Raw genomic sequence first — 144,179 nt, 5'->3', positions numbered from 1 at the left:
CTCACATGGCTGGGCCTCCTCTTTCTGGAAAGGCACTGAGTAATAGTTGGAGGAAAGAAAATCCTCCTGAAATTACACTTGGGCATTTTATCTAGTCCTTAATACTTTGGAGGAGAAGGAAACGGCAACCCACTCCAGTATTCTTGCCTGGAGAATTCCATGGACAGAGGAGCCTGACAGGCTGCAGTTCATGGGGTTGAAAAGAGTCAGAAATGATTGAGCACACACACACACACATTATTTTAGAAGTCAGTATATTCCATGATGCCAGGCACACAGCTCCAGTATTTTCATTTCCTTTGATCAAAAGATGGCTTAATAGACTCACAGACACAGAGAACAGACTAGTGGTTACCAGTGGGCAGACGGAGGGGAGGAGAAGTGTAGGGGTGGGAGAGTGGAAGATACAAACCACTGGGTGTAAGAGAGGCTATGAGGGTGAATATGGGAAATAAAGCTAATCTTTTGCAATAATTGTAAATAAAATATAACCTTTAAAATGTATAAAAATTTAAATAATAATAATACTTAAAAACTTTTACATGGTAAAGGAAGCCATAAACAAAACAAACAACAACCCTCAGAATGGGAGAAAATATTTGCAAACAAAGAAACTAACAAAGAAATAATCTCCAAAATATACAGTTCATGCAGATCAATATCAAAAAAACAATCAAAGGAGACATACAGAAGGTCAAAAAGCACATGAAAGGATGCTCAATATCACTAATTATTAGAGAAATACATTCAAAACTGCATTGAGGTATCACCTCACAAGTGTCAGAATGACCTTCCTCAAAAATCTGCAAACAATAAATGCTAGAGAGGATGTGGAGAAGAGGGAACCCTCCTACACTGTGGGTGTAAATTGGTACAGCCACTATGGAGAAACAGTATGGAGGTTGCTTAAAAAATTAAAAATAGAAGAACCATATGACCCAGCAATCCCACCCCTAGGCATATACCCAGAGAAAACCATAATTTGAAAAGATACATGCACCACAGTATTCATTGTATCACTATTTACAACAGCTAGGACATGGAAGCAACCTAAACATTCTTCAACAGAAGAATGGATAAAGGAGATGTGATGTATATTTATAGTGGAATATTACTCACCAATAAAAAGAATAAAATAATGCTATTTGCAGCAACATTATGGAGAAGGCAATGGCACCCCACTCCAGCACTCTTGCCTGGAAAATCCCATGGACGGAGGAGCCTGGTAGGCTGCAGTCCATGGGGTCGCTAAGAGTCGGACACAACTGAGCGACTTCACTTTCACTTTTCACTTTCATGCATTGGAGAAGGAAATGGCAACCCACTCCAGCATTCTTGCCTGGAGAATCCCAGGGACGGGGGACCCTGGTGGGCTGCCCTCTATGGAGTCGCACAGAGTCAGACACGACTGAAGCGACTTAGCAGCAGCAGCAACACTGATGAACCTAGAGACTGTCATGTTGAGTGAACTAACTCAGACACAGAAGGGCAAGTATCATATGATTTTGCTTATATGTGGAATCTAAAAAAAGGATACAAATGAATTTATTTACAAAACAGAAGTAGAGTCACAGAAAACAAACTTATGGTTACCAGGGAATAAAAGGGGGAAGGATAAATTGGGAGATTGGATTGACATATACACACTACTGTAACTACTATAGAACTAATAAGAAGCTACTGACTAGCACAGGGAACACTACTCAATACTTTGTAATGGCCAATATGAAATAGAAACTAAAACTGTGGATATATGTAGAGTTGGTTCACTTTGCGGTACACCTGAAACCAATACACATTGTAAATCAAATGTACCCCAGTAAAAATTAAAATAATAATAAGATAGAGGGCTTAGCGACAAGATTATGTCTCTCAAAAACAGCCTCAGGAAAGAAAAATGTATTTGAGGTGTTTCCCTCCCCTCCACCGGCAAGCTGTGTAGGGAAGAAATACTGAATACAGCAGAGAGCCACACCCAACATTAGCAATCCAGGGGCATACCCAGGTTTTATGGAGACAGAATTTCTGTCATGTTTTGTTTGTTTGTTTTGGAGGGGGTGGGAATTAGTAATCTCTTTAAGGAAAAGTATACCAAATTGTGACTTTGAAATTGCTAGATCAGTCTTCATGCAAATGAGGGGCCCTGATCCTTAAGCTTTATTAGTTTCACCGTATGTCTAGCTCGGTTCCAATAGTTTTAGGAGGCATTTTGTTCATCCCTCAAACATTTATCAACTATCTAAAGGTTAAAGACACTGACAGACACATGAATGGGATGAGACAGAGGCCCTGCCCTCAAGAAGTCCACCATTAATTGGAGGAGATAGAAAACAGGCCACCATAGAACTACGTCGGGAATACAAAGCTAAGAGCTTTCTCCTCGGGTGTTGTGGGGGTAGAAAGAGGAGCGCCTGGCTCACCTGGGTGCAGGGTGGCCGGGGAAGCTTCCTGAGGGGGGTGCATAACATTTTGTGTATCATGAAGCCACAAGATCTGTACTGAAAGTAGAAGAGACTAGAATGGCAAACCTGGTTCTGACAGTCTCATCATGGTCAAGATAAATATCTTACTAACACTGAGATCCTCCACAGGGTAAAATGACAACCCTGCTGGAAACTGAACTGTGTCCTGTCAAAATGCCTATCTTGAAGTTCTACGCCTCCTTTTGACCGTATCTGGAGATAGGTAGGGCCTTTCAGGAGGTAATAAAGTTAAATGAGGTCAACAGGGTGGGGCCCCGACCAAGTTGGACTGGTATCCTTATAAGATGAGGTGAGTGCTAAGTCACTTCAGTTGTGTCCAACTCTTTGTGACCCTTCAGACTGTAGCCCACCAGGCTTCTCTGTCCATGGGATAAGCTCCCTTCTGCCTCAGTGGTTCTAGGACTCTAAGCTATGGTCACTTTCAAGGGCCTCTGAGTACGGAAATGCCTCCGGGTCCCACAGGAAGGAATCCTTCTGGCCAGAACTCCCCATGCTTGTGCGCTTAGTTCCACAGGCATGTCCAACTCTTTGCAACCCCACGGACTGTAGCCCACCAGGTTACTCTGTCTATGGGATTTCCCAGGCAATAGTGCTGGAGTGGGTTGCCATGCCCTTCTCCAGGGGATCTTCCCAACCCAGGGATCGAACTCAGGTCCCCTGCACTGCAGGTGGATTCTTTACCATCTGAGCCAACGGGGAAGCCCACTTCTGGCCAGGACACCTTCCCAGAGGTCATCAAATCACCCTTGGGTGCACAGGCAATTCTACTCAGAAGTCAGAGTCTCCTGCTTTTCAGGACTTTTGAAGTCACAATGTATTTGTGGGAGGTGGGAGTTCAGAGGTTTCCCTGGAAGGTTCTGATTAGCAAGAAATAGAAAAAGTCTTTGCCCAGATATAGGAGGAGTCTCTGCAGTGTAACTTCCACTTGAAAAAAAAAGCATAAAATGTCAGGGAAGAAATTGCTGAGTGCAGTGTCCTGAGCATGTGGTGCAAGAAAGTGTCTTAATTTCCCAAAGGACGTGCAAAAGTTTGCCAATCTAACCTCCATTTTGGCTTGGATATTCAAATACTGTGTGAACCAATGTGCCAGAGTTGCAACCAGTCAAAGTGGCAGGGTCTGAAACCCAGGGTCTCTGAGGTAATGCGGAGGCAGGAAACATCTCTTCTTATAAATCTACAATCTGTGCACCTTAGAGGACGCATGCATGCTAAGTCACTTCTGTCGTGTCCAACTCTGATACCCTATGGACTGTAGCCCACCAGGCTCCTCTGTCCATAGGATCCTCCAGCAAGAATATTGGAGTGGGTTGCCATGCCCTCCTCCAGGGGATCTTCCCAACCCAGCGATCAAACTTGAGTCTCCTGTGGCTCCTGCATTGCAGGTGGATTCTTTACCACTGAGTCACTAGAGAAGTTCCCACCTTAGAATATATACAAATTGAAATTATATTGAAGTTGAAAGAGAATTCAAGGACAAGTTACAGCCATTCACTTGGGTACTTACCAAAATGACTTTGAAATACGAATTTTTTTCATATGCATCCAAATTCCCAAATGATTGTAAGCTCTGAATGACCACCTATTATTTTTATGTCTCTTCCTTGATATTTAGTATGTTCATTGCAAATTATGTTTTTTAACTCTGCCTCTGACATCAGCAGTTTGGGAGTTTTTCACATCAATGCTCCAGTTCTCCAACACCAACAATTTGATTTAGTTCAATTCTGAAACTAACTCCTGGAGTTCATGTCCCGCACGCCTGCCTCCACTTCAGACACAAGACACAGATGAGGTACCACGCTACGCTACTTGGCTAACTGCAAATTTGAGGGTTTCCACAACCAACCCCCTCAGGTTCCATAATTGGCTAGAATGACTCATAGAATTCAAGAAAACACTCTGTTTACCAGTTTATTATAAGGGATGCTCAGGAACAGCCACGTGGAAGAAATACATAAGGCGAAGTAGGAGGTGGGGGTGGGTGCAGTACGTGGAGTCTATATGTCCTTTCTGGTACAGCACCATTCCAGTACATTATTGTGTTCACCAACCTGGAAACTTCTGGGTCCCCTTGTTTCTGTAACCCATCTCCAGACCCCTCCTCTCCCTGGTGTCAGAGAGTGAGGCTGAAAGTTTGATCTTTCTAGTGACCAACCTCCATCTTGAAGCTGTCTAGAGGTCCCACCCTGGGTCAGATCATTAGCAAAAACTCAGGTGTGATCAAAAGAGGCTCTTTATAAATAACAGAAGACACTCATATTAGGAAATTCCAAGGGCTTTAGGAGCTCTATGCCAAGAATCTGAGACAAAGACTAAATATATATTTTTTATTAGACCACAATTACACACATGTTCTTAGTGAAACATGTGTCAGTTAACTTCTTGACTAACTTGAAATAAAAAAAGCATAAGTAAATGGAAACAAGGAAGTAAATATGGCTAAGAAACCCCCTTTCCCTGAAATCAGAAAGTTCATGGAGGGCCCTTATGTTTGTGACAGGCCATTCTGCCAGGAGAATGTATGCTGCCATACATCCACTTGAATTTCATGAGAGAACAGATAAAACAACATACATTTTGACTTTTTTTTTTTTTTTTTTTTTTTTTTTTTTTGCTGTTGTTACAAAACTATATCTCTTACTTAGGAGTTTCCATAGATTTAACTGGGGTTTCCCTGGTGGCTTAGCAGTAAAGAATTCTTTGGCTCTGTGCAGGAGCCACAGAAGACTTGGTTTTGATCCCTGGGTCAGGAAGATATCCTGGAGGGGGGCATGGCAACCCACTCCAGTATTCTTGCTGTCCATAGGAGCCTGGCAGAGTACAGTCCATAGGGTTGCAAATAGTCGGACAGGACTGAAGAGACTTAGCACCCATGCACACAGAGATTTAATTAATTTTGAGGCTCCCTGACTATTCCTTATTCTCTGAACCCTTCATTGAAGCCTTGAGCTCTAACAGGATAACAAAAAGCAGAGGCTGGAGTGCAGTGCACTTGGCACCTCTGCTGCTGAGAAGCCTGTCATTCACATAGGCTGGCGAGTAGCTGCATCTCAGAGGCAGTGGGCAGTGGAAGTGCATCAGTACCAGGAAAGTGCCAGAGCAGGTCAGCAGGGCCCAGCCATGGCCACCCATTACGCAGGAGGATTTGGCTGCTGCTCAGGAGCTCCTCTCTGCACATTCTGAGGGCTCTCATGTTACAAAGCATAGCGGGCTCATGCTCCCCAAGGCAACTGCTCCGAGACGCCTGCCTGGGCCACCATGGTGGCTGGTTAGAGTCTGTCACCTGTTGTTACCTGAAATGGGGATTATCTAAGGAAGCGCAGTTGGATACTTGGTACTCGGGAATTCCTGGACCTTCAGCTAAGGAACCTCAAGAGATTATACCTTGTTCACTAGCAGTGTTCATATTTGCATCAAGAATAGTGGAAGCTGGAGACTGTTCATTAACCCCTGATTCAGTTCCAATTTGTGGGGGCAAAAGGCTGACATACAATTTCTGGCTCAGCAGTAGAGAGAGGCCTGGGTGAAACTGAAGTTTTGTTGTCCTGTTAATCCATTTCAAATCTGAAATTTATGTGATGTCTGCTCTTTCCTGCTGCTTCCTATCCTAGCAAGGCCCAAATCAGGAAATATTAGGGAAACCAACTCTGATGGTTTGCCTGGAGCTGAAGTTCCTGGGACATAGGACTTTCAATGCTAAAACCATGGAAGTCCAAGTTCTAAAGCCAGGGTAAAAAACAAGGAAGTCCAAGACCACAGTTCCAGGCAAACTCTGATGAGCTGGTCACTGGAGGAAATGGCCAAAACTGACCTGAAACAAATATAATCTCAGTCTCAGATAGACGTTTATGAGGTTAGATTCAGGATCTGGTATTTTTTTTAAGATTGTTATACTGTTTTCTTGGATTTGGCAAAAAATATTTTATGGAGTTATACAAAATGAATCTCTATGGCAATTGAGAGGGCAAGCATAGAGACTCCAAAATAAAAAATAATTCACAAAAATATAAGGTTTATGAGAGCGGGTCATTATGATTCCTGTATCTCTATGACTTAGCCCAATGCATACAACATAGCAGATATCCAATAAATGTTTGGTAAATAAATGTGTAAACAGAAAAGGTCCAGTTCTGGCTCTCTCATTACTAGATATGTGGCATTAATCAAGTTAATCAACTTTTGAAAGCCTCTGTTTCTTCATCTATAAAATGGGGATTATAATTATCAGCTGCTTTACAGTTTTATGGGTTCAATTATACCCCTTCAAAATTCATATGTTAAAGTCCTAACTTCCAGTACTTCAGAAGATAACTTTATTTGGAGATAAGTTCTTTAAAGAGGTAATTAAGTTAAAAGGAAGCCTTTAGCAGAGGCCCTAATCCAATCTGATTTATAAGAAGAGGAAGTTTGAACACAACAAGAGAGACACCAGACAGGCACAAGATCATGTGAGGACACAGTAAAGAGACAGCCAAGGAGACAGGTCTTAGGAAACCAAACCTGCAGGCACCTTGGTCTTGGACTTCTAGCCTCCAGAACTGTGGGAAAATTAATTTCTCTTGTTTAAGCCACTCAGTCTGTAGTACTTTGTTATAGCAACCCCAGCAAACTAATATGATAATGATTAAAAGAATAACACATATAAATCACCTAGCACAAGAATGCTCAGTCACATTTCTTGTTCTTATGATTATCAGTATTTACCATTAATAAAAATATCTGCACAGGGCCCTGAAGATTATTTAGTATGTACAAAACCATACAGAAAGGATGGGTGGAATTGTTGTCCACACTGGTGAATCTTGGAGCGGTGGACATAGAAAACTGCTCTTGGCCTGCATTCTGACCACCATGCTGGCATCACAGAAGAGTCTGTGTGTCAGTAAACAACATTCTAGCCCAGAGCTTCTCAGGCGTTAAGGTGCACCTGAGGATCACCTGAGGATCTTGTTAAAATGAGGATCTTATTCTGATTTAATGGGATGGGTGTAGGGCCAGCAAGTCTGCATTTCTAATAAGGGTGGAGTGATTCTCAGGCTTCCAGTCAGAGGACCACACCAGGCAACAGTGAAGAAGCTGGTTGTTTGATCCCAAGTGAGGCAAGAGCTAGATGGGCCCCAGGCTGAGCAGCTGGAGTTTGTCCCCTGGGGAGGTGGGTCAGAAGTGAGGGACAGGCAAAAGAGAGGAGCTTAGCCCTGCCCAGATATGAGATAAAGAGACAACATATTTCTCATTCTCAAGGTCGAGAAGACATTCCTGACTACACAGGCCAAGAATGTTTCCTCGAAAGTCAAAAGGGAAGGGGGCGTCACCCCATAGTAAATGATTTCAACCTAACTACAGGCCTCTTTGCTAGACTCCATCTTGGCTAAGAGATAGGCACACACGGGGGAGGACCTGAGATAAACCAAATACAGACTCAGAACCAGGCAAAGTAAGATTATCGGCCAGAGGAAACCTGGAAGAAATGACTGGAATAAATCTTTCAATCCACAACGAGAGCGAAACTCTCTAAGCCCGCCCGTGTGAGTCGATTCACATGAACCCTTTTTCCGCCTAATAAACATTTCACTTGTTTCACTACTTTCTGTCTTTTCGTGGGAATTCATTTGTACAAAGCCAATGGGCCAGGGCCTTGTCCCTGACTACGGGTCCCTGGTGGTCTGTGTGTGTTAGTAGCTCAGTCATCTCCAACTCTTTGCAACCCCATAGACTGTAGCCTGCCTGGCTCCTCTGTCTATGGGATTTTCCAGGCAAGAATACTGGACTGGGTTGCCATTCCCCTCACCAAGGGATCTTTCCGACCCAGGGATCGAACCCAGGTCTCCTGCACTGCAGGCAGATTCTTTACTATCTGAGCCTGGGAAGCCAGGGAAGCCCTCCCTGGTGGTCTAGTGGCTAGAATTCAGTCATCTCACTGCCACAGCCTGACTTCAGTCTCTGGCAGGGAACCAAAATCCTGCTTCCAGTGACTGCAAGCCAAGGCCACAAGGGGATATAAACTATTTGGATGCCCAAGACACAAAACAAAATACATCAAGGAAATGCTAAGAAATACTCTCTAAGCTGCATCCTATATCTATGTATAATGACTAGAGTTCTCAGTGCTATGTAAGTGAATGTATAATCCAGGGTTGGAGAGTGAAGCTGCTCGAGCAGGTGAAGTTATCTGGAGAATTCTTGAAGGAAGGAAGAAAGAAAGGCACTTGATTCCAGGGTAAATGAAAGCTATCCCTGTAAGAGAACCTCTCGGGACTAAAGTCACCTTAAACCGTCTACTTGAGGTCATATTCAGTTCTGTATTTCCCTATCCAAATAAGGCCAGGAGTGGCATTTTGCTGCTCCCTTGAGGGGAGGAAGGCGTGGACGCTTTTATGGCACTGTTTGCCACCAGCTAGCTAATGTTTGGTTTCCTTATCTTTAGAGAGTATAATGGGTGTTGGTGCCAGCTTGGAGGCTACCTGATCTCAATCAGACTTTAAAGTCATTAGCAAAGCTATCAGGAGGTAAGTCTCCACGTGAGCCTGCAGCCAGAGCTTTAGGAAGAGAGCCTGGGGAGGAGGAAGGACAGATTCATCCTTGGGTTACTGAGTAACCTAAGCTGAACATCTTTAGTAGAGCCCCCAGATCTGTATCATCATGGCTTAGTGCTCTAACTGTGCCCTAAGAAGTAATGGCTTCCAGTTGCCTGACCACGCACAGGTCAGATTTTCCTTGTCCTCTGAGGCTCCCTGAGACCCAGGAGTTTCCCTAGGGCAAGCAGAGGTGGATCCAGCAACTCGGGGGAAAACTTCTGTTTTTAATGCTTTTCTAGAGTTGGAGATGGCAGAGTGGAGTTGAAGAGATCTCAGCCCCTGGAAACTCTGGATTAATCAACTGATTGTTTATCAGTCTGGGTATTCTTTTGCAGGAATCCAGGTTTCTTGCAGAGTAAGTGGTCAAAATGACCCTTGATGGCAATTTTCCCCAAATAGATTTTTGAGGACTTCAAACTGAAAATCAAATACATTATTGTATTTAGATTAGGACTTTGGATTTTGGACATTTACCAGCTACTTGGTCAAGTCACTTAACTTCATTAAACTCTCAATTCTTCATATTTACAAAATAATAGTACTTCAGTTCAGTTCAGTCGCTCAGTAGTGTCTGACTCTTTGCAACCCCATGCACTGCAGCACCCCAGGCGTTCCTGGCCATCACCAGCTCCTGGAGTTTACTCAAACTCATGTCCATTGAGCCGGTGATACCATCCAACCATGCCATCCTCTGTCGTCCCCTTCTCCTCCTGCCTTCAATCTTTCCCAGCATCAGGGTCTTTTCAAATGAGTCAGTTCTTCGCATGAGGTGGCCAAAGTATTGGAGGTTCAGCTTCAGTATCAGAACTTCCAGTGAATACTCAGGACTGATTTCCCTTAGGATTGACTGATCAGATCTCCTTGCTGTCCAAGGGACTCTCAAGAGCCAGACATCCTGGAATAATAGTACTTATTACCAAGTAAATCATGTGTTAACTGAGAGATAAAAATATAAAATGTTAACTTTTTAGTTTTTATGTATTTATTTATTTTTGGTTGTACTGGGTCTTCATTGCTGTGCAGGCTCTTCTCTGTGGCAGTGAGGTGGGCTACTCTCTAGTTACGGTGTGCATGCGTCTCACTGGGGTGGCTTCTCTTGTTACAGAGCATGGGCTCTAGGGTGTACTGGCTTCAGCAGTGGCAGCTCCCAGTTTCACTAATTGTGGTGCACAGGCTTAGCTGTTCCACAGCATGTGGGATCTTCCCAGATCAAGGATCTAACCCGTACCTCCTGCATTGACAAGCAGATTCTTTACTACTGAGCCACCAGTAAAGTCCTAAAGTGTTAGCTTTTTATTTGATTTCTTCTTTCTTTACCCCAGTTAATCACATTCATTTCCATGATCCCATTGCAAGCCCCAGTGGGAGCTGTGGCTTACTTCCTTTCTCTCTTCCAACCCTAAAATCTACCCCAGTGCTTCTCAGTGAGATAAAATCTAAATAAGCATCTTCTATTGCCAAACAAGAGACACAGTCCTTGCTCTTAAGGAGTAATACTGTCTCTTAGAGGGAGGCAGAGGACAAATAAATATAATCAAGTACCTAGGTACCCTGACAAATGTCTAAATGGACAAAGAGCAACAAAGCAGAGCATGTTACTTTCAGCTTGGAGACTTAGGAGATAGGAACAGGGTTCAGAAGCTTCCAGGTTGGTGAATGCGTGGAAATTTGGGGAGAGGAGCACTCCTGGAGAGAGGGTGGAAGCACCTCCCCCTTTCCCCACACTTTGCTGTATGGATCTCTTCCACCTGGATGTTAATAAACTGGTAACTTAGACGACTGACTCTCTCTCCTTATAAGCACCTGATCGGCCCCAGCATCTTGGCTGTGCCTATGCCCAGACTCTGGCAGAAGCCACACACAGTCCCAGTGATCCAGGACAAACTAGTGATTTATGCTCACTGCACAGACCACTACCACAAAAATTGTGTTTGTGGACCCATTACACTTTTTGTTAACAACCTATGCAGATCAAGAACTAAATCAAGCTGTCCCAGACCTTTAGGGACAAGCTTGTGCACCAGCATCTGTTGCAACCCAGTGGAAAAGAGGGTCTAAGTCTCTTAAATGAAAATAAAGGAAGGGATTGGATTGTCCAACCGGCCACATCAGAAATTCTACAGAGGTTGACTCTGTGGAATTCAACAGACATTAATGTGATCTACCCTCATAGGCAAGAAGGCCCTGAACCACTGTTGAAAACTAAAAAATGGAACTAATTTTGTTTAGCAGGCAAAATCACTCCTGAACCCAGATATAATAAAGCTGAGAAGGATATATGCTTAAAAAGAAAAAAAAAAAAAAAAAAAAGGAGAGAAAAAAATAGAATGAAAAAGAAAAAGAAAGGGTTTGACAAGGATGTGTTTGAACAGAGTTTTAAGAAAAGAGAGTAGTTCAGGTATCTGAGAGTATTCTAAGTGTGGACTTGTGATGGATGTGGGATGGAAGGGAAGGGATGGAGGACATGGGTCAGTCATCAAGCAGAGGAAGAACTTTCTGTGGAAATAGGTGACAGCTCAGGGATCTGGAAGAGGTTTGGAGTTGCCAGAGTGTGTGATGAGTGATGGGGCAGTGGTAGAGCATGAAATAAGTTTACATAACTAGATCAAGGCCAAATCACAAGTTATCTTATAAGACATGCTTAGAGCTTTGGACTTCACCAAGGGACAATGAACAGCCAATAGGGGTAAGTAGCATGATCTGTTGTCTAAGAGCATTTTAACAAAACATTTTTCTTTAGTTGCAAAATAATTTCTTTTCAATGGGAAAGTATTAGAGAACATAAAAAAACACTCAATATAATCTAACTACCCATATACAACTCTTAATGTTCTGGAGTGTATCTTCCAGAAGAAAGTAACAGGAAAGGGAGTTAACATGTACTGAGTATCCACTGAGTTCCAAGTGCTTTTTGGAAACCATTTAATATAGTACTAAGGTTCACTGCTCCATGTTGGCTGCAGCCAGAGGGTTGTGAGGGGGGCCACCAAGGAACCAACTCAGTCTTGCATGACTGAATTACCTAAGATGAATGTCTTTGCTTAAGTGCCCATCTAGGGTCTGCATCACCAGGGCCAGAAGGGTATATTGTAATCCATTGGGCAGAAGAGATGGGGCATGGGAAGATGGGAGGAGAAACAACTTTAGGATGAGGAGATGAGAAAAAGTCTGTGAGTTCCACAGCAGAGAAATCTGGGCTAGAATTAAGCATTGTGGAATTGATGCTTAAGTAAGAATTAAAGCCTTAAAAATAAGTGAACGTGTGCCAGGGAGAGAGAGGAGAGAAGACCAAGAACAGAGGCCTGGGGAATGATAGAATTTAAAAGACAGGGCAAAGGAGACCCCACTTGGGTTTGTTAAACAGGATCAAAGAACAGGAAAGAAAGACCTCCTGGAATTTCTGAAGCATCAAATGTCAGGAAGGTTAAGCAAGGTGAGCAGTGGAAAGAGGAGACAGGATTTAGCCATTTATCAGTAGGAACTTCAGTAGGAGCATCTCATGAAGGGGCTGGGGGAGCCTGACTGCAGTAGGTGTAAGAATAGGTAGAAAGGGAACACAAGTTCAGGCTATGCTTTTGGAGAGCTTGACAGTGAAGGGAGAGGGCTTCTGGTTTGATTGGCTAGTTTTTAATTGAAAGACTAGAAAATATTGTATATTTTCACAAGAGAAAGATTCCAAGGGGCTGAAGATGATGCTATTAAAGTGCTGCACTCCATATGGCAGCAAATTTGGAAAACTCAGCAGTGGCCACAGGACTAGAAAAGGTCAGTTTTCATTACAATCCCAAAGAAAGGCAATGTCAAAGAATGTTCAAGTCAGTCAGCCAGTCAGTTCAGTCGCTCAGTCGTGTCCAACTCTTTGCGACCCCATGAATCGCAGCACACCAGGCCTCCCTGTCCATCACCAACTCCCGGAGTTTACTCAAACTCATGTCCATTGAGTCGGTGATGCCATCCAGCCATCTCATCCTCTGTCGTCCCCTTCTCCTCCTGCCCCCAATCCCTCCCAGCATCAGGATCTTTTCCAGTGAGTCAACTCTTCGCATGAGGTAGCCAAAGTATTGGAGTTTCAGCTTCAGCATCAGTCCTTCCAATGAACGCCCAGGACTGGTCTCCTTTAGGATGAACTGGTTGGATCTCCTTGCAGTCCAAGGGACTCTCAAGAGTCTTCTCCAACACCACAGTTCAAAAGCATCAATTTTTCGGTTCTCAGTTTTCTTCACAGTCCAACTCTCACATCCATACATGACCACTGGAAAAACCATAGCCTTGACTAGACAGACCTTTGTTAGCAAAGCAATGTCTCTGCTTTATAATATGCTATCTAGGTTGGTCATAACTTTCCTTCCAAGGAGTAAGCGTCTTTTAATTTCATGGCTGCAATCACCATCTGCAGTGATTTTGGAGCCCAAAAAATAAAACCTGACACTGTTTCCACTGTTTCCCCATCTATTTCCCATGAAGTAATGGGACCAGATGCCATGATCTTAGTTTTCTGAATGCTGAGCTTTAAGCCAACTTTTTCACTCTCCTCTTTCACTTTCATCAAGAGGCTTTTTAGTTCCTCTTCACTTTCTGCCATAAGGCTGTTCAAACTACCACACAATTGCACTCATTTCATATGCTAGCAAAATAATGCTCAAAGTTAGGCTTCAACAGTACATGAACTGAGAAATTCCAGATGTTCAAGCTGGATTCAGAAAAGGCAGAGGAACCAGGTATCAAATTGCCAATATCCACTGGATCATAGAAAAAGCAAGTGAAAGTGAAAGTCGCTCAGTTGTGTCCAACTCTTTGGGACGCCATGGACTATACAGTCTGTGGAATTCTCCAGGCCAGAATACTGGAGTGGGTAGCCTTTCCCTTCTCCAGGGGATCTTTCCAACCCAGGGGTCAAACCCAGATCTCCTGCATCACAGGCAGATTCTTTACCAGCTGAGCCACAAGGGAAGCCCGCAAAGGAAGAAAAAGCAAGAGAATTCCAGAAAAACATCTACCTCTGCTTCATTGACTATGCTAAAGCCTTTGACTGTGTGGATCACAACAAACTGTGGAAAATCATTAAAGAGATGGGAATACCACACCACCTTACCTGCCTCCTGAAAAATCTGTATGCAGGTCAGGAAACAACAATTAGAACCGGACATGGAACAATGAACTGGTTCAAAATTGAGAAAGGAGTATGTTAAGGTTGTATATTGTCACCCTGCTTATTTAACTTATATGCAGAGTACATCATGCAAAATGCCAGGCTGGATGAAGCACAAGCTGGAATCAAGATTGCCGGGAGAAATATCAATAATCTCAGATATGCAGATGACACCACCCTTAATGGCAGAAAGTAAAGAGAAACTAAAGAGTCTCTTGATGAAAGTGAAAGAAGAGAGTGAAAAAACTGGCTTAAAACTGAGCATTCAAAAAACTAAGATCATGGCATCCAGTCCCATCACTTCATGGCAAATAGAAAAACAATGGAAACAGTGACAGACTTTATTTTCTTGGGCTCCAAAATTACTGTAGATGGTGACCACAGCCATGAAATTAAAAGACGCTTGCTCCTTGAAAGAAAGCTATGATCAACCTAGACAGCATATTAAAAAGCAGAGACACTACTTGACCAGCAAAGGTCTATATAGTCAAGGCTATGGTTTTTCCAGTAGTCATGCATGGATGTGCGAGTTGGACCAAAAAGAAAACTGAACGCTAAAGAATTGATGCTTTTGAACTGTGGTGTTGGGGAAGACTCTTGAAAGTCCCTTGGACTGCAAGGAGATCCAACCAGTCCATCCTAAAGGAAATCAGTCCTGAATATTCACTGGAAGGACTGATGCTGAAGTTGAAGCTCCAATACTTTGGCCACCTGATGCGAAGAGCTGACTCATTTGAAAAGACCCTGATGCTGGGAAAGATTGAAGACAGGAGGAGAAGGGGACATGACAGAGGATGAGATGGTTGGATTGCATCACTGACTCAATGGACATGAGTTTGAGCAAGCTTTGCAAGTTGGCAATGGACAGGGAGGCCTGGCATGCTGTAGTCCATGGGGTCACAAAGAGTCAGACATGACTGAGCAACTGAACTGAACTGAACGGAACTGAACTGAGAGGGAGAGAGGATAGCCAAGGGAGCAAACTTTCCAGAGCAGTTTTTCTCAACCAAGAGCAGTCAGTGTCTGGAGACATTTGGTGTTGTCATACCTGGGTTGGGGAGCTGGTACCAGCTTCTAGCTGATAGAGGCCACAGATGCTTCTCAACATCCCACAGTGCATGGGATAGCCCCCCACAACAAAGAATTACCTGGCCCAAGTCAACAGCATGAAAATTGAGAAACCCTAGTCTAAACAAAGAAAAAACATATTAAGAACACGTGGTAGGAACTGCCAGTTGATTTCCTCAAACAAATATTTATTGAATAAATAAATGAATTAAAAATTCCATCTGGAAGCCCTATGACTTAAACGGGTCATGAAGAATTTGAATACAGTGTATCCCTGGGAACTCAGAGATAAGACACAAGCTCATACTCTAAGCTTTGAATAAAATAATGCTGTCTAGAGAATCAAGGAAGGCTTGGAAGATAGGCATGGCAAAAGGACACTGACATTTACTGAGTATCTACTGTATGCCAAGCACTGTATATTTTATGACTTAATATTTATTACACTTCAGTGAGCAAGGTATTAGCTCTATTAACTAAGGAGGAAACAGACTCAAGTTAACTTGCCTAAGATCATCCATCTAGTTTAAAAGGGTACCAAGATTTAAATCCAGTTATGTCTGACTCTAGGGCTTCCCCAATGGCTCAGCAGTAAAGAATCTGGCTACAGTGCAGGAGCTACAGGAGACCCAGTTTCAACCCCTGGGTCGGAAAGATCCCCTGGAGGAAAGCATGGCAACCCACTCCAGTATTCTTGCCTTGGGAATCCCATGGATACAGGAGCCTGGTAGGCTACAATTCACAGGGTTTCAAAGAGTTAGACACAGCTGAAGCGATTTAGCATGCCCACATGCATCTCTCATTCTATGCTGTCTTCATGCTATAACAAAGTTAACTGACATCTTAGCCTTTGAGGATGAGCAGAACTGCAATGAACATTGGGTAGATGTATCTTTTTAATCATGGTTTTCTCTTGGTATATGCCCAGTAGTGGGCTTGCTAGGCCACATGGTAGTTCTGTTTTTAGCTTTTAAACGAACCTCCATACTGTTTTCCATAGTGACTGTATTAATTTACATTCTCACCAGCAGTGCAAGAGGGTTCCCTTTTCTCCACACCCTCTCCAGAATTTCTTGTTTGTAGAGTTTGTGATAACGGCCCTTCTGACCGGTGTGAAGTGATATCTCATTGTACTTTTACTTGCATTTCTCTAATAATTAGCAATGTTGAGCATCTTTTCATGTGCTTTTTGGTCATCTGTATGTCTTCTTTGGAGAAATGTCTATCTAGGTTTTCCACCCATGTTTTGATTGTGTTTTCATGGTAAATATCAATCAACAGAGGAATGGATAAAGAATATGTATATGAATTTTACTATATGACAGGATATTGTGTGCATGCTAAGTCACTGTCATGTTCAACTCTCTGCAACACTGTGGACTCTAGCCCTCCAGAGTCCTCTGTCCATGGAATTTTCTAGGCAAGAATATTGGAGTGGGTTGGCATTTCCTATTCCAGGGGATCTTCCCGACCCAGGAATTGAACCTGCATATCTTGTGTCTCCTGCATTGGCAAGGCAGATTCTTTACCACCTTGCCACTTGAAAAGCCCATGGTGGAAAGGAATGGAATTGGGTCATTTGTAGAGTCATGGATGGACTTAGAGACTGTCATACAGAGTGAAGTAAGTCAGAAAGAGAAAAATAAATACTGTATTTAACAAATATATGTGAAATCTGAAAAAAATTGGTATAGACGATCTTATTTACATAGCAGAAATTACAGGCACAGATGTAGAGAACAAATGTGTGGATACCAAGGAGGAAAGGTGGGGGTGGGTGGGATGAATCAGGAGATTGGGATTGAAATATACACACTATTTATCCTATACATAAAATAGATAACTAATGAGAACCCAGTGTATAGCACTGGGAACATTACTCAGTAACCTATGGTGACCTAAATGGGAAGGAAATCCAAAAAAGAGGGGACATATGTATAAGTATATCTGACTCACTTTGCTACATAGCAGAAACTAATTCAGCTTTTTAAAGTACCTCTACTCCAATAAAAATTTTTTTAAAGAAAAAGGATGAGCAGGACTTCAATAAAGAGAGGAGAAGAGAGGAACAGTGGCATTCCAGGTCCTGTGAAGCATGTGTAAAGGCCTGTGGTGTGAAACAGCCTAGATGATGAGGCTGTGTGACTGAAACAAATGGAACACAGCCAGGGCAGGAGAGGAAGCTGGCACAGGGGTAGATGAGTAGTGTCGTCACCACACAGATAATTCATTTCTAGAAGTAGGCAGTTCTAAATTTTAATCTTTCCTGATGCTATTCAACCAGTTAGAGCCTCCTCATTCTCTGTTTTTTAGGGTTTTCCTTTTTCTTGGTGCTAAATTGTCCTTATTCCAAGCACAGTGGTATCTAAATATTGGTTTAGGGTTTAGTAAATCTTTTTGCTTTTTCTATGACAGCAAAAATGAACTATGCAACTTACAAATCCCCTGACTAGACATACTCATTTTACAAGGCAAAATGAGTGATACATTAATTGGAAGAATTTTAGTACCTACTAAACAACAATGAACCCACAATTGCCCAAAACATAAAACCAAGGCTTTGGGGGAAGCACTTCTAGCTTGTTAACTGTAATGTCAGATAAATGTCATCCTCAGCTCAGGCTTTTTAGTAGTTTCTTAAAAAATAGAAATAAATCTTCAGTTGTACTTCCCAAGGCATTTCCTGTTTATAGGGTGTGTGTTCGAGCAGCTGTGTTAAAAAGTGTGACCTAAGGGCTTTCGGATCAAATTATCCTTTGAAGCTCCTAGGTGCCAAGCTAGGGATTACTCCCACCCAGGCCAGAACCCGGTCTCCTGGCCCAGATCCTGATTGGGCTGGGTTTCTGGATCCTACAATTGTATAGTCCTGTAATGACTGCAAGGGGAGGAAGGGTACATAGAGGTCTGGGGTTCACTCGGTTTTCATGGAATGTATCATTTAATTGGAAATGTGGGGAAAAGTGATATTCACAAAATATTTTTCAGTATTTGACTATTTCCTGGTCACAGAGCAGAAGTTTTCAGGCACAGAATCACTGCTGGTCCTCTAAACTCCCCCTCTCTCACTCACCCCCCATGCCTTTCCCCACTCTGGAAAAAGGAAAAAGGGCAGTGTTCATCCCAGGCTGCTGAACACATGCTCAATTATTCTCTGGGACAAGGAGTCCAGCCCTGATGATGATAGGTAAATATATATACTTCCAAAAAGAAAAAAATTTCTTCTTTAAATACAGTCAATTTAAACACATTTATTCCTTTTAGGTCACTAATTCGCTCACTAGTTACCAATCCAGTATATTTAAAACCAAACCAAACAAAACAAAACCCAGCTAGCCTGAAAGAAGTTAATCTTATTTCTCACAGAAAAAGATGAATTCATAAAGATGTTCACTGCAGCATTATTTACAATTACAATATCATGAAAACACCTTTAATCTATAATCACAGAATAGGTTTTTTAAAAAAGATATGTTATATTCACAGTGAAATATTATGCAGCTATTAATAGTTGTTCTTTTTCATTTATTTTTATTAGTTGGAGGCTAATTACTTTACAATATTGTAGTGGTTTTTGTCATACATTGACATGAATCAGCCATGGAGTTACATGTCTTCCCCATCTCGATCCCCCCTCCCACCTCCCTCTCTACCTGATCCCTCTGGGTCTTCCCAGTGCACCAGGCCCGAGCACTTGTCTCATGCATCCAACCTGGGCTGGTGATCTGTTTCACCCTAGATAATATACATGTTTCCATGCTGTTCTCTTGAAACATCCCACCCTCGCCTTCTCCCACAGAGTCCAAAAGTCTGCTCTGTACATCTGTGTCTCTTTTTCTGTTTTGCATATAGGGTTATCATTATAATAGTTGTTCTTGAGAGTATTAGTAACATAAGAAAATGCTACATAATAATGAATACACAACCATATACACTATATATGTATATGTTTTGGTTGCACTGCTCCTTGTGTGATTCTAGTTCCCCAACCAGCGACTGAACTCCAGGCCTCAGCAGTGAAAGCACAGAGTCACAACAACTGAACTACCAGGGAGTTTCTGCACAGTTGATTTCAATGATGTTTTAACAGAAAAATATGCATAAAGAAAGGATTGGGAAGCTTGGTCCAATGTTTTGGATCCATCTCCATTATTTCTTATAGTTGCTTGTCAGACCCCGCAGTCAAAGTGGTGAAGCAGATGAAGAGAAAGCATGATTTTCAGGAAGTATTCAACATGCAGAAGATAAACTCAAAGAAGTTGAGTTAGCCATGTGGTGTGGGCCTTGCAAACAGATCAAGCCTGCCTTTCAGTTCCTCTGTAAGAAGTACTCCAATGCAACATCCTTTGAACTTGACATAGCTGTGGGTGACTTCCAGGATGTCACTTCAGAGTGTAAAGTCAAATACATGCCAATCTCCCAGCTGTTTAAAAGGGACCAAAGGTGGGTGAATTTTCTGGAGCTAATAAGGAAAAACTGGAAGCTACCATTAATGAATTAATTTAATCTAGTTTTCTAAAAAATGTAACCAGCTATTAGCTGCTTACAACTTGTAAGATTTTTATTTACAAAAAAGAAAGATCAGAAGGATGAATAGGAAGATACACTAGGGATCAATTTTACTATGAAAAAAAGGGCAAACCTCTCCTGTACTGGACACAGAGATAAAAGGAGCCTCAAAGAGGGGAGAAGAAAAGAAAAGGGTCTCTCCTACTGTCTCTAAATCCTCCTAAGGCCCTTAGAGTGATTCATTTATAAATAGTAATAATTTATAACTGCCTGGTATGACTAATGACCGGAATACCATTATTTAGTGAGAATAAAACAATAGCAGCTATTACAACCAAAACAAGCATAAATTTTGTTTTAGAATCTTATTTGGTTTAAGTATTCCAGCTGCTGGCCATGAAATTCTTACCACAAGTGTTGGGAGCTTTCCACTGCAAAACTAGAAAATTAAATACCTCTCATCTTTATTTTCACACTCTGTGCTGTATTTTCTTACCAATATTAGGAGTTGTGGATGGTAAACAAAGAGCTGGCTTCTTTGACAGCGTGGAGCCAAAGGAAGGGGAAGGAAGTGATAATTCTCTAATTACTCCATGATGCTCATCAGTTGGACAGGACAGGATACCGATTTTAATTGTGGTTTAATTGTGCCTCTCAAGTTTGTACACCTGCTGTCCTTAACTATCCCAGCTCCAGGGAAAGACTGACAGTTAGAAATTTAGTTTTCTTAAGCATTCAAAAAATATGCCACATCAAATAATAGATTGCTATCCAAATCGATTTTAAAACTGCCTTATATACCTTGAAATTGTCTTGAGAAAAAGAAAACGGGACACAGATTGTGTACTCTCTGAAATAGTTAAGCCATAAAGCCAGTGAAGACAGTGGTTAAGGGGATTAAATTGATATAGATGATGGCTTAAATCAGAAGCATGTTGTCAAAGATTAGTAGTTACTAAACCTGTTTATCATCTTTCCAATAGAGAAAAAAGCTATCACAGGGTTTTTAACAGAGGTCTGGGCCATTAAGCCTTTATGTAAGTTTTATCTTTTCTTGCTTCTTTGCCAGAAGGCTCAACAATATCCTCTACAGTAAATAAATTTCCTCTGCCTCTGACAAGCTGTGTGGTGCAATCCTGGGCCAGCCTCTTACATCCTGGGACTCAGTTTCCTCATTTGGAAAGGAAGGAATTTCTTCTTTCAGATGTGACATTCTGTTTCTCTAAAACAAAATATTTAGATAGTTCTAGGACATCCATTCTAAAACACATTTAATACACATCATCATTTTATGTTTTACTAAGAAAAAAAAAAATCCTGCCAACTAAACTGTGACATGATGCCTTAACCACAACTCTATGACCAGGAATCTGTCACACCAGCCTCTCATGACTTTGAAATATGGAACTATTCTCTCTGTCTTCATCTATATTGCTTGGCTTATCCTAGGCCATTCTTTTGTGTCCATACCAATAACAAAACGTAACACAATTTTATTTGTTTGTAGGTATTTTTTCTTTCATGGGTCCCATAAAACATTTGGTTCTTATTTTTTGCAATAACGTATGGAATTGTAATTTCTCCAGTGATAAATATCTGCTTTGCTAATGTCAGTTTCATGTCCTGCTATTTTCATGCCTTCTGCAAATACAATCACTTTGCTTTCTTCTTCTTTTTTTAATCACTTTTCACTTCAACAACAAACGAAAGTGTAATTTTTGGTAATTTAAATGGCAACCAAGCTCAACATGTTATTATCAACAATGTACTTAACTCAATTGACAAAATGACAACATGGACAGCTATGAGTAAGTTTGAGCCTGGGCAGACCGTGCCGACTACATCGTGACTGAAGCCTGGCTGACATCAGTGTAAGAAGTATCCCAGTGGATTTCAGAGATACTAAAAAACTGGGAGGAGGGCAAGACATGTGTGTTTTGGAGCTGATGAATTGAGATATATCATGTGCATCCCAGTGATGGGGATCTGAAACATAGTAAATGTTCAATAAATATTGTTTGGTTGTTGACGGATTGGAGAAAAAGGAGGCATGAACAGACAGTAACTAATTGGGAACGCTGAAAAGGCACCCCACTCCCTGCCTCCCTTCGGATTGTTTTTTATGTGGTGGCAAATTACTACCAAATAGATTATTCTTTGTATTAAAAATAGGTTTGCTTGAAATCTGTTATTAAAAGTTATATATTATATTTAAGGAGTTGAAACCTTGTTACTATGTTAAATCAAAAAAAACTTCAAGAACAAACCAAATATGATAATTTATAATAGTATTTCCTCTGAATCACTGGCTGGAATCATGAATCTCCCAAACTTCAAATGTTGTTGCTTTTCAGTTGCTAAGTCATGTCCAGCTCTTTGCAACCCATGGACTGCAACATGCCAAGCTTGCCTGTCTTTCACCATCTTGCAGTTTGCTCAAATTCACGTCCACTGAGTTGGTGATGCTATGAAACCTTCTCATCTTCTGCTGCCCTCTTCTCCTTTTGCCTTCAATTTTTCCCAGCATTGGGGTCTTTTCCAATGAGTTGGCTCTTCAGATCAGGTGACCAAGGTATTGAAGCTTCACCTAGGACTTGGAACCTGGTTCAGATTCTTATTTTTTCTCCACCACCTCTTATGCCATAAAACTGTGAAACTCTGATTTTCATATGGAAGACTTAGTGTCACATGATCTTACATGCCCTTGACTCCTTAACACCAGTGGCCTTGCCTTCTTATCTTCTCCAGCATTCTCCTCCCAGATCTCTTCTTCTTGGTCCATGAATATCAGCCATTCTCTAACATTCTACCTATTTAATCTGTCATTCTTCTCTTTCACCCTTTCCTTATTTTCTCCCAAACCCTCAAGATTTCAGCAAATCATCTTCATTTCCACCCTACCAGAAAATCAAAAGCCATTATGTTGGAACTCCCTGAGTTCCCTCCCCAGCACCTAAAAGCTAAAAACTCTAATTCTATCCTTTCCTCCTGTTTCAGGATGACTCTTTCTCCAGTTCAAGGCTAATCCCTCCATCTGATCTCTGCCTCCTCCTCAGGAAACTCTTACTCTATTAATCATCCCCTCTATCTCCCTTACTCTAAGCTTCCCTTTCACTTGATCTTTCCTGACAGCATGTAAATATTTTCATCTTTTCTCTTTAAAAGCAACTTTTACTCATTCACACACTGCTCCTCTCTCCTAAGGCTAGCCCTTTCTGTTTCCTTCAAAGCCAGGTTTGTAGAGGCTACTCATTATTGTCTCCACTTTCATCTCCTATTCATTTGAAAGGCTACTGTGATCTGAAATCTGGACATCATCCCTTTTATACCAATAAAATTATTCTTTAAGGTCACCGTGACTGCCATGAGACCAACAGTATCTGACCTTACCTCTCTACAGTCCTTATTAGCAGGGAGCCTCCCTCCTTGACATTTCTTCTCCTTGGGTTTTCGTGACACCATTCTCTCCTCCTTTTTTATACTTTCTCTGCTTCATGCTTTGATCAGACAGAAGGAGGCTCTGTCTTCAGCCTTTTGCTCTTCCGGTCTACTTATGACATTTCTTGGGTGGTCTTCCATCAAGTACACTGCTTCAGCTTCCACATATGACCCTCAGTCCCAAATCTGTGCTAAATGCATTCAACTCAAACTTCTCTTCACATTGATGATAACAGATTTCAGTTAAACGCATCATTTTCTCCCATGAACCTGTTTCTCCTCACTCCTCAGTGACAAGCATCACCAGCCCCGTAGTTGTCAAGCCAGAAGTGAGGCCATGCCCTTGGACTCGTCCCTCCCTCAGCTACACATCTGATCAGTTACTTAGGCTTCTAGAGTCTGCCTCCTAACATCTGTTGATCCATTTCCAATGCATCTACTTTAATGACACCTTTGTCATCTGTCATTTGCATCACTATAGTGGTCTGCTAATCGCTTCTTCTCCAATCTGCTAGAATAATCTTCCTAAAGTACAAATCAGAGCATGTTATTTCGCTGCTTAAATTAATTAAATGGCTTCCCAGTAGCTTTCAAGATAAAATTAAAACACCCTGGGACTTCCCTGGAAGTCTAGTGGTTAAGACTCCATGCTTTCCATGAAGGGGCACAGGTTCGATCCCTGGTCAGGGAACTAAGATCTTGCATGCTGTGAGGTGTGGCAAACCAAAACAAAACCAAAGCCACTTTAACTCCTGATCCCTCATGGTGTGGTCCTGCCTGCCTCTCTGACTCTTATTCAGCCATGTTCTCTACTACTTTCTTTTTCTGATCACGCTTAACAATACACACAGGATGATTTATACCCCCAGCCTCCTCCTCAGAGCTCTCCTAGCCTCTCCTCTTTAGTCCAGCTAACTAACTGCTGCACATCCTTCTTGAACATCTCTTCCTCTACTAAGCCTTCCTTAACTCCCTGATTAGCTGCTGCTCCTCTATTCTACACCTCTATCACCTCTATTTCACTCCTGGTTTATGTATATATATATATATGTGTCTTGTCCTAGAATGTATGCTCCAAGAAAGTAAGGACCATGTATTATTGGCTTAGGCTGTTATAAATATTAGTAGAATGAATGAATGAACAAATCAGCTCATTTATTTGTTCATTTGAAGACTGAGCCTTCAAGTATAAAAATAAGTTAATGAAAAGGTGTTTTAGAGTATAGAGGTTCCTCAAAAAATTAAAAATAGTGGCCATATGATCCAACAATCTCTCTCCTGGGCATATATCCAAACAAAACTGTAGTTCAGAAAGATACATGCACCCCTATGTTTACAGTAGCACTGTACACAATGGCCAAAATACAGAAACAGCCTATATGACCACTGACAGATGAATGGATAAAGATGAGATACATATAGACAATGGAATACTCTTCAGTCATAAAAAAGAACAAAATAATTCTATTTGCAGCAACATGGATGAACCTAGAGAGGATCATACTAAGTGAAGTAAATCAGAAATAGAAAGACAAACACCATATATCATTTATATGTGGAATCTAAAATATGACACAAATGAACTTTTATGAAACAGAAACAGACTCACAGACGTAGAGAAGAGACTTGGGGTTGTGAAGGGGCAGGGGATACGGAAGAGGGATGGAGTGGAAGTTTGGGGTCAGCAGATGCAAACTACTGTATATGGAATGGATAAACAACAAGCTCCCTCTGTATACCACAGGGAACTATCTTCAATGTTTTTAATAAATCATAATGGAAAATAATATTTTTAAAAGAAAGTTTATATGTGTGTGTAACTGAATTACTTTGCTGTATAGTAGAAATTAACAGATTATTACAAATCAACTATATTCCAATTAAAAAAACTGTTTTATACTCGAGACAGAGGGAAAATTGTAGATAAACTAAGTAATGATAACAATGAAAGAAATGTGAAAAACAGCACTTCATTAAATTAGATAACTTTGTTTACTTACATCTTTCTCTAAACTGTATTATTCTATTAAAAAGTATGTTAATATATTATTAATATTTTAGTGTCTTGCTGATATTCTAATTTTTAAGTGGAAAAAGCCTTAATTCATTAGTAATATATCTTAAGCTGATCTCCCAAGGAAAATTCAAGTGGAGCCTAAGTACTTGAAACACAGACCCAGGTACTACAATACACCTAATGTGGTTTGGGTTTTCTCAACCAGGACTCTCTCTTGGCATTTAAATTTCTCCAAAACTTTATTCCAAACCATCTTTCACCATTCTTTTTTACTTATCTTATATTCTAGTCAAATTGAACTTCCAAACACTCCCTGAAATGTCCTACATTTCTCCAATGCTTTATTTCTTCTCTTTAGGCCTTTATTTCCTCCACCAAAAATCTCTTTGCTCCATTTCCAACAATTAAATATTAAGCGCAACTTCATACATAAACACCTCTCTGATTTTTTTCTGAAGAGATTCTTTTCATATCATTTTGTACCTCTTACCATATCCAGTTTTATTTTTTAAATTTTGTGTAGCAAAAATGACTATACAGTTTCATATTTCATTTTATATTGAAGTTTTGTATATTCAACATTTTTCAATCCCTTCAAGACAGAGTATAACTCTTCTAATGACATATTTTGAGCAATATATTTCAAGTATAGAGAAAAATATAATGTTCTAACCACAGTGATACACCTTAGTTCTAAATTGTGCATTTTAATTGGCATATATTATTCCATTGTCTAAATACTCCACAATCTATTATTTATCTATTCTTTTACTTCCAACTTGCTGCTATTTTGAAATGATAAACACTTGGACATGATCTCTTGTGCATGTGTAAAAACATTTTCCTAGGATACCGTCTGTAAATCACATTCTTGTGAATGGAGTTAGTTTTTGTGCACCTTCCACTTTCCCACCTCTTGCCTTCACCTCCCTGCAGTGCAAGCATTCTTCTAGGCACTGCAGATTATGCCTGTGAACCAAAAAAAAATCCCTGCCCTCATGGAATTCACATTCTAGTTGGCAGAGGGTAGAAATAGCAAACTGTATGCATACAAGCTCCCACAGGTTCACCAACACGCAAACATTTTTTCTTAATTTTACTAATCTGATAGGTATAGAGTGATACATGGTTGCTTTAATATATCTCTGATTACTAATACACTTGACCTTTCTTCCCCTTATGTTTATTCACTAGTTTTAGTGTTGTTTTTTGTGAAGAATCTGTTCACATCTCTTGCTTATTTCCCCCTTATTGAGTTGCCTTATTCTTAATAATTTATGGAGTATATTATTGATAATGGTAATCTGAGGGGGTCTATGTATTATACGTACACATTCCCAGCTGCTGGCTTGACTTATCACTTTGAGTCTTCTTGTTAAGTTTTATATTAATATACTGAAATGTGTCAGTCTGGACCTTTATGATTTGTGCTTTTTGTATCTTTATGTTAAATACAATTTGGGGGCTTTCTTGGTGGTACAGTGGATAAGAATTCGCCTGTCAATTCAGGGGACACAGGTTCAATCCCTGGTCAGGGAAGATCCCACATGCCATGGAGCAGCTAAGCCCACGAGCCGCAACTACTGAAGTCCCAGAGCCTAGGGGCTGTGCTCGGCAACAAGAGAAGCCACCGTGGCGAGAAGCTTGAGCACTCTTTGAAGAGTAGCCCCTGCTCACTGTAACTGGAGAAATACCCCGGGCAGCAACGAAAACCCTGCAAGATAAATAAATGAATGATTGAAAAATAAAAGCAATTCCCTTTCCCAAGGTCATAAAAATATTCTTCCACATCTTTTTAAAATTCTAAAGCTTGACTTTGACATTTGGGAGTCTAACCCACCTAGAATTAATTTTTGTTTATGGTCTGAGGTAATTGTGTAATTTTACTTTATTTTTCTATGAGGGAACCAATTATCTTAGCCCATGTTTTGACTGATTTGCAGCACCGCACATTGGCCACAGGATTAACTTCCACATATGTTTGGGGCACTTTCTGGTCTCTATTTTGTTGCATTGGTTATTTGCCTCTCCAGTAGTCAACCTCACAGTAACTTCATTGTTATTGACTTAAATTAACTTGATATGCAACAGGACAAGTTCTCCCAAATTTGTTTATCTTTGAAAATATATTGTCTGTCTATGGTCTTCTCAGTGCTCTACCTCTTGAACTTAAGTTGAAATTACCAATTGCCATTCAAATCAATTAATCAATCAAAACAACACAACACTCAGAAATTTTGATTGGAATTGCACTGAACTTAAATTACCTCATGAGGAATTGACATCTTTAGTGAGTCTTCCTTTCACAAAATATAGCATCTCTCAGTAGTCATGTAGGTGTTAACATTATTTATGTCTTCCATTATGGTTATATAGCTATTTGCACAATTGTGATATACATCTTTGGTTACATTCTTTTTTTTCTTTTCCTAAATTTTTGCTGCTAAGGAGCATGGTCATTGTTGTTTATTATTATTATAGTCTCTATTTTTCTTCTTATATATAAGAATACAGTTGATTTTTGCATTTTAATTTTGTATTTATGGGTTTTATTGAACTTTTATTTTAGTAGTTTGTAGATTGTCTTGAATTTTTGTATAATCTCATTAATTGTGGCTAACAAGTTTGTTTCTTTCTTTCAAATCCTTATACATTTAGTTTCTTTTTATCTTAGAGTGGTTCACTAGGCCCTTCATTACTCAATTTAATAAATGTAGTGATGATAAAAATCATATCATATTCCTTACTTTAAAAGAAATGCTTCTAAAAAAGTTAATTATTAAACATACTAGGTGTATTTTTTCCTATAAATTGTGGATGGACACCTTTTTTCATGTTAAGGAAGGTCCTTCTATAATGCATTTGCTAAGAATTGTTACCATGACTAAATTTTATCATATATTTCTCTTCAGACATTGAGATAATTATTTTTTTCCTCTAATATATAAATGTAGCAATATATAAAAATAATGAATTATGTTAATAAATTTTCTAATTTGTGAGATGGGATGGGAAAGGAGGCGGGTGGGGAGGGAGGTGGGTGGGGACTTCAGAATGGGGAACACATGTACATCCATCACCAATTCATATTATTCCAAAAGTATTAAAATTTAGAAAAAAAAATTTTTCTAATGTTCTAGCGTTGAATTCTGGGATAAACCCCAACAGACCATAAATCTTAATCCTAATTGTTTTTGTAGGTAGATTTTTAAATTTTTATTTAATTTTTTAAATTACATCTAAAGTTTGACTTTTAAAATTAATTTTTAATGAAATACAGTTGACGTACAATCTTACATAAGTTACAGATGTACAACATGGTGATTCACAATTTTTAAAGATTACACTCCATTTATACTTATTATGAAATACTGGTTATATTCCTCAAGCTGTGCACTATATCATTGTAGCTTATTTTATACATAATAGTTTGTATCTCTTAATTCCCTATGCCGTATTGCCTCTTCGTCCTTCCCTCTCCTCACTGGCAGCCACTAGTCTCTTCTCCATGTCTATAAGTCCGCTTCTTTTTTGTTATACTCACTATTTTGTTGTACGTTTTAGATTCCAACATTTAAGTGACATCATATAGTATTTTTCTTTCTCTATCAGATTTATTTCACTTATCATAATACCCTCTAAGTCTATCCATGGTGCTGCAAATGGCAAAATTTCATTTTTATGGCTGAGTAGTATTCCATTTTAAATATATACCACATCTTCTTTATCCATTCATCTGTTGACAGACACTTAGATTGCTTCTATATCTTGGCAATTATAAATAATGCTGCTATGAGCATTGGGGTGCCGGTATCTTTTTGGATTAGTATTTTTGTTTTTTCCAGATATATATACCCAGGAGTGGGATTTCCGGGTCATATGGAAGTTCTATTTTTAGTTTTATAGATTTTGGGGAAACCTCCATAGTGGCTATACCAATTTAAATTCCCACCAACATTATACAGATTTCTCTTTTCTCCACATCTTTGTCGACATTTGTTATTTGTGTTCTTTTTTGCTGAGAGTTATTCTGATAGGTGTCAGGTGATGCATTTCCCTGATTATTAGTGATGATGAGCATCTTTTCATGTGCCTGTTTGGCATTTGCATTTCTTCTTTGGAAAAATGTCTATTCAGTTCTTATGCCCATTTTTAAAATTAAGTTGCCTTTTTTTTTTTATGTTGAGTAATATTAACTCTTTCTACATGTTGGGTATTAATTCCTTCTCAGTCATATCATTTGCAAATATTTTCTCCCATTCAGTAGATTGTCTTTTCATTTTGTCAATGGTTTCCTTTGCTGTGCAAAAGCTTCTAAATTTAACTGGGTCCTGTTTGTTTATTTTTGCTTTTATTTCCTTTGTTTTAGGAGACAGATCCAAAAATACATTGTTACAATTTATGCCAAAGAGGGTTTTGCCTATGTTTTCCTGTAGAAGTTTTATGGTTTCTGGTCTTACATTTAGGTCTTTAGTTCATTTTGAGTTAGTTTCTATATCTGGTGTTACAGAATGCTCTAATTTCATTCTTTTACATGTAGCTTGCAGTTTTCCCAACACTTCATATTGAAGAGACTCTTTTCCCTACTGTATATTCCTGCTTCGTTTATTATAGATTAATTGACCGTAAGTGTATGGGTTTGCTTCTGGACTCTATTCTGCTGCATTGATCTATGTGTCCCTATTTGTGCTGGTACCATACTGTTTTGATTACTAGAGCTTTGTAGTAGAGTCTGAAGTCTGAGAGTGTGATTCCTCCAGCTTTGTTCTTTCTTATTTTGGCTATTTAGCACCTTTTGTGTTTCCATACACATTTCAAATTATTTGCTCTAGTTCTGTGAAAAATGCCATTGTTTTTGTTTTTTTACTATTTGTTTATTCATTTATTTTTCGGTTGCATTGCATCTTCGTTGCTGTGTGCATGCTTTATCTAGTAGCCGTGAGTGGGGGTTACTCCTCACTGTGAGTGTGGGCTTCCCATTGCAGTGGCTTCTCCTGTTGTGGAGCACAGGATCTAGACACACGGGCTTCAGTAGTTGCAGCATATGGGCTCAGTAGTTGTGGCTTGCAGGGCCTAGAGAGCTCAGGCTCCAGTAGCTGTGGTGCACAGTCTCCGTATTTGAGGTGCATGGGCTTTCGTTGCTCTGTGGCAAGTGGAATGTTTGTGGACCAGGGACCCAACCCATGTCCCCTGCACCGGCAGGTGGATTCCTATCCACTTCATCACCAGGGACGTCTGCCATTGGTATTTTGATAGGGATCCATTGAATCTGTAGATGACCATGGGTAGTAAGGTCATTTTAACAGTGTTAATTCTTTCAATCCAAGAACATGCTTTATCTTTCCATCTCTTTGTTGTTGTTCAGTCGCTCAGTCCAACTGTTTGTGACCCCATGGACTGCAGCATGCTAGGCTTTCCTGTCCTCCACCATCTCCCAGAGCTAGCTCAAACTCACGCCATTGAGTCAATAATGCCATCCAACCATCTTATCCTCTGTCGTCCCCTTTTCCTTCTCCTTCAATCATTCTCAGCATCAGGGTCTTTTCCAGTGAGTCGGCTCTTAACATCAGGTGGCCAAAGGATTAGAGTTTCAGCCTCAGTATCAGTCCCTGCAATCAATCAGGATTGATTTCCTTTAGGATTGACTGGTTTGATCTCCTTGCAGTCCAAGGGAATCTCAAGAGTCTCCTCCAACTCCACAATTCAAAAGCATCAGTTCTTCGGTGCCCAGCCTTCTTTATGATCCAACTCTCACACCATACATGACTACTGGAAAAGCCATAGCTTTGACTATATAGACCTTTGTCAGCAAAGTGATGACTCTGCTTTTTAATATGCTGTCTGGGTTTATCATAACTTTTCTTCCAAGGAGCAAGCACCTTTTAATTTCATGGTTGCAGTCACCATCTGCAGTGCTTCTGGAGGCCAAGAAAATAAAGTCTGTCACTTTTCCATTGTTCCCCATTTATTTGCCATGAAGTGATGGGACTGGATGCCATTATCTTAGCTTTTTTTGAATGTTGCGTTTTAAGCCAGCTTTTCATTCTCTTCACCTTCTCCAAGAGGCTCTTTAGTTCCTCTTTGCTTTCTGCCATAAGGGTGGTGTCTCACAGTTTTCCAAGTACAGGTCTTTTACTTCCTTAAGTACATTTATTTCCAGGTATTTTATGCTTTCTGATGTCATAGTAAATGGGATTGTTTCCTTAATTTCTCTTTCTGATTCTTCATTGTTTGTGTATAGAAATGCAACAGATTTCTGTATATTAATTTTGCATCCTGCGATTTTACCAAATTCATCGATGAGCTCTAGTAGTTTCCTGGTGGTGTCTTTAGGATTCTTCTGTATATAACCTCATGTCATCTGCAAACAGTGACAGATTTACTTCTTCCTTTCAAATTTGAATTCCTTTATTTATTTGTCTTCTTTCATTGCCGTGTCTAGGATTTCCAATACTATGTTGAATAAAAGTGGCAAGAGTGAGTATCCTTGTCTTTTTCCTCATCTTAGAGGAAATTCTTTCAGTTTTTCATTGTTGAGTATTATGATTTTGGTATCAGGATGATGGTGGCCTCATAGAATGAATTCAGAAGTACTTCTTCCTCTGAAATTTTTTGGAATAGTTTTAGAAAGATTGGTACTAATTCTTCTCTGAATGTTTGATAGAATCCACCTGTGAAACCATCTGGTCCTGAGTTTTGTTGGGAGTTTTTAAATTATTGATCTAATTTCATTGGTCTCTTCATATGTTCTATTTCTTCCTGGTTCAGTTCTTGAGACATTTCGCCTTTTAAAGAATTTGTCTACTTCTTCCAGGTCATCCATTTTATTGGCATATAGTTTCTTGTAGTAGTCAAATGATCTTTTGTGTTTCTGAGGTATCAATTGTAATTTCTCCTCTTTCATTTCAGATTTTATTGATTTGGGCCCTCTCCCTTTATTTTTTCATGATGGGTCTGGCTAAAGGGGTTTCAATTTTGTTTATTTTTTTCAAAGAACCAGCTTTTAGTTTCATTGATCTGTTCTATTGTTTATGAAGATTTTTTTAATAAAACATTTTATTAAATATTTTATCAAAACATTTAATAAAACACTTATTAAAAGTTTTATTAAAACATTTAATGAAACATTTATAAAAATAAACATTTTTAATAAAAAAGAAATGAAAATCTCTATTTCATTTATTTCTGCTCTGATCTTTATGATTACTTTCCTTCTTCTAACCTTTTGTTTTGTTTGTTCTTCTTTCCCTAGTTCCTTTAAGTGTAAGTTCAGATTATTTATTTGAGATTTTTCTTGCTTCCTGAGGTAAGCTTGTATCACTATAACCTTCCCTCTTAGAATTGCTTTTGCTGCATCCCATGGGTTTTGGAGAGTTGTGTTTTCATTTTCATTTGTAAATGACCAATTCAATTTTCAAAATATAACTATAGCTGTCTAACTAAGTTTTCTATTTCTTCTTGAGTTAGTTTTGGTAAGTTTCCTTTTTCTAGGGAACTGGCCATTACATATAAGTGTCCAAATTTAGTTGCATGAAGTTTATTCTTTTTAATTCTTTTCTTTTCAAAAATTCTACATATATGTAGTGATTTTTTCTTTTTTGATCATTGTTTTGCTTTTTGTTTTTTTGATCACTTCTACTGCAACCTTGTTTTCTATTTGATTAATTTCTCCTCTACAGCAGTTCTTCTCTTCTTTTTCTAGGTGTGTATGCTGCTGTCCCTTTTTCCAGTGTCCTGAGTTGGACAATGACTCATTAATTTCTAATTTTTCTTCTTTTATAATAAGCGTTTTCAAGTTTTTATAGATTTCTCTGTATAACATAAGCTTTGAGATATATTTAATTATTTAGCTCTCTATACTAACTTTAATCACAATCTTTTTCCTTCGGCCTATCAGCTATGATTTATTACTCATGTTATTTAGAAGAATATTTAGATATCCTAATCCAAGGAAATTAAACTTTTAAAGTAAGCTTTTTTTTGTTTAATAAATCAGAGAATGTGATCTATGTGATTACTGATTTGTTATTGTCTTGGTTAAGATGGTGGCATGTGCCATCAGAGACCTAGATCCTTCTATCTATCTGCTCCATCATCCCAATACATGATTTCACAGTGTACCTTTTTTATATTTCTTACTCTTTCCAGGAAAATGCTTTTCATATAGCAGCTGTTAGGTACAATGAACTCATTTAACATACCAAGCTGGGTAAGAAGGAATTAATAGCCCAAAACTCAGTAATCTTGAGATTTGTCATGAATCAGTCCTTACTCTTCTCATCAGCTTCTTTCTCTCAGATAGGGTTCACAATCCTATTCTGGAATTTCTCCATCTCATTCCTCAGCTTTGGACCTGAAAAGCTGCCTCCAACATTAAGCATTTAGAAAATATTTGTCGAATTAAAGAATGCATAATTAGAAAGGAATTAATATCTCCCAGCATGCTAATCTTGCACATCCCAAACTAGGAACGGATGACAAATGTCACAAACAGTAACTCAATACTCTTACTAAAAAGATTGAAAATAGATCAAGGCAAGCTTACAGTGCAAGCAGAAGCATCATGGGATGCACAGTCTTGGGGGAACCATTTCAGGAAAATTAATTTTGAAGCAACTTTCTGGGAGCCTCTGAAATATACATATTCATGAATCTTCTGGCTGACCTATCACACAGGATTTTCCCATCGTTGACAACATAAGCAGTATCTGTCTATTCTGGACAACAGAAACTTCATACCAGATATTGTCCACAAGACAAATCTAGATAGTTGAGCCAAAGGCACGTGGTTATTGGGAAAGTTTAGGGCAAGTGATTTGCATTGTATTTTGTAGGCGGTCCTTGGCTGACCCGTAACTGCACCCTTCCACCTTGCTTTGGCCAACAACTTGGGTGTGGTTGTTCGTAAATATTCCCAAAGAGCAATGACGATTCTTCTGGATTCCTGAACACACCACATCCCTGTGGGAGAGCTCTGGGGTGTGTATCCAGGACTCTCAATGAAGTTTTAATCAAAGCACTGTTTCCTTCCCCTTGTTGCTTTTGGAATGGCCTTGTTCTCTGAGTCCAAGCTTTGACAAGAGCACCTCTGCTGAATTTTTCCACAGCAGCTCTTGGATTTCTGCCCCATCCCCTCCCATCTGCACGCCCCCATTTCCTCTCTTCTCTGTTTTGGCTCCGTGTGGTTCTTCTCGGTAACGTGGCTGAAGAGTAATGAACTCAAAATACCTAAGTAACAAATGAGTCACCAAACTCAACAGCAGCACTCTGAAGATCAGTGGGTGTGTTGCTGGGGGTAAATAGCAGAGGAGGTGGCTGCCCAGAGACAGAGGGAGAGGGAGAAAAATAGAAACAAAATGAACAAGCTGGCAGAGGTGGCTGACAGCAGCTGAGGGGGTGGAGGGGGCAGGGAACTGGGTTGGCTTGCAAAGGTGAAATCGGCACTGTGGCTTGTCACACCCTGGCTGACTCAGGCTAAGTGCAGCCCCCTCTGGACCTGCTAACACTGAACTGTCCAGTAAAACCTGGCTGGACAAGTCATCTGACTGCTGTCCTTTCTGGTTTACAAGTTCTGAGTCCTAGGGCTTGGAATTCTTTGTCCAGGTTACTGTGAGGCTCTAATCAGGGAAACAGTGATATTGATCCAGGGCCATTCCCTTTCTGGTTATAAGTTATCTGGGTGGCAAGAGTCAAGACTTTAATTTAAATTACTTCTTTGTACTTCTTTGTTGTGGATTTTTAGGATGCATCATTTCCCCAAAAATTTCATCTCAAAGCATAATAGCTGAGCTGAACGGCAAGCTCAAGGCCAAGCCTTCAGGTGGCACTGGGAGTGAACACAGTGGCCAACTAAGGCTGTAACTCTGCTGTGAGATCTGGGGACATTACCCCATCCGGATCAGCTTGGCTTAGAAGCCACAGGGCATGTGGCCTGGGAGCTTAGGACATGACTCCTACTTTTTCTACTTTTCTAAGTAAAAAGGGAGTGGAGTAGGCTGAGTTCTTGGAACATGTCTAATGGTCTGATTTCATGGGTCTGACTTCATGTGGGCCTGGCCAGCCCACAGTCCTTCTCAAAAACTTTTAAACTGTCACAAGAAGCCAGAAGGAAAAGCCACATGTGCAAGAGACAAGGGCTGGGATGCAAGTAAGACTGTGGATGTGGCATGGCTGTCAGGAGAATCTTCTGAAGAGAAATAAAATGCTCCTTGAGACAGGCTGATTCAGGTCATGAGGATAATGGTGTTTGCTCACAAGCTATGTGGAAGTTTGGTGACTACCTTAAAAAGAGAGAAGAGGGACAGGAGTTGCTTTGGGTTTTTAAGTCTGCAGCCATGTTCCGCTCCATGTGACCTTGCAGTGAGGGCTGGACTCAGCTTTTGGCTTCGTCTCCGCAGCCCTTGCACACCCGCCTTCACCCCACAGAAGAGCACAGGCAGATGCCATGACTTGGAAAGATCAAAGCTTGATCTTGAGAGGAAGTGGAGGACCTAACGCTAACGAGGCTGTGCAGCTAGAAAAAGAACAATTACAGCCCCCTGTGAAGAAAGACCAGAACCCAAGACTGGATCAAGGCAAGCTTCCTGATCCCCATTAAGTTCCTGAAGAAGGCGGCCTCTGCTCAATTGACCTTACCTCAGTGAGCCAACCGGTGAATTGCTGAAAATCTTCTTTGGAAATGATTTGTGAAAATCATCTCAGGGAACTTCATATTCTTGGCCTCAGAAGTCTTCATTTTTCCTCTCCAGAGGATCTTCCTAGAGATCAAACCCAGATCTCCTGCATTGCAGGTGGAGTCTTCACCATCTGAGTCCCAGGGAAGTGCTTTTAAGATGATATAAACATATAAAAATAAAAGTAGAAATGAAAGAGCCAGTCATAGTTCTCACACTCAGAATGTTAACCTTTTAGTGTGTTTCTTTCCAGGGCTTTCATAGGCATAGATTCAATCTTGTACACAGTTGTTCTCATTCTGTATATAGAATATTGTCCACTGCTTTTTGCTAAATATATCCTTTTCTGTTATCATGTGGAAAATTAGGTAGCCATGATAATTATTAATGGCTGACATATAATTCATAGATTATGTTTTGGACATTATATACGCTTCCAATTTTTTGAAACTATGTCTTGATTTAATAAGTGTATAAAATTTGGAGCTTTTCACATTAGCCTCATCACTTAGCCATAATAATATTCCTGTTGGTAACTTGAGGGTTTCAGTAGGAATCTATAAGACAGATAATCAGAGGGAGCTGTCGGTCAGACTTCTGTCAGGATCAACCCCTCTTCAGCTATAAAATTCATGGTTTTCTGGTACAGGAGTCCTGAAGGACACAGACACTGCTTGAGGTAACGTCATGGCATATAGCTGTGTATTTCCTGCTGAATGTGGTCCACAAATTCTATCTCTAGCCCCACATTTTCAAGCATCCTGAAGATAACAGATAATATTTTCAATGAATGAAAAGAACAGTAAAATAAAGGACAGGGACTACACTCGGTGTGACAAGGCTGAGGCTCTCCTTTTAAAATATTTATAAAGTATCTTAGCCTTATTCTGATTTCATATTAGAACATTCTGATTTCTTGTGGAATTCCCTGGTTGGGTCGCTTGCTGGAGAGATATGTTTTGAGCTACAGAAGCAGAAAGAGTTGGTACTAGTTAGGATGGGCAAAGACAGTTATGGAGGTAATTTATCCTTTACCAAATAGTTCATAGTTGTATAGTGGTCATTAAGTATTTCATGCAAATGCTATTTTCTTTCAAAGGCAATTACTGCGTCATACAGAATAGAGTTCCTGAGCATAATGGAGGAGGATGCTAAGTACTTTTTTAGTGATTATTTCATTTTAAGAATCTTAACAATTCAGAGTCAAGTGCTCTTTTCCCTATTTTGGATATGAGGCCATTAGATCCCAGAAAAGTAAAATAACTCACCTAAGGGGCATAGTTAACAAATGTTTGAGACAAGATTAGACCTCAGAGCTGACTTCAAAGCCTGTGGTCTTTGCCCTGCATCACAGTGCCTCCCTTGTTGAGTCTTGTTTATCTATTGATAATCATTCTTGTAATAAAAAATAAGCTAATACTTATTGATTAAAGGTGGAACTTTCCCTGAGATCCAGAAGTCATTCACAGCATTCTTTCAAGAGACCCTAACTCATGAAGGCTAGGGGTCAATCAAGTCCAGCAGTGGATATGTACTTCTTCCATGGGGTGGTCTTAAAGACCCTGTGGAGGCTCTGACAGCAGGAGGTCACAGGGAGCTTCTACCTCCCATTTTTTCCAAGGCCAGTTCTTGGAACATATTACAGTTGATGGGAATAGAAACTATTGCTTTGCTGTGCTTTTTAAAGATACCTGTGTAATGGAATGACTGTATCATAAGACAAGTATCTGTTTTCCCACTAGACTTAAATTTTGTGAAGTCAGAGATTATACTTACTTTCTTCATTGCTATATTCCCACTCTTAATGCAGTGCTTAGTCAATAACAGATGCTCAATAAAGCTGTTGAATGAATGAATGAGGATAACATCTAATCAAGTCTGAGCCAAACCTGTAGGGTGAGTTAAGGATGATGATCAACTCCTCGGGTATAGATGTGTCTCTCAGGATATGTAGTCTGAATTGAGATGACCGGAATCAGACTTGGTCAGGAAGTATGTACAATCTGTTCCCATTTTTTAGTATCCATAATAAACTCTTGGTCACAAGCATGAGGCCATTAGACATGGGAAGTGAAGTGTTTCCTTTTTTCCCCTGCCCTTGCAGCATGGAGTGAAGATAAACATTGTTTTCTTTCATTTTTTTTTCCTTCTCCTTGATATCTCAATCAAATTGGATTTATGCTAGGCTTGAGAAGAGAATCCCTCCTACATAGAGAGCTTACAGCATCCTGCTTGCTTCCCAATGGGAAAAGTCGGGTTGAAAGTGTACGTTAAGCTTAGTCATTAAGCAATTAATATTGTGCCCAAGAAACAAAAAGCAAGAGCATTACAAGTGGATTTTGTCATAATCCTACATCTCCCAAGTGTGTAAACTCCAGGAAAGTCCAGATTCCCAGCAGGAACCCATCTGCTATATTTCTAGTCTGATACTCTTCTGTTTATATTTGCTCATTTCTCTCACAGAGTGCCAGGACAGAAAAAGTGATATTTAAAAAATTCATCTGCTAGTATTTATGCAAACACAATTCTCTCCAAGTGTGGGTTGAGCAATATGAGGAAAGCAGATGCAAATGCCTCCAACGGACCTCAGTGAAACTGTATGACAAAGAAGGGAGAAATACATATATTTATCTTATGAGATCTGAAAAGTAGAAGACAGAAACTGTCCTCTGACCAGTTGCACTTGACAGGAAAAAGTTCTGGGTCCTGAGTCCCAGATTTGGAGGCTTACTTGAATCTGTCAGTGAATCTGTTGGACTTCTGTGCACCAGTCAGTTAGGGGATTATAGAAGTTCAAGATTTCTGGTTGAGGATATAACAGTAAACCACTATAAAAGAGCATGTTACTGACCTAAGGAGAAAGGGGGAGAAATATTGGTTGAGCCTCTGTTATCTGCCCAACTTCTTGCCGAGTGTTTCACATACACTATTTCATTTAATCCTGGTAGCTGTCCTATGATAACTCATCCTCGTTCTTCAGACCAAGCCTCATAGTGGCCATATCACTTGTTCAACATTATGCAACTTAGGCTGTCTATATTGAAAATCCATGCTTTTCCCCCACGTATCATACATATGGAGCTTCTAAGGCTTAAAATCCAATTTTTTGTGAGTTCAGAATCTAAATAACTAACATTGGGGAATTTCTTGATGGTCTAGTGATTAGGCTGAGCCCAGGTTCAATCCCTGATCAGGGTACTAAGATCCTGCAAGTCACACGGTGTGGCAATAAAATTAAATAAATAAATGAACAGCTAACATTGTTTGAGTGTTTACTATGAGATAGCAAAAAAAAAGTTACTTATATATCTTCACAGATATAAACTTTGTAATTACTCCAGGAGGTAGATACTACTATTATCCCATTTTTAAGGATGGAGAAATTGAGTTTATATATAAATAAAGTAATATAAATAAAGGCTTCCTTGGTGGCTCAGATGGTAAAGAATCTGCTCGCAATGCAGAAGACCTGGGTTCGGTCCCTGGGTTGGGAAGATCCCCTGGAGGAGGGCACGGTAACCCACTCCAGTACTCTTGCCTGGACAGTCCCCATGGACAGAGGAGCCTGGTGGGCTACAGTCCATGGGGTTACAAAGAGTAGGACACGACTGAGTGACTAAACACAGCACATTAAAAAAGTTCTCCAAATTACAAGGAAATAGCAGAGCCCAATCTGGATCCTGAATCCATGTGCTGGGCTTATTGCTCAGTCGTGACTCTTTGTGACCCCATGGACTGTAGCCCGCCAGGCTCCTCTGTCCATGGGGATTGTCCAGGCAAGAGTACTGGAGTGGGTTACCGTGCCCTCCTCCAGGGGATCTTCCCAACCCAGGGACCGAACCCAGGTTTTCTGCATTGCGAGCAGATTCTTTACCATCTGAGCCACCAGGGAAGCCCTGAATTCATGTATCTAAACACTGCCACACTGCCTCTCCTTTGAGGAGCACTTTTTTTTTTTTTTTTTTTAGGGCTTCAGTGAGGAGCACTTTTAAACACATTCTGGAACTTTTCTTCCCTTTAAGCTGCCCAAGCCCACATTGATAGAATGAAGACAATATTCAGTAAACAAAGTACATTAAGTCTTCCATATTTGCAGCTTCCACATTCAGGGATTCAACCAAATGTAGATGGAAAATAATCAGGAAAAAAGCAAATAAGTTGAAAGTACCAAAAAGTAAAACTTGAGTTGCCACCGTGGCAACTATTTACATAATGTGTGCATTGTATTAGGTATCAAATACTCTAGAGATGATTTAATGTGTACAGGAGGAGGTACATAAGTTATATGCAAACACGACACCATCAAATATAAAGGACTTGTATCCCTGGAGTTTGGTATCTGTAGCAGGTCCTGGAATAAATACCCTGTTGTTATGGAGGAAAGACTGCACTTCAATTTCTCTCTAAATCTCTATTGTTGCAGCCCGCATCCCAGGGGCTTGCCTAGAGGTGTAATGCCTCAGGCGGGTCAGGACAGTCACTAACAACAAGCTTGGAAAAAATGAATTGGAGACTCTAAACTTTTTAGAGGGCTTCCCTGGTTGGCTCACACAGTAAAGAATCTGCCTGGAATGTAGGAGACCCTAGTTTGATCCCTGGGTTGGGAAGATCCCCTGGAGAAGGGAATGGCTACCCACTCCAGTGTTCTTGCCAGGAGAATCCCATGGACAGAGGTGCCTGACTGAGCAACGAACACTTTCACTTTTACTTCACTCTCTTTAGAGGTTCAAGAACCAAGCACTTTAATTTTAGAGTTTCATCCTTAACATAAAGGGAATACTCTTCCGCTTGTGATAAAGGTTAGCAGGCCTCCCCTTGCAGCCTGATGCTGAAAGGAGATGGAGTGGACAGTGGCACACCACACCCAGGCCCCTGTCCTCTCCTCTCTACATCTCTGCCTGAAGAAAATGAAATAAATTAAGAGAACATCCACAGCAGGAGAACTGTTTCGCATTCCCATAAAAGCCCTTGCTAAGGCACTGCGTTTAAGAGGGGCATAGCAACGGGATGAGGGAGCCGGGGGCCTGGTCTCAGAAGCATGAGTAGTACCATTTACAGAGAAGCAGGCAGAAGAATGGAAGAACCTGAAAGACAGAGCCTCACCCCAAGACACAGAATTAAACCTAAAGAAGCTGTTTAAAAAATTGAATGACAAAGTTTTAGAACCTGCGAAACTAAAATTAGTTTTTTTCCCTTTTGTTATCGAGCAGGTGGGGACTTATAAGGGAAAACAGAATGACCTAGAGAAAAAAGAAACTGTGTTTTCTTTACATATCTGAGTGGAGTGAGTAATTTTGCAATCCTGGTTTACACAGGAAAAGAGAGGCAGATGTGAGTTTCAGCACACAGTATCAGAAGCTGAGGTCACCAGAGGCCCCCTCAGTCCCTCTCCACAGCAGCAGGAGTGGGATCCCCAAGAGTTCTCCTTGAAGACCTGGTCTCTCCCAAGTGGGGTCCATGTCCGTGAACCTCAGCCGCAGTGTTCAATGTAAGTAACTGACCTGCCTCTCTCTGTTGAAGCCCATGATGATGGTGGGATCTTTCCTGTCCAAGGAATGGGATGTCACCCACTTTTTACTGCCTATGGGAATCCAGGACAATGATCACACCAGGGGATGGGGAACCCATAGCCAAGAATGAAGCTCTTAGTCTGCAGTTGCCCCTCACTCCCATCACATGAGGAAGATACTAAAGACCAGCTGAGAAAAGAGAGGCCAAGTTCTGCAATGAAAGATAAGGGGCTGAACTCAGCAGGCTTCTCCAGCCTGAGGTTGACATGAATGCCGGTAAAGGAACCTAGTGCTTCATGTGGCAGGAGCTTGCTATTCCTCTAGAAACAGGAAATGAGAAAACACTCTTCTCCAAGTACACAATTGACCTTTCTTGCCTATGTAAATCTTCTCTGAATGACAAGCAGCAAAATGTGTAGTCGATAGGTGCCCCGGTTTAGAAGATCAAATCCCAGTTGTGCCACTTCCTTCCTGTGTAACTTTGGGCATGTTACTTAACCTCTTTGTGCCTTTCATCTGTCAAATGAAGAAAATAATAAAACCTTCCTCAAAGGATTATTGAAGGATTAAATAACATACGTAAAGCTTAAAGAACAGTTTCTGGCACATAAGCCCTCAATAGATTTAGCTGTAACTACTTTTTAAAAAATTTTTATGTATTTATTTTTGGCTGTGCTGGGTGTTCACTGCCGCTCACAGGCTTTCTCTAGATGTGGCAAGCAGGGGTTACTCTCTAGCTGTGGTTTTTGGCCTTCTCATTGCAGTGGCTTCTCTTGTGGAGCACAGGCTCTAGGCACACGCGCTTCCGTAGTTGCAGCATACAGGTTGAGTAGTTGTGGTGCATGGGCCTAGTTGCCCCAAGACACCTGGAATCTTCCTGGACCAGGGATCAAACCCATGTTCCCTACATTGGCAGGTGGGCTCCCAACCACTGGACCACCGGGGAAGTTGTATCATTACTTTTATGACAAGGGTGAGAGCAGTATGACTTTTAAGATCCTTCTAGTTTAAGGTATCCCTACATTTATTGACAAGTGATTAAGGGTAAACTCTAACTGGATTTTTCAACAAAATCATAGAGTATCTCCCTATATAGGTCAGTCACCTTTCGGAAGGACCTGCATCCCATGCCCTGGAAAGAAAAGCATTCACTCAATGAATCAGATCTTTCAGCCAAATAGGATTTTTAAACAAGTCTGACATCCTGGCCCTTCCTGTCAGAAAGGCTATTCTGATAACCATCTTATATAAGAAGACAGTATCCCAGATTTCCCTAGTGGTACAGTGGGTAAGAATCCACCTGCCAGTGCAGGGGACACTGGTTCGATCCCTGGTCTGGGAAGATCCTATATGCCTCTAAGGAGCAGCTAAGCCTGTGTGCCACAACTACTGAGCCTGGTCTCTAGAGACCGTGAGTCCCAACTAATGAGCCCACCTGTCACAGCTACTGATCCTGTGTGCTGCAACTGCTGAAGTCCGTGTGCCTAAAGCCTGTGCTCTGCAACAAGAGAAGTCACGACAGTGCGAAGCCCGTGCGCCACAATGAAGGTAGACCCCACTCGCTGCAACTAGAGAGAGCCTTCTTGTAGCAATGAAGACCTAGCATAGCCAAAAGTAAATAAATAAAGTGTGTGTGTGTGTGTGTGTGTGTGTGTGTGTGTGTGTGTGTGCGCGCGCGCATGCGCATGCGCATGCACATACACTCAGCTGCTCAGTTGCGTCTGGAGTGGCTTGCCATTTCTTCCTCCAGATGATCTTCCTGAGCCAGGGATCAAACCTGCATCTCTGGAGTCTCTTGCATTGGCAGGAGGGTTCTTTATCACTATCGCCACCTGGAAATGGGGCTCAACAGGAGGATCAGTGATAAAGAATCCTCCTGCCAACGCTGGAGACGTAAGAGACACCAGTTCAATTTCTTGGTCAGAAAAATCCCCTGGAGGAGGAAATGGCAACCCAGTATTCTTGCCTGGAGAATCCCATGGACAGAGAAGCCTGGCGGGCTATGGTCCATGAGTGGCAAAGAGTCAGACAGGACTGAAATGACTTAGCCCGTAGGCATATATGAAGACAGTACCCAACTACTGTCCTTTCCCTCCTATAGGCTGAGTTCAGGATACAGTCAGCCTTCATTTAAAATGGGCACTTCGGCATGCAAACAATATTCATGAAAAGAATTTGGAGCTAGGAAGTCCTGGGTTTTTTATTTTGGCCTCCTGGTTCTTAAATGTGAGCACCTAAGAGAGTTATTTCTAAAAATAGGGGTAATACCCATATAGTAGGGTCTTGTGAGGGAGGATTAGATTAAATTGAAGTGACCAGCATACAGAAGGTACTCAAATGTCAGTTCCCACTTCCTCTTTCCCCCTTTCCTGTGAGATAGAGAGTTGGACTTCTCTGTGGGTATGGACATTCACCAGTGGTGTGTCAGTTTATATTTCTCCCAGTTTTCTGAAGCAAGGGATCATGAAGATAGATTTAATCTTCTCTACTTGGTGGAAATTGTTCATTTTTGTCTTGTAGCACTTTAAAACAATGATCAAAGTCAGGCTGATAATGAATTATCTAGCTAATCTAAGACCACTTTGATCAACCAAGAGTAAATGCTGCGTTGATCACTACTGAAGGTAGAAACAAAGGCTTCAGGAAAATCTACCCCAGTATGGCCCCTTTGCAGAGCTTACAGGATGTATGCAGCACCCAAGGTAATAGGACAAATAAGGCAAAGGGTCAGGCTTGGCCTGAGCATTGTGATGCTTCATTATCAAGAGAGGAGATAGTGCAAGTCCGCCAGCTTCTTATCAGCGTTCTTATCAGCGTTGTCCTTAACAACCTCAGTGTCTGGTCCAATCTGCTCCAGTTATACCAATTCACAGTCACAAAGCCCTTCTCTTCCTTGCTAAGATCCATTCAGTCACCTAACCATCAGACTCACCGAGGCTTCACCCTACTTCCCCACCCACTCTGTTTTCTTCAACTGCCAGAGAACTTCTCTGAGATGAAGCAGAGGCCAAGAATCTGGGGCCCCTTGGACAGGAGTCATCTTAGCTGCTGACACACACAAGTGCTGACATTGGAAAGTACCGCTGCTGAATCAAAAAGCCACTTCCTAGAGACGACGGAAGTTCTCAAGGCTTGGTTCCTGGAACACTACCAATCTGGTCCAGAACCTTGAAGCCTTCCGTGCCTCAGTTTCCCAGCATGTGGGAAGGATAATGACAACAAAGGAAAATTGCTACCTATTGCCCGAACTGTCATCACTATAAGCTTGAATGACTCGACCGACTTTAGAATGCTGTTAAAAGTAATTAGTATTTACCATGTTTTCTGAGATGAAAGGTGCCAAAATTAGGCAGAGCTGAGTCAAACAGCGGTGTGTCAGCTGGGGTGCAGTGACGATTTGACAGGATGTTCCTTGGCTTGAATATTACACTTTAATTTTTTGTCATGGTAGAATTTTTTCAATAACAATTATTTTACTTTTTCCTTTGTAATATATCCTCACCTTTCTCCTTCCAAGTCCAAGGCATGAACAGTTGTGTTGCATTGCAAAACCCACTCCTCCCAGTGGAACTGTTAAGGACTGCGATTTAAAAAAAATAATTGAACCCATCTTTTAGATTCTTGTTCATACCCTACCATGCAAAGGAGCTATCAAGCTTTTCTTCCCCCTTTCCAACAAAACAAGTAACATTTCTAAGATTGAGAGTCTATGAGATCAGCTTCTGCCCTGACGGTTGTCTTTGCCTCCCCCTCCATTTTCAAATGAACTTCATTTCAGACTCATTTTGAAAATGTGGACTTTCATTTGCTTCCTAGGCCACATACTCTCTGCCTCTCTGCTCAAATGTCAAGAACACAAAAGGAAAAGATTTCAATGAGCATTTGCAATCTGCCATTCCGACCCTCTGATGTAAGAGATGCAAAGCAGGCTAGAGTGGGCCGTGGCTTCTCTGACAGAAGAGCAGTGAGAAAAGAAGGAAGTGGGAAGGGGCCCCTGGGCTGCGGTGGAGACTCTATCAGCGTAGTCAGCACCTACAGGCTGATGAAGGCAGCAAACCGGCCTGCGCCTGGTGCCCACAGTGAAACTCCCCTACCGGGCAGCGTCTGGGGCTGGCGAGTTTCTGCACGCTGTCTGCACTCCTACACGCTGTCAGTGACACAGGCATCCTGTGAGTCGAGGAGCTATTTCTTGTGGGGCGGAAGCCTCTTCCTCACTCTCATCTCCATGTGATCGGAATTCTTCTCAGGGTTCCTATCAGATGCTAGTTCTACTAGTTCTGCTTCCAATGGCCAGGATGTCCATAGTTAGCTTATATTCTTCAAAACCAAAAATGAAAAAAAAAAAACCCTACCCTAAAAGAAATAAAATTGGCAGCCCACTTCTGGCAAAATTTTGATTTCTTGACTTGTTTACCGCGTGACAGTTTTGATCTGCTTTCCATCTTGCATTGTCATTTGCCTTCTTTGGTACCCTCTGGGCTAGCCTATTGACAGCCATTCCAGAAAATGGCTGGACAGTGAATTGCCTGTCTTGAAAATTCATCCTCAAAACAGTTGTTGAGGTGCAATAGTCTTGGGTCTTCCATCAGAAAAGATCAGCAATGTGCTTTGAAGCATCAGGACTGTCACCTCTATTAACCTCACTAGGACCATATTTCTCTCCATTTGTGTGTCTCATCAACCTCTCAGATGCTCCAGTTTCCATTCGGTTAGACTGCTTTGGGCTTAGTTGTGAGATGAAGACCTATTGCCAAAGGTTCAAGTTGGTAGTGATAATAAAACACCGAACCTCAGACAGAAAAGTGACATGGTATCTTACTTGCCAGAAATCAGCAACCACAGGACTGAAGTGATTTCCAAGATTCAGGATTTGCTGAGTGGTCCTAATTGCTAACAGCCAACAGAGGAAGGAGATGCCCCAAACCAGCCAGCCTATGCTGTGAAGTACTGGACACAGTCTGCTAAGAATGGTGGTTTGCCCATTTTTGTGGTTGGCCATCATTTTGGCAGGATAAAAATCCCCAATGGCCAATTTACCCCACTGACCACCACTTAACAAAAAACAAACAAAAACTTAGGTTTGTTTATTGAGAAGAAAACCAAAGCTCTAGACAGAAGACAGGGATAATGTCTTTGCATCCCTGGGGCCTAACGGTCTCAAAAAATATTTACTGGGGTCATTTGTTTCCTGGGAGAGTTAATCATACATAATTTTCCAACCATTTCTGTCTCGGACCTGCCCTTGGAAGGCAAATCCTTGTCTTAGAGTACAACCAGGTAATGGATTGTGGCTGGACTGATTTTTTAATTGTTATAAAACATGGTAAGGAGAGGAGAGAAGCAGCAGGGGCCTGAGCCTCCCATGAGCTTAGAATTCATTGATTGGTCATTGATGATTTGTTAAAGATGTTTCTGTTTAAAACTTGATGGGAGCAGGGAGAAGGAAGGTCTAACATGGTTACCAAGATGGCCAGAAAGCCAAACGCTATGACTGGCAAAGCTCTTGGTATAAAAGCAAAAACATTGGGTAACAGGACTGGACTGTGCGTTTCTGAGGTCACGTCAGCAGTCTCCTGGGCTGCAGCTTTTGCTTGCTCACGATGCAATTTGTTCAAGCAGTGCAGCTGGGGGCAGCAGCGCTTTGGATACAAAAGCATCAGCTGGTGAGAGAAAATCAAAGTAATCCTCATTAAGTTTCTATTATCTTAAAACTTAGAAACCCTAATGAGAGACTTTCAGAGCAAGTGGAGCAGCAGGAGGGCACATCTGATGGACGCTGTCTTCTGTGAGGACGTCACTGTTGCCACAGGCCAGCTGTGTGCCCACGTGCCTCTGAGCAGTTTCCCCAGAAGCAGCCAAGATAGATGGGGCACCCAGGACTCAGAAGCCACGGGGAGGAGTCCAAGAAGAAGGCCGGAAGTGACACTGGCATCCTGAAGGCGACCCTGGGCCAAAGGACTGACCATCTTTAACCCTGCCTTTTGTTAGTTGTTCCTCAGAAACTCTGAACAGATGTAACTCTGAAGGTCCCAGGTTCTTTTAAGTGGAGTGATGCCTAAAGGAGGTCAAATTCCTTTTGAAGGACTCTCTCACCTCAACAATTCTCAAACTGTGTTCTCATCACATTTCAGGTAGAGGAACTTCTCATGAGAAGAAGGAGGATGCTCATTCCCCCGGCAATGAGCAATTGTGAAAACACTTCTCTGTAGACTTGGCAAATGGTTTCTGGCGTTTTCTGTCCAAACACTACATCTCCTCACCAGCTCTGCAGTACATCTGGGCACTGCACGGCCCAGTAGCACCACATCATCTCTTGGCCCTGAGCCAAGAGTGTGCCCGGCAGCGCTTAGCACCATAGAGGGAGTCTGCGGGGTCCTCCAAACTCCCTCCTACTAGAGCAGGGGAGGAGATTATCAGGCGGCAAGTCCCAGTGTTGTTAGGTATTGTTATTATTATCTTGATGTGTAATAAATCTGCATGGTGCAGTAAATTAAAGCAAGGCTCTGTTCTCACTTTACACACTGCCAGTAGTTTTATTGTAACAGCTTGAAGACGTGCGTTTTCCTTTTTAGGCAGAGAAGAGGAAGCTGTGAAATGTGAAGAAAGAACAAAAGGATATGTGAATGTAGTCTGCCAGACAGGTATTGGACAAAAGCCAGCTCATCAGGACAGCCAGCATCTAACATATCTATGCTCAGTGGTGTTCGGGAACTTTGGGGCCTTACAATGCCCACAAGAATTCATTTGAATTCATTTTCATATCAATGGATCTGTATTCGGCAAAGAAAGACAGTGCTTTCTCTCTGTGATAAACCTGAGTTGATTGTAGGATCACACAAATTGGTTCTGGAACTCATTAAAGTCAGCAAATGAGCATTAGTGAGATAGCTGCATAGGCTGAAATCGTGATAATCTGTTCATTTTGGCAATTATGGCTCAAAGGGTGAAGAAAGAGGTGGTAAGAAACGCTACAACTCCCAGCAAGAATATTATGATGGATTTCAGGTGCCTGTCCTGTGATGTACATGCCCTGGCTTTTTTTCCTTTACACCATGCACCTCAGTTCTGCAAGAGACAAGGGAAGGGCTTGAGAAACACTTCCCCTCTGCCCTTTGCCAAATTCAAAGCCCAGGCCAAAGCCTTTAATCATGTCCCCAGCATACCTGACACTTAATGAATTTTTTTGTCAAGAGTCTTCCTCTTTGGTAGCAAATCTATTGCTAATCTTTGTTTTAGAATTTAGCCTTTACTTTTGAAATTCAAATTATTAGTCATTCAAGATTTCTTAACCCTCTAGTTCCAGGACCTTCCATTTAGCTTTTTCTTCTCTTGCACTCGGCTCATAGATTACTTTCCCCTAAACTAGACATACTGTGTCCTATTGCTCTGCTCTATGTCTCATTGAGTCTCCTAAGTGTTTATTAAGCTCTCGAGTGGAAGCAGTGACAGATTTTATTTTCTTGGGCTCCAAAATCACAGCTGATGGTGACTACTGCCATGAAATTAAAAGACGCTGCTGAAAGCTATGACAAACATAGCGTATTAAAAAGCAGACACATCACTTTGCTGACAAAGGTCTATATATTCAAAGCAATAGTTTTGTCCAGTGGTCATGTATGGAGGAGACAGTCGAACCATAAAGAAAACTGAGTGCTGAAGAATCAATGTTTTTGAGTTGTGGTGCTGGAGAAGACACTTGAGAGTTCCTTGACTGCAAGAAGATCAAACCAGTCAATCCTAAAGGAAATCAACCTTGAAAGTTCACTGGAAGGACTGCTGCTGAAGCTCCAATACCTTGACCACCTGATGCAAAGGGCCAACACATTAGAGAACCTTTCCTGATGTGGGGAAAGGTTGAAAGCAAAAGGAGAAGGGGGTAGCAGGGGATGAGTTGGCTAGCTAGCATTACTGACTCAGTGGACGTGAATTTGAGCAAACTCCTGGAGACAGTAGAGGGCAGAGGAGCCTGGTGTACTATACAGTCCATGGGTTCCAGAGTCAGACACAACTTAGCGACTTAGTGACTGAACAACAACAGAGTATACGGTTGATACTCAATATGTAAATGGTAATTAACTGATGTTCCAAAGAGTCATATATAGCTCATTCTACAGCTAGCAGCTCTATTCCCCTAGTTTACCATCATCTCTGCATTGCCTTGCAAAATTGTGCACTCCTCATGACTTTCCAGCCCAAAGCAACTGACGCTCTTGGTAATCCCCTTGGCAAAACCCTAGTACTCACCCCTTCAGTCCTCCTTAGAAAATACCACACTTTCCCTTGAATCTCATTTATCAACAGCAAGCACTAAGACAGGAAATTTCATTCTCTGAGTTTGAGTAATCTCATGAATTCTATTTTTTTTCTTCTATGTTTTCCCCCTAATACATTCTACCTCTGGTTAATCTGTAACAAGCCTAATCAGTACGAACTCTGGAAAAGCTGAGATCATAATTTCTGAATCTGGTTTGAATTTGGGATTTGCTCCTTCAAGTCAAAATTAATATTGTCAATGTACTAGAAGTGTGTTTTCCACTTTCTGACCTAAAACTAATAGTTTTTATGCACACAGTTTAGGATCTGGCTCAACTAATTATTTGACTAGAAAGGAAATTTCCAACCCTTTCCCTGGCCTTTCTCCTATCTTACCACTGCTCCCCTCCCACCCCAGCACACACACACACACACACACACACACACACCACTGAAGATGGGAAAGATGGAGTCCTTGCTTGAATTCCCCTTAGATTGTATCATTGTTTTGAAATGATTGGTTCTTATCCAGAAGCAGACAGGGACAGAGTAAAGAGTTACTGTTTTAGCTCAGCCATATAAAGTAGTACAGATCTCGGGCTTCAATCTTTCTGTAAGACTGCTCTGGGATATGTTCTTCTTTCTAATGAATAAGCAGATTCATGTTAACAAATATTTACCAAATGCTTATTTTGTTCCCAGTACTGTACTGTTCATTATGTTATTTCATTTAGCTTAACTATTACCCTTTTAGGTAACATTGATGTTTTCATTTTCATAAATGAGGGAGCAATATTTAAATTTAAGTTAAATTTAAATATTTAATACTTAAATATTTAAAAATATTAGGTGGGATAGATCCAAGATGATTAGAACCAGAAGATTGATGATGGTGATTCCCACTTAACCTCCCCATAAATCAATTAGAAGAACATTCATGGACTGATCCTGCACTCTTTGAACCATTACTGTGAAACTCCTCACTACCCCCTCCAGGTGGGGACACAGTTTTGAGGGCATTAACCTGCTGTGGCCACCTTTGCCTGGCAAAGCAATAAAGTTATTCTTTTCTACTTCACCCCCACCCCTCAAATATTAGGTGGCTCGTGCTGAGGAGTAGAACCAGAGTTTTGGATTCCAGGTCTACTGTTCTTCACATTTCACCATGTTTCTTCTTGTCCGATTTTTAACTGTGTGCTAATAAAACTCTATATGCTAGAACTGTAACTGTCTGTACAAGGTGGTTACTCTTAAGTAACCTACAGAGGACTGACATCTGTGTGTTACTTAAGAGTAGGTACCATTCTGATGAAATCCCACCCTAGACATGGCATTGGCTCCTGAGTAAATACTCACCTAGTAAATACTCAAATAATACTCCATCAAGGTTTATCCAAATTTCTCACGGAAATTTGGAGCTTAAGACATCTCCAAGAGTGGGTCCGTGTTGTGCCTCAAGGGAAGGAATAGAAAGCCTGATGATACTGTGAGATGCTGGTTGGGTGTTCCTTTTTGCCATAGATAATGGGTCTAAGCCACATTACTTTAATTTGTCGTAAGCAGTATTGAAAGTTGCATGAAGATGGGGGGGTGGGGAATCTCTGCCTAGATTTTTTTTCTATTTTTTAAGATGTTTTGTTAGCAAATAATGATTTATCTTTCCTATAAAAACAGCTAGTATTTTTTCTTTTAGCATTTACCATGTGTCAGTGACCATTGGAAATGTTTATGTACTATTTAATATTCACAACAACTCTATGAGGTAAATTTTACATACACAGATACTGAGGCTCTGAGAGGGGAAGTAATTTTTGCAAGGTCACACAGTTGGTAAGTTGTAGGGTCAGAATTTGAAGTCACACAGTGTGACTCCAGAGCCTACATGTTTAATCACACTTAGGGTTTCCAGATAAAATACAGAATGTCAAGTTAAATCTGAGTTTCGGATAAACAAACCCTAAGTATTGCATGGAACATATTTACACTAAAAATACATTTGTTGTTTTTCTGAAATTCAAATTTATCTGGACATCTTGTATTTTTATTTGCTAAACCTAGCAACCCTAACCACACTCTTCTGCCTTCTTAAAAAGGCGTACATATGTCTGTATCTATACAGGTTGCTTAATTTGTGGTTTACATATGCTTGAGTTTTGTTACAGAATAGGAAATTATGCTAACTCATCCACAAACTAGAACAGGCCTCTTGGATTCCTCTTCCCTCCATTTACTGAAGCCTGGGTTGGTCTGGGGCCAGTCTTTCCTCTGATAGGGTGGTTAAGTGCAAGCTTTTCTCTATTGATAAGAGGAGTCTCTGCCTATGGTTGGCACATTCTGGCCTCCTGCTCACATTAAACTTTCTCTTCAGGGGCCAGAAGTGTCCTGCCTGGTGCTCACCCTTACTTGCTTGCTGCAGTGCTCACCAACTTGCTTGCTGCAGAAATCTCAGGTTCTTTGTTGGAGTTTTAGAGCTACACGGTTGAGTAGCTGTTTCCTCCCAGATGACGATGTTCACGAAAGAAATGGAAAAGGATGAGCTGGCTTATCAGAAAGGGACACTGCACACCAAATCTGTTGTGTAAAATAATAAATAGGCAGTATACACACCACCAAACACTCGTGTTTATCTGGGTGTCCATGGATGGAGGAATAAAGAAAATCTGGTGTATGTATATAAAATGGAATATTATTCAGCTATAAAAAGAGGGAAATTTTGCCATTTGTAACAATGTGGATGGATCTAGAGGCCATTATGCTATGTGAAATATGTGAAAGAAAGACAAATACTGTATGATCTCTCTTACACTTGGAATATAGAAAACAACAATAACAAGAAACTCATAGATAGAAAGAATAGATTGGCAATTGCCAGAAATGGGAGAAATGGGTGAAAAGGGTCAAAAGGTTAAAGAAAAATTAGGTGTTGTCTGACTACCATACAGCTCATCCCTCATGTGATTCACTACACAAGTTGGACAACATCTGCGCTGGTCTATGCCCTACTCAACTAGACAGGTTTACTGACCACTCACTTATATGTCAGAGCAATATGAAGTAGCCGCAAAATATTCTAAATGCTTACTCTCATTTTCTGTATTTATCTAAAGGTCAGTTGGTGCTACGGTCTGAATGTTTGTATTCCCCCCAAATTCTTACGTTGAAACCCTAATTCCCAAGTAACATGTCCAAGGTCACGCCGTTGGTAAGTGGTAGGGTCAGAATTTGAAGTCATAGAGTGTGACTCCAGAGCCTACATGTTTAATCACGCTTAGGGCCGCCAGATAAAATACAGGATGACAAATTAAATCTGAATTTCAGATAAACAAACCCCAAGAATTGCATGGAACTTTACACTAAAAATACATTTGAGCTGGGTACTTGGGAGGTACTTAGACTTCAAGGGTAGAGCCCTTGTGAATAGAACTAGTACCCTTATGAAAGGGACTTCCCTCGTGGTCTAGCAGTTGAGGGTCTACCTGCCACTGCAAGAGACATGGGTTCCATCCCTGGTACGGGAAGACTGTACATGCCATGGAGCCACTAAGCTCGCATGTACCACAACTACTAACGCCAGCATGCCCTAGAGCCCACGCGCTGTAACAAGAGAAGCCACCGCAATGAGAAGCCCGTGCGCTGCAACTAGAGAGCAGCTCACTCACCACACCTATAGAAAGCCTGCATAGCAATGGAGACCCTGTGCAGCCAAAAAAATAAATAAATAAGACTTGCCAGAGAGATTCCTCTGCCCCTCCCACCAGTTGAGGATATAGCAAGAAGGTGCTGATAAGAACCAGAAAGAAGGCCTTACCCAGAACATGAGCATGCTGGCATTGCGATCTCAGTTTCAGTATCTAAAACTGTGAGAAATACGTCTCTGTTGTTTATAAGCTATCCAGTCTGTGATATTTTGTTATAGCAGCCCCAGTGAACTACCATTGGTATTAAGCAGTTCTGTGGACCAGCGCCAGTCTGTGGGCCACGCTTTGGACAGCACTAATACAGAAAAGATCAACTTAGCACATAACTAAAATATACAAATATGCTAATGATTTAGATGTTTGGCTTGTATCCTCTCTCCCTCCCTCACCCACTGCCCCCCTCTCACTCTCTCTCCACAACACACCACACGAACACATACACACATTCCTCAAATATTTACTGAGAAACTACTATATGCCGGGTACTTTTCTAGGTTCTGGAAATATGGCAATGAACAAAACAGATCAAGTGCCTGTCCTCAGGAAACCTCCATTCTAATTCAACCAATGTTCTGATACCCAGAGATCTGAGTTCCAGCTCAATATCCCACCAGTTAATAGCTCTGTGTGTGTGCATGCTAAGTTGCTTCAGTCATGTCTGATTCTCTGACCCCATGGACTGTAGCCCGGCAGGCTTCTCTGTCCATGGGATTCCCCAGACAAGAACACTGGAATGGGTTGCCATGCCCTTTTCCAGGGGATCTTCCCAACCCAGGTATCGAACCCGCATCTCTTATATCTCCTGCACTGGCAGGCAGGTTCTTTACCGCTAGCACCACCTGCGAAGTCCTAATAGCTCTGTACTTCTCTACATTTCTCGTAGTCACCCTGAGCAACTTTCCTTAATTCAAAATGAGGCTGATCCCTACCTTAATGACATTGTTGGTAGGATTAAATTAGGTACTGTGGAATAATTTTGAAAACAGTAAAATGATATACCAATGTCAGGTCAGAGTTTTATCCTGTTTCCTCCTTGAAGGCAGGTACCACATTTTTTCTTTCTTTCTATACCTGGTAACAAGCGTAAGTGCTTAGCAAGCAGCAAGCACTTGGTTAAGGCTTATCGAATACACAGATATAAGGTCCTAACCATGTGAATTATGTTTTTGTGTGTAAGATGTAGCACCTGCTGTTCAAATCCTTAAAACCACTGCACCAAAAGGAAAAGTATATTTGGTACTGTGGAATAGAGCAAACATAATTCTATTCTCAGGTTTCAGGTTTCTAAGAGTCTAAAAATGCATTTTCTAAACAATTATTAGATGGAAACCTCTTTTTATTGATTTGTGTCACCATCTGAATGCTTCTTATAGGCCTTTTCCATAAATTGACCCTCTGAGTAGCTAAGCTGATCCTGCGAGTTCCAAGCATGCCCACGTTCTCTAGGATTACGAGTTAGAAGTGACTTGTAAAACTACCCTGTAAAAGGTGGGAAGCATTTGGAAGAAACTCTCAGCAAATAGTAACATGAAAAGAAATACGGTCTGTTTCTTTTCAAAAGTTGGATTCTTATATTAGAAAATCTGCTGGTTTTGTTTTTGTTTTTAATTTTAAGATCAGTTTACTAAGTTCAATGATGAAAGCTTTCAGAAGAAGATTTTCCTAAAAATTATTTTTTCTTGGAAAAAAAGAAAGGAAAATCACCACCTTCTCAGCAGAGCCACTGAAGCTGTGGCAGTCAGAACTCTCAAGGACAGGGGTAGTCCATCAGTCGGTCAAGTCAGTGTCAGGGTCAGCAGGAATGTAGTCTAGATCCTCCTCATCCTCCTCCAGGTCCTGGAACAAAGAATCGTCCACCTCCATATTGTTTCTAACATCCTCCAAGAACAGGGTATCAGGATGTGTCAGGATTATTAACTATTTTGAATGCCTGTTTCCCATTTCATTAATTTTTTCCTGCTTGTTCTTCTTTCCTTCATTTCTTTTTAATTTCCAAGAGTTCTTGGCATTCCAACTTAAGAAAATCTCAATTGTAACATCAGTGCGTTTTGGTTCCTTCTGCTTCTCTTTCTCTTTGTTTCTTCCAGGGTTTAAAGACATTCTCTTTTAGGGTTAGTGATACTACTCTTAGAGTTACAGGAACATGAATGCTCTTCTAGAACTCAATTCACAGGCTAATTGAGGAGTACCTCATATATATCAGATACAAGACCGACCTTGAAAGGGGCAATGATACAGAATGCAGTGATCCGTAAGAAGGAATATTTTGTAACAGCAATACAATGAATACATAAAATAAATGACCAGGCTACTTAGGAGTGCCACAGGTGAGGTTAAAAACAGAAATGGTAGGGAATTCCCTAGCGGTCCAGGGGTTAGGACTTGGTGTTTTCACTGCTGGGGCCCAGGTTTGATCCCTGGTCAGGGAAGTAAGCCGTGCAGTGCAGCAAATAAACAAACATCGACAACAACAAAAACCAGAAACTGTATTTAAGAGGAGAACAAAAATCAGAAAAGTTTCCAGTTACAAACTGCTATGTAAGACAGGCCTTCAAGAATTTCAACAGATTTGGGGGTCTGGAAGAAGAAATGAGAGGCACTGTTCCAGGCAGAGACAGCTTACGCAAGTGAGTTAGCTGCTTTGTAAAAGGTTGGTAGGAAATATAGCAAGCAGTTCAGTTTTGCTTGAGAACCAGCGCTCTATTATGTAAAGGGGAAGTGCAGGGTAAGGCTGGAAAAGGGGGATGGAGACATGCAACTGGATAAATGTCAGATTAATCAGTTTTACCTAATTTGACAGGAAACTACTGATAATTTTAAAATAGGGTGGAGCCGTGATCTGGCCACTGCTTTAGGGAGATGGTTCTGGCAAGAACATCAAATGGATTGAAGGGAAAGCAACTAAGCAGAAGACCAAACAGGAAACCACAGCCAAAGTCTAGACGAGGGGTAATCAGTAGCTGCCTGAGGGCACTGGCGATGGGGACGCGGAGGCAGGGGCGGATGGAAAAGACACTGGGTAGGACAGGTCTATACCTGTCTGTCCCAGGTATAGATCTATACCTGGTACCCCAGCCCCATGTGGGTATCTAAACTGAATTTACATACACTAAAGTTGTAAACTTTGTTACTGGCGTGCTGTAGTCCATGGGGTCACAAAGAGTCGGACATGACTGAGCGACTGAACAACAAGAAGTTATAAAATCCCGTTCCTCAGTCAATGCTTGATAGTCACATGTATTAGATATGCAGATAAAGAACATTCTCATCACAGCAGAATATTCTGTTGGACGGTGTTGGTCGCTACACTTTGGGGATCAATTGGGTGTAGGGATGGGGAAGATGGATTAAAGGTGGCTAAGGTTTGGTGGGTGAGTGACTGAGAAAGATAATGCCAGAAGCAGGAAAGCAGAAGTAAGGAGGAAAGATGTTTAGTTTCTGTCAAACATCAGGCAGGACAAAGTACCTACACAAAGGCTCGGGTGAGTAAAGCAGGGCACGAGGGACTCTCCCAAGGCTCGTGAAGCCACACAATCCCCTGCCTTCAACCTCCCCCAGGTCTGTGGATCACAAGGACTATGACAAGACAGGAGCCCGAGAGCCTGGTATTCCCTCAACTCCGAGGTACCTGCTTGGACCTCATTTCTCACAGACACCTCACTCACCCTTTCCCATGCTTGATTCTTAGAAAGTCCCCTTGCTTCCACTTACTTGATAGCTTCCTCTTGAACTCTTCTTTCCTACAGGGACCACCAAACCATTGACCCCACTGCTTTTTTACTTGCCCTCTGGGAGCCCGCTCCAGTATTCATTTTTGCCTGGGAAATCCCATGGACAGAAGAGCCTGGTGGGCTACAGACCATGGTGTCGGAAAGAGTCAGACATAACTTAGCGACCAACAGCAAAACAGCTGTTCCCTCCCAGCTTAGATTCTAAAGTCTATCACTATAACTACTCCCTGACTTATACTCCTCCCCTATTCATGACTTCCATCAGGAAAGACCAGCCCTGGCCAGATCTACCTCTCCTTCAACACTGCAAGCTATGGAATGTGGCTGGAGAAAAACCATACAACCTTGCTGAGTGGTCTCACTTAAATATAGGACCACCAACTCAAGAAGACCTTCAGCCTTGTCCATACTACGCTTCCACTCTTTGAAGGAATTTTCTCACTTCTTCCATCTTTCTCACAGCTTCCATTCTCATATACCCAACAGCCCCTCCCCACTCACAGCTTTCTATTGCTAAGAATAAAAGAAAGCTCAACAGCCCTCATCTACCTCATCAAACCCACTGAGGCAACTTGCGTGAAGATTATTTGGTACAAACTGGAAAAAGGAGCACACAGACTGTGTGTGTGCGTATGTATGATATGAAGGATTTTCTAAAAGGCACTGCCTCTGCAGTTGAGGCAATTAGAAAAGGTGCCCCTTCCTTCAGGTTGATTTGGCCTCAAAACTTTGTTGGAAAAACAGAGGCTGGATTTCAGCTCCCACATGCTTCCTGCACAGACGGCCTGAATAGGCCATCACCAAATTTACTACCTGACCTAACCATGTTTGTGCCCATAGACTTTGCCTTCTCTCCTAAAATACTGTCCTTGCTCCTATCCACAGTCAACTCCTCCACTTCTACGCTAGGTCCCATTACCTCTCACCCACTGAAGGACAAGCTTTCTCTACTGGCCCCGTCTTATCTTCTGCACCATCAACTTTACCTCTCTAAAGGATCATTCCAGCATACCAACATAAGGAAACAACTCCTATATTTAAGATATCTCCCCTAAATCCCAAATGAACTAAAGAGCTTTTTGATGAAGGTGAAAGAAGAGAGTGAAAAAACTGGCTTAAAACTCAACATTCAAAAAACAAAGATCATGGCATCCAGTCCCATCACTTCATGGCAAATAAATGGGGAAACAATGGAAACAGTGAGAGACTTTATTTTCATGGCTCCAAGATCACTACAGATGGTGACTGCAACCATGAAATTAAAAGACGCTTGATCCTTCAAAGAATGGTTATGACACACCTAGACAGCATATTAAAAAGTAGAGACATTACTTTGCTGACAAAGGTCAGTCTAGTCAAAGCTATGGTTTTCCTAGTAGTCTTCTGGGGGCTTTGCTATAGCTCAGATGGTGAAGAATCTGCCTGTAATGGAGGAGACCTGGGTTCGATCCCTGGGACAGGAAGATCCCCTGGAGAAGGGAATGGCAACCCACTCTAGTACCCTTGTCTGGAGAATCTCATGTACAGAGGAGCTGGCAGGTTACAGTCCGTGGGGTCACAAAGAGTTGGACACTACTGAGTGACTAGCACTACTACTATTACTATGTACGGATGTGAGAGTTGGACCATAAGGAAGGCTGAGGCCAAAGAATTGCTTGCTTTTGAACTGTGGTGTTGGACAGGACTCTTGAGAGGCCCTTGGACTGCAAGGAGATCCAACCAGTCAATCCTAAAGGAAATCAACCCTGAATATTCATTGGGAGGACTGATGCTGAAGCTGAAGCTCCAGTACTTTGGCCACCTGATGTGAAGAACTGACTCATTGGAAAAGATCCTGGTGCTGGGAAAGATAGAAGGCAGGAGAAGGGGAGGACAGAGGACAAGATAATTGGATGGCATCACTGACTCAATGAACATGAGTTTGAGCAAGCTTCAGGAGATGGTGAAAGACAGGGAAGCCTGGCACGCTGCAGTCTACTGGGTCGCAAAGAGTTGGAAACGACTGAGCTACTGAACAACAATCTCAAGTACTCCTCTCAGTGGAACCTGAGGGCAAAGGTCCTAAAGAGCTGCTTAGACTTGCTTTAAACACTTTTCTTCCTCACCTCCCCTCTCTTGTTAACACACCCTAATCAGAGTTTCTCCTCCATGACTTCACTGAAACTGCTTTCCTCAAGGACATCAGCATCCTTCATCAGGTCAAATGCAGTGTTCAAACCTTCAGTCTTCACCTTATTTATTTCAACAGTATTTGATAAGGCTGATCACTCCCACCTTCCTGAAACAATTCCCTTATCTTCCAACACTCCACCCTCTCCTGGTGTGGCTCCTATCTGGTAGTTCCTTCTCCTCTTCTACAGAATTTCCAAAGGTTGGAGTTCATTTTCGTCTTCTCCACTAGCTACTCTCCCTCCTAAGTGATTTTATGTAAGACCTAAGGCTTAAAAAGCATCTATGTGCTGATGATTCCCAAATTCATATCTTCAGACTCATGTATCCATCCAATTGTTTACTCAACATCTCCACTTGGATGTAGAACAAGCACTTTATGTAACGTAAGAAAGAGAATTCCTACTTCCCCCATTCCAAATTTTCTTCTCTTTAATATCTTCTCTAGCTCACTAAATAATACCACCACTAACTTACCCTTTAGGTCCTGAACTTAAGAATCAGCCATGAGCTTTTTGTTCGTTCACACATTCTCTGCCAAATCCATTCCAAGTCAAAGTGTATCTGAATACATTCTGATATACCCCTTCTCACTCCTTCTCTGCTGCCATCCTAGTCCAAGCGACCACAAAGAGCTTCCTCACTGGTCTCCTTGAAGACATCTGTGTTTCCCTGTTGTGTATTTTACACATATTAGCAAGAGTAACTCTTTTAAATGTGCACTAGATGCAGTCATTCCTCTGCTCACCCTCCCATGACTTTCTGTTGCTCTTAATAACAGCCCATAAGCCTCCATAGGATCTAACCTCCCCCATCACCTCTCTCAACCTACTACTGCTCTGTGGCTAGCGGATTACACTCAGCCATGCTAGCCTTTTTGGTTGGTCCTGCAACATGCCGGGCTATCCCTACCTCTGCGTGTACAACCGATGTTCTTTCAGCTTGGAACGACTCCCACCCCTTCCCCTCCCCTCCCGAGGTATTTGCTAGGCTTATTCCTTCTTATCATACGTGTATGTGCCTATAGAGCTCCTCTGAGGGGCAATACCTGGCCATCTATGAAGTCACCCCATTCCTGGTTTTATTTTTCTTCACTCCATTTAACACTTTCCGAAAATTTTATTTGTTTGTTGTCTCTTCTCTCCCACTAGAATGCAAGCTCCACGAAGGCCTTTACTTCCATTATTCTCTGCGCCTAGGACAGTGCCTGGCACCTACTAGATGCTCAATTAGTACTTGTCAAACCGTCGTATTCCCTCCAAAATTCTTCTCCTCCTGAATCTTCGAACCGTTTCTCATTTCGTTTCCGGCCTCCCTCCCCGCCCCCGCCAACCCAGCCCAAGCTAAAAGCCGAAGCTCCCCACTCCTTCCCCGCCGCGCTCTCAGCGCTTCCACCTCCTTCCTGAGCGGCCCCTTTAAGCGGACTCCGGAAAGCCGCGGGGAAGGCGGGGCCGAAACCTTGCCGACGCCGACTCAAAGGGGCGGGGCGGAGCTTGGGGGCGGGGCCTGCGTGCTGCGTGCGTGCGCGTTCTGGAGGCTCCGCCGCCGCTGCTCTCGAGGCCGCTACCGCCACCGTCGCCGCGTAGAGCCGGAGCCGGAGCCACGGCCGAGAGGAGGGAGGAGGAGGAGGAGGAGGTGGAGGAGGTGCCGGACCGGGGGGGTGAGTGAGGGGCGGGGAGCCGGAGCCGGCCCCCGGGGGAGCGAGGGGCGCGGGTCGGACGAGTCCGGGCCGAGGCGGCTCCTGTCGCCGGTCAGTCCCCTGGCTCCCCCTTCCTCCTCCGTGTTCCCTTGGTGTCCGGGGCGGCGGCCCGGGGGCCTGGCCGGCGGGAGGGGCCAGGACTCGGGGAGGCCCGGCCGCCGCCGCCGGGGCCGGAGCCAACCACGCCCGCGGACCGAGCCGGTCGACTGTGGCTGGGCCTGCGGGAGAGGGACGGGAGGGGCCCGGGCCGGGTGTGGGAGAGAAAGAGGACATTGTGTCCCCCACCCTCCAACTCCCCGAGGTGTCATGGCACAAGCCCATTTCCCTCGCCATCTCCCCGGACACACTGCCCTCGCCCCTTGCTGCCTGAGAGAGGTACTAGATTGGACATCGCTTCATTTTTCTTCTTGCTTGTACCCTGACTGGGGTCAGCTCTTCTTTCAAACCCAGTTCACCCTTTGGGGGGCACGCGAAGAAGGGAGTTGGAGGGTTGGGTGAATTTTCTGACCTCCCTTGACTGTTGGAGAAGTGTGGGTAGACGGGAGCGGTGTCCTTTCTGTGTTCACTTGTCAGGGTTCGGGATCTCCCATTTCTTCATTCCCCTAGTGCACAGAGCTGACATCTTTACACCCCACGTCACCTCTCAGCCCCTTTCCCGCCCTCTGTCCCCCACGTCTTCCGTAGCATGCCATGTGTTCGCCTTTTCAGCGTTGCCTTTCTTGGGTTTCTGCTTCCCTGAATTTTGTTAGGGAAGAGGTCACCGTGTGATTCTTGTCTTCCTTCAGCCTGGGACTGGTAGGAGTGTTTTTTTGCCCCCTTGTTCAGGAAGTTAAGGACGGTGTCCTCAGCTGAATTGTGTAATTTACTGCTATGGGGAAAAGATTAGGGGAAGACATCAACTCACAGGGCTAAGAAGTAGAGTTTAGGGGACCTTTTGACCTCTTGGAAAAAGAACTAGCGTTCAGGAGTCATTCCGTTTTGGGAGAGAAGACCATTCTGTTACTGCTTTGAAGGAAGTGGGGTATAAAAAGAAAGGGAATAACAGGGCAGGAGGTTAATGGGTCACAGCCGTACAGGTGGCCACAGTTTTCTGTTTCCTGGGTTTGAGATGATTCTTTTTGTTTTTATCACCGTTAAGAGTCAAGTATCAGCTCTTAGTTTTACCGTGGAGCTCCTACCTTCAAAAGCATGCTGAAGGGCAGTCTCAGAAGGGATGCTGCTGGAAACAGGATTTGGAAACTTTATTTTGGTTTCCTGTCACAGTGTGTGGGGGTGGGCACACGTGTGTGTAGTTTTTCTTTTCTTTTGATGTAACTGATACCTGCAGATATTTTGACATAATAAGCACTAAATCAGGCCCTGAGCTCTTTTCTGTCTTTATTATGATTTCCTATACCACTTTCTGTTTGAAATTATATTTGTGTTCGCTGGATTTCTTTTTAGTCTGGTGTTTCAGTCAATCTTGTTCCTATGTATTTTGAATTATGTACTACAAAATATGGTTAAGTGTAAGGTGCTCAAAATCACACCATGCCCAGCACATGGTAGGCACTTGGTTTTCTTGAATGAAATGTGTTATTGAAAGATGTGTCTTGGTTTTATATATTTTCTATCCTTTGAGAGGTAACTCACATTAGATTTCACTTCACTTCCAACATACAAAATAGTAATTATTAACATTTTCTGGGCCACTGACACCTTTGAGAATATAATGAAATGCACATAATAGACTCTTTTCTCAGTAAAGAAGTAATAGACATTTAGGCAGAATTTTACATCTTCAGGGACTCTCTGAAGCCAACCATGGGTGCTTGTCTTAAATGTAAACTCTGAGTATTATTTGGTTCTATATTAAAACTGTTCAGAAGCCTTTGTTCCCCTTCTGTGTGACCTCAAGCATGAGTGTCTACCCTCACAGACTAAACTTTGGGTTTTGGAAACAAGATTTTGAGACTGATTGTTATTAACAGTTTTATGGGAAAAGTTCTCATAATAATTCTAAACAAATGGCTTTGAGGGAGATAAGACTGTCATAGTCACTATTGACAGCTTAAAATCATAATCATGCCTGACTTACATTTTTTGTTGTTTAAACTCCTTAGCAGTATGATCAGCACTTGAAAATGTTCACAGATCATTTTTCCTATTCTCTTGCAAGTTTGTTTATATGCATGGTTTTTTGTGTAGTTAATAATTATTGTATCAGTATTCAGTATCTGTTTAACAGGTTCTTTTAAATGCCTATTATGTGAATAAAACAAAGTCCTTGCTATCATGGAGTTTATGTACTAATCAGGAAAGATGGGCAATAACCATATGAATACAGAAAAAGTGAGATGGTAAGAGATACACAGAAGAGTAAAGTGGGGTTAGAGGATGCAGAGAGTGGCAAGGAAGTGGTCAGGGAAGACATGATGCTGGAGTAGAGACCTGAAGAAAGTGAGGAATTTATGCTGTCTTTATTATGATTTCCTATACCACTTTCTGTTTGAAATTATATTTGTGTTTGCTGGATTTCTTTTTAGTCTGGTGACTAAAGTAACCAGACGAAGGTAACAGGGGGACGAAGGTAACAGGCAGAGACCACTCAGTGGACTTGGCCTTTTGGAGAAGGCCAGTAAACTGGAGGGAAAATGAGAGAGCTTGAGATTAGAGAAGTGGCCGAGGCCACTGTAAAGCCTGTAGGCAGTGGTCAGGACTTTGAATTTTACTTTGAATGAAATGGGAAACCCCTGGAGGGTTTTGGGTAGAAGAGAGAACTGTTCTGACTTGAGTCTGTGGGAACTGTTCTGGCTGCTGTTTGAAAATCAACTTGGGGAAGGCAGCAGGGAGTGGAAGCAGGAAGGCCAATTAGATTAATGTTCATTTTAAACCTTTTTTGCATGGTTGCAAACTAGTCTGTCTACCTGCTCTTGGGCATATAGATAGTTTCCTTTTCACCTTATTGAAAATAACAATGAAAGAAACACTTTTGTGTTTGCAACATTTTCTTTCTTTTTGAATATTTCTTTGGAATTGATTTCCAGTAGGACTACTGAATCAAAGTATGTAAATATACGTATCTTCTTGGTGTATCTATTAATTCCTTCAGAGAGTAATTTGTACTAAAGTGACAGCCACAGTTGTTGATCTGAAGTTTCATGCAATGTCACTTGAGTGAATAATATCTAATACTTAAAAAACAATTTGAATTATAAAAAGAGACCTTTTAGATCATTAGGTTGAATTTTCCAGTAGCTAGCTCACCTGAGTTCATAACATTCGTTCAACTCTTCTCTTTAACATTTTAATAACAGGGTGCTAATTGTTGGGGATAAAAGTTGGATTAGACAGGGTCTCTGCCCTCAGGAAGTTTTATATTATGTCATAAATTGTGATCTCATAGTTAAATAACTTAAAATCTTGCCAGTGTTTATTGTTACTCAAGAACTTTGTTAGTATGTGGTTGGTGATCTTTTATAAAGAATAGATATCGCAGTCAAGCACCTAATTTTTCATATTGATACTTCTTTTTTCTTATAGCGGTATCAGCAGTTGGTTTAATTCTGCTTTGTGTGTCTTTAGAATCTTAGGTCTCTGGTGCCTCATGCTTTGTTCTTTGCAGTAAATTATGCAACTAGCACTTAGTTGAGGACTCTCATAGTTGAATTTTTAAATTGTTGTAATTCTTTATAAGTTATTCAAAACACAGAGACTATTGTTTCTGTTAAGTCAACATTGCCTCTTTGAAATTTTATTTAGATTATGAGGAAGGATGATATCAGTCTATTTTAATAGAATTATACCATTGTGATGGCATTGCTCAGCATTTCTAGTTCAGAAGTCTAAAAGGCTTGATTTGACATGAGCAGAAACTCCAGCATCTATAAGGCGAGCGGGCTGAGCTAATGGAGTTTACCTGCAAGCACCGAGCACTGGGTCTTACACCTACTAGGGGCCCGGCAAATGTCTACTGAACCTCATATAACCTCTGAGCTCCAGTTCTAAAGTTCTCATTTTAGAAGGTCAGGAAAAATATCTTGTATAAAGCATTTATATCTTAATGTTGTGGTGAGTTTAAAATTGTGAACATAAACTTACTTCCTCCTAATGTTCCTTTCAAATTGAACTCATCAATTTTAAAAAGAGTTATGGCATATTGCCAAGTATTTTCTGCCCGTTCTGATGTCATATACTGCTATATGACTTAATGCCAAATTCATATCTGTTTAAAATTAAGATACTTAAGCTTTCTTATGTCACTGAGACAGATGAAGGGTCCATTTTTTTCCCTTTTGTGTGTATCTGGAATTTGGAGGTTACAAATGGTAGTTTTTTGTGCTTTACACTTTCATATATAGAGAAAGTGTTGGCCATTTTACATGCTGAATTTTTGTAGTGGTGGTTATGGGTATGCAGTGAACCTTCACACACGCTCTCTCCAGGCCCGGTTGCACTCAGTTTTGAGATGACTGAGTAAGAGAGCAGTTTGTTTCAAAGTTAAAAGATCCAGATTAGTATTGAACCTGTAAACTTAGTTTATCACAATGTTCTGATCCATTAAGCAGCTCAGCAGAGAACTGTGCCATGCTCTCATTTCCACTTGAAAATAGGCCTTTCGGAGGCAAAGGTGCAAAGGAAATTGTGTGTGATGGTTAAGGTGGAGTTGAGATAGTGTACTTTGGTTAAGTGGTCTAAAAACCACCCTTTTATTATAATTTTCAGAGTACATGAGGAGGATTAAATATAAGTACATGGAGGATTAAATATATTCTATGAAATTATTTTCAATTATTAGACTAATGGGTTTTTTAAAGTTCAAATGACTTATTTAGGCTGTATAAATTTAGATTAGATAAATCTGGAAAAGAAGATTTCTTTGCATATCCAGTTTTTCCAGGGATAGAGATAGTTTCCTGTCTCCACCCTGTTTATTTAGTTCACATTGATGGAGAGTGGGTCAAGTGTGGAATGGTAAAATTAACCAAATTTAGAATTAAATGCATAATTCTATGTTTGGTTTCAGAATATATTTAAATTAGGGTATATCTCATAAGGATAGGAGTATACTAAACTACCGATAACTGATAAAAGACACTGTTAGATTAATTAAAACTTGAGATGACTTACTTTGAATTCACAAGTACATGTGTATGCCTGTAACATGCATGGTTGTTTGCAGTGCTGTGTTATACTCACTCGTAGCTTTGCTTAGGATAGAACTGTAGCTTAGTTATCAGTGAGGAAAGTATAAAGTTGAAGAGACACAAAGAACTGGGTACAATTGTTTCTTTGGACAAAGCCCAGATGCCACTTATAAGATTCTAAGTTAGTAGTAGTAGGAATTCTTATTGCAGACTGAACATTTCAGATCTGTCAAATGTGTGATCCAGAGAGTAAATTCATTCACTATTTTTCATGATATTTTAAAATTCATAGGATCATTCTGTTTCTAGACAAGTATTGTATAGAATATTAAGCAAGTAACCATAACTTATTTTAGCAGCTGACATTTAACACTAATCTGTGGGTTTTTTGTAGTTTTCAGTGTCGATTCCAAATCATTGATGTCTTTAAACTACCTTTTAAATTTCATTTTGTAGTTGTAGAAATATTGCATAATTTCATTAATAGATTTCAGATTCAGTCATTGAACAGATGTTTGACTGACCCAGTATTAGGCTGTTTGATGGAAACTGAGACATGGGGCTGTAGTTTCTACTCTAAGGAATTTATAGTCTAGTAATTTATTTTGTTTGCCAGAACCTGACATATGTTTTATAAATAAATGTTGTATTTTCATGATTGAGTAAAAATAGAATGATACTCATTTTTTCAGTAAAATCTTTGTGATATTTTAATTCTCTTTCAGTTGCTGACAACTATTTCTGTGGTCTTATTTTCTAACAGCTTTTTAGTATTTGAGCAAACCAGTCTCCCATTGGTTAAAGTATATAGTGAAATAAGAATTGCTTGTTCAACTGCCTATTTTATTTCCGTTGGTCTTTTTTTTTTTTTTTTCAAATTGCTTTTCTGCATATATGCTCCATTGTAGGTAAGTTTTTTCCTGGTTCAGCTAACAGTTTTAATTCTAATGTTTAATGTGAGAAGCTTTGGAGGGTTTTTTTTTGGAAGGAGAGCTTAGTATTTTTTCTGCAGTGACTAAAATCACCCTGTGCTGCTGAAGTTAACTGTCCGCTATAAGACAGTGGTCAGATGCATCAGAGCGCATTTTCAGCGATGTTGGGAGTTTGCCAGCTTTTTTTTCAGGTTCCTCCCAGGCCTAACTGTGATGTGCTTATAAGGCAACAGCAGTATATTTAGTTAATTTGTGAAACGAGAATAGTTTTTCTGGTTTTTCCATTTTGCATGTTTTGAGTTAGGATTAATTGGACATTTATTATCCTCAATAGGCATACAGTAAAACAGTTCGTTTAACTGTGGTGCTTTCTGTTGGAGTATTGGCTGACTTTTAGATAGCCTTGTGGGATTTCATGAGTACTACTGAGTTTTGGATGACATTCTTTACACAATCTAAAAGTACAAGTGAGCCTAATAAAAGCTGGAAAGAAAACAAGTTTGACGCTTTCTTTGCAGTAGGAAGTGTAGTTTCTAGTCCAAGCAATATGCCCTTGTTTGTTTCAGGGCCATGTTCAGGGGTTATAACTGCTTAAACCTTTTTTTCTTGTTTAAGCTAATTCATGTTCATTGTGATAGCAAATTTTGAAAAGGGCGTAAATGTAAAGAAGAAATTGAAGATTACCCATAAACCTATTACCCAGAGATAATTTCTACAAACATTTCGATTTACGTTTTTTTAGTTCTTCTCCTTTCTTCTTTTCAATTAAAAAAAAAACCCTGAAATTATACTTCTATAAATGTGGCTTTGCTCTTGCTTTTATCTCTGAACAGGTTATTGTTCTAGTGTGGGACTCTTAGGTTGATCTTTATAATACTACTATTTTAAATAACACTGGGACAAACATTTTTGTACATTTATCTTTGACTGCATCTCTGGTTTTGTTTTTTTTTTTTCCCCTTTAGGGTAGATTCCCAGAAGTGGGATAACTGGATCAAAGGGTGGTTACCCTGTGTATGAATGTATGTCTCACTGCACCTTCAATGGCATTGAGTAGGTCAGTTTTTACAATCTTTGCCAATTTGATAGATACCAATTACAGTTCTTAGGTGGTGATCACAAAATCCTCATATTATTAATAATCTGTAAAACCATCAAAATGTATGATTATTAATTTGCAGTCATCTTTGAAAAAGTTGCTTGGAATGAATTTCTTTGAAAATATTTTAGTACAAGTAATCTTTGTGACAAAAAAGATGTTCCTTGACATTACAATTTCAGTATTGTTCTTCTCTTGAAAAGAAATAGTATTTAATCTTCTCCCTTTACTAAAATAACAAAATTGAGAAGGCTTATTTTATAGTGTGTAGCAAGTAGAAATATGTAAAACTAAATTATTTCAGATAGAGAAGGATAGTCACATGATTCAGACTTTAAAAAAAAACCCTTCAGACTACACAACTTAGTGTTTAGAGCAGTAGCTGTAGAGTTAAGCAGCCTGTATTGAAATCTTTGCTTCGCCACTTACTCAGTGTAGGATTTGAGGCAACTTACTTGAGTATACAGTTTGAGGATATCTACTAAATATTAGTTTGATGTTTTTGAGCTTTGGGTTTCTCATCTGTAAAAGGAGAGTAAATAATAATACCTACTTTATAGAATTGTTCAGAGGATTAGAAATACTGTTTAAGCCTGCTGAGCACATAGTAGGCATTTAATAAAAGCTGGCAGTTGTTGGGTTTGAAAATTTGGGGCCAGTTTTGCTGGGTGGGGCAGAACATTTCTTTTGTATGTCCTTATTTACATAAATAAATGCAGAGATGCAAAGGGGCCTTCAGCGGTGGCAGCTGAGAGGGAGTGGTAGACATTCTTTGTGTGGTAGGAATGGCATGAGCCAAGATAGAAAGTTCAGGACAAGCTGGAGGACAGAAGATTGATTTGACAGAAGCCTAAGCTTGTATAATTAGAAAATAATGGCAGTAAGGGCATAAAGATTGATCAGGACTAGACTTTGGAAGTCATTTAGTGCTAGGTTGAGAAGTATAGGCTTTATGCGGGAGCACAGGAAGTTTGATGTGAGGAATAAGATCCAATCAGAGCATTCATCTTTTGAAAATGAATCTAGATGCAGAGTGCAGAATGAATTGAGGAAAGAGACTGAAGACAGGGAGACTGGTTTAAACACATAGGAGCATTTGATCTCCTTTTACTAAAATTAACGTGAAAGGTAAGCCAAGATCTGAGAGTTGAACAGAAAACAAGAGGAAAGGTTTGGGGGGCATTGCTGGGAATCAACCATTGTTAAGATCTCTAGATCTTCAGATATATCCAGTTTGGAGATGAAATTCAAAAGAAAGAGTCTGAGTCTAATGAATAGGCTACATAGAGTTAGGTGTGTAACATCTGAGAGAAAATGGGACTCTCTGGTTGTACACTTTGTTTGTTGCTAAATTTTTTAAAAAAATTGATCAGTAAGATTCCTGTTTTTTAGTAAAAAGCATATGTTTATGCTATTTCTTTGACAAATATATAGTCTTCTACAGAAATTTACTTATCTCACACTTTGAGTTCTTAGCCAACAGAGAATACTCACTTTTAGACATATTTCTGGAGGTATTATCTTAAAATAGGGCTTTCATAGTGTCTCAGATGATAAAGAGTCTGCCTGCAGTGTGGGGGACCCGGCTTTGATCCCTGGGTTGGGAAGATCCTCTGGACAGAGAAATGGCAGCCCACTCCAGTATCCTTGCCTGGAGAATCCCATGGACAGAGGAGCCTGGCGGGCTACATACAGTCTGTGGGGTTGCAAAGAGTACAACACATTGAGCAACTTCACTTTCTTTCTATCTTAAAATACTTAACTGTAAGGTAAAATTCTCCTATGTGTGGTTTTCCAACTTTCATGAATGTGACTGGACTTTAGAAACATCAGTTTTGTGAGCAGAAGTGATGAAAAGTGAAGTATAGCTTCTTATTAAGCGGCTTATAATGTTGAAGACAGTGAAATATGGAACAGCAAAAAATAGGAGATTAAGTATATGATCTTTAGAAAAAATAACACTTTCAGTACTTCTTACTTTCTTAATTAAAAAAAAAGAGAGCCAGCAAATGTCCTTCCTAGTTGTTCTGGGACCTGCCTCTATCTCTGTGCTAGTTGTGCTTCCCACTTGGTTGAATACCATGTAAGCAAGTTAGCCTAGAGATTGATATTCATATTTCTTTTTGACTGATAAATAAACTCACATGAGCTGTGAATTATCTGCCTTCTGTCTCCTTTTATATTACCAGTTAGGAAAAGAAGCAACCTCCAATTTTAAAAAAGTAAATACAGGTTTGTGTTACATTCAGGGTGTTTGCATTTTTTAAACCATTGAGTTTTTACCTTTCATAATGTTTCTTTTAGTTTCCAAATATTTTCTAAACTCAGAAATAAAATCATTATTCTTTTTATTCACATCTCTCCACTTTATAAGTATTCTTGAAAATATTTTTAAATTAATAAGCAAATGTAGCATATAGCATTGGGGATTGTATGTTTTTGTTTTTTTTTTCCCCCACAAACACTTGTTTTTCTTACATAAGCCCAGATCTGGTGAACTGTGTGATAATTTCTTTTACTAGAGACCTCAGATAGTCAAAGCAGGGATTGAATGTCTCAAGATATAAGATTCCAGTTGACTCTGTCTTGAATTGATTTGAAGATATTCATGTTTGTCAACCGAAATCAGAACTACAGTGATTTTCCTCGGACTGATCACTCTTCTCCTTCCTTCCTTCTCTCCTGCCATAGCTGAGAACAGGATCTTCCCTGATTTGGGCCATGCTGGCCCTGTCCCTGTGATGTCAGCTATGACTTCCCAATCTGCACTTCTTACATTCTTAGAAGCCTTCTTGCTTCTTGGCAGGAAAAATGTTATTAGATTGAGTGGCTAGCAGCTCATGGTATATTATTATAAGAAAAGTCCGTTTTAAATGTCAGACTGCAATAAAGCTAAAATAAAAAAAATTTACTCAGTTTTTACATGAGGTGACCTATGAGGTGTGTGAAATATGAATAGATCTTCATATTTTTCTATCCCAAAGGATTGTCATAAAAGAAAATAAGCCCACTGGTTGAATAGATTATTGTGTACATTTCTTACTCTTTTTTTATCAAAAGAACAATATTTCTTATTCCTTTTGAATCAGCAATTTTAAATGCTAAATAAGTTCTTAACAGAGAAATCATAAACCTTCCCCCAGAATAATCTTAAACAGTTTGGCTGGTTAGCCAGCAAATATTTATTGAGTGATTATTGGTTACTTGGTACTATTTTAGGAACTGTAGATAGGGCAATGAGTAGACTGCTCTTGTGGAATTCTTTATACCAGTGGGGTTTGGTGGTTTTGGAGAGAAACAGTAAATAAATAAATAAGTGAACAGATAATTTAAGAGATCACAGATGCTATGAAGAAGATATAACAAGAAGAAATGATAGTGATGGAAGGGTTTAGATTGAGTGCTGAGGAAGAAATTCGCTGATGATGTTTATTCTGACACCTCAGTAGCAAAAAGCCAGATGTGATGATCTGCAAGAAGAGTGACCCAGTCAGGAGGGCCAACTGGTGTAGAAGCCCTGAAGTAGGAAGCAGCTAGTCATGACTGAGAAGGGGTGAGCTGAGGGGGGACTGTTAGATGAAGTTGGCAAGGGACAGATCACATAAGTCTCTGGTGAAGGGTTTGGATTTTGTTTTTATAGAAACAAAGGAAGTACACAGGATAGCACTACCTAACTTTATAGAAAAATATATACAACTTTTGATTTTGAAGATAGTGTTACTTATGAATCTGGCTTGAAACAATTTGGAGGGTAACCAGTAGTTTTCCAGACATAGAAAATCACTAACTTGATACATAAATTGTGTTTTCCCCAGGGGTCTGCAGAAATAGGAATGGATTCTTTTTAATGCTGCAAAAAGCCTAGTAGTTGCTCTCAATAGATTTATACAGGTGAAATACTGTGTATCTTTGGCCAGTAATTAATTATATGAACTCAAATCATTGGGACTAATCACCACACTATCTTTACCATACATTGTGGTGATTTGCTGTTAATGAAATGAAACGTTGTGCTTATGCCTCAGGAACCCAGCATTGAGTTTCATTAGTTTTATGTCTTTGACAGTTTGAGAGTTCTTATTAGCCATTATATATCTGGTTAATAAAATATCAGTGCATTTGATAGACAGAAGTCTTTGAAGACATGGAATCTATGGAGAATAAAAGATTTTTCATAGGTTGAGAACTACTGATAAATGTCCCAATCTCTAGAGAGACTTATAAGGAAAAGGGAACTTTTTTTTCTTTTTGAAGGTAAAGTCCTTACATCCCATTTCATCTGCATATTAAATCTGTGAAATAAATATTGTTCATTTTTTGAAGATGATGAAACCCACAGTAATTATATATATGAAAATTCACAAGCTCTTTTTAAAAATTTTATTTGTTTGCTTTTGGTCGCACTGGGTCTTCATTGTTGCATGCTGTCTTTCTCTAATTGCGGCAGGTGGGAGCTCCTCTTCTTTGCGGTGCACAGGCTTCTCGTCGGGGTGGCTTCTCTTGTAGCAGAGCATGGGCTGTAGGTGTTCAGGCTTCAGAGTTGTGGCATGCGGGCTCTAGAGTGCGGGCTGGGTAGTTGTGCATGGGCTTAGTTGCTCCACAGCACGTGGAATCGTCCCAGACCAGAGATCAAACCCATGTCCCATGCACTTGAAGGTGGATTCTTATCCACTGTGCCACCATAGAAGTCCCACAAACTCTTAATTGTAGAGGATGATGTTGACAGCAAACTTTCAGAAGAAAGGATTTCTGCAGTACAAAGCACAAAATAAGAGACCAGTAAATATTTGTGTTTTCCTTGCATGCAAACATGAATGAATGAGTGAGTAGGTGAATGACAGAAGACTGCCTCTCTCCCTCTAATCTTCAGTGCAGAACACTCTTTTTCTTCTAGATGAGTCTAGAAAACTCTTCAGAAATAATTGACTTCACCTATCTTTTTCCTCTGCAAAACTCTCACTTCCCTATGAGGCTTAAATTGCTTAAAATAAATCACACATTAAAAATTCTAAGGAGAGAAATAAAGACCAGAAACCCAGAAATTGTAATTTTCACTAAGATTTTGACTACTTGAGTAGTCCCTAATGTTTTCAACTTAAAGGAAATTTGCTCTAGATCTTTCCATTTGTATTCAGTCTATCATCTTCTTTTGGTTCTGTTTGTATCACTTAAATTTTAACTGTTTAAAAGTTTAGTTTTTTGAAATGAACAACAGTAATCAAACTGTTTATGCAGCCAAATGTGTTGTCCATCTAATCTGTGTTTCATTGTGGGGGAAGTGTGTGTTTATTTCTGTCTTCTACTAGTGTATCATTGGAGAAGGAAGTGGCAACCCACTTCAGTATTCTTGCCTGGAAAATCGCATGGACAGAGGAGCCTGGTGGGCTATAGTCCGTGGGGTTGCAAAGAGTCGGACACAGCTGAGCGACTAAACCACCACCGCCACTGGTATATCGAAGTGTGTGATTTGTTCAGAAATACGATCCAGTAATTCTGGGCCATTTAATGGTTAGTAAGGTTAAAAAAATTACATAATGGGACTTTTTTCTCCAACTGATATTAATACTCAGGCAGAACAGCAGTATGAGATCTCTCAAAACTGCATAAAGTTTCTAACCTTTCAAATAAATTAATATCTTAATTAATTAAATTTAGAGTACATTTAAATGATCTCACATGCTAGTAAAACAATGCTCAGAATTCTCCAAGCCAGGCTTCAACAGTACGTGAACCCTGAACTTCCAGATGTTCAAGCTGGATTTAGAAAAGTCAGAGGAACCAGAGATCAAATTGCCAACATGCATTGAATCTTTGAAAAAGCAAGAGAGTTCCAGAAAGACATCTACTTCTGCTTTATCGACTATGCTAAAGGCTTTGACTATGTGGATCACAACAAACTGTGGAAAATCAAGAGATGGGAATACCAGACCACCTGACCTGCCTCTTGAGAAATCTGTATGCAGGTCAGGAAACAACAGTTAGAACTGGACATGGAACCACAGACTGGTTCCAAATCGAGAAAGGAGTACATCAAGGCTGTATATTGTCACCCTGCTTATTTAACTTATGTGCAGAGTACATCAAGAGAAACACTGGGCTGGATGAAGCACAAGCTGGAATCAAGATTGCCGGGAGGAATATCAATAACCTCAGAAATGCAGATGACACCACCCTTATGGCAGAAAGAGAAGAAGAACTAAAGGGTCTCTTGATGAAAGTGAAAGAGGAGAGTGAAAAAGTTGGCTTAAAGCTTAACATTCAGAAAACTAAGATCATGGCATCTGGTCCCATCACTTCATGGGAAATAGATGGGGAACAGTGGAAACAGTGACAGACTTTATTTTCTTGGGCTCCAAAATCACTGCAGATGGTGACTGTAACCATGAAATTAAAAGATGCTTGCTCGTTGGAAGAAAAGTTATGACCAATCTAGACAGCATATTAAAAAGCAGAGACTACTTTGCCAGCAAAGATCCACCTAGTCAAAGCTATGGTTTTTCCAGTAGTCATGTATGGATGTGAGAGTTGGACTAGAAAGAAAGCTGAGAGCCGAAGAATTGATACTTTTGAACTGTTGTGTTGGAGGAGACTCTTGAGAGTCCCTTGGACAACAAGGAGATCCACCCACTCCATCCTAAAGGAAATCAGTCCTGAATATTCATTGGAAGGACTGATGCTGAGGCTGAAACTCCAATACTTTGGCCACCTTATGTGAAGAGCTGACTCATTTGAAAAGACCCTGATGCTTGGAAAAATTGAGGGCAGGAGGAGAAGGAGATTACAGAGGATAAGATGGTCGGATGGCATCACCAACTCAATGGACATGAGTTTGGGAGGACTCCGGGAGTTGGTGATGGACAGGGAGGACTGGTGTGCTGCGGTTCATGGGGTCGCAAAGAGTCGGACACGACTGAGCGCTGAACTGAAGTGAAAGAGAAAAGAAAGGAAATTAATGAAATGAGGGCTGTTCGGAGATAAATTAACATTAAAGGGTAGAAAGAACACTTTAGGTTAGATATGGTGGCCTAGAGGGATCTTCTGAGAGGATATGATGAATCTCACCATTTGTGGCAATATCAGTACTTCATGCAGGATGGGATCTGTTTTGTTGGTTTGGGTCTGAAGTACAATAAACCTGGACAGAATGAAGAGCCTTGTTTTTGTGAAGAATGGGACAAATTTTTAATTTGTTTCTAGTAGTTTGAAACTAAGGTTATAATATGACAAGTCTAAAATAACTTTATGTGATATTTTGGTTCTTGGAATCCTCAAAGTGCTCTTTTTGTTTTTTAGGGTTTTGGGGGCTAGATTTCTGTGTGAGTTTTCAACTCCTCTACTGTTATATTCTGCTGCTCTTTATTTTAATCATATAATCAGGTTAGTAATGACATACGTAACCCCTTGGCATGAAATTTTCATGTTTCAGAAAATTGTTTTGCATATAAAATACAGGCATCAATTTGCCCTGTTGTTGTGTATATCTAAAAGTTGGTGTAAGTGAAACTTATACATTACTTAAGAATATTAGGTTAATTTAAGAAAAACCATGGACAAGTGAGCTGGAGGGTGAATCTTATGTCTCAGACCCAGCCTTATTTATTTAGATCTTCAGATACTAGGTTATTTCGATGATGTTTCTTTTACATCCATATGATAGATCTGGAACTTAAGTAACTCGTAACTGGAGAAATAGTATATACTCTTTAAAAGAAAAGTTCCCATGCCTTTTGAATATGGAGTTTCACACTTGGGATGAACTTTGTGAAACATTCTTTTGAATTTTAAATAAATGGTAACTTCTTGGTGCTATTTAAATATCATGGTTTTTACATTGAAGAAGTAACAGCATTATAATTTAAGTACCAACCAAAATCTGCAGTTGAAACCATTGTTAGGAGGGTTTTAGGTGATGTAGTCATTCTGTTATTCCTGTTATCTTTAGACTTGTACTACTGTCATCAGGAGAACAAGCTTGGGATTGTGTCAGCACCAGTGCCATCTGCTTGTGTTTGTATGTCAGCAGTAGGCCTTGAGCATTGGATATAAAGAATCATTGCTTTGTGGTGTTCCAGGCTGGCTTTGCTTAGGTTCAACTGTACTGGATTGAGCTTGTGTCTACATGGATTGTCACATTTTTGATCTTTTGCAACCATAACATTTCCATAACTATGTATGGAATACATAATATATGTATATATTAATGCCTTCTGTGTGTTGGTGTGCTGAAGATGGACAAGTGAGGTTTTTTAGTAATGCAGAAAGTGCCTATTTAATGAATAGAATTTTTTAAATTTTTTTTTTTTTTTAAAGCATTCAAGTACTTGAAAAAGAGAGATGACTCTATGTGAAGGACCAACCGTCCCCTCTCCACCTTGTGGTTAATTTTCACAATATAAGAAACTTTTTTTTTTCAATCCTATAAGCCAATGTTTTATAGAAAGTCAGTCATATAATGTGCTTCCCAGGTGGTGTGGTGGTAAAGAATCTGCCTGCTGATGCAGGAGATGCAGGTGACGTGGGTTCAGTCCCTCAGTCAGGAAGATCCCCTGGAGTAGGAAATGGCAACTCATTCCAGTATTCTTGCCTGGAAAATTCCATAGACAGAGGAGCCTGGCAGACTGCAGTCCATGGACTGGTTGAGTCAGATACTACTGAACACCCATGTACATGCACACACACACAGAGTCATATAGCATTTGTCCACACCGTTTTACAAAAGGCACTTTTGTTTAGAGAGAAAAAGTTGATTAATGTGTTTATATATTTCAGTTCTTATTTTTGCAAGTTCCTATTCATATGTAGAATGTAGGAGAAAAGGAAATATCAAAAGGACCAAAGTTATCATGAAGTTGGAATTACAGGTGATTTTTCTTTTTCTTTTTAATTTTAAGTTTTATTTCCTGAATTTTATACACTGTTCATATATTTTATAATTGAGTTCTAAGATGAGTTCATTATGGAATATGAAATTGAATTTAATAAAGCTTTTAAAAATGAAGATTCTTTGGGGATAAAATGAGTTAAAGGCTTTACAAATGAATTAGACAAATGTATTCCTGGGATGGAATTATGCATAATGATAAAGTCTGTACTTTAAGGCTAATTTAAGTTCATTTTCTTGGTGCAGTGAGTGAGAAAAGAGGGAAAAGTATTGTACTATTGTATGATAACTTGGGAAAACTTTGATTCTTCTCACTCAGGTTTGCCTTAGTTATTTTCATTTGTATACTGTTTTATAGGTGATTGTTAATCATAAGATATAAGCTTATTTATATAAATGATATGCCACATCTCACTTTGAATATTTGTCATTTGATACTGCATTTGTGGTTAGTATGCAGACACTCCATGGAAGTTTATATGTTAGTATTTACCAGCTGTTACTTCATTTCTTTATTTCTCAGTTGTTTTCATCTGTAGAATGGAAGAATAGTACCTATTTCTTAGACATGTTTAAAGATTGAATAAGTATGCCTGGCCTACAAAAAGCTCTTAAATATTATTGCTGCCATCATTATTACTACCATCAAAAGTTGGCATTGATGTCTGTAAGAAATTGGGGACGATTGCTAGGGAATGAAGCAGTATCTTAATCTTTTGTGCCCGTTTTGACTAACCAGTACATTCTTCTTTAGTTAAGTGGGACTATTGCTTGTACAGTTAGGTAGAGTCATTCTTTATATACACAGTAAATCTTGACATATGTGATTTCACGTTTTAAACCCAGGGTATCTAACAAGGGAGATTTTTAATTTGGGGTAGGCAAAATTTTGAATTTTGTATATTTCAAGGCTGACATGCCAAACACAATATTAACTGAAGAGAATTGAGTGTAGCTGACAGCATCCTAGTTATTATTACCCAACAGTGATTTTTGTTTCCTACTCGTTTAATCTTTATCATAGGGTTAAAAACTTGTGTTTCTTTGTGAAGGATACTGCCCTGCCTGAGAAGGCCAGGAGTTAATGTTGGGTTTTGCGATTTAACTGACATGACTATTTTAGTGGCAAAATTTATGAATTTTGCTTATTTCTTTTATATTGTTCATAATGCCTCGTACCCAGTAGAGATAATGGATAATAGGGTATATATCTGTCTGGATTTCATATTTCCATAGAGTGGTATGATGATAGAATTGTGCCTCATTTAATAAAAACTACTAGCCCCATCCATAGAAATCTTGATTTTATTATCATATCTGCAGTATGGTCAAGGAACCTGTAGTTTACTCTACCAGGTGATCACAGATGATTCTGATGCAATACTTTTTCAATTTCTTTTTCTCTTAGAATTTCTTTTTTTAGTGCTAGCTTTTAAAAGAGTTAATTATCCTTGATTTCATTGATTTTCCACTGCTGCACGTGGGTTTTCTCTAGTTACAGCAAGCAGAAGCTACTTTCTAGCTGTTGTGGCTCAGGCATCTCGTTGCAGCGGCCTCTCTTGTTGCGGAGCACTGGCTCTAGGGTGCTCAGGCTTTAGCTGCTGCAGCTCCCAGGCTGTAGAGCAGAGGCTCAATAGCTGTGGTGGAAGGGCTTAGTTAGTGGCTCAGGTGGTAACGAATCTGCCTGCGATACAGGAGACTGTGGTTCAATCCCTGGGTGGAGAAGAGCCTCTGGAGAAGGGAATTGGCTACCCCTTTCAGTATTGTTACCTGGAGAATTCCATGGACAGAGAACCTGGCAGGCTACAGTCCATGGGATTGCAAAGTGAAGAAAAGTGAAAGTGAAAGTCGCTCAGTCCTGACCGACTCTTTACCACCATGTGGACTGTAGGTCCATGGAATTCTCCAGGCCAGAATACTGGAGTGGGTAGCCTTTCCCTTCTCCAGTGGATCTTCTCCAGGGATCGAATCCAGGTCTCCCACATTGCAGGTAGATTCTTTACCTGCTGAGCCACAAGGGAAGCCCAAGAGTACTGGAGTGGGTAGCCTATCCCTTCTCCAGGGGATCTTCCCGACCTAGGAATTGAACTGGGGTCTCCTGCATTACAGGTGGATTCTTTACCAACAGTTACCATGAGGTTGCACAGAGTCCCACACAACTGAGCAGCTAACACTTCCACTTTCTTTCATGGGCTTTAGTTGCTCTACCACATATGGAATCTTCCCAGAGCAGGAATGAAACCCATGTTCCCTGCATTGGCAGGCTGATTTTTTTTTTTTTTTAATTTTTTTTAATTTTTTTAAATATTATTTTATTAGTTGGAGGCCAATCACTTCACAACATTTCAGTGGGCAGGCTGATTCTTAACCACTGGACCACCAAGGAAGTCCCTCTGTATTTTTATTTTAATGTTATGTGTTTAAAACTCTGTATTGTATTTTTAAAACTTTAAGACTATAGGAATAAACTTTGTATTTACTAATGAAAATTAACGTTACATTTTAACTTTTCATGGTATGTTCCTTTTTAAGTAGTTCAATCAATGTACATGTTACTTATTCAGACTCAAGTAATACCTAGTTCATTGTAGAAAAAAGTGAGATAGTTTCTTAGCCTTTTTTATCATTATCACTTGCTCCCCTCAGTCTAGTCTTTATGTTTTTTCCTAATTGTTCCCCTCATGAAATTTTAATACCACGGGTATCCTGTGTATTTGTTTATTTATTGTATGTTAATCTTTTTCTTTATACACTAAAAGGTAAAGATTTTTTTTTACCCCTTTAGGAGCGATATTGCCCCTGTTGGAATGAGTGCAATAAACTAAAAGGAAAATCACCCTTCATTTACCTCCCAGCCTGTTAACATTTACTAACATCTTGCCCAGTGGTTTTCAGTACATACCTTTTTTCCTTCAGAAAGTGAAATCAGATGCATAATAGTTCATGCTCCCTTTAAAAAGTATGTTGTGACTTTTTTGTCAAAACATATATTTTAGTGTTTATTGGATAAATAATATCAATAGATAATAAATACTCTGTTATGTAAATTTGCCATCATTTAAAAAACCTTCTCCCTATAGCTTTTAATTTTTTATAATAAAAACTTTTTTGAATATGATTATAGTTTAATTTCTCCAGGCATTCTTAATTGTTTCCTTAAGATGAATTCCAAGAAATAGAATTATTTTATTCTATATATCTTAATATTTTTGATATGTATAACTTAACGAAATTTCCTTTCTCTAAGGACAACCACTAGTAATATGAATATTTATCCAGTTTTTTCCTGTATATATTCTAACATAAACAATTTCATAAACTTGTATCTGTGTATCTTTTGAAAAAGATTAATAGGCTGAACTTTAACTGTGGCAAGTTGCTTTTTTTTTTTGTCCAAAGCCTTTGGTCATCTTTTCGTGTCACTTTTGTAATTTATCTCATTTCTTTTTGGAGTATTTACTGAATTACTGTACATTTATCCATTCTTCTGTTGAAGGGTCTTTTGTTTCCTGTTTTTTTGTGTGTGATTGTCTCTGGCATACATATTTGTTTACTTGTGTTTTTCTGTTTCACAAATTCTCATTTATGGTGGAGTTGCTGGGTCATTTAAGAATTGAAATGGCATTATATGCTTGAGTCTCTAGGCTTTCTCTTTTTCATCTTTTATTTACCTACTCTGATGTTGGCACTGGATTTTCATTACTTTATAGTGTTGTACTCTCATATCTGGAAATACTAAAGGTTTCTTTAATAGGCAGATGTGCTTTTGTATATTTTTCAGATTCTGAATTACTGTTTAAGTTTGGCTAAGTTTTCCTTTTTTTTTTTTTTAAAGAAGGCAAGTATATGTATTGTAACTATATTAGAGTAATACAGACATTTACGTTTGAGAACTTCCAGTGCCGGGCAGTAATTCAGAATTCTGAAGGCACCTCTGACTTGCACAGTGGACAGACACGTTGTTGCGCTGTGAGCTCTGTGCAAATAGTTGGAACCACAACATTCCTGTCCAGTGTGTCTTTTAATCTTTGGTTTATTGATTGAAGTATCTTGGGTATATACTCTTTGCTATCTAACTTTTATTCCTTTCAAAAGGAGATATAATATCTCTCTTTTTACATTTTTGGTAATGCCCTTATTTTAGGTATCTCATAATATATGCTGTTTCTGCTTGCATTTTTCAGAAGTTTAGTTTCCTAAAGTTCAAAATACATGAGAATAGAGCCGTTAAACATTGTGAAAGAATTATGCTTTGGTTTTCAAAGTAGAAGTGTTTTTAAGCTTTTTTTTTTTTTTGGAAGGCATTTTTTTTTCTGAGATAGTTTCTTATTTAAGTGTAACTGTTCACACCATTACCAAAATCTTTAAATGTTGTTTCTGACCCTACTTAGTAACCGTAACTTAACTTTTTTTCTTAAGACATACTTTTGTTTTTTTCTTTTTTTCCCTCTGGGCGTACCACATGGCTTATGAGCTCTGAGTTCCATGCCCAGGGAACTCACGCCCTCAGCAGTGAACGTGTGGGGTCCTAACGACTGGACTGCCAGGGAACTCCCTAAGACATTTTCCAGTGAGACTTTAAAACACTCTTAGTGTTCTGGAAGACTTAGTTTACCTCTGTCAAGAAAAATCTCTTCTGAGAGTACCATGTTCACCACTATGTTAAAAGCAAATGATAATGAATAGAATACATGATATTCAGTTTTGGCCACCTGATGTGAAGAGTTGACTTTTTGAAAAAGACCCCAATGCTGGGAAAGATGGAGGACAGGAGGAGAAGGGGACGACAGGATGAGATGGATGGGTGGCATCGTTGACTCAGCGGACATGAGTTAGAGCAAACTCTGGGAGATAGTGAAGGACAGGGAAGCCTGAGCAGCTGAACCACAAATGATATTCGGTACCTAGGCAATTCAGAAAGGACTGTTTTCTAAGAGTTGGACTTAAGTTCTTACCACAGGTAGCTTAGGCTTATTACAAAGGCACACCTTGCTTTGGGTCATAGTTCTACATCGAGCCAGATGAAAACCAACCGTGTTCCTCATGGTCTGGTTTTTCTTGCCAGTTATGTTTCAGTGTGTGTGCGTGCTAAGTCACTTCAGTCATGTCCAACTCTTTGCGACCCTGTGGACTGTAGCCCATCAGGTTCCTTTGTCCATGGGATTCTCCAGGCAAGAATACTGGAGTAAGTTGCCGTGCCCTCCTCCAGGGCGTCTTCCCAACCCAGGGGTGGAACCCATGTCTCTTACGTCTACCTGCTTGGCTGACAGATTCTTTACCAATAGACATCTCAAATGTGGTTTTATCTATTAAGGCTTATTTAGCATTTAACCAGGTTTGAGATTTTATTCTTTTAGTGCAAACTTAAACACTTTGTGAATGTACATGAAGCTGGGTCTTTTCCTCAGAATCACAGTAGCAAACGAATGACAAGCTGTGCTTGATGTTAACTCACTATGACTTTAGACCTTTGGCCAAGCCTGTGTGATTGCTTGGATGTTGTCTTACTACCCCCATTGCCTACTTTGTTTCTGAAGCCATATTAAAAACTTGAGATTCATTTAAATGAATAGTTTATATAAAGAGGAGATTTAACGGTTACGTGAGGTCATTATAAATGATTATAAAAATTAGAATGTGTAGTAGATATTTGTGTTTGTAAAACGTTGAGATATTCCCGTTTTCCTGTTGTGTTTTACAGCTGTATTTGTGTGTTAGCCTTTGGCTGTGTGGGGCTCTGTGGCCGTGTGAGCAGGGGCTGCTCCCTGGCTGTGGTGCGCACGCTGCTCACCTGCGGGCTCCTCTGGCTGCAGAGCGGGGCTCAGTAGTTGCACCACCGGGCTCTAGAGCGCAGGCTCGGTAGTTGGGGCGCACGGGCTGGCTGCTCCAAGACGTGTAGGGCCTTTTCGGACCAGAGCTTGAGCCTTTGTCTCCTGCACTGGCAGGCACATGCTTTACCACGGAACCACCAGGGAAGCCCTTACTATTTTTTGTTATTTAAAATATTTTCCCCTCATACTTCGGTACTGTGATAAATTAGTACCAGTAAGACTTTAGTTAGTTAATAGTCATCTAGTGGAAAAGATTCTTTAATAGATTTGTTAGAATATACATCTCTGCTGCACATAGAAGTTGGGGAGACCTCTGACAAGTAGACTGCTTTCCAGGAGGGTACCAAGTAACTTTTACTAGTTCTTTATGTAGTTGTTTTCATATTCAAAGTATAATTAAAGTAATCCTTGAACATCCTTTTAGTTACACTTTAAAAATTATTTTTAATTAGTCAAGTACTACATTATAAAGAGAAATACAAGTTGACAAAAAACACAGATCAAGTAAGAGATACAGATAAGGCAAAAATAATGGTTTTCTGTTTGCTATGTATCTTACAGAAATTCCTGTACATACATGCATATATAAAGATATTTAGTTTTATTTTTATACCTACTTTTTTTGGTTTATTTTAAGTTTTTAGATGTAGAGTTGATACACGAAGACTTAGAAATGCTCTTTACTAGGATGTTATGGTACTGAATGAAAATTCCGTTCTTGGAAGGTAAGTTTTGTCAGTTTCCCCCATCTCTGCTTTTGCCCTCCCCTCTCCTGTACTCTTTTCTTTTGATCACCACTCTTCCCCTTGAAAGGAGAGAAATGTAGTGTGGCAGGTCTCAACCCTGGGAAGACTGTGTGTTAGAATTAACTGAGAAGTTTTAAGAAATACCAGCATCACGGCTCCACCGTCCAGATTCTTATTTAATTGGTCATGATGAGGCAAGACATGTGGGAGGAGAATGTGCTTTATCTCGGCCTGCATATAGAAGCTTGCCTGAGCTTTTGAGTTCAAGTATAGTTTGGGGAAGGCAATGATTGAATCCAGGGGGGCATCTTCCTGAGTTTTCTATCTTCAAGAAAGAAGACAGGCATAGGTGTTTGTCATCCCTCAAGTTCTCTAATGAATATACTGACACAAACATCTGCATTTATTCCAGTGTTGGTTCAGTTACATAGTTTGTAATACTTTAGTTTTAAGGAAAATCAGCATCATTAGTACTGTGCAGATTAGATAGACAAGAAGATGAGTGATAAAGCAGTATGATGTTGTGGTTAACCGCGTGGATGCTAAAGCCAAGCAGCCGGGGTTGTAATCCTGGTTCTGTAATTTATGTCTGTTGAGCTTGGCAGGTTTGTTTTAGCCTCTCTGCCTCATGTATAAAATTAGGATAGTGGTCTCCACCTCATAAGAATATTGTAAGTATTAAAAATATTAATATATGTAAAGTGCTGCAAACAGTGTTTTGTGCATGATAATGTTTCAAAACATTATACCTACAATTAATTTATTCCTTTTCTTGTATCCTCTATTTCTAACATTTCCTACCCTTTTCTTGCCCATTCCTCCCAAAGATAGGCTATGGTTTTTCTAATAAACTAGATTGGGACTCAGCAAAGATTTCTCAGTAAAGAGACAGATGATAAATATTTTAGGCTTTTAGGGTCATATTGACTCTGTTGCAGTACGCAGTTCTGCTCTTACAGGCAAAGCAGTCATAGACCATATGTAAACACATGTGCGTAGCTGTGTCCACTTTATTTATGAACACTGAAATTTGAATTTCATGTAATTTCCACGTGTCACAAAATACTGTTTTTCCTTAATTTTTTTTCTTTTTATTAAAAAAAAATTTTTTTTTAATGTGAAAACTATTCTTAGTTTATAGGCCACACAAAAACAGATAGTGGACTGAACTAGTGTAAAGGAGCCTGAACGTTCTAACAGCTGTTTTAAACACCCTTTTTTTCTTAAGTATGCCTTCATTCTTTAATTTTTCTGTACTTTGGAGGAGTCTAGAAAATTAGTTTTATTGCCATTAGGTTTAGAATTTAAAATTTCCACTTACAACTTTGATCTTAAACTGTTAGCATGTAGTTGAACAGTGAGATCTTTCTGGATTCTCCTTCTCAAATGGTGACATATATAACCGTACTTGGAGTTCTTCGGTTGCAAGCAACAGAAACAGACTTTATCTTGTTCTCAGCATCAGTAAACAGCAGTTATTTGTATTAGTCAGGGTTTTCCAGAGAAACAGACCAGTAGGATACAACATGTGCGTGCACACACATTAAATATATACACATATGCATTTTGTCTGTCTGTGTGTATAAAAATAAAAAAATTACTTCAAGGAGTTGGCTTATATGATTGTGGAGACAGGCAAGTTCAAAATCTGTAGGGCATACCAGCTGGAAACTTTGGCATAAATTCTTGCGACAGAATTTCTTTAGTGAAACATCATTTTTGTCCCCTAAGGACTTTCAGTTGATTAGGTGAGGCCTCCTCACATTATTAATAATCTCCTTTACGTGACGGTTAGCAACATTCATATAATACCTTCACAGCAACACCTAGATTAGTCTTTATTTGAAAAACTGAGTGCTGTAGCCTAACTGGGCTTTCCAGGTGGCACTAGTGGTAGAGAACCTGCTTGCCAGTGCAGAAGACACGAGAGACACAAGTTTGATCCCTGGGTCAGGAAGATTCCCCTGGAGGAGGAAATGACAACCCACTCCAGTATTCTTGCCTGGGGAATCCCATGGACAGAGGAGCCTGGTGGGCTACAGTCCATGGGGTCACAAAGAGTCGGACATGACTGAAGTGATTTAGCGCCTGCACACACACACGCACACACAACCTAACCAGATTGATACATACAACTAACCATCAGTTCAGTTCAGTCGCTCAGTTGTGTCCAACTCTTTGTGACCCCATGGACTGCAGCACTTCAGGCTTCCCTGTGGATCACCAACTCCTGGAGTTTATCCAAACTCATGTCCATCGAGTCAGTGATGCCATCTAACCATCTCACCCTCTGTCGTCCCCTTCTCCTCCCACCTTCAATCTTTCCCAGCATCAGGGTCTTTTCCAGTGAGTCAGTTCTTCGAATCAGGTGGCCAAAGTGTGGAGTTTCAGCTTCAGCATCAGTCCTTGAAATGAATATTTAGGATATTCAAGGCAAAGAATAACTCAGACAAAAATGACGATAATGATAAAGAACAAACACTGCTAGAGCCCTTCTTCTGTGGTAGGCATATTTATAAGTTTGCTTTAAAGATACTAATACATTTACTCAAAATAACCCTGTGAAGTAGGCACTGTTTGCCCCATGATGATACTAAGGCACAGAGCGGTCAAGATATTGGTGAGATTACAGAGCAAGTGTCAGAGTTGGACTTCAAAACCCAGGAAGTTAGGTTCAGTGTCTGTGCTTAGCTACTATTAAGCTGCACTGATGATCACTCTTGGAGTCCAGGTTTAGGAGGGAAGGAGAGGAGATGATTGTCTGTGAGATGACGAAGGGATGGCGGTATCAGAAGCTTCAGTGAGGTGGAAAATCTGTGCTGTGAGGGTTTTTACAGAACACACCCACACACAGGTATGTTTATACCAGGCCAAGTATTGAAAAAAGATACTAATTTAGACAGTTACCAGTAATTCTTAATGTTGTTGTTCAGTCGCTTAGTCGTATCCAACTCTTTGCAACCCCATGGATTGTAGCACACCAGTCTTCCCTGTCCTTCACCATCTCCCAGACTTTGCTCAAACTCATGTCCATCGAGTCAGTGATGTCATCCAACCATCTCATCCTCTGTCTTCCCCTTCTCCTTCTGCCTTCAATCTTTCCCACCATCAGGGTCTTTTCTAATGAGTTGGCTCTTTGCATCTTGTGGCCAGAGTATTAGAGCTTTAGCTTCAGCCTCAGTCCTGCCAGTGAATATTTGAGTCATATTTGGACTGCACAGTACTTTTTGCTCCATTTTTGTGTGCTAATAGTAAGCGTCTCTGTTTCCTTTTGTATGCTCCACCACCCTAGTTTTGACAGAATCCTAGTTACTGACCAGATCCTTTCCTATTCTTTCTCTTTCCTCTCGTGACATAATATTAATTTGGCAGACTTTTCTTTGTTGCCTGTTTGTGTCCATTAGTATACTTCTGTCTATTTAGCAGGGGAGCTCTGCCAGTTAGAGCTGGAGATGTTTTTTGTTTTTTTTTTTTCTGATTTGGAAAGACAGCATGTGTCTGTCTGTCTTTAAGTTCTCTGTCAGATTTTCTTTTCTATTCTTTTTTTAACTTGGTGTGCAATTTGTGAATAAATATCAGTAAATGCAAACTAAGAGAATTAAAAAATGGGTGCATCCCTCAAAGTGGAGCACCTTCTCAACACAGAGCCAGTTTGCTTTTTTGAAAAGCATTTGGCTTTTTCTAGTAATTTTTGTTATCTGCAGTCTATATAATTGGTAAGTTAACCAAACCAACACTTTGAAAAATGGGATTACAGTATATTTTTGTTGTTAAATTTGGGTAACTGGTTTTATCTTCCTTTGTCTCTCAGTGTCTCATTTATAGTAGATAAACATAACAGATATTTGCGGCACTAGGGACCATTGTTTTATTGTTTTTTTCCTGTATTAATCTAGATAGCAAGGTTGTTTGCTCTGTTTGGTGTGCATTACAGATTGATTCCGGCTAATGTTTCAATTGTTCGCTTCTAGCCAGTGAAAAGGCATTGTTAGAAACAGGGCTTTAGATCTAAGATTGTAACTTCTAGAAAATTTAATTGTAGATGTTTAATTGTAGTATCTCTCTTTGAACCCTGTGCCTCAGGACTTTAGTAATACCTAAGGTGGGCTTCCCTGGTGGCTCTGTGGAAAAGAATCTGCCTGTCTGTGTAGGAGACCTTGGTTTGATGTCTGGGTTGGGAAGGTCCCACGGAGAAGGAAATGGCAAACCACTCCAGTATTCTTGCCTGGGTAATCCCATGGACATCACCCTATTTTGTTACGTGGTCTTCTGGTCATTAACTACTTTTTTTATCAGCTTTGTAGTATGGAAAGAAAAAGAATTGAAGCACACTTTTGGAAATTTTACCTTTTTCTTAGATTTTGGTTTTGGTTAGCTTTTGCTAACCAAATGTTAGCATTGGTTGCTAACCAAATGAAATGTGATAAACACAGTTTATCTGAATTCTAATCCCTGCTATGCAGATTACTGTGTGCTTTGGTAAGATATTTTTCTTAGCATCACTTTTTAGCTATAATATGAATAATAATAGTACCCCTACCTTATGGTCATAAAAATCAAATGGTATGGTCTGTATAAAGTACTTAGCATAGAATATTAGATATTTATATTATTCCTTCTTTTCTGTTGATCAAAACTTTACTGCTGATTCTGGTTTTGTCTTTGATGTTACTGTTTGGTTCCCATGAATTTTTAGCAGGCAGTTTAGTGTTCAAAGGAATATTTAGTATATTATTCCTTTTAGCTAGAATAAAGTAAAGATACCATAGAATGAATGTTGTCTTAGATTTCTAAGACCCGGGGAACTGGTCTGAATGTTTTTATGCACTTGGTTAACCTTTTTGAGACTCAGACTGTAACACCAGTTTGTTCTGATTTCCATTCCTCTTTTAGAAAGATTTAAAAAAAGAGAATCACCATAGAGTTTGTTGATGTCATGCGGACCATTAGGAAAAATACTTGTTATACGTCTAAAGACCCAGAGAACTCTTGTTTATACTTATTTTAATAGTGAAATCTTGGTTTTGGCTTAGAATTCTTCTAACAATATATGAGTCATATTATTTGTAGTGCTTTTTATAAAATTTTATAAACTTTGTCTCATTTGATCTTCTCAATTTTGTAGAAAAGGTAGGACGGATGAAATCACTTCTACTACTAAAGATAAAAAATCTGGACTTGGAAGAAGTTCAGTGACTTCCAGAGATAAATAACTAGCTGTCTGCTCCCTGATATATTAGTTTTCATTCTTTGTCCAGGAGTTTCTATGTAGAATCAATTCCTTCTTTGTGATCAACCTATAATTTCCAGAATGTAAAACTCAAATTGTTGAAATTACTGGGTTTTCACATTTGCCAGAGTATATACCTTTTGTTTTATGGCTAGTAAGTTAGAGGAACAGATAACAAGTTCTGCCATAGTATATTACTATAATTCTAATCATATTTGTAGTTTTAGGATAACAAGTATGCTTTTTTATATTGTATAAATACCTGTGGGAAGATATTTTTTTAATTGGGGATATTCTTTGTGCAAAAAGTTCAGTTCAAATATTTTTAAAACCTCTGCTTTTGTATTTGTGGACTCTGTGCAGATCAGAGTCAGGTAGTCAGGCATGGATGTGAGAGTTGGACCATGGAGAAAGCTGAGTGCTAAAGAATTGATGTTTTTGAACTGTGTGTTGGAAAAGACTCTTGAGAGTCTCTTGGACAGTAAGGAGATACAACCAGTCAATCCTAAAGGAAATCTGTCCTCCAAATTCTTTGGAGGGACTGATTGTGAAGCTGAAGCTCCAGTACTTTGGCCACCTGTTGGGAAGAACTGACTCATTTGAAAAGACCCTGATGCTGGAAAGATTGAAGGCAGGAGGAGAAGGGGACGACAGAAGATGAGATGGTTGGATGGCATCATCGACTTGATAACACATGAGTTTGAGCAAGCTCTGGGAGTTGGTGGACAGGGAAGCCTGACGTGCTACAGTCCATGGGGTCGCAAAGAGTCGGACACCACTGAGTGACTAAACTGAACTGTATAGATCACTATGAAGGAATATAAAATAGTCTGGTCTTTGCTTTCAACAAAATTGACATTGATAGGAAAGGCCAGGCTAATGAAACAATTTGAGTAGAGGTTGCCAGACTACAGTCTGAGGCTCATTTTTGTATGGCTGTCAAGCTAAGCATGGCTTTTGCTTTTGTTGTTTGAAAAACAAACAAGAACAGAGGAGAATATATAGCATAGACCATATGTAGCCCTCAAAGCACGAAACATTTACTGTCTGGCCCTTTATTGGAAAAGCTTGCTGACTGTAAATTAGAGGAAATATATCACATAAATTATAACCAGAGACATTAGGAAATGCAAATCAAAACCACAATAAGATACCATTTCACACTCACTGGGATATCTGTAATCAAAAAAATGGGCAGTAACAGCTGTTGACAAGGATGTGGTGAGAATATAAAATGGTATAGCCACTGTGGGAAACACTTTGGCAGTTCCTCAATAAGTTAAACTTAGAGTTACCATATGACCCAGCAATTCTCTTCTAGGTATATACCCAAAAGAATTGTAAACAGGTTCACATAAAAACTTGTACATTGTGTTCATGACATTATTGGTCATAATAGCCAAAAAGTGGAAGTAACTCATCCATTGACTGTATAAACAAAATGTGGTATAGCCATACAATGGAATATTCAGCAGTAGAAAGAAATGGAGTACTGATACATGCTACAACATGGATGAACCTTGAAAAACATTTTAAGTGAAAGAAGCCAGACACAAAAGGTCACATATTTCTGTTATTTCATAACTCTAAGAATAGTCAAATCCATAGAGACAGAAAGTAGACTAATGGTTGCCAGAAGCTAGGGGTAGGGGATGGGGGAGAAAGTAAAGAATGGACATGGGAGTTTTCTTTTTAGAGTGGTGAAAATGTTCTGGAATTAGATAGTGGTGAATCATTGTACAACCTTGTGAATGTAATTTAAACTATTTTACAGTATGTCAGTTATATCTCAACAATAGAAAACATAACTGAAGACTTAAGTAGTTTTTGTAAAAGAAGTAATGAGAGGTTAGATAAGACTATAGGCATGAGTTACTGGATATAACTTTGAAGTTGGGACTTGAAATGCACCTTACAGGACTTGGAGGATTTGGGTAGAAAAAGGAAGTGGGTATGGTATAACACCATGAGGGATATAAGCTAGGGTTTATGTCTGTTACACAGAAGAGGAAGCAGTGGTAAGACTAAGGGAGAAAGACAAACTGAGTCTCTTGTTTTCATGGGGCTTCTGAACATGCATGTTTAACTGATTTGGGATCATGCTTTATGTTGTCATTTTCATAGAATAAATTGTATATTCTTCTAGCCTGAGGCAGAATTTTTCCAGCCAGATAGCCGGAGCCTAAGGGCTATCTCCATGGTGCTTTTAACAGGTTACTGTAAGGATTTTAATTCTCAATGTATGTGGTAAAGAATTTCCCATCTTTTTTGTTTTATTAAGTCATACAGTATTTCTGATTTCTTGCTGATATTCAGAACAAAAACCTTTAATAGTACTCTTCCTCATGTTTGCCACTTTACACAATAAAATTCTTTCATGTATATTGCCTCCTTTCATCCTTTCCCAACACCTATGAGATAAATGGTATCATTCCCATTTTAAAGATTAAAGAGTGATTAGGAACCAGGATGAGGGCACTGGAGTCAGAAAGCCTAGATTCAAATCCTGGTTCTCCCATTTACTGATTGTGTGTGAATTTTGATGAGTTATTTAACCTCTCTAGGTTACATGTTTTCTCGTGTGTAAAGTGATGACTATAATAGCATAGAGTTGTATTTAAATGAGTTGACAAAAGTGAAATTCCTGGAGTCATGTTTGGCATATGGTAAGCCCTCAGAAATGCTGTTACTTATAGCTTAGGAGAATTGAGTAAGGTTAAGAAGTCCAAAGTCTTTTAGCTGCTAAGTGGTAGAGCCAGCACCTAATTACAGGTGTTCTGAATCCAAGTCCTGTTGCCTTTACCAGATTTTATTATATACTTATTTATTTATTGCATATATATTTATAAACTTCCCTCTGAATAGAGACCAGATAATAAACCAGAAGCTTTCTGACTTCTTACAGCAGAACTTTCACTCCTAAAGCCAGTCTTCTGCTTTAATTCACTAATATGCACTCCTTAGTAGTTATAAACCAAATTGTGAAAGGGAAAAATGGCAAAGGAAAATGCAGATTTAGCATGATTAACAAAAATTTACTTGAATATGATAAAATAAAAAGTTAAAAGTAAATAACACCTACAGGGAAAATTTGCAGTAATCAAAAGAGTGACTGTCCCTGATTAATAAACATAACAGATAGGAAAAATAACTTTTTTTAAAAACAAATGAGAAAGAATAGGCAGTTCACAAAAGAAAAAAGATGTGACTTGATAAATATTTGGAAAACATTTTAACCTCACTAGTTAATCGAAGAAATTTAAACTAAAAACAGCATAATGCATCTTTGATGATATAGCTGACAAAATAAGAACATTTAAATTGTAATGAGCAAATTTAAGTTGAAACTTTTAGGGGAAAATTATTAGGGACAAATGGGACTTTTTTTCTTTTTCTGGCCATGTGGAGGCGTAGGGGATCTCAGTTCCCTGGCCAGGGATCAACACCATACTCCCTGCTCAGAGTCCAAACTACTGGACCACCAGGGAATTCCTAAGACCCACATATTCTTGATATGGGAATATAAGTTGATAAAACTATTAATCTCCATGAAGAACCTTCAAAAAGCTCCTAACCTTAAAACAAACCTTAAAACTAATAACGATCCATCTGAAAATGTTACCCCAAGAAAAAATGGTTACTCTGGATAAAAATGTATGCACAGATTCACTGCAGTGCGATCTATTATAACAGAATGCTTGGACATACGGAACAAAAAGGATAGTTAAATTTTTGTACATTTATTGCAGTATTATTTGGTGAAGTTTTACTAAAAAAAATTTAATGACTTTGGAAAAATAAGATTTGGGAGGTGGAGGGAAGCAAGATTCAGAACTGCAGTCCTGTACCCTCTAGTGTCAAGCAGTAAACCTAGTCTTGAGAATGGTTCATTCTGGACAAGCGTTACTAAGTAGTTCTTAAGTGTTTGATGTACTGAAACTTCTACCTACTGTAAAGATAGAACAAATAAAACCCCTTTTGAACCCAAATCCTCTTTCCGTTGTCATAGTGACCACCCCATTTCTCTATTCTTTAAGCAAACACCTCAGAAAAAAAATCATCTAATATTATTTCCAGTTTGCCATCTCCCAGTCTTGAATCCAGTCCGGCTTTTGGCCCTAGGTTATTTCACTGAAATGGTTCATCAAGTCTCCAGTGACCTCCAGTGGTCAGTTCTCAATCCTTATCTTACTTGACTTGTCAACAGCATTTAACAGTTGATCAGTTCCTTTTCTTTGAAATATTCTTTTCTCTTTGTTCCAAGAAACTGCATATTTGGCTTTCCTCTTACCTTAATGGCTGTTGCCTCTGGTCGTCTTTGCTGGTACCTCTGCCTGTGATTGATTTTAACTTAGTATGGTGAATTACATTATTTTTAAACTGTGATAGAATACACATAACATAAAATTTACCACTGTAGCCTTTTTTAAGTGTATGGTTTAGTGGCACTAAGTACATCTACATTTTTGTGAAATTGTTCATCCATCTCCAGAGCTTAAACTGAAACTCCATATCTGTTAAACCCTATCTCCCATCTTACTACCTCTGGCAACCACCATTCTACTTTTTGTCTATGAATTTGATTATTAACTATTGTAGATACTTCATACATGTGGAGTCTTACAGTATTTGTCCTTTCATGACTGGCTTATTAAACTTATTATAGCTTCAAAATTGATCCATGTTGTAGCAGGTATCACAGTTTCCTTTTAAAGCTGAATAATAGTCCATTGTATGTACATACAATTGTTTGTTGTTGTTTAGTTGCTAAGCCTAGTTCGACTTTTGCGACTCCACGGACTGTAGCCCACTAGGCTCCTCTGTCCGTGGAATATCCCAAGCAAAAAAACGAGACTGGGTTGCCATTTCCTTCTCCAGGGTATCTTCCTGAACCAGAGATCCAACCCGGGTCCCCTGCATACACAGGCAGATTCTTTACCACCGAGCCACCAGGGAAGCCCCATGAACATGCTCCATTTTGTTTCTCCATTCATCTACTGATGGACACTTGGGTTGTTTGCAGTTTTGTCCTATTGTGAATAATACTGCTGTAAACATGAGTATACTACAAATATGTGGTTGAATCCCTGCTTTCAGGTCTCTTAGGTATATACCCAGAAGTGCAATTGCTGGATTATATGGTAATTGTATTTTTAATTTTTTCAAGGAATTGCCATACCTTTTTCCACATTCCCACCAGCAGTGCACAAAGATTGTAATTTTTCCACATCCTCCCCAAAATTTGTTTTCTGGTTTCTTCATTTGTTTTGTTTTGGTAATAGCCATCCTAATGAATATAAAGTGGTATTTCATTATGGTTTTGATTTACCTTTCCATGAACTAAAGAGCCTCTTGATGAAGAGGAGAGTGAAAAAGTTGGCTTAAAACTCAACATTCAGAAAGCTAAAATCATGGCATCTGGTCCCATCACTTCATGGCAAATAGATAGGGAAACAGTGACAGACTTTATTTTCTTGGGCTCCAAAATCACTGCAGATGATGATTGCAGCCATGAAATTAAAAGATGCTTGCTCCTTGGAAGAAAAGTTACGACCAACCTAGACAGCTTGTTAAAAAGCAGAGACATTACTTTGCTAACAAAGGTCAATCTAGTCAAAGCTATGGTTTTTCCAGTAATCATGTATGGATGTGAGAGTTGGACTATAAAGAAAACTGAGCACTGAAGAATTGATGCTTTTGAACTGTGGTGTTGGAGAAGACTCTTGAGAGTCCCTTGGACTGCAAGGAGATCCAACCCGTCCATCCTAAAGGAGATCAGTCCTGGGTGTTCATTGGAAGGACTGATGCTGAAGCTGAAACTCCAATACTTCGGCCACCTCATGCGAAGAACCAACTAATTTGAAAAGATTCTGATGCTGGGAAGATTGAAGGCGGTAGGAGAAGGGGACGACAGAGGATGAGATGGTTGGATGGCATCACTGACTCAATGGACATGAGTTTGAGTAAATTCTGGGAGTTGGTGATGAACAGGGAAGCCTGGCGTGCTGCAGTCCATGGGGTCGAGAGGAGTCAGACATGACTGAGCGACTGAATTGAATAATTAGTCATGTTGAGTATCTTTGCGTGTACATATTATCCATCCGTGTATCATCTTTGGAGAAGTGTCTATTCAAGTCCTTTCCCCATTTTGTTTGGGCTTTTTTTGTTGTTCAGTTTTAGCAGTTTTTATTCTGAATATTAACCCCTTATCAGATATGTGATTTGCAAATACTTTCTTCCATGTAGCCATTTTACACTGTTGGTTGTGTCTGTTGATGCACAGTTTTAAATTTTGATGTAGTCCAATTCATCAGTTTTTGCTTTTGTTGCCTGTACTTTTAATGTCATATCCAAAAAATCATTGCCAAATCCAGTGTCATGAAACTTTCCCCTTTATTTTCTTCTTAGAGTTTTATAGTTTCGCTCTTACCGTTAGATCTTTAATCTATTTTGAATTAATTTACATATATAGTGTAAGGCCAGAGTCCAATTAATTCTTTTGCATGTGAATATCTAGTTTTCCCAATAGATATGTTGAAAAGACTGCCTTTTCCTCATTGGATGGTATTAATACCTTTGTCAAAATTCATTTGATCATTTATATAAGGGTTTATTTCTGGGCTCATTCTACAGATTTTGATATGTTACATTTATTTTCATTTGTTTAGTATTTTCATTCTGTTCTAATTTCCCTTTTGGTTTCTTCCTTGAATCAAGGATTATTTAGAGGTATGTTATGATTTTCAGATATTTGGGAATTTTCTTGATGTCTGTTATTGATTCCACTCTGGTCAGAAAAAATACTTTTTGTGTGATTTAAATTTCTTTTAATTTATTGAGACTTATTTATAGTCTAGATTATGGGGTCTGTCTTTCCCCCACCCCCCTACTAGCACATGAGATCCCCTGAAGTGAAAGTGAAAGTGAAGTCGCTAGGTTGTGTCCGACTCTTTGCGACCCCGTGGACTGCAGCCCACCAGGATCCCCGTCCATGGGATTCTCCAGGCAGGAATACTGGAGTGGGTTGCCATTTAGATCCCCTGACCAGGGATCAAACCCACGCTGACCCTCTGCATTGCAGGTGCTGAGTCTTAACCACTGGATCACCGGAGAAGTCCCACATGGTCTATCTATTTAAATCTTCCGTATGCCCTTATAAATAACATGTATTTTGTTGTTCATGAGGTATTGTGAAAGTTATCTGTTAGGTCCAGTTGATTGGCAGTGTTGTTCAGTTCAGCTGTGTCCTTAACTGTTTTCTGCTGCTATATCTGCCAATTACTAATGAAGGGGTGTTAGCCTCTCCAGCTATAATGGTAGATTCATCTGTTTTCCTTGCTCTTTGGTCAGTTTTGGCCTCATGTATTTTGACACTGTTGTTGGGCACATACACACTGATTCATTCATGAAAGTCGTTCAGTTGTGTCTGACTCTTTGTGATCCCATGGACTCTACAGTCTATGGAATTCTCCAGGCCAGAATACTGGAGTGGGTAGCCTTTCTCTTCTCCAGGGGATCTTCCCAACCCAGGGATCAAACCCAGGTCTCCCGCATTGCAGGTGGATTCTTTACCAGCTGAGCCACAACAGAAGCCCTTCTGTTCAGTTCAGTGGCTCAGTCGTGTCCGACTCTTTGCGACCTCATGAATCTCAGCACGCCAGGCCTCCCTGTCCATCACCAACTCCTGCAGTTTACTCAAACTCATGAGTCCATCGAGTCGGTGATGCCATCCAGCCATCTCAGCCTCTGTCGTCACCTTCTTCTCCTATCCCCAATCCCTCCCAGCATCAGGGTCTTTTCCAATGAGTCAGCTCTTCGCATCAGGTGGCCAAAAGTATTGGAGTTTCAGCTTCAGCTTCAGTCCTTCTAATGAACACCTAAGACTGATCTCCTTTAGGATGGACTGGTTGGATCTCCTTGCAGTCCAAGGGACTCTCAAGGGCCTTCTCCAACACCACAGTTCAAAAGCATCAATTTTTCAGCACTCAGCTTTCTTCACAGTCCAACTCTCACATCCATACATGACTACTGGAAAAACCATAACATTGACTAGATGGACCTTTGTTAGCAAAGTAATGTCTCTGCTTTTTAATAAGCTGTCTAGGTTGGTCATAATTTTCCTTCCAAGGAGCAAGCATCTTTTAATTTCATGGCTGCAATCACCATCTGCAGTGATTTTGGAGCCCCCAAAAATAAAGTCTGACACTGTTTCCACTGTTTCCCCATCTATTTGCCATGAAGTGATGAGACCAGATGCCATGATTTTAGCTTTCTGAATGTTGAGCTTTAAGCCAACTCTTTCACTCTCCTCTTTCACTTTCATCAAGAGGCCCTTTAGTTCCTCTTCACTTTTTGCCGTAAGGGTGATGTCATCTGCATATCTGAGGTTGTTGATATTTCTCCCAGAAATCTTGATTCCAGCTTGTGCTTCATCTAGCCCAGCATCTCTCATGATGTACTCTGCATATAAGTTAAATAAGCAGGGTGACAATACACAGCCTTGACGTACTCCTTGTCCTATTTGGAACCAGTCTGTTGTTCCATGTCCAGTTCTAACTGTTGCCTCCTGACCTGCATACAGGTTTCTCAAGAGGCAGGTCAGGTGGTTTGGTATTCCCATCTCTTTCAGAATTTTCCACAGTTTATTGTGATCCATACAGTCAAAGGCTTTGGCATAGTCAATAAAACAGAAATAGATGTTTTTCTGGAACTCGCTTGGTTTTTCGATGATCCAGCGGATGCTGGCAGTTTCATCTCATGTTCCTCTGCCTTTTCTAAAACCAGCTTGAACATCTGGAAGTTCTCGGTTCATGTATTGCTGAAGCCTGGCTTGGAGAATTTTGAGCATCACTTTACTAGCATATGAGACGAGTGCAATTGTGTGGTAGTTTGAGCATTCTTTGGCATTGTCTTTCTTTGGGATTGGAATGAAAACTGACCTTTTCGAATCCTGTGGCCACTGCTTAGTTTTCCAAATTTGCTGGCATATTGAGTGCAGCACTTTCACAGCCTCATCTTTCTGGATTTCAAATAGCTCAACTGGAATTGAGCTATTTAAGAACTCAGTTGAGCTATTTAAGTCCTTAAGAGAAGCCCTTAAGGACTGTTATATCTTCTTGGAGAAGTGACCCCTTTATCATTATGCATACTTTTATACATTATACATTCCTCTCTTTATCCCTGATAATTTTCCTTGCTCTTAAGTCGGCTTTCTCTGAAATTAATATGGCTACTCCAGCTTTCTTTTGATTAGTATTAGCATAGTACATCTTGCTCCACCCCTTTATTTTTAATCTGTGTCTTTACATTCAAAGTGGGTTTCTTGATCGACTCTGACACCTCTTTCTTTTAACTGGTGTATTTAGACTTTTGATTTTTGACTAATGATTTTAATGTAGCTGGATTAATAGCTACCATAGGTGTGACTGTTTTCTGTTCATTGCCCTTGTTTCTTTTTTGTCTTCTACTCTTTTTCTGCTGCCTTCTGGTTTTAATTGAGCATTTTTAATTTCTCTTCTCTTATCATATCAGTTATACTTTTTTTAGTGATTGCCCATGAATTTGAAATATACATTTATAACTAATCCAAGTCCAGTTTCATGTAACACTATACTACCTCACAGATAATACAGGTACTTTATAACAGAGTTTTTTCCAGTTCCTGAAATCCCTTATAACATTGCTGTCATTCACTTCACTTATCCATCAGCTGTAATCATCTAATTCATTACTGCTGTTATTTCAAATTGTTGTCTGTTAAATCAGTTAAGACACGACTGAAGTGACTTAGCAGCAGCAGATCAGTTAAGAACAGGAAAAATAAAAGATTTAATTTTACCTTCATATATTCTTGTTTGGTTTCAGGTTTCTGGCTTAAATTATTTCTCTTCTTTTCAAGAACTTCTTTTAACATTTGTTAGAGCAGATATATAAAACAGCAGATTCCCCTGAAATTTTGTTTGAGAAAGTCTGTATTTCTCTGTCATTTGAAGGATAATTTTGCTGGATTTGCAGAATTGTAGCTTTGTGGGGGTTTTTTCTTTCAATGCTTAAACATTTCACTTTATTCTTCTCTTATTTTTCTGTAATTTCTGAAGAGACATCTCGTGTAATTCTCATTCTTGCTCCTCTAGAAGTTGTGTTTTCCCCCCTCTGACTTCAACATTTTCTCTTTGTCTTTGATTTTCTGCAGTTTGAATATATTCCTAGGTGTAGATTTTTGGTGTTTATCCTGGTTGATGTTCTCTGTTTGGTGTCTGTCTTCTGTTTATTGTTTAGTAGCCTTTTTTCTCTAGGCCCTGTATTTAAATGCATCTGGAAGATAACTAATTCTTACCACTTCCGCTGGTCCATGCTGCCATCTTCTGGGTTTCATTTGCCTTCAAATAGTTCTCCCTGCTTTTGCCCTTGATCTCCTCCTTCCTTTCACCACACAACAGATTAGAGAAATCTGTCTAAAATTTCAGTGGGAACTTGTCATCCTTTGATCAGAACTATCCTGTGACTTCTCTTGTCATACCAAGTAAAAGCCACTGTCCTTACTATGACCTGAAAGCCCATATTTAGTTGTTTCATCTCTTACTTTGCCTCCTACTAATCCTCTCATCATTGCCCTCCAATTTGGGCGCCCTCCTTTCTCTATAGAAGTCACCAATCATCTCAAGACTTTGCCATTTCCTTCAGATGTCCACATGACTGTTCTTTACCATTGCATTTAGGTCTTTACTTGAATATCACTTTTTTCATATTACAAGTCTTCATGCCCTATGAACTCCCTGTACCCCCTTTCATGCTTTATTTTTCTCCAGAACAGTTTACCAGCTGACCAGTGTCTGTCAGGAGAGAGCATGGCATGATGGAGAAAACAGTATAAAGCCAGTTTGGCTGGAGCATGTAGAGCGAAGAGGGAGCACATTAGGAGATAATGCTAGTGTGGGAATTAGGGACCAAATTGTGCAGACTCTTGCAGGCTATGTCAACATATTTTGCCTTTATCCTTAAGGGTGGTGGCAGATCACTAAAGTATCTTAACTGGAGGGATTTGGGAAGAGGGTCACTAACATGGTGAGATATGTCTTTTTTATAAGGATCATTCTATCTTCACTGTGGGAGAATGGAAAATTGGATGTGAAGGGACTCGATAAGAGGCTATTGCAGTGATCCAGATATAAACTTATGGTAGGTTAATCTACTAGGGTTTTCATGGCCATACAAAAAAAGAATGTTTGGAACTGATTCTTATCATGAATTCCATTTATAAGCTTAGGTGGTCAGCAATTCATAACTCTTAATTGCTAAATTAGGATCTCCCATTTATAGAATCCCCATTTGGTTCCATTACAAGAAAGTAAAATCTCTCACCCACTGTTACTCTTCTTCAATATAAAAATCCTAGAAACTAAAAATCAATATTTATGTATTTTTTGTGTATTTCTTAGCATTAGACACAAAACATAATATCCCCTGATTAAATTTAGTTATTATTTAATGGTCTGTTTTTAGACTTGATCAAATTGATTTGTCTCATGAAAGCAAGCTTTAAATAATTTTCTTATTATATTCTTCTGACCTCCTCTCATCTCAAAGAAGTTGGTTAGGACTAAGACTGTCCTCAGCAGGAAATTTTAAAGACAAAGGTGTCTGTGCCTGCGTTATTTCTTGTCACAGAGCCAATGCTCTGGCCACAGGAACCTTCAGAGTTTCTGTGAATCAGAAATTCGTGACAGTCTGGCTAAGATAGATTTGAAGTTCTTAAAGCAAACAGACTAGTTAACTAGAATCCGAGCTGTGGTTTTCTAATGTGGCAGTGTTTTCATCAAACCAAAATGTTGATCCTATGTTTTTACTTTAGGTAGGGAAAGCATTTAACTTCTCCCATGTTTTAAGCATTTTGTACCTACTTAAAATACTACGTTATTTTGTTTAATTATCAGGAACCAGTATCTTAATCCAGCTTTGTTTCCCTAATAAGGAAATTGTATATTAACAAATAACTTTCCCAGGCTCACACAGGGATCCAGATATGCCAGGGGTTTCTTTTGATCAGGGATTCTTAGTTTGGTTTCCTTTGTCTTCGCTTCTCTCTGTGTGCTAACAGTTTTCAGAGAACTGATGGCCCTTCAATTCAGGAAAGTTCAGAATCAAATTTTATTATGCTGCCTCTTGATTTGGGGTTCCTAATCTGACAGTGCTGTGCACTCTTATGTTACATTACCTTTCCACAATTCTTTTCCAAATACCAGTAACTCTAATGCAGTAGTAAAGCGGTGATAGTAATAGTAGTTGTTGTTTTTTAGCTAGGCACTGTGCTAAGTGCTATATATGAATTATCTGACTTGGTGTTCACAACAATGTTGCTGAACTATGTCCCCTTACTTTAACGCTAACCCTCTCTGTGTCTCAAATTCCAGCCCCATTCTTTGGTCTCCTGACTGGACTCCATGCTCCAGTTTCTCAATCCTTTGTCCCTATCCACACACTTCTCATAGAAGTTGGGAGCTTTTTTTTTTAATCTTTTTTTCCCTCTAATTATCTATTGAAAAACCTTAAGTGGCTTTCTTCCTCTGATAGGGAAATTTCAGGTCTTTATCATACAGGGTCTTTGGTAACTTACTAGCCTAATCACTGTTTAAACCACATCTGTACTCATTCCCCCTGGCTTTCTCCCAGCTGTTCATTGTAAATGTTCAAACCACCTGGACTTTTTTAAAATAATTTTTTGCTTCCCTTGTGGCTCAGCTGGTAAAGAATCCACCCACAATGCGGGAAACCTAGGTTCAATTCCTGGGTTGGGAAGATCCCCTGGAGAAGGGAAAGGCTACCCACTCCAGTATTCTGGCCTGGAGAATCCCATGGACTGTATAGTCCACGGGGTCACAAAGAGTCGGACACGACTGAGTGACTTTCACTTTCAGACAGAGTGAGGCAAATGGTACTCCTGTCCCCGACCCTGAGCTCCAACTGGAACTCACATTAAAATAAATAAATAGAATAAAATAATTTTTTATTAGGCTTTTCATTATCTTGAATCTATACCTTTTTTCCCATGAAATTCCATGTCTGTAGTGAATTCCTACCCCAACCCATTCCTCTTTGTTGCCTTCAAGAAATGTATGTAAGGCATATAGTAAAAATCTTTCCTTGTCCCCTAATTCCTCAGTCTCCTTCCAGAGGTATTCCATGTATTTACAGGTTTCTATGCACATATAAGAGTAGAGGTGAGTTAGTGTGAACTCGGGATCCAGGCTACCAAAGTTTGAAGTGTGGATTCTCTTACTAGATGTGTGGTTTGGGCAAATTATAGTACCCACCTCATTAAGACTTTTGTGAGGATTTTTCATAGTAGTGCCTTGCATGTGGTAAGTTCTCAGTAAATATATGCTATTAATATTGTTTTGTTGTTGTTATGTAACAAAGCAGAATACATTGAAAAGAGAATGGCATTTACTATCAGGATAGGCTTGAATAGAGCTTCCTAGTTACCTTGCACCTAAGTCATTAATTCAAGTTAAACCTTAAATGGTTTCCTTATCTTTATAGTGGGGAAAATCATATACAGTTTTGATATGGTAAACTAAAACATATAAAGGAAAGAGCTTTGTACATGGTAAAATGCTCTATAGAGGTTAGTTGTTATTGGTCACATCGTTTTACTTTCCCTTGTAGGAAAGATCACAACATTTCCATTGGTTATAAGAAATGAAGTCTCTAAAGATTTCAGAAATTTGTGACAGGTATGCTGTTTTGCTCTAGAAATTATTTTAAATTCACGTGCATGCACGCTAAGTCACTTTAGTCGTGTCTGATTCTTTGTATTCCTAAGGACTGTAGCTCACCAGGCTCCTCTGTCCATGGGATTCTCCAGACAAGATACTGGAGTGGGTTGCCATGCCCTCCTCCAGGAGATCTTCTTGACCCATGGATCAAACCCAGGTCTCATGTCTCCTGCATTGGCAGGCAGATTCTTTACCACTAGCGCCACCTGGGAAGCCTCTTTAAATTCACTCTTTTAAAAAAAATTTGCTATGACTTGCTTTAGTGTTAGTCTTAAATTTTCAGATTATGGTTATGTAATTTATATGGCAATGCCCTTAAGGGAATAACATTAGAGTAAATGTCTCTATTTATGGAAATGTCAAGACTCTGACATCAGGATTCTATAATTGATATACTTAGCATAGATTAGTAAAGTTAATTTAGTAAGACTTATCTTTTAAGGAAAAAACTTTTGGGGGCAACATAGAAAGTATTAGTCACTGCCTATAAAATTTTCTTCATGGTTTACAAATGTTTTATTTGCCTGTAATGATAACAGTTGCTGAAGAATTTTCATCTAAGTAGATTATACTACATATAAAAAGTGGTCCACTCTGATGTACTTTATGATGATTTACTCTGTTGCTAAAAGAAGATAGGCATTCACACTTCTTTTTTTTTAGGGAATATTTTTGGATAGCGTGATAGTCTTCCATATTCTATTTAATAGTGTCATTCCCAGATTCTTAGTAGTCAATATTCTAGTCAGAGTTTAGTAAATAGTAGAGCAGGATTCTAGTCAGGCAGTATGGATCCTAAGTTCAGACTTCTGAACATTTCACTGTAACGTTGTGAGAAGGAGAACGACTTTGAACAATTATCAATGGCTTTGACAAAAAATGAATAAAAGAACTTTTGGAGATGAAAAATACAAATACAGATTTTAAATTCAATAGATAGGTTTAACAATAGATTAGGGAATTCGTGAGCTGGAAGATGACTTGAAAAATAACCAAAATGCAGAGACACAGATGAACATATGTAAGAGAAGAAAAGAGAATTTGGAAATTGGGGCAGAGATTGCTAAATTTCCTTGATTTCTTTTTCCATCTGAGTAATCACTGTATTAGTCGGAAGCTTTGCTCTCCAGCTATAGCTTCCATCTCAGTGTCTTTCTGATAGTGAGGTTTGTGTGTCAGTTTCAGCAATTTGGATGCAAGTGGAAGTTATGTGTGCATAGGTTTTAGCTTTGTGGTTTATGCTTACAAGAAGAAAGATACTCCATCTCCTTCCTTCTTCTTCCTTCCCAAAGACTGGAATGTGGACATGGTGGTGGACTATTTTTATCTATGTGGCACAGGGCAATACTCTAAGGATGACAGAGCAACAAGATATAAGAGCTTAGCTCTCAGACTGCTAAGCTGCCAAACCAGTCCTGAACTATCCCTTTCTACTGTCATGTGAGAGAGGAAAAAAACTTGAATTTTATTTAAGCCATAGTAATCTCTTACTGTATCAACCCAGTCTTGTATTAACCTTAACCAATACAAGAAAAGCACAAGAAGATCTAACAGTTATCAAAGCAGAATACAGATGTGAAGAAAAGTCAAGTAGAAATAATATTTAAAGAGTTTATTATTGAGACTTTCTAAAATTGCAAAAAGGCATAAATTCAAGAACTGTATCCTAAACAGGAGAGGAAAAAACAATACCTAAACATGTCATAGTTAAATTTGCACATAATCAGGAATCTTAAAAATAGTCTGAAGGAGAAGACAGATTACCTTCAAAAAATCTACTATTAGACTAGTTTATTAAAAGGAAATATTGAAACTGAAACCAAAAGAAAAGAATAACTATGGTGTGCTGAGAATAAATATTAAAGCTAAAATATCTTTTAAGAGTGTAGGTACATAAAGTTTTCAGAAAAATTAAAACATTGACCACCAGTAGAATATCATTAAGAGAAATTCTAAAAGATACACTTTAGGTAGAAGAAAGAGATCCCTGATGGAGGCTCTGAGATACTCATTGAAAAAGAAGAAAGGCTGAAAATGAAAGAGCCAGGCATTCAATCTAAATTAGAAGAAGGACAGAATAAAGAAAAGAAGGAAATAATAGACATAAAAGCAAATATTAAAGAAATAGAAAAGAAGCCAATAATGAAGGATCAACAGAGCCAAAGTTGATTTTTTTTTCTTTTTTTTTTCCCTTTTATTTTTATTAGTTGGAGGCTAATTACTTTACAACATTGTAGTAGTTTTTGCCATACATTGACATGAATCAGCCATGGATTTAACATGTGTTCCCCATCCCGACCCCCCCCACCTCTCCCTCTCACCCGATCTCTCTGGGTCTTCCCAGTGCACCAGGCCCGAGCACTTGTCTCATGCATCCAACCTGGGCTGGTGATCTGTTTCACCTTTGATAGTATACTTGTTTCAATGCTATTCTCTCAGAACATCCCACCCTCGCCTTCTCCCACAGAGTCCAAAAGTCTGTTCTATACACCTGTGTCTCTTTTTCTGTTTTGCATATAGGGTTATCGTTACCATCTGTTTAAATTCCATATATATGCGTTAGTATACTGTATTGGTCTTTATCATTCTGACTTACTTCACTCTGTATAATGGGCTCCAGTTTCATCCATCTCATTAGAACTGATTCAAGTGAATTCTTTTTAACGGCTGAGTAATATTCCATGGTGTATATGTACCACAGCTTTCTTATCCATTCGTCTGCTAATGGGCATCTAGGTTGCTTCCATGTCCTGGCTATTATAAACAGTGCTGCGATGAACATTGGGGTGCATGTGTCTCTTTCAGATCTGGTTTCCTCAGTGTGTATGCCCAGAAGTGGTATTGCTGGGTCATATGGCAGTTCTATTTCCAGTTTTTTAAGGAATCTCCACACTGTTCTCCATAGTGGCTGTACTAGTTTGCATTCCCACCAACAGTGTAAGAGGGTTCCCTCTTCTCCACACCCTCTCCAGCATTTATTGCTTGTAGATTTTTGGATAGCAGCCATCCTGACTGACGTGCAGTGGTACCTCATTGTGGTTCTGGTTTGCATTTCTCTGATAATGAGTGATGTTGAGCATCTTTTTATGTGTTTGTTAGCCACCTGTATGTCTTCTTTGGAGAAATGTTTGTTTACTTCTTTGGCCCATTTTTTGATTGGGTCTTTTATTTTTCTGGAATTGAGCTGCAGGAGTTGCTTGTATATTTTTTAGATTAATCCTTTGTCTGTTGCTTCCTTTGCTATTATATTCTCCCATACTGAAGGCTGTCTTTTCGCCTTGCTTATAGTTTCCTTTGTTGTGCAAAAGCTTTTTAAGTTTAATTAGGTCCCATTTGTTTATTTTTGCTTTTATTTCCAATATTCTGGGAGGTGGGTCATAGAGAGTCCTGCTGTGATTTATGTCGGAGAGTGTTTTGCCTATGTTCTCCTCTAGGAGTTTTATAGTTTCTGATTTTCCATTTAGATCTTTAATCCATTTTGAGTTTATTTTTGTGTATGGTGTGAGAAAGTGTTTTAGTTTCATTCTTTTACAAGTGTTAGAATGGTAGTATTTGTGATCCTTTTTAATATATAAAGAAGGAAGTGTCATTTAGTAAAGAATGTACTGTACCAAGTTGCTTCAGTCGTGTCCGACTCTTTGTGACCCTGTGAACTGTAGCCACCAGGCTCCTCTGTCCATGGGATTCTCCAGGCAAGAATACTGGAGTGGGGTGTCATGCCCTCCTCCAGGGGGTCTTCCTGACCCAGGGATCGAACCCATGTCTCTTCCATCTCCTGTATTGGCAGGCAGGTTCTTTACCACTAGCAGCACCTGGGAAGCACTCAAAGAAATGTAAGAACCTGAGAAGCAGTGGAGACGTTGTGCTTTTAAAAGTTTTTCTTCTTTTACGTTTTCGATGCCGGTTCGAAAGTGATGGCACAGTACTGAAAATGATCTATAATTTAGTGTTTTCTTTCTTTCTCTTTTGAAAAAATATTGTCACCAGTCCTGTAGTTCATATTCACAGTGTTCAGTTGATTTAGACAGTGTACTTAAAGAAGATGCTGACTTATAGGGACAAATTCCTTATTTTCTGGAGGAGCAGTAGAAGTAGTAGTGGTCAGGGAACTCACCTCAGTGCTCTGTGATGACCTAGAAGGGGTAGGCGGCTCAGGAGGGGGGGAATATGTGTAAGCCTATAGCTGATTCTCATTGTTCTACCGCAGAAACCAACACAGCATTGTAAGGCAAGTATACGCCAATTTTAAATATATATACATATATATATATATATATATATTTATATATACATGTAAACACACACACAAATAATTTGAGTTTAATTCCCAACTTGAAGCAAACTGGAAGCTTTCCCAAACTTTAGAATTCTAGCTTCTCTTGAAATTTTGTGAGATATGATAATATTGGAATTGCATTTCTTTGTAGTGTTGGGGAGAATAAAACTGTAGACAAAAGAAAAGAAGAATTAGTAGTGGTAACCTCTGCGGATAGGCACTTTGAAGCACACCAACACATAACAAAGTCCTAGATTGATAGGCATCTGCAGGCCTAGAGAGCAGCTGGCACAGATTACAGCAAGCTGCAGGAAGGATTTTGACGGGAGCAGGGGAGAGAAGGGTATTGATTATCTGGCAAGTTTGGGTAGAAAATGTTGGTAGACAATTCCAGAATAAACACACATTATATGAGAAAGGAAATGTAATCTTAGTATATTATTTTGCTGTGTGTTAAGAGAGCTGCAATCCTCACCTACCATAATAGCAATATCGAAAACTAAAAATCAAGAGATAAGAGTATAAATATCTTACTCAGAACTATGGAGAACACTCAGAGAAAGAACTAGAAGTTGGAAGTAGGTTAAGGTTTAGGGCTTCCCTGATGGCTCAGATGGTAAAGAGTCTGCCTGCAATGTGAGAAATCAAAAAGGTTTGATTCCTGGGTCGGGAAGATCTCCTGGAGAAGGAAATGGCAACCCACTCCAGTATTCTTGCCTGGAAAATCACATGGACAGAGGAACCTGGCAGGCTCCAGACCATGTAGTCACAAAGAATTGGGCATGACTGAGCAACACTCTCTCTCTCTCTCTCTCTCTCTCTCTCTCTCTCACACACACACACACACACGGAGATACAGTGACTGCTCTTTTTATTATAAGCCTTTTCATAATGCCCGCTAATAGTACTAACTAGCATATATTACTTGTAAGAGGGTGTAAGACCTAAAGCTTTTGCAGAGGAAACAGAATGAATATAGAATTTGAAACTGTCATTTGAAAAAGGAAATAGGACTGCTTATTGAAAAAGAGGTTATGGTTGGGGAAATAGCTGTCCTCAAATATTTGAAGGAGCGTAGCCTGGGAGAGGAATTCTCTTTATTCTGTTTAGCATCAGAGACAGGGGCCCAACAAGTAGCCACTATAAAGAAACAGCAATGTAAAATTATCCAGAAATGGAATGTACTCTATTTAGTGAGCATAGAGTTCAAAGGAATAGATGACCGTATCTAGAAATGTTTTTAGAGTGAATTGCCACAAAAGAAATGCTTACTGTAGTTCAGGCATTCTGTTGTTGTTAAATACTGATTTCAGTATTTAAAACAAGAAAGGACAAAGCCAGCTATTAGTATAGCATGTTAGAAGATTTGCTACATGCAAGATAAGTGTATTGTTTTCTAAGTTTGTCATCATAGAATAAACTTTTATCCTTTGTGGTTTGCAGAATTAGGATTTAGGAGGCTTCCTTTTTATTGGGATTACTGATCTATTTTGTCTTATTCCTATACTCTTTTCTTTACCTTTCTTTCGTGTTGTTTAGTTTTCATTTTGTGACTCCAGCACTGGTCAAGTTTTCTTTGCTTATTTTTCCTCTAGTAATTTTTAAGTTATATGTGATTTAGTTGTTGACATTATATTTTTCACACTTTGATTTTCAGTATATAGAAAAAGAGAGGTTCAGTATCTTTATGCTCTTCCCAAGAAGAGAAAACCTTTAACATGCCTTCCTTTCTGTCTTCTCCCAAACTAAAAGGTTGAGATAATCACAGTTTTATTTTCAGATTTTTGTACTTATTTTACAGTGATAATCAAATATTTAGCTATGATTTTTGCTGATGTGTATTTTTATTATCATTTAGCTCTGATCCTTTACTTTCCATCTTGATTTCTTCTTTGACCCATATATTATTTAGGATTGTGTTAACTTAAAAACATTTTGAGATTATATAATTATGTTTATGTATTGGTTCCTAATTTAATTGCGTTATGGTCAGAATGTACACTTTGTATGATTTCAGTCCTTTGAAATTTGTTTAAACCTGATTTATGGCCCAGCATTGTCTGTTCTAATAAATGATCCATATGCGATTGAGAAAAATGTGTAATTTGCAGTTGCTGGGTGTGTGGTGTGGTGTTTTATACATGTCATCTGAATTAAGTTGATTCATTATTTGGTGAAACCCTTAATATAGCCTTACTGACTTTATCTTCCTTTTCTCTCAGTTATTGAGTTTGTTTAAATCTAATCCTGATTTTGTGTTTGACTAGTTTTCCCTTTGGTTCTATCAGCTTTTGCTATGTATATGTTTTGTCTTGCATTTTAATTTTCATTTTTCCTATTGAATATGTACTCATGTAATTAATGATATTTAGGTTATCCATTATTTTCAGTTTGTCCATCTCTTCTTTGTTCTTTTGTTTTTTCCTTTCTACCTTCTGTATTTAGTAGTCAAACCATTCAAAATGTTGTGGCTTAATACAGTAACTGGGCTTCCCGGATAGCTCAGTTGGTCAAGAATCCGCCTGCAGTGCAGGAGACCCTGGTTTGATTCCTGGGTCGGAAAGATCCGCTGGAGAAGGGACAGGCTACCCACTCCAGTATTCAATGGCCTTCCCTTGTGGCTCAGCTGGTAAAGAATTTGCCTGCAGTGCAGGAGACCTGGGTTTGATTCCTGGGTTGGGAAGATCCCCTGGAGAAGGGAAAGGCTCCCCACTCCAGTATTCAGGCCTAGAGAATTCTAGTCCACCGGGTCACAGAGAGACGTGATGGAGCAACTTTCACTTCAAGACAATAACCATGTGTTGTCTTCCGTAGTTTCTTGAGTGTGGAGTTAGGGACTGACCCATCTACGTGGATCTGACCTAAGGTCTCTCCTCTGAGTGTTGCAGTCAAATGGTGGCTGTCTGGAATTATTTTCTTTATTGATAGGTCTCACAGCTGGGACTCCTCTGGCAGCTCTGTCCATCTCTGTGGTTTTTCCAAGTGGCCACTTCAGGGACGCCTTTTAGCTCTGGGCCCAAAGGCATGACTTCAAATAGAGATCCAAGAGGAATTTCTGGCACCCTTTCTAGCTTCGGAAGTCATACAACACCACTTCTGCATTATTTTATTTTTAATTTTTTAAAAAAAATTTATTTACTTTTTGGCTGCACTGGATCTTCATTGCTTTGCATGGGCTTTCTCTAGTTGCGGCAAGCAGGGATGCTTCTCACTGTTATGGAGCGCAGGCTGTAGGAAAGTGAGCTTCAGTAGTTTGGGCTTGAGGGCTCTAGAGTGCACTTTCAGTAGTTTTGTCCGGGCTTAGTTGCTGGAGGCATGTGGGATCATCCCAGACCTGGTATCAAACTCGTGTCCCCTGCATTGGTAGGCTGATTCTCAACCACTGGACTGCCAGGCAAGTCTCTCCAGGGTCTTTTATGTAGATGTAATAGCTTCACAGGTTTCTCAAGGATATTACATTTATTTTACAGTGTTTTATAGATCCTCTTAATTCTGTTTTCTTTGACTTTTGTTCTGCTGCTTGTTGAATTTATTGCCTTTTGTCAGATTTTACTCAGATCTGTGACTAATTGTCTGCTCTTTCTGAGAGTCCCTGCTGGCCTCTTCTATTTCCAGGAGCTTATCTTCTTTCATTTGGTAAGGGGTAGGAAAGTACTGTTGAGCTGAGTTACCTGGTTTTAGAGTGTGAAGACCAATTTATAAACTTCATTTGTAAGTATATTATGTCTGATTTTTATATCCCTATATATATATCCTCCCCCAAAAGTACTAGTCTTAAGAAGAACAAGAGGAGAAAGTATCAAGGAAGATACTCTGTCAATGGGATAGTACTATGACTTCACATTACAGGAACGATTGACTTTCCATTATGATGTACTTTGATGAACATCAAAGTACATACAAACATATGTACAAACATCAAAGTACAAACAACATAAAGTTGTTCTTTATTTTAGAAAGTTAAGTCTTACCATCATTTCCATATTACTTAGCACTATCCCCACCCACCCCCAATATGTTGTGGTCAGTTGTCAGATTTAAAATATTCACAGCTTCTGTAAATATTTAAATATAACCAACAGTATAACTGTTAAGAAGTTTCAGTGTTCCTTAATGTAAAACATTTTTTATCCAAAATTTCTTGTCACAACTAAATTTCCTTTAATGAATTTTGTTTGATAGGTTCAGTTTTACAGGAGAAACCATTTCATCTTGTAATTAGTTTAAATATTTAAAAACAGAAAAAGCAGGTCTATTTGTATCACAGGGAAAATCGTTATGTTATTTTGTGAAATGTAGAAGTAGTTTTACTAAAGTTTGAAGCATGAAAAAATTATTATTTTATAACTTGGGCCATAGTGTTAGAGATTCAAGATTGACTTAAAATGTAAACATAGTGTAATGTTTATTCTTATCCTCCTTATTTGTCAGGGAATCTTAACCAGAGTGAGAAATTTTCTGGTGCTGTGTTGGGAGTGCAGGCACAGGAGATTTCCATAAAAAGGCATGGGATTTGCTTGGAAGAACGTAGTGGTTTTCTAACTTGGCAGTAATGAGTTAGAACTAACCCCCTTTAAAAAGAAAATATTCATCTACATTATTCCTCATTGGTATTTGTATGTGATTCCTTATCTGAGCTATATTATTCTTGTATTTGCATGTGTGCATATGTGTATACATTTATAATCCATGGTACTTGTTTGGTGTAAGGAAAATGATTGTGCTTACCAAACATGTGAAAAATAACTTTGTAAGTTGACTGTCTTGCTCCTCAAGTTGAGGGACGGGGGCCAAATATTTTGTTGTTACAGAATACCCAAAATAATTTGGCCATGTCTGAGTGCTTTTCCCCAAATACTATTGCCCTAGGAGGCAATTTGGGAAGCATAAATGAGCCTTGCTATATTAGGATTCCCTCTCAAAAGATACACATTTTTGGATGAGAGAGATGATGAATTCACCTCTTGTTAAAATGACAGCAATCCCCAGACTGAAAATCACTGGGAGCCTGGAAAGGGGGTTAGGGATATGGGGATCTGTCTCTTGTGTTTAATAGTCACCTTTTTTGCACCCCATAGAAATGAAAGGATTATTTGGTACAGATAAGAGTTAATAGGATTACTAGTATCCAGTACAAACATCTCCCACCTCATTTATTCCTCAGGTTCCTGTTCATCTAGATAGTAAAATGTGGTTGTTTCTCAGATTTCAGTTCTCAGCTTTCTTCTGTTCTCACTGAATTAATATATTCTCCTTGTTTGATCTCATCTGCTATGGTTTCAACTACTACCATCTTTTTGTAACACCCACTCGTAAGTCCTTATTGGTTTCTACTGAGCTTCCAGACTTCGTCTGTCAGTTGTATCTGTCAGGTATTTACCTGCTTTTCCTGTAGGAATATCAAACTTAATTTTTGGCAGAAAGATTTAACTTTCTTTTTAAATCTTTTATATTTCCTATCTTAATTGGAGGAGGTGTGCCACCAGCCCCCTAAATTGCCCAAGGTAGATATCTGAGAATTATCCTGACTGTTCTTCAGTCCTCTTAATAAAAGCCTCAGTAATGTCTAATCAGCTATGGAGTCTTGTCAGTTTTACCTTCGGAAAACCACTGCCCGCCTTCAGCTGTAGAGCTAGATACAGGCCTGTGTCATTTCCCACCTGAGCTATTACAGTAGCTTCCTGCTATTTTGTCTCCGATCTCTTCTTTTCCTTTGATCTCCTTTATATACTGTATCCGTTTTCTATATTATAGTTATATAATATTTGTGTATACATTACTTTTTTTAAAAAAAATCATTGTTTTCTCCTCATTGCTTACTAGATAAAAAGTACTCTTTAACGTGGCAAATGCTTTTGTAAGCATTTGCTTACAAAACAAAAGCATTTGCTTATAACCCAGTCTCCATACCTGGCTTCAGTTTCCTAACTTATTTTTAAACCCTGTGTTTTACTCATGCTGAGCTATGCAGTATTCCCTGAATCTTCTGTGTTTAATAGTTTGGAGTATTTGTTGAAGCTGTTTCCTCTGCTTAGAATGCCCTTCACTACATACCTATAACATTTCTCTTTAGCTTTTCACTTATCTTTTATGTAACCTCTATTTAAAAACTATCCTGGGCTCTTCTCTGTTCCTCCATCCTCCCCCAACCCTTTAATCTTGTCTCTATAATAACTTTGTTTGCAATTATATTGTAGTTTTTTGTTTTTCGCTCTGTGAGCTCCTTGAGGAAGGGAACAGATACTTTTTATTTTTTGTCCCTGGTATCTAGTATATACTAACAGAGCTGGTACCTGGGAGATATTTTGTAAATATTTGATTCAGAACAACAGCCATTCTTGCTGTCATGTCTGTTGCATAGTCTACTAATTTATCCTCACTATGTTGCCTAGTTCCAGCCACTATAACAAATTATCATAGTTTGGGTGGCTTAAACAACAGATTTATTTCTCACTGTTCTGGAGGCTGAGAAATCCAAGATCAAGGCCCTAGCAGTTTAGGTGTTTGGTAAGGACCCACTTCTTGGCTTGTATTTGGTTGTCTTGTATCCTCACATGGCAGAGGGCAGAGAGAAGCAAGCTCTCAGCCTCTTACAAGGGCATTAATCCCATAAATGAGGTCTCTGCCCTTATGACCTCATATAATCCTAATTATCTCCCAAAGGTCCCACCTCTTAATACCATCATATTGTAGGGAGAGCTTCACCATAAGAATTTTCAGGGGGTGTATTCGGTTTCTAACAGTATGTATATATATATATAACTGTTTGGGGGCTTCCCGGTGACTCAGACAGTAAAGAATCTGCCTGCAGTTCGGGAGACCCAGGTTTGATACATGGGTTGGGATTATCCCCTGGAGAAAGGAATGGCAACCCACTCCAGTATTCTTGCCTGGAGATTCCATGGACAGAGGAGCCTGGTGGGCTACAGTCCATGGGGTTGCAAAGAGTCAGACACAACTAATACTTTGACTTTCACATATAACTGCTAGTCTGAGAAATTTCCTCCCTTTTTCCCATTGAATTTCCTAAATTAATTCTATTGAGCTATAATTTACATGTAATAAAATGCACCTATTTTAAATGTACAGTTCAGTAAGTTTTGATAAATCTGTATACCCGTGTAACTACCATCATGATCAAGATAGAGATCATTTCCTTTACCCTGAAAAGTTCCCTTATGCTCCTTTGTAGTCATTCATCACTCCTGCCCTATCACCACTGATCCCAAGTAGCTTTTTGTCACTATAACTTAGTTTCGTATTTTCTAGAATTTTATGTAAGTGGAATCCTACAATATTCACTGTCTCATGTTTGGCTGATTTTGCTAAGCATGTTTTTCAGATTCATATATGTTATTGGCGTCTGTCAGTAGTTTCTTTTTATTACTAGTATTCCATTGATTGGATATACCACCATTTACCCATTCACCTCTTGATGTAGACTTGTATTGTTTCTGAATTTTGGCTAGTATGAGCACCAAGAGTTGAGGTTCTTTTTTTTTCCCCAGCTTGACTTGTTGGAAAGACTTTTACACGCTGGATTTCTTTAGCCCCTGTATTAATGATCTATTCTTGTGTAACAGATGAATCCAAACCTTACTGTCTTAAAACAACAGTAATTATTTATTGTCCCTCACTTTCTAAGGATTAGAGATTTGGGAGTGGCTTGACTGGAAGAGTCTGGCTCATGGTCTCTTGAGGCTACAATTATCTGAATTAAAGCTTGACTGTAAGACAGGCTTCAAAGGTGGCTCGCTCACATAGTTGATAGATGGGTACTAGCTCTTGGTAGGAGGCGTCTTAGAATAGCTGATTGTCCTTATGACATGGTGGTGGTTTCCCTCAAAGGGAATGATCCCAGAGTCCATGGTCCAGGCAATTCCTTTTAGGTGATAATCTTAGAAGACAGGTATTGTCTGCTATTTTCTGTTGGTCACATAACTAGTCCTGAGTAAGCATGGGGAGAAACTACACAAGGATATGAATCCGAGAGGGAACAGCACAAGTTAGGACTATCAAGAGGCCAGGATCATTGGGGGCATCTGAGAGGATGGGTACCACAGTCCCTTTTGTCAAAAGAATGGAACATATGTCCATGGTTTTAATTCTGGACTTGATTTGATTCTACTTATCTATGTTTGTCCTTAGGCTAATACAACACTGTCTTTATTATTGTTGTTTTATAGTATGTCTTGAAATCAGGTAGTGTGAGATGTTTTCTTTTTTTTCCAAAACTATGGTAGCTATTCTTATTTGCATTTTTGTATAAATGAAGTCATCTTGTCAGTTTCTACAAAAAGATTGTGATTGTGATCACATTGAATCTGTATGTCAATTTGAGGAGACTTGATATCTTAACAATGATATGGACATATCTTATGGCATATCTCTGTAATCATTAAGTCCTTAACCAGACACATTTTGTAGTTTTAATACAGAAGTCTTGCACACATTTTGTTACACTTATCTAAGTATTTCTTATTGGATACTATTATAAATGGTATTTTAAACATTTCATTTCCAGTTCTTTTCCAGTATATGGAAATATAATTGCCTTTTTTTGTATCAACCTTTTGTCTGGAAGCCTTGCTAAATTCACTTGTTAGTCTGATAGTTTTTTTTTTTTTTCTTTTTTGCATATTCCTTTTAGGATTTTGTACATATAGAACCATGTCAGTCTGTGAAAAAAATTTCACTTCTTCCTTTTGCATAGGCTTACAGGCTTAAAACCTACTATGGACTTCCCAGGTAGCACAGTGGTAAAGAATCCGCCTGCCAATCAGGAGATTCAAGAGACGCAGTTTGATCCGTGGATCAGGAAGATCCTGCGGAGGAGGGCATGGTAACCTGCTCCAGTGTTCTTGCCTTGAAAAATGCCATGGACAGAGGAGCTTGGCAGGGAAGAGTCCATGAGGATGCAGAGAGTCACACACAACTGAGCGTGCACAGAACCTACTATATGTAGCTTAGCAGTGTTGAACGGAAGTGGTGAGTGTGGACATATTGGTAGAAGACAAACAAACAGCATGGCACCAATAGATGCAGGAGAAGATGAAAAAATCTAGCATCCACTCCTGAGAGCCCACATAAACAGAAACTCTTAAGAGAATAAAGAATATAGCAAATAGTATGAAGAAATCGGAAACCAGAATGTTTGAGAACACTGACTGCTAACTGCTTAGAATAGGTAGAGAGTCATAATCTAGAGTCCCCAGGACTGTTACAGAAAAAGAAAAAAGATTTTTTACTAACCTCTAAATGTTAGTAAGGTTAGTAAATCAACCCTGAATAATCGTTGGAAGGACTGATGCTGAAGCTCCAGTACTTTGGCCACCTGATGTGAAGAGCCAACTCATTGGAAAAGACCCTGATGCTGGGAAAGATTGAGGGCAGAAGGAAAAGGGGGCAGCAGAGGATGAGATGATTGGATGGCATCATTGACTCAGTGGACAGGAGTTTGAGCAAACTCCAGGAGATGGCGAACGACAGGGAAGCGTGGCATGCTGGTCTGTGTGGTCGCAAAGAGTCAGAGGACTTAACACTAACAGCAACCTCTAAATGAAATTTAGTATTTGTTTCTATTTTGGATGCAGGCGACAAACCACAGTGGTAATGTCAGCACCAACTGTGACTTTGTCACTAGTAAATGTTACTTTTAACTTTTCTTGTATTTGTTTCTTGAGGATAACATAATTAGGTGTTGGGTTTTTTTTAATCTTGCCTTTGAATTTGAATGTTGGACTATTAGAATAGATGATTTACATTTAATATAATGATGTAATTGCCTTTTGCTGCTGCTGCTAAGTCACTTCAGTCGTGTCCAACTCTATACGGCCCCATAGACAGAAGCCCACCAGGCTCCCCCATCCCTGGGATTCTCCAGGCAAGAACACTGGAGTGGGTTGCCATTTCCTCCTCCAGTGCATGAAAGTGAAAAGTGAAAGTGAAGTTGCTCAGTTGTGTCCGACTCTTAGCGACCCCACGGACTGCAGCCTACCAGGCTCCTCCGTCCATGGGATTTTCCAGGCAAGAGTACTGGAGTGGAGTGCCATTGCCTTCTCCGAATTGCCTTTTAATTCTGTCCTGTTTTGTATTTCTCCCATCTCCTCTGTGCTTGTTTACTTGTATTTTTCCTGCTGTTTGTGGATTAATTGTTTTGTTCAGTATTTCATTTTATCTCAGCTCTTGGCTTATTAACCAAGTCCTTTCTCCCCTGCCCTTCTACCCCTGTAGTTGCTATAGTATGTACAGTATGCATCATTAATATATAATTGAAAGTGAAAGTCACTCAGTCATGTCCGACCCCATGGAAATTCTCCATACGGTCCATGAATTTCTCCAGGCCAGAATACTGGGGTGGGTAGCCGTTCCCTTCTCCAGGGGCTTGTCCCAACCCGGGGATTGAACCCAGGTCTCCCGCGTTGCAGGCGGATTCTTTTACCAGCTGAGTCACCAGGGGAGCCCTGATACATAATTTCCTACCTTCAAATAATATTACTGTACTACCACAGATACAACGTAAGAACCTTGAACATTATTTGTTCTGTTCCCTTCCTTTCCTGTGGTGTATGAAGTGCATGCTGGTGAGCGTTTTTCCTCTCCTCAGTTTTTCTTTCTTTTTGGGGAATCTGAGAGGATTTTTTATTTCACTTTCATTTTTGAAAGCTATATTCATTGTATTTAGCATTCTAGGTTGACCGTATTTTTCTTGAAGCATTTGAAAGATGTATTTTCTTTTGTCTTGCCTAGCTTCTTGAGAAAATCTATATACTTTCATAATTTTGTTCTTCTATATCTAAACTTTTTCTTTGGGCTTCTTGTGATTTTGTCCTTTTGACAACTTTCAGGAATTTAATTATTGTGCCTTTTCTTTGTATTTATACTAAGGAGAGGACTCATTAAATTTCTTGGGTCTTTGGATTTATAATTTATCAAATTTTGAAAGTATTTTATTATTTATTTTATTTTTAAAATCCGCCGCTGCCATTCCAGTTACATACATATTAGCCTACCTGATAGCTAGGTGTTGTCCTGTGGTTTTCTTCTTCTTTCTTCTTTTATTTTCCTTCTTCCTTTTCTTTTCTCCCTTCTTCTCCCTCTGTCTCTCCACTCTACCCTCCTCCTCATCAACTTTTTACTATCTTTATCTCAGTTCCTTTGAAGTTTCCTTCTGCAGTGTTTAATATACTGTTAAGCCCATCTGGTTATAATTCCATTTCATATGTTATTTTTGAACACTGAAAGTTCATGGCTGTTTTTTATGTCTACCATTTCTCTCCTTGTTATATTTTCCTTTAAATCCTTGAGCATATTTATCATATCAATTTTAGAATTCTTATTGACTAATTCCATTGTCTCAGTTCTGGGACTGTTTCAGTTGACTCATTCCACCCTAATTTCAGTTCATATTTTTTATGTCATCTGTATTAATTTTTTTGGATGTTGTGGACATTGTAAATTTTATATTGTTGAATGGTGGGATTTTTTTTCTTCTTTAAAAAAATTTTGGACTTGTCCTGACAGGCAGTTTTCTATAGATTGACTCAATCCTTTGAGGCTTGTTTTTCAGCTTTTTTTGGAAGCATGTAGAGTATTTTTTTCCTTGAAGAGATCTCTAGTCTTCCCCATTCTATTGTTTTTCTCTATTTCTTTGCATTGATCGCTGAGGAAGGCTTTCTTATCTCTCCTTGCTATTCTTTGGAACTCTGCATTGAAATGAGAATATCTTTCCTTTTCTCCTTTGCTTTTTTTCCCTTCTGTTCTTTGCACAGCTACTTGTAAGCCCTCCTCAGATAGCCATTTTGCTTTTTGCATTTCTTTTTCTTGGGGATAGTCTTGATTCCTGTCTCCTGTACTTTACCAAGGGAACATTTCATGCAAAGATGGGCTCAATAAAGGACAGAAATGGTAGGGACCTAACAGAAGCAGAAGATATTAAGAAGAGGTGGCAAGAATATACAGAAGAACCGTACAAAAAATATCTTCACGACCCAGATAATCACGATGGTGTGATCACTCACCTAGAGCCAGACATCCTGGAATGTAAAGTCAAGTGGGCCTTAGGAAGCATCACTATGAACTAAGCTAGTGTAGATGATGGAATTCCAGTTGAGCTATTTCAAATCCTGAAAGATGATGCTGTGAAAGTGCTGCACTCAATTTGCCAGCAAATTTGAAAAACTCAGCAGTGGCCACAGGATTGGAAAAGGTCAGTTTTCATTCCAATCCCAAAGAAAGGCAATGCCAAAGAATGCTCAAACTTCTGCACAGTTGCACTCATCTCACACACTAGTAAAGTAATGCTCAAAATTCTCCAAGCCAGGCTTCAGCAATATGTGAACCGAGAACTTCCAGATGTTCAAGCTGGTTTAGAAAAGGCAGAGGAACTAGAGATCAAATTGCCAACATCCGCTGGATCATTGAAAAAGCAAGAGAGTTCCAGAAAAACATCTATTTCTGCTTTATTGACTATGCCAAAGCCTTTGACTGTATGGATCACAATAAACTGTGGAAAATTCTGAAAGAGATGGGAATACCAAACCACCTGACCTGCCTCTTGAGAAGCCTGTTTGCAGGTCAGGAAGCAACAGTTAGATCTGGACATGGAACAACAGACTGGTTCCAAATAGGACAAGGAGTATGTCAAGGCTGTGTATTGTCACCCTGCTTATTTAACTTATATGCAGAGTACATCATGAGAGATGCTGGGCTGGATGAAGCACAAGCTGGAATCAAGATTTCTGGGAGAAATATTAATAACCTCAGATATGCAGATGACACCATCCTTATGGCAGAAAGTGAAGAAGAACTAAAGAGCCTCTTGATGAAAGTGAAAGAGGAGAGTAAAAAAGTTGGTTTAAAGCTCAACATTCAGAAAACTTAAGATCATGGCATCTGGTCCCATCACTTCATGGGAAATAGATGGGGAAACAGTGGAAACAGTGGCTAACTTTATTTTCTTGGGCTCCAAAATCACTGCAGATGGTGATTGCAGCCATGAAATTAAAAGATGCTTACTCCTTGGAAGGAAAGCTATGACCAACCTAGACAGCATATTAAAAAGCAGAGACATCACTTTGTCAACAAAGGTCCATCTAGTCAAGGCTATGGTTTTTCCAGTAGTCATGTATGGATGTGAGAGTTGGACTGTGAAGAAAGCTGAGCGCCGAAGAATTGATGCTTTTGAACTGTGGTGTTGGAGAAGACCCTTGAGAGTCCCTTGGACTGCAAGGAGATCCAACCAGTCCATCCTAAAGGAGATCAGTCCTGGGTGTTCATTGGAAGGACTGATGTTGAAGCTGAAACTCCAATACTTTGGCCACCTGATGCGAAGAGCTGACTCATTGGAAAAGACCCTGATGCTGGGAAAGATTGAGGGCAGGAGGAGAACGGGATGACAGAGGATAAGATGGTTGGATGGCATCACCGACTCAATGGACATGGGTTTGGGTGAACTCTGGGAGTTGATGATAGACAGGGAGGCCTGGCGTGCTGCTATTCATGGGGTCGCAGAGTTATGCACAACTGAGCAACTGAACTGAACAGAGTATTTTTTGTACTCTAGGGTTTGTTTAGTGAAGTGAAAGTCATTCAGTCGTGTCCACCCCTGCGACCCCATGGACTGAACAGTCCATGGAATTCTCCAGGCCAGAATACTGGAGTGGGTAGCCTTTCCCTTCTTCAGGGGACCTTCCCAACCCAGGAATCAACCCAGGTCTCCCTCATTGTAGGCGGGTTCTTTACCAGCTGAGTCACCAGGGAAGCCCTGGTTTGTTTGCTTCTGTACTAAAGGATGAATGGGAGAGCCCTGGTGGCTCAGCGGTAAGGAGTCTACCTGCCAGCGCAGGAGGCATGGGTTCGGTCTCTGGGAAATCCTGTGGACAGAGGAGCCTGGCATCCATGGGGTCACAAAAGAGTCAAGCACAACTTAGCGACTAAGCAACAAAACAAAAAAAAATATGAGGATTCTGGGATTTCCCATGAATTACCTATTTTTCAACAAAGAAGACCTCTTGTCAGAACTTTGGATAGTTTTCAGGAAAAACAAACAAACAAACGAAAATGAAAATCTCATGTTATTTTATGTAACAGTTGTATGTTCTTAGACTATTCTTAGCATGTTTATTAATCTTTGACTTTTTTCTTTCAGATTGTCAGTATTTAAACAGACCACATCATGCGTGAGTACAAGCTAGTGGTCCTTGGTTCAGGAGGCGTGGGGAAGTCTGCTCTGGTAAGTTAGCCACCTAACTATAATGAATTAATATAATACAGAAAGGACATTCATATTTTCTTGCCTTACAATTTTTAGTCACTAAAGTGAAAAAGTGGCAGTGTTTTATATGCCTAGTATCCGGCTCACCAGGGGACAGACTCATTCAGTAACCATGGATGTGTGTTTTTATGATGGTGGCTCTTCCTTCTTTCATTGACCAAATATTTATTAACTACCTATTACATGTCAAATGTTAGTGTTTGTGATTTAAAAGAAAGAAATTATTCTCATTTCTGAGGAATTTACATTCTAATGGGGAAGACTGATCATCAGAGGTACCAGTGGAATAATTCCTATCCTACCCCACTCCAGACTTAAGTAGCATAAAGGTCATTTTTTGTACACATGATATATTTATTTATTATTTATTGAGCTTCTACAACATCAGACTCTAAAGTTACAACTATGAACAAAATAGTCACAGTCTTCTTCATAGAGATAAGAAAGGAAGTTGGAGATATTACAAAAGAACAGACACTGTTTCTGCAAGGTTCAGTAAGTTACAAATAGCATATCAGTCACTTCCTTGGGAATAGAATTGGAAAAAGTGGTAATAAATAGGTTTAGTTATCATTACATATGCTTTTGTGTCTTTTACGTTTTTTCCTGTGTCCATGAATTACCTTTTTAAAATAAATAAATTAATTAAAAATAGAAATCCATAGGAATTAATGAGGTTGTCTAGGGAGGGACTAGAGAGAGAGAAGTCAGGATAGTGCTCTGAGTACCTCTCAACCTTGAAAGAGTAGGTAGGATTGAAGGATCCAAGATGGAACAATGTTTATCTTTGTACTTGGATATAAAGAGTACCTTTACATGACTGCACAGAAGTCATAACACAGAGGTTGCTGGTTGTGATCAAAGCAGCTTCAGTAAGGTGATGATGCCATAGCCATCCTGGGTGGATTGAAGAGTAAATGAGAGCTGAGGAGATGGAACCACTATTATAGATAGTTGAAACTGACTATATTCAAGTTGACCTATTTAGTTCAAGCTAAAATAGTGTATAAAATATTCCTCTGGCTAATTGAAGTGTGAATGACTTTGAATCTCAGCTGGCAGAAGAGAAAAATAACTACTTCTGGGGTGAATATGAAATGTGACTGTGATTATAAGTTTAATAAACTGAATAAATTTTAATTCCCTCTTTTTTTTTACCCCCCACAATTAGAAAGGTTGTTTCAAAACTTTTTAAAACATAACTTTTGCCTCTGTCCTTTGAGGGCATGAGATAAAAATTGTTATAGATATATAAAGGCATTAGTAATAGGAAACACTGATAAATTTTCACATTTTAGTAAATGAGAATCCATGTCCTTATGTGTATCCTGGTTGTATTTTAAAGCTTAATATAGTAATTATTTTAAGGTGTAATGTCAGCTGACAGTTTTTAACATGACTACCTCCTTTCATAAATATACTCTTAATTATGAATGTGTTCTTATATGGAAAAACAATGATACTTTATGTTTGCATGTTCACCCAGAGTTTTCACATAATTTCACTTAATCTTTACCACTTTGTGACATTAAATGACCTGTAAGAGGGACTGGTTTTTCTTTTAAGTCTTTAACTTTTATCTGCTTTTTTTTTTCTAGACAGTTCAATTTGTTCAGGGAATTTTTGTTGAAAAATATGACCCAACGATAGAAGATTCCTACAGAAAGGTAAAATGTGAAACTTGTATACACATACTTACAAGTACCCATGGAATAGCTTTTTGGAAATAGTTTTGAGAAATGATACAGATACTCTATCTATTTGTAAAAGTTTCACCAAGATAGAATACTGCTTAACTATAGAGAGCTCTGTGTTCTTACTGATTGTTAATCTTTCTTTAATGTATGCATTTAATGATGGGAATTTTCTTAATGTAGAAAAATTGCATATAAATAAGTATATTTTTTAGGTATATTTTTAATTATTCTTTTTATGGACTAAAATTAAGATCACTTTATGCTTGAAGTTATACTGTGACTGAAAGTTATTTTTGTTTAGTTAAATAACTTCAAAAGTATTCCATCTTTAGACTTAAAAAATTCTATATTTGGATTCTGTATAATTCCATAAGGGTGGATACATGGCACTGTACATTTTTGCCCCAGCCCATGGAAAGCACAACACCAAGAGTAAAACTGCCAACCGTGGACTTGGCATGGTAATGTGTTGACGTAGGTAGGTTCACTGATCCTCCCACATGTACCTCTGATGTAGGCAGGATGCTGACACGGGTGAGGATAGCAAGGAGCGGGAAAGGGATATATGGGAGCTCTGTACTTTCTGCTCAGTTTTGCTGTGAACCAAAAACTACTCTCTGAAAAGTAACACTTATTTAAAAGGAAGATAAGTTGGTCTTGACAAAAAGTGTTGCTTTATTTAATTATAAGACTAGCTAGAATTGTGGAGAACTTTCATGATTTTATTTCCCAAGTATGTTATGCGGTAGAAAAGACAGTGTTGTAAGAAAGCCTGCTAGGTGCCCCCATCCAAAAGATTAAACCTGCCTTTCAACAAATAAGAAAGGGCTGTATTGTCAGATGTTTTAGAATTTACCTTAAATAGTACTGTAACTCTTGCTGAATTAAGTTCATTAACTCTGCAAGGAGAGCAGTTTCATTATCAGCAAATTGGAAACAAAATTGTGATATATTGAGAAACCACAGACCTAATTCATTATTCATTGAACATGCCCCCTTACAGATTGTGCAGATTATTACCACATTAGTCCCATAAGTGGTGGAGTGTGAGTTTGTAGAACTGCTCATGGTCCTCTTCATCAATCCTTTATTTGACACAGAAGCAGTTTAAAATAGTCCTTAGGTTAACAAGTTTATTTTTAGAAGACAGTGTTGCATTACTGAAGTTTCCCCCAAATAAGTTGCTGGTTAAAGCTTCAACTATAAACGGAGATCTGTACCTTGAGTGCTGAAGCACTTTCCTTAATCCCGTATTTATTAAAAATTTTCCAAACCATTAATAATTGGTAATTTCTTTTGGCCAGCTTTCTCTTCTTCTTTAAAACCCTGGGAAAATAGAATTTAGTACATAAAATTTCACCTTATGCACACAGCTTTTCCAAAGAAGTACCTTTTTGTTAAAGTCTTGAGAACTATGTGAGCTCAATGTTATTGTGTTCCCTTTATCTCTTCAACTTAAATTTTCCTCTGTATTAAATTTGGGGCATATTTTAGTAAAACTTTGACGACTTGAATGTGATAAGTGGTCAGAGTTTTCTTTACCCCCAAATCTTGAGCTACCTGGTACTTCTTTTGTGCCTTGTTTTGCAGATAATATAAATATACATACTTTACGCTATTTTTTTTTTTCCTTTTAGAACTATACCTGTTTATTGCTATTTTTCTTAAATTGCAGAATATGACCACTGCCTTCTAATAATAATAGAAATCAGTGTTCATATTTCAGTGGTCAGAAAAATACCTAAACTCAGCATTAAAAGTCCTGGTAGAATGTGTTTGAGAGCTCCTATTCTTTATTATACTACCAAGTTAGGTCTCCACCAGTACAGCAACCTGCTAGAGAAAGTCATGATAGGAACTTTGAGTGAAGAGGTGGGAGGAAAACAGACTGACAGTTTGACGTTACTCTTTTATTCTCCTCCACCCCAATGCTTGACCCCAACAGCAAGTTGAAGTAGACTGCCAACAGTGTATGCTGGAAATCCTGGATACAGCGGGGACGGTAAGGGCTTTCTCTCTCTCTCTCTCTTCCTTTTTCTGGTTAGATTTTAATTTGTAAACAGGCTTTTGTCACCTGATTGATTCCTCTGAGTAAAAACATTTGTTCTGATTAAGAACTTAAGTCTCTAAATGTAGAACTTCTTAAATTTTCTTATGTGCATTAAACTCTTTGATGTACTTAATGCCCATGTATCACTATTAAATTGTATGTTGAGTTCACCTACAGAATCTGTGTGTTGTTTCTTTTTTCCTGTATTGAGGTGAGGGTTATACTATTACTGCTCTTAAAAAAAAAAAATGGTATTCAAGGTGTTTTAAATCCAGAATTTTAGTTAAGATAGGTATTTCTCTGGGCTTAAATAAGACTGTCTCTTGATACCATGGTAATTCATTTATTTTAAAAATTGTTTTTGCTTTTTATTAGCATTTTAACATCTCAAGGGGCTGGTGATGGATAAGTGTTTTCTTTTCTTTTTTGGGGGATAAGTGTTTTCTAACAAAAATCTTTAGGATTATTTCAAGCCTCATTTTTCATATCTTCAAATGAGTATAATGATGATAGTACATTATAGGGTGCTTGTAATGATCAAAGGGGGCTTCCCTGGTGACTCAGTGATAAAGAATGCACCTGCCAATGCAGGAGACTCGGGTTTGGTTCCTGGGTTGGGAAGATCCCCTGAAGAACTAAATGGCAACCCGCTCCAGTATTCTTGGCTGGGAAATCCTGTGGACAGAGAACCTGGTGAGCTGCAGTCCGTGGGGTTGCGGAAGAGTTGGATGTGACTTAGCAACTGAACAACAACATTGATCAAATGAGATGGTGGCTATAAATCATTTGGCATAAAATACCTATAATATAGTTAATGAACTCTATGTATTTGCTTTTATTTTCATTATCTTCACTTGTCATTACCTTTTTAAGTTTTTAAATTAATTAATGATGTTTTATTCTGCCACAGAAAAATGCACACATTAAATGATTTTCTTTTTTTTCTCCATATGCATAGACTTTTCCTATTAGGCAATGCTCTAAAATGAATGGCATTCTTAAATGTTTTAAGTTGTTTTAAAATTCACAAATATCCCCCACTATAACTTTATAAATGGTGAGAAAGTTTCAGATCAAAAAACATGAGAAGACTAGAGCAATTAGAATACAAATTATACCATATTTTTCTGTCCTTTTGTGAGAAAATGGATCTTTATTCCAACAGGAGCCCTGTATCAGCTGAATTGAGGTCTCTCCCTCTTGCCACTTTCCCCAACCCCCAATTTTCCTAGCTTCTGAATCAGCAATAATTCTCCTTTGTTTCCAAAGACCCCAACAGTTAAAAAACTTTAAAAAAACTTTCTACTTCTTCCTTTCACAGCTTCCACAACTGTGAGGACATTCTTCTTCCTCTTGTCCAAATTAAGGAAGTTTTCCTCCACTGCAGAGATCCTCCCTTATTTTCTCAAATATCTTGTATTTCTCCCATCCTAGCAGTCAGCACGCTATATTATAATTTTCTGTATATTTGTCTATCCCCAGTGCCTTGCATAAAGGTTGGAAAGTAGTTGATGCTCATCAATCTTATTCTAGATCAGTTCTTTCTCCTTTAGGTTTGCTCACTTTCTCCAACACTGCTTTAGTCCAAAGTGTTGGTGATTTTGGTATCCAAATACAATCTTTATGGGTAATATAGATGATTTAGTAGCTTGGCTTGTCAGTTTTTTTGACCTCCACTATGCTTCAGTCATTCATTCCCATGGTCTTTACCCTAGACTGTGCGATAACCAATCACATAATACCATCCTGAATTTCATTTTCAAATGTCTTACTCTTCACTCACCATCTCGTTTCTCCAGCTCACTTCCTTTCAAACCCTTAAACTTCTCTGGAACCTGCAGTCTGTTTATTCTGACATCTTTGATTATCCCTCATATCCTCAAGTCCCTCTTTACGTAGCTTCAAGCACATGGTCTGTCATTCAGAATACATCCCTCACATATATCCTCAGTTCCCTTGACTTTTTGAGCAACCTTTGATTCAGTAGATTATTATCCTTCTCTGTGAAAATTTTATTCATTTAACTTCCAGGAAACAATACTTGCTTGGTTTTCTCCCTGTATCATTCATTGTTTCTAAGTCTTCTTTCCTGATTTGGCTTCATCTCCCCAACCTGTTAATGTTGGAGGGCATCAGGGTTTACTCCTTCAGCTTTTCTGAAAACACTACCTTGGAGATTATCTTTTGTAGTACCAAAATAATTTAATTAAAATCTGTATATATAAAAAAGTTATATACAGTTTTTCTAAATCACACAAAAACAAATTAAAGTGAGGACTTCCCTGGTGATCCAGTGGCTGAGACTCCACCCTTCCACTGCAGATAGCATGGGTTCAATCCCTGGTCAGGGAACTAAGACCCACATGCTACAGTAGCCCAGCCAAAAAAAAAAAAAAAACAAGTGGTTAATACTTCCCTTGTAATTCTACATTTTATTGTTTTTAGTCAGGTAAATAGGAGACAGGAACATTCACCTCAGGTTTTCCAGAAGCTGTGTGTCATGTCTTAGGTTTCCTGTCACTGTAATATGTAATAAAGAATTCAGTAGCTATTATTCTGATTTAAATTGTTTCCATTTTATTGTTGCAATTCAGTACATTTAAGGAGTCATATTTATAATTTATTGCATGTTTTTATTATAGGAGCAATTTACAGCAATGAGGGATTTGTATATGAAGAATGGCCAAGGGTTTGCACTAGTATATTCTATTACTGCTCAGTCCACGTTCAATGACTTACAAGACCTGAGGGAACAGATTTTACGAGTTAAGGACACAGAAGATGTAAGTATTTCTCTCTATATATAGAGTATGGCCGTCTCTCTGTGGCCAAAATGGATATGAAGTATCCATTTTCTCTGTCAGTAAGGACTTGGAGGGTATCTCCCTTGTGCCTAAAAGAGTCCTGGTAACCAAAAACCATTTTAAGCTTTCTAAATTTACAGACAGATAATATACTGAGAGGGCGTCCCCAGTGGCTCAGTGGTAAAGAAACCACCTGCCAAGCAGGAGACACGGGTTCAGTTCCTGGGTCAGGAAGATCCCCTGGAGAAGGAAATGGCAAACCACTCAGGTATTCTTGCCTAGAAAATTGCATGGACAAAGGAGCCTGGCAGGCAACAGTCCATGGAGTTGCAAAACAGTCGGACACGACTTAGCAACTAAACACCAACAGATGTGCTGATGAGATGGTTAGAAATGAAGCCCACGAGATGAAGGACACGTATGTAAAGTTCTTCTTTCTCCGCTGCACTTAGGACCCATCATGTGCTACATGGGTCACAAGTGTAGTGAAAAAAGAAGTCAAAGAATACTTGGTAGCAGAAGGGGGACTCAGGTTTTGCTTGGAAAGGTGATAGTTTATGTCAGAAACAGTGTTCAAGGAACATTATCAAGAACCGTAATGCTGTGTTCCCATTTCTAAAATTCTGCCGGTACAGTTTTTACTTAGTTATTCCCTTTGAATTATGTTGAATATTTTAATTAACTGAGTTTTTATCATTTTATTTTTGTTTCAGATTTTTTAATGTTAATTTTTTATTGTTGTAAAATATACTGTTTTGGAATTCTTATCTGATGAATAACATTGTGCCTTTTTGCAAAGATGAAATCTACATTTTACATGTTTGTCTCAGTTTTGAGTTACAGAGTTCCTTTTCAAAAGTTGTGTAAATTGGGATATAAAATTTCATATGTTATCTTCCTCTCTATTTCTGTGTGTTCTCACTCATTATTAATGGGAACACAGGCACCTGCTCAGCACCATAACTTTGGGTAATATTGTAGGCAAGGAGGGATTTGCACCATATGACTCATGATCAACCATAAACTAATGAATAGTTCTCTTTCTTCCCATGACTAATTCATCTAAGAGTTCTCTTTTCATAGGCAATTACATGCAAATCACTGAACTCTGATAATGTTAATCTCTTTATCCCATGTAATAAACTAAAGATTGAATCATAGATGAAGACATAGCTGCTCAGTGGCTTTATTTTTAGTCTTACTCTTCCTTCATGTCGCACCTAAGGTCGTTTTCAGATCTAGAAGTAAAACTTATTACTGTGTTGGTTGTGCCATGTTTTTGACATTTGTTGGTCCTGTGAGTTGAGGCACTTAAGACACACCCAGACCATTGAGTGTGTTCTTCTCTGTATTGCAGGCGTTTCCTTTTCCTTCATATTTTTCTGCTTGGAATTCAGCCATTAGCATGAGTCCACATGAGACTCATAATGTAATTAATTTATAATATAATCATAATATAATTCTGGGATTATATTCTTAAAATAATTTTAGCAGATCAATGTGGTAGAATCTTGTCCATTTTTTTCTGTCTCTTCCCCTTTGATCTTCTCCCCAACACACATACATATACCTTTTTTAAAGCACTTGGTGAAGCTTATGGGCTTCCCTGGTGGCTTAGACAGTGAAGAATCTGCCTGCAATGTGGAAGACCTAGGTTCAGTCCCTGGGTTGGGAAGATCCCCTAGAGAAGGGAATGGCTCCCACTCCAGTATTCTGGCCTGAAAAATTCCATGGACAGAGGAGCCTGGCAGGCTACAGTCCATGGGGTCCCAAAGAGTCTGACATGACTGAGCGACTTTCACTTTCACTTTTCTTTGGTGAACCTAATAGTCCTAATACATTTTAGTTGGTGGAGGGTAGTTGCTTGCTTATAAGAAGCCGAGTAACAAGTATGTTAGTTGCTTATTATATGTTTTTTCCTTTCACAGGTTCCAATGATTTTGGTTGGCAATAAATGTGACCTGGAAGACGAGCGAGTAGTTGGCAAAGAACAGGGTCAGAATTTAGCAAGACAGTGGTGTAACTGTGCCTTTTTAGAATCTTCTGCAAAGTCAAAGATCAACGTTAATGAGGTAACCAACAGCTGTGAGGCAGCACAAATGAGTGCCTTTTTAATTTTCCCTTTTTTCAAGCTAACGGCCAAAAACAACTTTTTAAAAAGAAAAAGCAGTGTTCTTTTAAGCAATCTTCATCAGTTTATGGAAAACACTAAGTAATTCCTAGAAACTATATTCCTTCTCTGTATAAAATCACTTTGATGGCTATAATGAGAACACATATATTTACCTTGTTGGCAAAGGGGAAGTTTAAGTTAAAGAAAGTGTTTTTTAAAGTCCTGCTCAGCCTCTAAATGATACACCAGAAAGTGGTGTGTGAAAATTGGCACATCACCCCTGTCTTACAACAATTAACTATGCAGATGTGTGTAAATAGGTTGTAAAATTCAGTAGAAAAATACAAAAATCAAGGTAGTTACTGTAACGAACTTATGTTGTACAGAAAGATGTCATGTAATTTGAGTCCTGCTTTCCTTTGGTGTATGACTCAAAAGGAAGAATCTGTGTGAGTGGATGGATACAGAGCTATAATTCACTCTGTCTTTTAGGCCTGTTAGAGCAGGTGTACAAGGCTTTTTCTGTCCATGACTTAAGCATTCCGCTATCCTGAGAACACAGCTGGGGACAGGAATGCTTAACAAGTAAGCTTGTCTGCCTGAGTGTAAAGGGCCAATAGTTCACTGGATCCCTAAAAGATGAGTGCAGTTCCCAACTGCCACCACCACATCCAAGCAAAATGTTAAGAGCTTCCCTTGCTTTTGTTAATTTTAACATCAGGCTTTAAAACGGAAAAAAAAAAAAAAGAAGTAGACTTCTATCCCTTCCTAGTAGAGCAAAAGTTCTCATTTGCCAGTGTGCATGCCATTTATTTTTGGGACTTCCCTGATGGCTCAGACAGTAAAAGCATCTACCTGCAATGCGGGAGACCCGGGTTTGATCCCTGGGTCGGGAAAATCCTCTGGAGAAGGAAATGGCAACCCACTCCAGTACTCTTGCCTGGAAAAGCCATGGACGGAGGAATCTGGTAGACTACAGTCCATGGGGTCACAAAAGAGTCGGACACAACTGAGCAACTTCACTTTGACTATCTTTATAGGATCACAGGTAGTCAGTCAGCGAGTTCAACAACCACATAGGTGAAAGTTAAGGCTGGGTTAGGACATCAGAGGCTTCTGTGTGTTTTTGCTTGCCATTCCTCTCCGGCCTTTGGTCCTTTCGGTCTCTTTTCCTTGACTGATATTATGGTTGTAGACAGTGACCAAATTATTTTAAACATCTGGCATGAAAAAAATTTAAGCTTGCTACACATCCTCTGTTTTACAAAAATAAAGAATGTCAAAGCTTACCTTTCAGGTAAAACCAGCTTAAATAAATACATAAAAATAAGAAATTCACAGATTTTATTTATTCAGTGAGTATTCATCGTGTTCCTGTGTGCCTGGCCCTGTATTAGGCACCAGTAACACTCATCTGGACAGACACTGGTCGTGCCCTGAATAAGTTTACATACCAGTTGGGGGGGAAGTTCTACTGTGATCTTCAACAATGCTTACATCTAACACTGCCAAGTAATGAAAGGAAGTGTGAAATGCTTCCAGTTTCACTTTCTCTGTTGTAGAATTAGATGTTATCTTGAAAAACATGGCTAATCATAATTTTAATTTTTGGTTTAGTCTTACTCTTTGAGAATTATCTCAAAGAGATAACTTTGAGATAATGCACATTAAGATTGATAGATGAGCTTGGCTAAGGAAATAGTAGTGTCAGGTCACCATCTGCAGCATGATTGTATCTAGTTCCTTAGAGATCTAGTTCCTGCATCCCTGTGGTCACCCTCACTGGTAACCCCCACAGATTTCATAGGGCCCGGCTAGAGCTGAGCTGGCCCAGGGTCCAGGGACCAGAAGGGACAGGAGGCATTCCTTACCTTTCAAGCATTACCTGTTTGTGGGAACTTACGTGCTGCTAAGCCTCCCTCTGGGATGGCCTCCCTCCCTCAGAGGCCTGCTGCATTGGAAACCAGTAGCCTCACTGAAGTCAACTGTTGACATGCATGTTTTTAAAATAAAAATAGAAAAATGATACAACAAAGTGAAACACATTAGCTATTTAAGGCTCTTTATTCTTTTGAAAAACATACAAATGTCATGCTAAAAATTCTTGAGAGTATAATAACTTGTTTATTTTAATATGTCTATCTTGATAGCCTGATAATCCAACTATAGAGTTTTACGGGTAGTTAATAGTTTCTCAGACAGCTAATACCTTGGAAATACATATGTGATTTCTGAGTCCCAGAAGATAGAAGGATCCCACTTTAACCAGTTCAGCTCTTGGGCTCAAGTTTAAGGTCATACAGGGACATCCTGCTTAACTAAATTGCCCTCTTCAATTCTCTACTGTCTATATCATAGAATATATAATATATAATTTTTTAAAACTTGTTCACATCATTTTGTGAACAAGTTGTGTTCTGAAAGTAGTACATAGCTGTATCAGAATCACATCAGTCTTAATCAGGAATTAATTGTTCTTTGCTGATGCTACAATAATAATTGGAATCAAGACATCCCAATTGAGAAATGACAGAGGGATTAAGAAATTATTCTATGTTCCCCTTAGATTTTTCTGTAGTTCAGAAAGATGAGGAAGAGTCTAGACTGAGGACTTTCAGCATATCTAACCAAATAACCATAGTTTGAACTTGCCGTCATCACTGAACCAGCTGCTACTGTGAGGTAGGCGCCATTTGCCAAAGAAATCCTTGAGGATAATACAACAAAACTAGTTATCATTTTGTCTAGTACCGGAAACCCAGACTGGCTAGCATGAAGAAATGTGCTGTTTTGATTAATTTACTATTTTAGTTTATCCTTTTGTTATTTTTCACTTTATAGCTTATGTATTAAAGCTGAGGAATTAATGAGATTTTGTTTATGGCTGTGCATATTAGGCATAATAAGAAGTATGGGCTTCCCTTGTGGCTCAGCTGATAAAAGAATCTGCCTGTGATGCGGGAGACCTGGCTTCGATCCCTGGGTTGGAAGGATCCCCTGGAGAAGGGAAAGGCTACCCACTCCAGTGTTCTGGCCTGGAGAATTCCATGGGCTGTAAAGTCAATGGGGTCTCAAAGAAGGGGACATGACTAAGCAACTTTCACTATGCATATTAAGTTCTTAGAGGGTTTTGGAGTTGTGAAACAGAAACTACCATTTTGTTAATAAACTCTTATGTTTTCAGCTTTCTTAGAAATAAGATAATAGAATTAAATGGTTTGAAGAAAATGGAACTGAGTAGGATGGACCAGAAGGAAAAGAATATAAATGAAGCACTTTTATAGCTTTGAATAAATTGTTTGGTAGTGGTACCCCCCCCCTCAACAATTAATTTAGGCTTGTGATCTTGGAACCATTAATTTTTTTAAAATTTATAGTACAGTTGCTGTATGGGCTTCCTTGGTGGCTCAGACGTCAAAATATCTGCCTGCAATGTAGGAGACATGAAGGGAATGGCAATCCACTCAAGTATGCTTGCCTAGAGAATTCCATGGACAAAGGAGCCTGGTGGACTCTAGTCCATGAGGTTGCAAAGAGTTGGACATGACTGAGCAGCTAACACTTTAATTTTCACCGTTGCTGCACAATATTGGGCTTCCCAGATGGAGGAATACTAAAGAATCCACCTGCCAATGCAGGAGACACAAGAATGTGGGTTCAGTTCCAGGGTTAGGAAGAACCCTGGAATAGGAAATGGCAACCCAGTCCAGTATTCTTGCCTGGAAAATCCCATGGAGAGAGAAGCTTGGTGAGCTGGTCCATGGGATCACACAGAGTCAGACATGACAGCGACTGAGCATGCTCGCTGTACAATATTATATTTTATAGGTGTATGGTGTAGTGATTCATAATTTTTAAAGGTTATGCTCCAGTATAGTTATGAAATATTGGCTATATTCTCTGTATTGTATGATAAATCCTTAGAGCATACCTAATAGTTTGTACCTCTTAACCCCCTACCCCATATTGCCCCTCCCAGCTTCTTTTCTTCATGGGTAACAACTAGTTTGTTCTTTACATCTGAGTCTGCTTTTTTGTTATATTCACTAGCTGTATTTTTTAAATTCCACATGTAAGTGATATTACCCAATATCTGTCTTCTCTGTCTGACTTATTTCATTTAGCCTAATGCCCTCTAAGTCCATACATATTGTTGTAAATGGCAAAATTTATTCTTTGTGATGAGTAGTGGGCTTCCCTGGTAGCTCAGAAGGTAAAAGAATCTGCCTGCAGTGTGGGAGACCTGGGTTTGATCCCTATGTTGGGAAGATCCCCTGGAGGAGGGCATGGCAACCCACTCCAGTATTCTTGCCTGGAGAATCCCCATGGACAGAGGAGCTTGGCAGGCTGCAGTCTGTGGGTGTCACAAAGAGTCAGACACGACTGAGCAACTAAGCCCATGATGAGTAATATTCCATTGTATATGTACACCACATCTTCTTTATCCATTCATCTGTTAGTAGACACTTCCATATCTTGCACTTGTAAATAATGCTGCTGTGAACATTGGTGGGCATGTATCTTTTCAAATTAGTGTTTTTCATTTTGGATATGTGCCCAGGAGTGGAATTGCTGGATCATATGATAGTTCTGTTTTTAGTTTTTTATGAAACCTCTATACTGTTTTCCAGAGTGGCTGCATCAGTTTACATTCCCACCAACAATGTGTGAGAGTTCCCTTTTCTTTACAGCCTCACCAACATTTGTTCTTTGTGTTCTGTTTGACGCTTGCCACTCTGACAGGTCTGGAGCAGTGCCCCATTGCCCTTTTGCTGTGCGTTTCCCTGTGGCTAGCGGAGTGGCACATCTTGTTACCTGCCTGGGCCGTCTGTGTTTCCTCTTTGAAAAACATGCACTTGGCAGAATGTCACTAACTGGTGTATATGGGTGAAGAAAACACTTAAGTTCTTGGTACTAATCTTGCACCTTTTCTGTCAGTTTGACATTTTTAAAAAACAAAGCAAGTATAATTAGGTTTTTAAAGCATAGAAGATTCCGTGAAGAATGTGACTTCTCTTGTTTCTTCACTACTAATTCTTTTTATTAACTTGTTATTGAATATCTAAGAGCAAATGTATTTCTCTCATTGTAAATAGATAAGTCCTGCTTTACCCTGACTGAAAATCAGCTGGAGCGTCTGAGACCTGCTGTTAAAGCGGCAAAATACAGACCCGAAAGCAGAATAATATTTAACAGAATCAAGATTGTTTTGTGGAAAAAGGTCTTAAATATTGGTTGAATAAGTACTACTTTTTTCTTGCTTTTATTTAGATATTTTATGACCTGGTCAGACAGATAAATAGAAAAACACCAGTGGAAAAGAAGAAGCCTAAAAAGAAATCGTGTCTGCTGCTCTAGACCTACAGTAAGCAGCAGCTCTGAGCCAGGTAAGGTGCTAAAAGCAGAACAAACGCCTTTCTCATCCTCTTAGGTTGGGCTTTCCCCAACATTAACCACTTCCCACTTCACCTATTGGGGTATTTCCAGGCTTCTGTAATTTGTAAATGTGTTATATAACTTGTAGATATGTTCATCTGTTGGAAAATTTGTCTTTTTCTCAATGAGGTTCCAGGTTGTCTGAGGGAGGGCAAGAATCATGTCTGTTTTGCTCCAGAGCATCCCTCAGTACCTAGTAGAGAATGTATTCAAAAAATAGTGGTTGAATGAATAGAAAGCCTTCCAAGTTCACACCCAAATTCAAACTGAATTGAAGTGAAACAGTGGTTCATCTGGGGAAAAAGTGAATTTTGCCTCTCTTTGAATTAAGCAGAAACAAAAGCATGTAATGTGCTATTTTGTGTCTGGCTTGTTTCACTCAAAAATGTTTCTAAGACTAATCCTTATTGCATATAGCAGTAGTTTATTTTTATTGTATGACTACACTAGCAGTATATTTATGTATTCTATTGATGGACATTTGAGTTCTTTTCAGGAACGAGTATGATTCCTGTGCACTTTCTTGTACAAGCCTTTATGCACATATACATGTATGCATATGCATTTCTGTATGTAGGAATTGAATGACCAGACAGTACACTGTGTATGTGGTTAGCTTTAGTGGAAGCTGTTAAGAAGTTTTTCAAAGTAGCTGTCCCAGTTTACACCCGTACTAGCAGTTTACGAATTCCACATCCTTCCCAATTTTGCTATTGCCAGTTTTTGTAACTTGAGCAATTCTGCTGGGTGTGGTGGTATGTCAGTGTAGTTTTAGTAGTCATTTCCTCTCAGGTGTGGGTTGACTTCTTTCAAATATTTCTTCTGTAGGTCACTGGAGAAGGAAATGGCAATCCACTCCAATACTCTTTTTTGCCTGGAAAATCCCATGGTTGGAGGAGCCTAGTAGACTGCAGTCTATGGGGTCGCACAGAGTCGGACACAACTGAGCGACTTCACTTTCACTTTTCACTTACATGCATTGGAGGAGGAAATGGCAACCCACTCCAGTGTTCTTGCCTGGAGAATCCCAGGGACGGGGGAACCTGGTGGGTTGCCATCTATGGGGTCGCACAGAGTCGGACAGGACTGAAGTGACTTAGCAGCAGCAGCAGCATGAGTTGACTTCTTTCAAATGTTTCTTCTGTAGGTCTCTTAAGTAGTAGTTGACTTTAAGTAGCACTTAAGTTTTTGTTAAGTGAACCCATTGGAGAGAAATTAGTGGCAGCATTGAAGCTGCCTGTCAAGTGAGAAACCAGGCTGTGTGGGGCCATTTATTTGTTTTTCTTTAATTATATACTTAAATCCCCTGAGCAGTTTCTGCTTATGTTCATCAACTCTATAAACATTCAGTTCAGTTCAGTAGCTCAGTCGTATCCGACTCTTTGCGACCCCATGAACTGCAGCACACCAGGCCTCCCTGTCTATCACCAATTCCTGGAGTTTACTCAAACTCATGTCCATACCATGAAAGAATATTTTCATGAAGTGGGTTTATGATGTAATTTGATGCTAATTATGGGACTGTTACTAAACTTGGTCCACTTAGAGGGAAGTCAGTTGCTCCCCACTTGAGAGTTGGTTGTGCTAACTCTTGTAAGTCCCTTGGGTCCATTTAGTAGATTACCTCTTCCAGAGCACCAAATTAACTAATATGTGCTTCCTTAGAGATATGAACGAATCTCTCTTAGGGGAAACAACCAAATCATTATGCCCCCTTTTGAAGTAAAGTAGAGGGAAAGCAGAAAAGTTCTTAAGTTTCTTCTGGTAGTCAGACTTTGGAAAAACAGCTTCTGGCCACATGGTTACTTTAGGCTTTTAGTGAAATCTTGAGTCAGTAACTATGAATCATCAGCTCTCTGAAGAGGACTCATGATAAAATTGCTGGTATTTGCGTTTCTTTAGGTAAGGGTTCAAAGGTAAAGAGAAAAGAGAACTCCAGTTCCTATTCTGAAATGTGTTTAACTCTTTTATAAGTTAGTTGACTGACTCATTTTTATCATTATCTTAGCTGACTCTCACTGAATTTCCAGTTCTGTGAAAATGTCCTTTTAGCTTATGTTTCAAGGAAGAGGTGCCATCTTCTGGCCTCTTGTGAATATTCATTCATATACACACTACAGTGTATTACTATGAGTTTTACCTTAGAGAAAAGACTTAAATCTGGAAATAAGACTTTCATCCTGGTTGCATAAATTCTTAGACTCTGATAGGTAATTCAGCCTTCAATATAATTTAATGTTACCCAGGACCTCTGTGCCTATTTGATAATACCAAATAGTAATCACTTAGTAAATCAGAATACTTTGTAGAGCTTTTTGCTGTGATTACAGGCTTGAAGTGACATGTTGATCCCATTTAAAAGGTATTGAGATACAGAATAAATTTAAACAGCAACTAAGTGTTTTTAGAAAGAGTATGTGAACCGTAAGGGCAGCTTATCTACCCTTAGCCATTAGGCAAAATCATATTGAAACATGTTAGTCTCTTTCTAATATGTCCTGCTTTTGAAAATGGAGGAAAGAAATTCGTCTTCAGGAAATTGCTCCTTTAACCTCATTCTTTTCTGCTGAATAGTAAACCTTACTTTGAATTTTCTGCCCTTGAAAACAGGCATCAGCTATTTCTGTATCATTTCTTTTTGACCTAGCCTAAATTGGAAGAGGTAACCCTGATATGGAGTTCCCTGGTACCTCAGGTGGTAAAGAATCTGCCTGCAATGCAGGATACCCAGGTTCAATCCTTGGGTTGGGAAGATCGCATGGAGAAGGGAATGGCTGTACACTCCATACCCACTCCAGTATTCTTGCCTAGAAAATTCCATGAACAGAGGGGTCTGACAGGCTACCATCCCTGGGGTCTCAAAGAAATGGACATGACTGAACGGCTAACACTTAATAATACTTACGACCCTAATATAATAATCATAAAATGGTTGAATTAAAGAATTTTCCATGGAAAGTTGATGCAGGCGTGAGTTGTTTTCTTAGTAGAAAAGGAACTTTTAAAAATAAGGTGATAATGGGGTAGAAATCATCACTGTTTTCCTCTATACAGTCAGGACTGCCGGATATATTGTGAAATACTAAATACAATAAAACTATTTTTTAAAACATTTTTAAAGAGAGTTTAAAATAACCTTGTTACTATATCTGTTTAATATATTTAGTTATCTAATGATCAGCTAAAATAATTTCTTTCTATAATATTAGATATCTATTTACTATCATGTTCTGACATTAAGAGATTAAACATATATATAAATATATATATATCTGTATCTATTCAATGTTCTAGATTACAGGAATGAAGAACTGTTGCCTAATTGGAAAGTGCCAGCATTCCAGACTTCAAAAAATAAATCTGAAGAGGCTTCTCCTGTTTTATATATTATGTGAAGAATTTAGATCTTATATTGGTTTGCACAAGTTCCCTGGAGAAAAGAATTGCTCTGTGTATATCTCTTGGAAAATAAGACAATAGTATTTCTCCTTTGCAATAGCAGTTATAACAGATGTGAAAATAAATATACTTGACTCTAATATGATTATACAAAAGAGCATGGATGCATTTCAAATGTTAGATATTGCTACTATAATCAAATGATTTCATATTGACCTTTTTATCATGTTTCCTCCCTGTCAAGCACTAAAAAGTTGAACCATTATACTTTATATCTGTAATGGTATAGATTATGAAAATTTCCCCTCAAACTCATTGCAGCAGATAACTTTTTTGAGTCATTGACTTCATTTTATATTTAAAAAATTATGAAATATCATTCTGTCATTATATTCTAATTAAAATTGTTTGTGCATAATGCTTTGGAAAAAATGGGTCTTTTATAGGGAAAAAACTGGGATACTGATTTCTATGGCTTTCAAAGCTAAAATATATAATATACTAAACCAACTCTAATATTGCTTCTTGTGTTTTACTGTCAGATTAAATTACAGCTTTTATGGATGATTAAATTTTAGTACATTTTCATTTGGTTTGTGTGTTTTTGTTATTGTTTATAGATTTAAGGCCTTTATTTTATAATGATCACATTGTTTTAAATGCAGCAGTAGCTCCTTTCTGACTGGTGCCTGCAGAGCACTTGGCTTTAAACCCCTAAGTAAATGGTGATTTCTCTATGAGCAGACCTCGCACTTTCTGTTCTATATATATTTATTCCTATTATACAGTAAAATACATCATACTACATACAATAGTTTTGTATATTCTCTCTTGATCTTAAAGATTGTATCTTATTGAATAAAATATCCCACTGTGTATTATTTTTATATGTAAAAAGATAAGTTTAACACTGTATCAGGGTTTAAATTTTACTATTTCCAGTCTTCCCCAGCTTGTAATTCCATCAAGGAACTCCTTTTGCCATTGTTAATTTGTTGAGTGTAAGTCCACCATGAAATGTTGTGTAAAATTTTCAGATTTGCTTTATAGTATTGTAGACTGAAATATCTAAGAGAAGTGGGTGAAAGTGAAAAAGCATACAAAGGATGTGTCGGTTGCTTTTTCTTCAGCTGTGCAAGAAGCAGCATAGTGGTGGTCGTGTGGAAAAGGCTGCTAAGGTAAAAATTTTAGCTGGCTGTATAGTGGTGCTTTTCTTTTCCTTCCCAGTTTTTTTCCATTTTTTACAGAAGTTGGGGCTTAAGTAGATCATGGACCTAGAGTGGTATGACTTATGTATGCCATGAAGTAGAGCGAAACAGCTCATTAGCCACTTAAGTACTGGAGAAGGAAAGAAGCTTGGGAAACCCTGTGCCTTGTTACTGAATATCAAGGAGACCAGTCCTAGAAAGTCTAAATCATTGCTCAGGGATCTAGACGCTGTCTCATTGCAACTGGGTGTGAAGTAGTGTTCACGCCTTGCTGAGACTTTCCAGGAGTGTGGTCAGCCCCATCAGTTACTAAATTGACATTTAAAGATCAGATTTCAAATGTAAGTTCTGATCAACCTGAGAAAATGTTAAAATATTGTAAAAAAATTTTTTGGAAATTGTATTCTTTTAAGTTTCTAATAAACTTAGTTACCTAATACTTACCTTCTGCTGATCCAGTTATACATATGTCTGGGACTGAGGGGCCAAAATCTCCTAAATGCAATAAATTTAAAAAACAAGCGAAGCATTAGGGCCAGTCTGTCGAGGTCAGTGTGGCATATTTTAAGGTCCTCTAAAGTCATTCTGCTTTAAAACACACCTCTCAAACATTCCTTTGGACTTAAAATCATAGACAAGTATCTCATAAGCAGCAAGCATTTCTAGATATTACCTGTTACATAGATGATGTAGTTACTTGCCAGATTAAGTAGGAATTATTTTAAGTAAGAATAACTCCCAAGTTCCAGTCTGCTTGAGGGATAGTGTGAACTCCATGTCTTCTGTTTTAGAACATGACAGGTACTGGATTTGTTACATCTTACACAGTCCGCTTGGGATAAAGGTAGAATTGTGAAGAAAAATGCCCTTCTGGTACACAGTAGTGTGCAGAGCAGGACCAGCTAAAATCAGAGCTATGCATTGCTATCTGAACGAAGTCTGCCATTGCTGAGCAAGAGGGAAAGGTATCCTGTCGGAAAGTGAGATGGGTGTGCTTTTATGTCTCTCTGTGAAGTCCCTAGTCTTGGTTCCATAAGGGAGGGTACCTGAAAATAATGGTGTATTTTTACAGCATAAAAATCTAAAAGTCCTCAAGGATATTACATGAATCTCATATGGTAAATATTCAAGAACTGATACCATATTAGTATTTCTGGCTATTTAAAGTATAATAACTTTGGTTATATGAGTAATATTATGATTTAAAGGAGACTTGATGTCATTATCAACTAATTTGCTCTTTCCACTTTGAATACAAACAACCTGAATGGTTTAGTAGTGCCCCCAATCTTAGTTTTAAAAACTTAACGGTAAATATGTAATCTATAATCTTACCCTCCACCAGGGGGAGCTTTGGTATCAGTTAACACTTTGACCAGCATTGAACTAGTATATATTAAAGTATATATTAAAGCCATCTATTCTATAAACACTGAGTGCCTCACCAAGAGGCAATAAAAGGCCTTCCCTCATGAGTTTTTAATTGGACAGAGAAGATATAAGAAATTCGTCTGAGATATGAATAGTAATTCACTAGTGTGGCCACAGGGTAAATTCTCTTAGAAATGTTTCAAGATGGATATTGGTGTTACTCTCTTCCCCTACAACTTTGAACTGATCTCTGGCACCTTGATTTGCCATCATAACTGGTACCTTTTACTCCTTGGTGAAACAGTATGCTTCTTAGAAGTTAGAATATACTTGGAAAAAGTTACTCCTTGGGAATATACTGATCTTTATTACCAACTTTATTAAAATGAGTTACTTGGCCTGGGACTGTTTTTCTCCACATATGAACATTCTTCATTTTCTGGACCTCCCAATTTCAAATATTTTGCCTCATTATCCTCATAAGTACATATGTCTTTGTTAGCTCATGATCCAATTTTTGTTTTCAGGGCTGAGGGACAGAAAGATATAAAGATTACTTTAGTATTTTCCTTTGTAAGCAATCAGAATAGAATGTTAGAGGGTGTAAAATACACTCATAAATATATGTGTCGTGAAACCAAAGTGTGAAGAATTGGTCAGGTATTTGGAGGAAGGAAACAAAACCTTTGTTTTATTTGGGTCTTGAACTTATTTAAGGTGCTACTTAAATGTGTGTTAAAATATAATAGTCCCTCTTGACACAGCTCCAAACTTGAAAGGGAAGAGTGGTTTGGTTGCTTGTCCAGGGTCTGGAAAGAGCCCATCTTGTTGGGAAAGAAATGAATGTGAGCTTTGAGGCAGTCTGGCCACCCAACTTTTAGCATTTCTACTCTCCAAAATTGTAAAAAATGCAAATTATTTTTGAAAATGTAGTATCGACATTGCCTTCAACATGGATTTTTCTTACTACAGCTTCATCTTCGGTTTGTTGAATATATAGTCCATCCCTCTCATGCCATATCTTGCTTAAATATTCTTGTTGAGAACAGCTGGAGACTTTGAACTGGGTGCCTAGTTCTGTTTTCTGGGAGACAGCATGAATTCTATTTTGCAGACATCAACAAGAGCTTGTTAAGTTTCCTGTGGTTCTGGGCCCAAGGTGTGACATACATTTCCTGCTGATCGCTTCTCTTAAGAAGCATGGGCTTCGCTGTTCCTTTTGAGGAAAAATCTTAATAAACCTTCCCATTTTAAGCAGTGATGTGACTCTTATTTTGAGGTGTTGTTTTCAATGCACTTTTAAAAGCTTAACCAAATGCAAGTTCTTGTGCCTACTTTCAGCCATGTAAAAATCCTTGCAGGGTTTACAAAGAAGAACAAGGTATGACCCTTATAGGCTTATCAGCAAATATTCACTATGCCTCTTCGGTTCGCCAGGTGCTGACCTGCATTTTGGGAGTACATCAGAGAATAATACAAACCAAAATCCCTTCCCTTGTGGAGTGTCTGGCAGGTGGCAAAAGGGTGTGTGTGTGTGTGTGTAGCACTATGGGGACGAGAAGGAGTCAAGGGGCAGCAGTTTGGGGCAGAGGGAATGTGGTGGTGGTCACAGGTTTAGGTTTCACTGAAGTTACTCTTGAATAAATATTTGAAATATGCAGCCCATATACCTGCCTGGGGGAAGAATGGCCTTCCATGCAGTGGGAGGGGTCTGCAGATGCCTGAAGTGTTGGAGGACCAGCAAGGAGCCCAGTGTGGCTGGAGCAGAGGGAGCAAGGGGGAGAGAAATAGGAAATAACAGAGGTGGTAGGAATGGGTGGGGGCAGATTTCTTCAGCTTTTTTACTGAGCAGAATCCATGGAAGGGATTTTAGCAGAGGATATAACATGCTCTGAGTCAGCCTGACATCAGGATGACTCTGGCAATTGATTTGAGAATAACCTATAGAGGGCCCAGGATGGAAGCAGAGAGGCCAGTTAGGAGACTGAGTAATCAAGTCTGGAAGTGGAGCCAGCGGAAGTGCTGACACATGTAGAATGTGTGTGAGAGAGACAGAGAGGAGTCAAAGATGACTCCAAGATTCTTGGCTGATAAGGTTGTGAAGGTTATGACGGGAACAGGTGTGGGAGGGGAGCAGGAATTCCATTTTGAACATACCACGTGTAAGACTGTGTCAGATTCTAAAGTTGTACAATAGGTGGCTAGATACAAGTCTGGCATTCAGAGAAGGAGGTCTGGACAAGACATATACGTTTCATATTTAAGAACATGAAGCTGAGTAGGATCACTAGGATTGATTATTGACAGAAAAGACCTACAGACCCCATCGTGAGGTTGGGAGATGAAAAATTAGCAAAGAAGAACATGGAGGTCACTGGTGACCTTAATGGGCCATCAGTAGAGTGGTGGGGGGCAGTATCTGGAACAGGTATAGGAGAAAATGGAAGGAAAGACAATGGAGATGTCCAGCATGGGTTACTCCTAAGCTGGGTGAAACTGCACACGTGCGTGCTAATAGGCACACAGGTGAAGAAGGATAGGAGTATGGGCAGGTATAGTGGCAGAAGGGAAACTATGCGGTATAGAAACTTGTAGGTCACAAAGAACTAGTAAAAAGTACCATAAAGGTACTTTATAAAGTATGGTAAAAGTACCATAAAGGTACTTTATAAAGCAAAGTAGCATGAGATGCTTTCTGTTCCGGGAGATCTGAAATGCTTCAAGAGAAGGCTTTAAAGGTGGAATCTTCAACAGGTGAGACTGGGTTGGAATGTTACAGGCTGATTTCAGGAAAAAGCAAATGCAGAAAATAGGAACCAGGAGTGGTACAGTTTCAGTTATATAGTTTCATTTGGTGTTAAGGTGGAAGTAAGAGGCTGGAGCCACATGGTGACAGTCATTGAAACAAGTCAGCAACTAGTAGGTTGAGCTAGGCAAATAGCAAGCACTTAACATCATATG

The 144,179-nt window shown here is 39.3% G+C and overlaps 1 protein-coding gene across 2 annotated transcripts; it reads left to right on the top strand.

The window, feature by feature from the left end:
- The first annotated feature begins 60,796 nt into the window (after window positions 1-60,796).
- On the top strand, window positions 60,797-140,286 carry RAP1A (RAP1A, member of RAS oncogene family). 2 transcript variants are annotated; one of them, XM_065907003.1, is made up of 8 exons: window positions 60,797-60,930; window positions 121,015-121,098; window positions 122,739-122,807; window positions 124,783-124,839; window positions 127,530-127,670; window positions 129,620-129,763; window positions 135,076-135,191; window positions 138,535-140,286. In XM_065907003.1, exons 2-7 carry the CDS (start codon window positions 121,042-121,044, stop codon window positions 135,160-135,162), a joined length of 555 nt encoding a protein of 184 aa, XP_065763075.1. In that variant the 5' UTR covers window positions 60,797-60,930; window positions 121,015-121,041; the 3' UTR covers window positions 135,163-135,191; window positions 138,535-140,286. The 2 variants fall into 2 exon arrangements, with proteins under 2 accessions (XP_065763075.1, XP_065763076.1); XM_065907004.1 differs by lacking the exon at window positions 60,797-60,930 and adding an exon at window positions 61,321-61,344.
- The last annotated feature ends 3,893 nt before the right edge of the window (window positions 140,287-144,179 follow it).

The sequence above is a fragment of the Muntiacus reevesi genome, chromosome 1 (genome assembly GCF_963930625.1).
Source record: "Muntiacus reevesi chromosome 1, mMunRee1.1, whole genome shotgun sequence".
In the NCBI taxonomy this organism is placed as follows: Eukaryota; Metazoa; Chordata; class Mammalia; order Artiodactyla; family Cervidae; genus Muntiacus; species Muntiacus reevesi.
Note: the sequence above shows the minus strand (reverse complement) of the source record. Positions and strands in the feature narration are given on the sequence as shown.

Bases quoted from the DNA above. Each gene is read 5' to 3' on its own strand.
- RAP1A (XM_065907003.1), top strand. From the start codon at position 121,042: ATGCGTGAGTACAAGCTAGTGGTCCTTGGTTCAGGAGGCGTGGGGAAG. The intron at 122,808-124,782 runs GTAAAATGTGAA...TGACCCCAACAG, and splicing joins TAGAAGATTCCTACAGAAAG to CAAGTTGAAGTAGACTGCCA. The intron at 129,764-135,075 runs GTAACCAACAGC...GCTTTTATTTAG, and splicing joins CAAAGATCAACGTTAATGAG to ATATTTTATGACCTGGTCAG.